Source organism: Hemicordylus capensis, chromosome 3 (genome assembly GCF_027244095.1).
Source record: "Hemicordylus capensis ecotype Gifberg chromosome 3, rHemCap1.1.pri, whole genome shotgun sequence".
NCBI lineage: Eukaryota > Metazoa > Chordata > Lepidosauria > Squamata > Cordylidae > Hemicordylus > Hemicordylus capensis.
The window spans coordinates 44381802-44501783 of NC_069659.1; the positions used below are offsets into that span (position 1 = coordinate 44381802).

General features: G+C 43.4%; 2 protein-coding genes and 2 long non-coding RNA genes across 8 annotated transcripts; 2 read left to right on the forward strand and 2 right to left on the reverse strand.

The window, feature by feature from the left end:
- Window positions 1-5101: 5101 nt before the first annotated feature.
- Window positions 5102-7341, reverse strand: LOC128352041 (uncharacterized). The gene is made up of 3 exons (XR_008320181.1): window positions 7041-7341; window positions 5914-5988; window positions 5102-5731 (listed from the first exon to the last, which is right to left on the reverse strand). It is a non-coding gene; the product is annotated as an uncharacterized LOC128352041 (long non-coding RNA).
- Window positions 7342-7388: 47 nt separating this feature from the next.
- On the forward strand, window positions 7389-13104 carry RFXAP (regulatory factor X associated protein). Its single transcript, XM_053312210.1, has 3 exons — window positions 7389-8080; window positions 10173-10280; window positions 11684-13104. Exons 1-3 carry the CDS (start codon window positions 7559-7561, stop codon window positions 11792-11794), a joined length of 741 nt encoding a protein of 246 aa, XP_053168185.1. The 5' UTR covers window positions 7389-7558; the 3' UTR covers window positions 11795-13104.
- Window positions 13105-28738: 15634 nt separating this feature from the next.
- On the reverse strand, window positions 28739-85256 carry SMAD9 (SMAD family member 9). Of its 5 annotated transcripts, none has more exons than XM_053311091.1 (7): window positions 85056-85256; window positions 59031-59630; window positions 47391-47645; window positions 43508-43639; window positions 40568-40789; window positions 36520-36776; window positions 28739-30120 (listed from the first exon to the last, which is right to left on the reverse strand). In XM_053311091.1, exons 2-7 carry the CDS (start codon window positions 59440-59442, stop codon window positions 29977-29979), a joined length of 1422 nt encoding a protein of 473 aa, XP_053167066.1. In that variant the 5' UTR covers window positions 59443-59630; window positions 85056-85256; the 3' UTR covers window positions 28739-29976. The 5 variants fall into 5 exon arrangements, with proteins under 5 accessions (XP_053167066.1, XP_053167068.1, XP_053167065.1 ...); XM_053311093.1 differs by having other exon boundaries at window positions 43535-43639; window positions 85052-85256; XM_053311090.1 differs by having other exon boundaries at window positions 85052-85256.
- Window positions 76880-84080, forward strand: LOC128351507 (uncharacterized). Its single transcript, XR_008319811.1, has 2 exons — window positions 76880-77013; window positions 83285-84080. It is a non-coding gene; the product is annotated as an uncharacterized LOC128351507 (long non-coding RNA).
- Window positions 85257-119982: the final 34726 nt, after the last annotated feature.

Consider the following 119982-nt stretch of genomic DNA (forward strand, 5'->3'; position numbering starts at 1 on the left):
AAGCAGATGATAAGGAATACAATGTTGGAAATTAATTTTAAAACACATTAAAAATAAATTCCTAGTATAATGCATTGTATATAGCGTATACCCAGGCTTGTATACTCTAACTGGCAGCAACTCTCCATCAAAAGCTCTGTCCTAGACCCACTCCCTAAGGTCCTTTTCAGCGGGGATGTTCGAGATTGAAACTGGGGCCTCCTCCACGTGGGTGTGCTCTAATATACAGAGCCACTTGTCTTTTCCCTGCTGCTGCGCTAGTGTGTTCAATGTCTCTGTTTTAATACACCCTCCCCTACCATGAGGCAGAGCCACCTAATGGCCCAGCAGGGAAATGACTTGATTAGCAAGCCAGAGGTTGCTGGTTCGAATCCCCCCTGGTATGTTTTCCAGACTATGGGAAACACTTATATTGGGCAGCAACGATATAGGAAGATGCTAAAAGGCAACATCTCATACTGCGCGTGAGATGGCAATGTAACTTATCTTGATGCTGCATTCACTGAGTGATGAATATGTAGTTTTGAACTCATGCAAAGTGTGTGCACCTGGTATTAAAAACCCCCAAACTTTTTATATGCTGTGAAACAAAAAACACTTTGCTGCTTTTAGTTATCAATTGCACATACACCCGGTCTTGATTTCTATATGCTTAAAACAAGATTATTCCATGTTAACAAAAAAAGAAGCTACTTAGAGCCAAACTACATGTTATAATAACATGTCATTCGCTCTTGCGTGCTTAGCTTTTGTCCTCTAAATAGAAGTTATGGGACTGGCAGCATCAGGTGGCAGCATCTAGAGGAGAAGGGATGCATTATTATTGATTGATGATGATGATGATGACAACCAGTGGTGAAGCAATGTTGGCTCAGTTTATCAGCCAGACAAGCTGCTATTATTATTATTATTATTTTATTATTTACATTTTATATCCCACTCTTCCTCCAAGGAACCCAGAGTGGTGTACTACATACTTAGGTTTCTCCTCACCACAGCCCTGTGAATTAGGTTAGGCTGAGAGAGAAGTGACTGGCCCAGAGTCACCCAGCAAGTATCATGGCTGAATGGGGATTTGAACTCTGGTCTCCCCGGTCCTAGTCCAGCACTCTAACCACTACATCACGCTGGCTCTGGTTGGTACGTTGCTCATCAGGACTTTTTTCGCTTGTCAGGCATCAATCAATCAATCTCTATTATCGCCACAGACCAGCATAAAGTATAAGGGGTGAATACATATTAAAAGTAAAAGTAGATATTAAAAGCCTAGGGGTGCACAATATACTGAAAGACTATTATAAAAGACTATAAAAATCAGAAAGAGAAGTAAGGTTTAAAATAAAACTATGGCTATCTAAAACAAAGCAAAGACTATTATAAAAGACTATAAAATCAGAGATAGAACTATAATGTAAAATCGGCCACAATAATATATGCACAGAAATGGAAGAGCAATGAATGGAAGAGCCTTCAAAAGAAGATTGGCTGATAAAAATTTTGGAATATGCGGAGATGGCAAAACTTACAGTACTGATAAGAGATCAAAATTTAGAATGTTTTAAAGAAGATTGGAAACCATTCTTATTGTATTTAAAGAACTATTTTCCTAATATTGATTTTACAACAGGGTTTGAAATTTAGTAATATTAGCAGGTTGAGTAGATCAAAATTGTGTTTGTAAGGTTTAAATCTATGTTTTGAATTATTATTATAGCAAGGGTTAATTATATAGTGGGTGATTCACGAGGAGGTGTGAGCGGGAAGTCCATATTTGTTTAATGTGTTGTGTATGATTATTGTTAAAATAAATAAAAATTTAATTTTTAAAAAAAGAACTATAATGTAAAATAAAACTACGGCTGTCTAAAACAAAGCAAGACCACAAACTGAATCACCCTTAATGGCCGAGACCTGAAAATTGCAGCTGAAGGTAGTAAAAAATGGGTACAAGTGTTTCATAAAAACATCATATTTTTAAAAAGCAAGAGTGCATTAAAAAGTTATATAAGAACATATAAAATCATAATACGAATTTATTTATTTATTAACATTTGTATCCCGCTCTTCCTCCAAGGAGCCCAGAGCGGTGTACTACATACTTAAGTTTCTTGTCACAACAACCCTGTGAAGTAGGTTATGCTAATTATATCAATTACGGGCAAGATAAAAAGCCAATAAGTTGTGGGCCTGTAGAACTGTAGGAGTGCTATGCTGCCATGAAGCACTCTGAGGCAGCAGGCAAAGGTGTGCTTAGGTTACAGAATAAAGTTGGGCGCTGGGCACGAGCAAGAGGTCTTGTCCAGCATCATTTTTCACTCGTCACAGACTAGTAGACTAGTGGATTTCTGCAACCCTGATGACAATAACAATCAGTAGTAGCAGAAACAGTAGTAATAGTAGTTGTTGTAATGTATTTTCAGTGGAAAAGCTCTCAAAGTGGCTTACATAGAAAAATAATAATAAGATGGTTCCCTGTCCCCAAGGGCTCACACTCTAAAAAGAAACACAAGGTAAACACCATTAATAGCCACTGGAGGGATGCTGTGCTGGGATTGAATAATGATAGTTGCTTTCTCCCTGTGATATAAAAAATAATTTGTTTAAGTCTCTGTGACTGCTCTTGTCCTAATTTGGATCAGGAGAGAAGCTGACATTGGCGCCAGTGGCAGTTCCCTCCTGGGGCAAATTGTAGCCATAGAAGCCCTGATCTGGATTAGGACTGCACCAGGGGCAAAGGCTTAGATCCCTTGTTCCACACACTACGCTTCTATTCCTGATTCCCCCTCTCCCAGTTGCTATTTAGAATGAGCATGCAAAGCCCCACAGCATGCTTAACATTAATGTGTACTTTGGCCCTTAAAGGAGGAAGTGTGTATGAAGGAAGGTAAGATAATAGTGAAATGCAACGGGGGAAAGCAGGAGAGGAGGAGAGAGGACAGCTGGTCTTGTGGTAGCAAGCATGACTTGTGCCCTTAGCTAAGCAGGGTCCACCCTGGTTGCATATGAAAGAGAGACTAGAAGTGTGAGCACTGGAAGATCTTCCTCTCAGGGGATGGAGCCGCTCTGGGAAGAGCAGAAGGTTTCAAGTTCCCTCCCTGGCTTCTTCAAGATAGGGCTGAGAGAGATTCCTGCCTGCAACCTTGGAGAAGCCGCTGCCAGTCTGTGAAGACAATACTGAACTAGATAGACCAAAAGATAGACCATCTGACTCAGTATATGGTAGCTTCCTATGTTTCTATGTAAAGCAGCAAGTATAAATAAGAACATAAGAAGAGAACTTCTGGATCTGTGCAAAGGTCCATCTAGTTTAGCATTCTGCCTCCGACAGTGACCAACTAGATGTCTCTGGGAAGACCACAAGCAGGACATACAGGCAAACAGGAATAAAGGAAGCTGCCTTACACCGAGTCAAAGCATTCGTCCATCCAGTTCAGTATTGTCTACACTGACTGGCAGCAGCTCTTCAAGGTTTCAGTCAAGAGTCTCTCCCAGCTCTTCCTGGAGATGCTAGGGAGGGAACCTGGGACCTTCTGCATGTAAATAGATACTCTACCATTAGGCTATGGCCCCATTTTCTAAGGGGAACATCTTATAGTGCTAACATGCATTTGCCCATCCAAATGCAAAGCAAGGCGGATCCTGCTTAGCAAAGGGACAATGCATGCTCACTACCAGAAGACCAGTGGGATACTGCCACTGAACCTGTAGGTTCCACATAGTCATCATGGCAAATAGCCATTGATAGACTTCTTCCTGAATTTGCCTAATCTTCATTTAAAGCCATCTAGTCTAGTGGCATCTCAGCTAGCGTTGCCAACTTCTTTTCCAACAGAGGTCAAGTAGTGATTCTAACATTGACTGAGAGCAGACAGCATCAGGAATGGGACTTATTTTCAGCTAGTAAACATGTTTAGAATGGAGGTGTAATGTTGCCTTCTTTATTTACCTGATGGCATTTTTAAAAAGACTATGTCCATTTACCTGATGGCATTTTTAAAAAGACATATCTTCAGAAAGCGAAGTGGCTGTGATTCTGCAACTACGGTAAGTTGTTGTTTAATCAAATCTGGAAGTAGTGTGTGTGTGGCAGTGGCAGATTGCATGCTTTGCTTGAGCCCTTAGAGCAAGATTCTTTGCAGTCTAATCCTATCCATGTTTACTTGCAAGCAAATCCCATTGATTTCACTGGGATTAACTTCCAATAAAGTAGGCTTAGGGGTTTAGGTTTCTCTTTCTTTGTAAAGTCCTCCAAGGTGTAAAAGTGATTGCCAGTACTGTACAGCTTGCTGCTACAGCCCTGCAAAATAAAGATGGTGATGTTACAGTGATGAAGTACTAAGGCTACAATCTTATCGTGACTTAGGAAAGGAAAGGAAAGATTGTGCCATCAAGTTGGTGTCAAGTTGTCAACTCCTGGTGACCACAGAGCCATGTGGTTTTCTTGGTAGTATACAGGAGGGGGTTACAATTGCCTCCTCCTGCACAGTATGAGATGATAACTTTCAGTGCCTTCCGATATCGCTGCTGCCCAATATAGGTGTTTCCAATAGTCTGGCAAACACACCAGCAGGGATTCAAACTAACAGCCTCTTGCTCCCTAGGCAAGTTGCTTCCCCACTGTGCCATTAGATGCCTTAAACTGCTTATATGAATCTAATTCTGCATCAAATCTGGCTGCCCACTGCATAACCACTGTAATGTCATTTCTTAAATTCACATGGGCATTTGAAGGACTTTTTCAAGGGGTGGGGGCGGGGAGATTGTAGTCTTATATCCTTTACCTGGGAGTAAGCCCCGTAGAATTAAATGGGAGTGGCTCAATTGGAGTGGGTGGGAACTGCACCCTTGCCACCTATCCACATAAGTTCATAGTATAAAATACAAAATAATTTCCAAAGCTTGCTTCTGAGAATAGCTTCCTTCTCAGCTAATCCAATCTTGTTAGTCCTGTGAGTCTCATTTAGCCGTAGGACAAACAGTAAAATTTAAAATACACAGGTGGACAAATTTGTTGGTACCCTTATAGTTCATTGAAAAAGTGTCTTATGCCTCCTGAAAAGCAATTAAATGAAATGCAGTTGTCCCATATATCCTTGCATGCCTTTGATATGTCATCGAGTAAGGCAAAGCAAGTGTGAAAAGAGATAAAGTATTACTTATTCTAAAGTGGCCTGGACACATTTGTTGGTACCCCTAGAAAAAATCATAAATAATTGGATTAGAGTAATTTTTCAAATTAGCTGTTTTCTTTAATTAGTATCACACATGTCTCCAATCGTGCAATCAGTCATTCAGCCTACTGAAATGGAGAAAAGTAGTCACTCTGCTGCTTGGTATCATTGTGTGTCCCACAATGAACATGGACCAGAGAAAGCAAAGGAGAGAGTTGTCCGAGGAGATCAGAAAGAAAATTATAGACAAGCATGTTAAAGGCAAAGGCTATAAGACCATCTCCAAGCAGTTTGATGTTCCTGTGACAACAGTTGCAAATATTATTAAGAAGTTCAAGGTCCATGGGACTGTAGCCAACCTCCCTGGATGTGGCCGCAAGAGGAAAATCAACCCCAGAATGGGCAGAAGGATAGTGAGAATGGTAGACAAAAAGCCAAGGACAACTTCCAAAGAGATAAAAGCTGAACTCCAAGGTCAAGGTCCATCAGTGTCTGATTGCACCATCGGTCGCTTTTTGAGTGACAGTGGGCTCAATGGAAGAAGACCCAGGAGGACTCCACTGTTGAAAGAAAAACAGAAAAAAGCCAGACTGGAATTTGCTAAAATACACATTGACAAGCCACAATGCTTCTGGGAGAATGTCCTTTGGACAGATGAGACAAAATGAGCTTTTTGGCAAGTCATATCAGCTCTATGTCCACAGACGAAAAAATGAAGCTTTCAAAGAAAAGAACACCATACCTACTGTGAAACATGGAGGAGGCTCGGTTATGTTTTGGGGCTGCTTCGCTGCATCTGGCACGGGGTGCCTTGAGTCTGTGCAGGGAACAATGAAATCTCAAGATTATCAAGACATTCTGGAGCGATACGTACTGCCCAATGTCAAAAAGCTCTGTCTCAGTGGCAGGTCATGGATCCTCCAACAGGACAATGACCCAAAACATACAGCTAAAAGCACCCAAGAATGGCTAAGAACAAAACATTGGGCTATTCTGAAGTGGCCTTCTATGAGCCCTGATTTGAATTCTGTTGAACATCTATGCAAAGAACTGAAACATGCAGTCTGGAGAAGGCTCCCTTCAAACCTGACACAACTAGAGCAGTTTGCTCAGGAAAAGTGGGCCAAACTACCTGTTGACATGTGCAGAAGTCTCACTGAGAGCTACAGAAATTGCTTGTTTGCAGTGATTGCCTCTAAAAGTTGTGCAACAAAATATTAGGTTAAGGGTCCCATCATTTTTGTCCATGCCATTTTCATTTGTGTTATTATCTGAAATATTCTGTTGTATCAAAACTCTAAAGCAAAGTCTGATTTTTGTTAAATGTGGAATAAACAATGATGGGTGCCAATTACTTTTGACAGTCCAGGTTATTTCAAAGACAATTGTGAGTTCTTCTTTTGGTAAAAGAACACATTTGTCCATGTGAGTACAAGGATTTAAAAATCCTTTGAGATGTCTTTTCACCATCCCCATAGTGTTAGGTATGCCAAGCCCACCAAAATCAAAGGTACTGGGTGCATCTTAACACCACACAGGATTAAGTTCTAGGGATGTGCTCCTCACTGTTACTTTAATTGTACTTTCTTATACAATTGCATTTTCTCCTATCTTGCAAAGCAGTGATTTAAAATTCCTAATTCTCTTCTTGATGCATCTTTTGAATTTATTCTGGCACAAAAAGGTTATAAGATAATTTGCATTTAGATAGTTTTCTTTGTAGGGTTAACATGCCATTAAATTTACGCATTTCATGCTTTACCCTGAAGTTTTAAATGCTAAATCTGATGTCCAAAAAGCAAGCAAAGAAAGAGAAGTCCTTTGTGCAAAATAAAAACAGGCCGTAATAAGAGAAAGGGCATGCTGCACCTTTCTTAGAGAAATTAAAAAGCAGATTTCAGCGCTTATGCTCTTGTGAAGCTTCTTCTTCTTCTTTTTAAACAGAGTCAAGCCATTAGCCCGTCTGGTGGTGTGGCTCGCTTTCTTTCCCCTCCCACACGAAGCAGCAGTAGCAGGCGCAGGATGACGTTAGCGTAAAGACGTCACCACGTGCAAGTCCGAATGGAAATACCCACTCCAGGATGCCCTATCGGCTCCTCTGTTTTAGAGCGTGTCTGCTGCGCCTGAGCAGTCGGCGAGTTTCCGGCGGAGGGAGGGGGCAGTGGTGTGCGCCTGCGCAGTCGTACACCAGCTGTCACCGCCGCGCGCGCGGTGAGTTTGCCGTTGCTGTGGCAGCCGCGGCCTTTCGAGGCCTGGCTGCGAGGCGCTCGGGCGGGACGGAGGCGCCAGGGGCTTCCAGCGGCAGGGCCGCTGCCGCCGCCTTCTCTTCCTCCTCTTCCTCCTCCTCCGCGTCCCCTTCCCCGCCGCAGCCGCTCACGCTGCTGGTGATGCACCCCTGCGGCCGGGGGGACGGGGAGGCGGTGGGCGCCACCGTGCTGCAGCCTCAGGTGGTCCCGGCGGCCTCAGAGGCGCCACCCGCTCAGGGCGGCCTCATGCTCTTTTACGAGCTGGGCCCCGCTGGCGAGGCTGAGGCGGACGGCGAGGCCGCGGGCGGCGGCGGCGGCGACAGCGCGGGCAGCCCCGGCGGCGGCCTGGACGACCTGGACGACGAGGACGAGAGCGGGGCTCCGTCGGGCGGCGGCAGCGGCGGCGGGTGCAAGAGCTGCACCTACCAGGGCTGCAGCGAGACCACCACGCAAGTGGCCAAGCAGCGCAAGCCGTGGATGTGCAAGAGGCACCGGAACAAGATGTACAAGGACAAGTACAAGCGCAAGAAGAGCGACCAGGCCCTGGGCGGAGGAGGGGGCGCAGGAGGAGGGGCGGCAGGAGGCCCTGCCTCGGCCGCCACCGCTGCGGGAGCCGCCGCGCAGGGAGGAGCCGGTGCCCCCGGCGGCGGCGGACGGGTTGAGGTGAGGCCGAGCGAGCGGTGGGACGGGTGGTGATGGTGATGGGCTGCGAAAAGAGAGAGTCGGCCAGTATGCCGTAGTGGTTAGAGTGGGACTAGGACCTGGAAGACCCCAGTTCAAATCCCCGTTTAGCCATGAAGCCCATTGGGTGACTCTGGGCCAGTCGCTTCTCCTACCTCGCAGGGTTGTTGTGAGGATAAACATAACCATGTGCACTGCTCTGGGCTCCTTGGAGGATATAAATGTAAGTGTAAATAAAAATCCAGAAGATGCCCAGGTAGCCGCTCGAAGACAATAGCAGGCACGTATATTTCTGTGTGTCAGAACCAACTGGGAAAGTAGGGGAAGTTGCGTAGGCCTGGAGGAGATTGCCCTGTCTGCAATCTGCCACTCTTCAGTGATTTCTTTCGTAAAAAGACTAGCCCTGATCTACTGCCCTCTAATGCAATGAGATTTGCAAGGAATAAATTCTTATTTTCTTACACAACAGTGCAGAAGTTAAGGAGGAGTGTAGGATTTGGGATATATTCTTCAGGGTGAAAATATCTTTAGGATTGCATTTTTCCCCTTGGTTTCAGTTTTGTACTGCACAATAGATTGGAATGATACTAGCTGTTGGACCAGTGTGATTGCTGCGTATCTGGCCCCTGTACAACTAGAAAAAAGGACATGTGCTGGGATGTACTTCTGCACATTCCTAATTGTGTGGTAGATGTGTTGTCCAAGTAAAAGAGGATAGCTCCACCAATGCAACAGCAGTTCAGATGATATTCTGAACCGCTTATCCTAAATATGTGGGGAAATAGGATGGATGCACACATCTACTTATCACCCAGTGCCCTGGCATGCTGTTGCCATTACATGGCATGGGGAGTGCATGGAGTTTTATTTTATATTACTTAGTTATGTTTTTAGTTTATCAGGACTACTTTGATACAAATTGCAGTTGATTTTATTCTGGTTTGTTCTGTTGCTGTATCTTTTTTGGTATAGTTTTGTAAATGTTTGTGTAGTGCTTGCAAATTATAATTGCCCCTTTTACACCATTTTTAGGGCTTTTTGAGTGGAAAATTGTTTATATAAAATTACTAGTTTTGTGAGGCTGCTGAGAATTCGTTGCTAGAGATCCTGAATTCTGTCACAAAACTTTAATTCACAGAATATATTATTTGGATATCATGTTGAATAGGTTTTTTTAATGGTCATATGTATAGTGTAGATATGCCCTTGGTTACTGTTGCATGGTAATACATGAATTGTCAGCAGACAGTAATTTTCTGCCCTTTAATATTGGGTTGCTAAACAGGAACCCACAAATTTAGGCCTAGTTCACAAACCAGCCATTATTTGTGGTCACCACCAATGTCTTTTTCCTTCAGAACCTTTTATGGCACACAGGCATAGGAGAGAAGCAGGTCCTTGGTCATTTGTACTGGGATATAGAGATGGTAAGAAATAGCAGGAGCTGTCTGCTACTGCTCAGAAAGGATTCCTGCTGTTTTGTTTCTCAAAAATGGCAGTGGAAATCAGACCTCTGGGTAGGAGATCTGAGTGGTGCTGGGTGTCATACTCTCCAGAGGGCTGGAGGCACACACCACTGACGAGCTGGTAAGTGGATTTGTAGGTGCCTGTTAATAAAGATAAGAACATCACAAAAGCCGTGCTGGATCAGGCCAGAGGTCCATCTAGTCCAGCATCCTGTTTCATGCAGTGGCCAACCAGGTGCAAAGCCAGCAAGTAGGGGAAAGAGGGCAACATCCCCTCATGTTGGTATTCCTTAGCATCTGGTGTTCAGTTCAGGGGAAAACAGTTTTATAATTCTATAATTGTGTCATTAATAGTTAAAACATAAATGTTTAATAAGCTTAGTTGTATTCAGGCTTTATAAATTCTGTTTAGATGTTCAGAAAGATGGTCTGGTGATTGAAAGGTCAGTAATAATGAATTACATGAAAAATTCCATTATGCTATAATATTTTAGGAAGAGATAGTAGGTTTTTGTCTTCCAGTGAGGGACTCCATTAAATAATTTAAGCTGCTTTGTAATGACAGGCAAGTACAATGTATTTTCTCTCTTCCCCCCTTTTGTTATCAGGATTGCACTGAAAGTTCAGTTTCTGTATCAAAGCAAAGAACAGGTTCTATTGGAGATCGGCCAACAAAACCTACTCTCTTGGAACAAGTGTTGAACCAGAAAAGACTGGTAATGCTCTTGTATTTTGAAGGGGAAAGTATTGAGACTTTTGCACAATTTTTGTTTAAAAAGTAATTTCATAGGTTTTATAAAACAAAATTGTGAATACATTGGTACATTAAAGATCAGGAAATAGGTGGACCTAACTAGCATTTCATTTAATTGCTGTTCTCCATAAATTTTGACTAGCCTTGTTAGTGAAGCCAAAATGTGTGGTTGGCAGGATCCTGCTTCTCCCTTCAGTGCAATCATATGGATGTTTACTCAGAAGCAAGTTCCACCATTTTCAGTGGGGCACAGGTAAGTTGCAGCTTTGTCTCTGACCTCATGCTGTGTCTCCATGCGGGATCAGGACAATCTGCTTCCCTTCCAGCTCCAAGTTGGGACTTGAAAAAAGTGGTATGTGTGAATGATCCCTGCAGTTGCATCAATAAAACTAATTATGATTGCAGGAACCATTCCTGCCTGCCCGCCCCTTTTTAGCTCCAAACTAGGAACAGAGGGAGCAGGACATCATTTTGGTGGTATTGCTCAGATAAGGTTCTCCGGGTGCCTTAGCTACCCAGTGCCAGAATCAGCTGCTAGCTCTCCCTCCAGAGGGCTTCCACTGGCACTGGATGGGCTGCTGCTAGCTTCCACCCCACTTATAGCTGGAGAAATGGATCAGATCTTCCCTGAGTTTTGAGCTAAAGCTTCAAAGGTACTTGTGGAGCTTGTAAGCTCATATTCCAAAGCAATAATCTTAATTCTAGTCCTCACAGGTTTGAAAACAAATTTGAAAATGTAATGGCAGCTTTAAGGATGAGGAATGAAGAGATAAGTAAAAACAAAGCAGCAATAACAACAAAATAATCTTAACAAATTCACTTGATTATGCTGTTGAACAGGCTGAGACCTTTAGATTATTGGGTGTATGTTTCTTACAATATAAAGGTACAGATTTTCCAGGCAAGATGCGCAAAGGTGTGCCCTAAGACGAATGTAAGCAGTGCTTGTTTCATTAAACCATGATTTGACCCTTCTGCACATATACAGCAGAGCGTGGAGGGGCTTTTTGTAGCCATAATGCACACCCCTTTATATCCTAAATGTGCAACACTGCATCTGACCAGGCATGGCAAGGTGTGGGCTTTTCTCCTCTTTCCTTTGGCCCATCCAGAATACCACACTTTTCACACCATACATGCAGAACTTATTCAGTTCTTGAAAATGGTGAATGCTGCAGAAAAAAAGAAAAGGGCCTCATCTGTTGATGCCTAGTCAATTATGTAGTATGCTACAGAAATTTGTAATATGATAAAAAGTGGAATCGTACATTGTGGCTAGAGATGTAGCCCCTGAATGCCCTATACTCTGCCTGTGAAGTAGGATTGCAGTGTTTATGACTGACATAGCTATATGTCTCTTTCTAGGCACTTCTGAGAAGCCCAGAAGTTGTACATTTTCTGCAAAAGCGACAGCAGTTGCTAAGCCAACAAACTTTGGAGCAAAGGCAGCAACCATTTTCAGGAGCACCAGTGTGATGGGGGGGAGGGGTATACTCGAAGAACCTCAGCTCAAAATGGATGAAGATGATGTAGACCACTGAATTGTTCTAATTGTTGCAAAGTGTAGTTTTATCTTTCGCTGCTTGGATAAGTCAGCAAACCTGACTCTTATTTGCTGTTTGTTTTTTCAGAATGGCATTTGGGTTGTATTTATTAGAAACTGGTTTTTTAAAAAAGTTTTTATGAAACCTTTGCTCTCCACTGAAGTCTTCCATTAACATTCTGGAAGCTGCTTTGACCTTTTTGAGAGAGTCACATAAATTAATATATGAAATCAGAATCAGATTTGTCTAAATCTTTTGCTATGTGAAAAGTTTGATACCTTGCCTAAAGTGATTCTTTGATGATGGTCATTGAAGAAAGAAATACTTACTTTCTGTGGAAGTTGTAAAATGTAAAATTTGAACCAGTCCTGTTGCATATATTGCTCAGGGTTGTTGGTGGGGGAGTACTAGGCTATTAGGTTTGTGGAGAAGGCCCATGCTCCAACAGTGGGATTAGATTTGTCATTCTGGCCAATCTAGTTGATCACTTTCTGTACTGCATTATAAAATAATGTATTCCAGGTTGGTATTAATTTCATGTGCATTTGTAAACATGGTTTTCAAGTATTAATGTGGATATTTCAGTATATTACTGGCATGATTCATTAAGAGGCATCCATTTGAGCCTATTTATATTAATTTTATATTTTTAATAAAATTTTGTACTAATGAACAGAAGTGTTCATACAAGGATATATTAAGGTATCATTTTTGTATCTTTCTAATTGTCATGCTATTTCTGAACATGTTTGAATTTTTTTTTAGCCATATGGAGTACAGATACATCATCTAAGTTAATGTTTGTATATTAGACTTCTAGAACGTTTTGTACATACTGTATATTATTGGCATCTCTTTCTGTCTTATCCTAACTAGGTGTGCTTAAGCAGAAACAATTCTGTGTTTCTAGGCTGCTCTAAGCTGTGCTAAGATATGCGAATAATTTAAAATGCATGTGGAGTTTGCCTATTGTGCCCTTTAATTTGTAAATTAGTCTTTTTAGTTTGGGTAACATTTTGTTTTCCAATTCTGATGAGAATGAAATTCAACTGTTATTTGCAGTGATGTTCTGCTTCCCTGCCTGTTGTATTTATATAGTGGGGCACTTTGCTGATTCTCCTCTGCTGTGGAGGTACAGGATTGATGAAATGTTGTTGTATTTTGCTAAGCTCTGTCCCTTTGCTGCTAATAAATGGGTCCACTTGCCTTGAATATCTTCTAAATAAATGTTTTGTCCCTGTTCCCAATTGTTTCATGCAAGATTAGCTGCTCCCTCACCAAGAACAGACCTCAGAGCATCTGTTGTACTGAGAATCGGGGCTAGTCCCCTGCCATCTGAAGTTAGTGAGATGTGAGACCTGTAATAGAAACTACTTTGGTGCTAAACAAGACTATGCAAACATAGTCTTTGTGCTTCAAGAGAGACACTTTTTTGCAATAGACATTCCTGGAAGCAGATATGTGGGTGAAAATTAGAAAGCAGTATGATCTGGAAACCAATAAGTAAGAATAGAATAATAGGGGTGTGCACGGAACCGGGCCAGTTCAGTCCTCCCCCCATTGAACCCCCGGTCTGGTGGGGGTCCGTGAATTTTTATTTTTTAAAAATGCTAAATACCTGTAGCTCCTTCGGGGGGCTTGCTGTAGGCCGCAAGGGGTCCAAAAGGGTTCCCTCTCCCGCCGCCGGCCTCCCTCATCACCTCCGTGGCTGGGTAAATGTATTATTTTTGGCCCTTTGGGGACTCCGTAAAGGCAAGCGGTGGCCATTTTGGCCGCCGCCACACATGCGTAAATGGCCTACGGCCTTGCAGAGGGCATTTCGCATGTGCGGTGGCGGCCAAAATGGCCACCGTTTGCCTTTACAGAGGCCCCAAAGGGTCAAAAATACTATATTTACCCAGCCACTGCGGTGATGAGGGAGGCCGGTGGGGGAAGAGGGAACCCTTGCGGGGCCCCCGAAGGGGCTACAGGTATTTAGCATTGGTTTTAATTTTTTTAAAAAAAATTCACGTACCTGTCTGGCAGTTAGGTTCCGGTCCAGACGGAACCGGGGTGGGGGGGTTCGGTTTGATCCCAAACCCCTGAACCTCCGGGCCAGACCGGTTTTACACATCCCTATAGAATAAACAGGAGGCCTTTCAGAGTTCACTGGGAAGCAGACAAGGAAATAAGAGAAAGTTGTGTGAGAGTTATTCAGTAGCAATTAAGGGTTGCAGGGTGGGGGGAAGTTGGTAGAGTTGAGAACAGGGCAAAAAAGCATGTCAATTTTAAAACTAATTGAACATCCCTTGCAAATAGAGAGATCCGTGGGCAACCTAGTGCATGTCTGGCTGTTCTGAATGACCACACCTCCATTAATTTCAAAGGTGAAAGGCAGTTGCAAGCATTCTGATGAGAAGTGACTCTAAGTTGCATCCTAATTGGGTTATTTTCTGACCTGCCCAAATTGTTTATAGCCCATTGTAGTGTTCTGTGCCGCTGATTTTTTGTCATGTTCATACTCAGAGGAACATATTGGTGTGTGTTTGTAGTAGCATTAAGCTAAAGTAAAATAACCCATCACAGTTTACTTCATGAAGTGAATTAGATGCTATAGAAATGACTAATGCTACACATTTAAAATGTTTATTCACTTAGGAAAAACCATGGTGGACCCTTGACACTAAATGCATTAAAATAGATGTGAAAGGCAAATAAAATAAAAAATAGAACAAAAACAGATGTGTTTGTATGTTTTTGAAACTTCCTTTTCCAGATGAATACCACTTTATTTTGTTTGACTGGAAACAGTCATGTATTGACCAGATTTGAAGCAGATTGTATTTCATCTAACAAGAAATCCCAGTTTACTCCAAACATATGCATTTTAAAATCAGAATTTTAATTCCGTATGCAATGCTTGAAGAGGCTGTACAGCATAGATTTCTAATGTAATGTGGTAATGCCATCATAAATTGTCTGTTCAACTTGAAAGAATATTAAATTAGACAGCATCTCTTAAGGCAGGCTTTGAAAGTGATATAATATGCATTTCACATTCATGGTATGTACTGAATAACTAGCTTGATACTTACCTACATGAGAGATACCAATTGTCTGCTGAATTGCCCTGAAGCAATTGTAACATTTACAGGCACCAGCATTAACATCAGTTGTGAAAGAAGCTGAAATGAGCAGCTTCGTGGTCATAGTAACAACCCTCCTGTGATCAGGATAAGTAGCAGATTGTCACCACTGCAGTCAGTCTTCTCTGTTTAGTAGTATCTTTCAGCTTTCATCAGGTTTTTTGTTCTGACTTACTGCTGCTTTAATTCTGCTCCTTCATATATGCGGTGCACTACTGTTTTTCCTATAGAATAAAAATCTGTTCTAGAAATAAAAATGAAAGTAAAACCAATACACTTACTTAGCATGTTACTTTATTAACATTAAAGACAAGACATAGAAACAATTACAATAGGGTAATACTATAAATAAATTAGTTTGTTTATGGTGGCATGTCATTTATTTACTGACTAGCCTTTAAAACACCAAGCTAAAGACAACACCAACATCTGCTTCATTACTCAGTCAGTTTAGTTGCCTTATGTGACAGCAAGTGCTGAGCCACCACGGTCTGTTGTAGCATTTAGAGTAGTCTTGGGTTTAAAAAAGAAGTTTGAGACTCTTCTGAGGCAAAGATACTAGTAAAACTGGGCAGGATCGAAACTGCCCAGTTTTGTGGTGAACTTGTCTCATTTATTTAAATAGTCTGGATCCTGCCCACCATCTCTACAGCTATCTTTATTAAGTTGGCTGCAGTATGCTAATAACACCTTCCACAAAAACTAACAAGCACTTGGAGCAGCTTTGCTCTGGCTGTTATAGTGAAGGGAAAAGGGTAGAAACTGATGAACAAATTTTAAATTGCTGTTTATTCCAATTTTCTGTTCAACTTGGCTATGACCACTGGCAGTCAAAAACAGCTTTAGAAAGCCACATGCATAGATGTTTGGAATATTCAGTATGGACTATTTGTATGCTTTAGATTTCACCCCCAAAAGTGTGTGTCCTCACTTCTCATGATTAACTATAGTAGTATGTACTTAGCCTAATTACTACCAAGTATTTTAGAGTACATCTACTAATACCTTACAAAATATTTTTTTTTATCAATAGCCAGAACATCATCTCTCTGGTGATAGTTATCTATATTGGTCCTCCCACCCACCCCAATCCACAAAGGATATGCTTTGAAATATGAATTAAGTTCTCTACACAGGAAAATAGCTTGCTACATTATAAACTTACTTAACAGTGCAAAGGGCAGTAATGTCCACAAACGTTTATGGAATTTAGATGAATTTATTTACACATTTTAATTTCACTCAAGAAATGGAACTAGCAGGGGGGACAATGAAAAAGTTACACATTTAAAATATTCACAATTCATGATGCACAAAATCCACAAGACAGGTTAACATCTAGCATTTTAAAAACAATGATTCATGGCATAGTGTTTGGAAAGAGTAATATTTATCTTGTGTGATCTAAAACTGGTTGCAATAGCTGCCCTTTAAACTTTAGAAATGTTGCTTATTTTATTGTCAGAACTGTTGCTTATTTCAGGGTCACTGTCAGGAGAATGCATGCTACTTGCTCTTTCGAAAGGATTTTGTAAGAATTTTTTGAATACAAGGACATTTGCTAAAATTATTTGAATGCTTAGGGAAAGAACTATGACAGTTCTGTCTTGCTGGAAACAGGATAACTTTAAAAAGAGAATCTACCCCAGATTTAGCCCAACACTGTGTTAGAACAGGATTTCTTAACCTTGGGCCCCCAGATGTTGTTGGACTACAACTCCTAGAATCCTCAGGTGCAATGGCTTTTGTTTGGGGATTATGGGAGTTGTAGTCCAACAATATCTGGGGGCCCAAGGTTAAGAAACCCTGTGTTAGAAGAAACAGAGGCTATTCTCACGCACACCTTAACCCAGGCTAGGGAAGCCCAGCCTCAGTTTGGCTGTGCATGAGAACCCCCGGGATCAGGCCCAGCTTTTAAACCTGGCTTTTAGCCAGGGTTAAGGACTCAAGCGAGCTCTTAATCCAGGCTCTGGTATTATGTGTTCACTGGGGCTATGTCTAGCCCTAGCAGACGGAGAGATGGGCACCTTAGAGCACCCATCACCTGTGGGAATCCCCCAGTAAATGTGCAGTGCATTGTGGGATATCCAGAGGCTAGGACGCATCGCTCCAGCCTCCCCCTGCCCCACCCAGCTGTGTGAAAAAACCTCAGTTTTATTTGGATGTTGTCAGCGTGTTTAAATTGATAGGGAGCTTTTCATGGCCAAATAGACTCTTACTGAGAAGGTTAAGGAACCAAGCCAGCTAATGTGAGCTGACTGGGTTTTTAATTAATTAAAATGAATCTCCTGTAGATTGTCTCACTGCCACCAAACGCTCCTTTGTTTACAGAGTTAACTCTGACTGGAATAGGAACACTAAAACTACTAGTCTCCCTTTTACTTTGCTAGCTGGCAAGTATTACAAAGGTGGTTCCACTTAAATAGTTTAAGTGGGGAAGTAGCAAGCTTTGTGATCCTGCTTGAGGCCATGTGAACTAGAAGCTTATCCTCCCCCTCTCCCAGCGTCAGTCAAACACTTAGAGGGCTTGTAAAACCAATATATTAATTTACTACAAGACTATTTACTACAAGGACAGCTCATAGTTTAGCACTGAGACAGGAAGTCATTACTACTAGTGGGCCCGGGCACAGAGCATCTGTGCCTCTAGCTGGGCTCTGCCCGGGCCCACCGCCCAAGCCCGCGGCTCCGGCCGGGCCCGCCGCCACCTCGCCCGGCTTCCCCCACCGCCTCCTCCAGCCGGGCCTGCTGCCTCCTCCGGCTTCCCCCAGGCTCCGGCTTCCCCCGGGCCCGCCACCTCCTCCAGCTTCCCCCACCACCTCCTTGCCTTGCCCAGCGCCTCGGCTCCTCGGCCTGTCCCCATCGCTGCCAGGCCGGGCCCACCAGCAGCCATGGTCGCCGCCGTTCTCCTGGGTGTGCCGCCAGGACCAATCAGGCGCCCCCGCAGCCCAGCCAATCAGCTGGGCTGCCGGGACGCATTTTTCCTGGGCACACCCAGGAGAATTGTATATATAGATGGGTGCCTCAAAGAGTGGATGCTGGGCTGAAGCTCTCTGAACCCATCTTCAGCTGATAAAATGGCAAACCCTCCCAGAAAGTTTGACCTACTCTGGGAGAGGGGAAGCCTCTAGTTCACATGGCCTCAAGCAGGATCACAAAGCCTGCTACTTCCCCACTTAGACATATGTAAGTGGAACCACCGTTTTTGTATTTGCATGCTAGCAAAGTAAAGAGGGGACTGGAAGTTTTAATGTTCCTCTCCCAGTCAGAGATAACTCCGCTAACTAAGGAATGTTTGGTGGCAGCAATCCTTATTAATTAATTTTAAACCCAATCAGCTCACATGAGCTGGCTTGGTGCCTTATACTCATGTTTTAACTTTTCTTTGCCATTTTATCAGCTGAAGATTGGTTCGGAGATCTTCAGCCCAGCATCCACTCTTTGAGGCACCCATAGTAATGACTTCCTGTCTCAGTGTTAAGCTATGAGCTGTCCTTTCTTGAACATACACACTGACAAACCCTTCAAGTGAAAGTTCTTGAAGGGCTAATTCAAGGTCCTTGCCCTTGCAGCCCCAGTACCAGAAGAGCGGTATTCAAAATAAGCTTGCTAGTCTGCCACTACTGCTAGGGTACACGGGCACTGTTTTGGAGACTGAATGCACTGGCTAACATTCAGACTAACACTGCACTAGTACAAACAAAAAATAAAGCCCTTAATAGCTTGGGTATTTAAGAGAGCACCTTCTTTGTCATGAACCCTGCCACATGTTACGATCTTCAGGAGAGGTTTGGTTACAATTTCTGCCAGCTCGTTTGATGGTGACCGAGGACTGGGCTTTCTCTGTGGCTGCCCCAGAGCTTTGGAATATGCTCCCTGCTGAAATAAGAGCATCTTCTTCTCTATTTGTTTTCAGGAAGACCCTCAAGACTCACCTGTTCTCATTGACTTTTAATTAGAATTTTAATAATTTGCTTTTAATAACTTTTATTATGAAATTTTTATTGTGTTTCATCTATTTTAATCTGTGACTTTTTATATGGTTTAAAATTTTGTAAACCTTAAGCGATGCAGCGGGGAAATGCTTGACTAACAAGCAGAAGGTTGCAAGTTCAAATCCCTGCTGATACTACATTGGGCAGCGGCGATATAGGAAGATTCTGAAAGGCATCATCTCATACTGCATGGGAAGAGGCAATGGTAAACCCCTCCTGTATTCTACCAAAGAAAAGCAAAGGGCTCTGTGGGCGTCAGGAGTCAAAATCGACTTGACGGCACACTTTACCTTTATACCACCTAGAGATGTATATATCAGATGGTATAAAAATATGATAAACAAACATTTTGCACCAATTCAATGGGCCCTGGGTATTAAAGAGGACATCTTCTTTGCTATGAACCACACTGCCCATTGAGATCATCAGGAAAGGTTCATCTGCAGTTGCCACTGGCTCGTCTAGTGGCTACTTGGGGATGGGCTTTTTCCATTGCTGCCCCGAGGCTTTGGAACACGTTCCCTGCTGAAATAAGAGCCTCCCCATCTCTTACAACTTTTAAAAAGGCATCGAAGACACATTTGTTCATTCAGGTTTTTAATTAGATACTGTTTTAATAGTTTGATTTTTAAGTGTTTTAACATTGTTTTATTTTAAATCATTGTAATGTTTAAACCTTTTTACTTGTTTTTACTGTTTTGTTGTGAACTGCCCAAAGACAAGCACTTTGGGCAGTATACAAATAAAATAAATAATGCAAAGGTGTAGCTATAACTAGTTCTACTAAGTCTGCATTCTGGGTTAGTGGTGGTGGTGCTGCATCCGTGCAACAGAGTGTGCCTGTGTAAGCTGTGGTGCGCCTCCTGCTTGGAAACCTCTTCTTCAGTCTATGTATTATACAGGGAGTTATGCAAAGTCATCTGCTATCCTCCTTGTTGTGCAAGCCTAAGAGACTGAGCAACATGGGTCTAACAGATTAGGATCTATGTTTATAGTATTGTAATGTCCACCACATAACATCTTGCACTATTGGATATTTTTCACCACCCCTTTCAAATAAACCAGATTGTCCAAATCTATCAAAAAAAAAACCCCCAATGCTTTCTTGAAAGCTAACATTGAGGCTATTCACATGTACATGCGAAACCAGGCTAAGGGAGCCCGGCCTGGTTTCGCACATGCATGTGAACTGCCGGGATTGTGCCCGATCCTGGCGACACCACAGTGTCAACCCTGCCTACGAAGCCTCCCCTCAAGACTCAGGGAGGGGGATCCCCATAATGCACTTGGAGCTCCCTGGAGTGGAGTGATGAGGGGCAGCATGTCCTGGCACCCTGACCCTTGGAGCTGCCAGCAGGAGCGGCTGCTCATCTGGGCGGGTGATCCACCCGCCCAAGGATATTGCAAGGATCATCTGCGGAGTGTTAAGTACCTTCGGGCTTCCTCCCCACAAAATGGGGTCGCAAAATGGGGTAGCCCAAGGATATTGCAATGTTCATCTGCGGGGAGTTAAGTATCTTCGGACTTCCTCCCCACAAAATGGGGTAGCACTGCACGTGAGAAAGCATTAAAAACAAAACAAAACAAAAAAACCCTATTCAAACTGATATGCTCCCAATTAACAAGTGTCTAAGACATAAACCAGAAACTCCAGAGTGATATCTGTTTAAGTAAAAGGTTTAAGCCTTCAGATGTTCCATAAACCTGACGCCGAATGTGGTTACAGCACTGAAAGCAGGTCCCACACTGCATGTCACACCCCGTGGCTTGTGACAGTGATGTTCATCTGAAGAGGCAAACGATGATGGCAAGCGCTTCCATAATCAGCAGCCTGGCTTGGTTGACAGGTATTGGCAGATTATTATTATTTTAAATCAGTACACTTCCCGGTGAAAAATCCTCTAACAGGACTTGCATTGCCTTGGACTCTGTTATTAGGCCAATGAAATACAAAGCCCTAGTACTGGTTGAATTTGTTGCTGTGGTTATATGCCAAGAAAAACATCAAACTCAAATAGAAAGGGCAAGTGTAGGTAAATGGACAATGAGATCAAAACAGAGAGCGATATAGGAAAATGTTGAACTTGTATGTATAGAATAGGGTGTGGACATGAAAGCAAGCATGTTAAGTTTCAATTTTCATTTTTGACCTACAAGTTATAATGGTACTCACTTTAAGTCTCATTTTAAACTGACAGTTTTTATATACTGCTGTGTAAAGGCCAAACTACTATTAAACACATGGTGAGACAAGCAGGGTTATCAGAATCAGGATTGGATATTTACTGCTTTCCTGTAGCCCTGACAAAAATCGTGCCCCCCACCCGCCAAAGAGAACTTCCATTGGTACCAATAGAAGCTTCCTATTCATGGGGCTAGGAGCAACTTCAGGGGCTCAATTTTCATCAGAATCATGGCAGGAAGTGGTAAAATATCTACGCCATCTACATGTGCTGTTATCCCAGTCCTGATCAGGAACTGTAACTTGCAGCTGTGATTTAATGTTAAACAAACCACGTTAATGTAATACATAGTTTGGTTCTATGTCCTAATGGATAACATAGTAAATGCCCTTTAATTTGTGACATTTTCTGCTCAAGAAAGTTCTATAGGCTGTCTTTATGGGCCAAATCACATGCTTGGTTCAAGTGGTTGATCGAACAAAAGGAAAAACTATTTCACACAATACCTACTTTTATGTATTTACTGCCTCCACCAGCACAATCCTATGCATGTTTACTTATAAGTAAGCCCCATGTGTCCAGTGGAGTTTACTGCCTGCCAAGTGTGTTTAGCAATACAAAGGCGATGAATATTTATATACCACTTTTCAACAAAAAGCTCCCAAAGCTGTTTACACATATAAAAAATCAAAATGGCTCCCTGTCCCCAAAGGGTTCACAATCTAAATAAGAAACACAAGGTAGACATCAGCAACAGCCACTGCAGGAATACTGTGCTGGGGATGGATAGGGCCAGTTGCTCTCCCCCTGCTAAATAATGAGAATTGCCACTTTTAAAAGGTACCTCTTTGCTCAGTTAGCAGGGAATGACATAATCCTATGATATTTATTTGAGGCTGTGCCATTGCACACCGTAGGACTTAGTTCCAAGCAAACATGCATAGGCTTGGAATGTAAAGCTGCAATGCTATGAACACCCACCTGTGAGTAAGTCCTACTGAACATAGTGGGACTTACTTCCAAGTAAATATACATAGCAGGACACCATTGCATGTTACTCTGGGAAGAACAGAACGGTCTCATCAATAGTTCTATCTCACCGTGGTTAATGGCTGAATGCAGAGTTGGCATCACTGGGTAGCAGCTGAGGGCCCAGGGCCCCTCCAGAAGGCCTAATGTATATAACATTATTAACATAATGTATAACTTGACCTGAACTCATACACTGTTTTCCAGGGCTGAGAGCTAGCATTGGCTCAAATTCAGTGCTGTCAACACTATCACAGTCATAGGTGTTTTACTTTCAGTCCTCTATATGCCTCAACGGCCTTTGGCCATTGCGGCTGGGGATAATGGGAGTTGTAGACCCACAACACAAGCTTGAGAACCCCTGCCTTCACCCTAATAATGCAATGTTTATACTTCACTGCCACATGAGCCAGACATGTTCCTTCATGCTGTCTGACAGCTCTCTGTGATATCATTAACAACATCCACCTGAATCAATCAATCATGACAGGTTTAATTCCAACCTCCCACCCCCACCCACAGCAAAGCTAGTTTACTGAGTCATGACAAGCAGCTAAAGGGAGGAAAAGGGGGGTCCTAAGGATGGAGTCATTTGGAGATACTGGATGTTAGACAAACTAACATTGCTAAAATAGTGGTTGCAGCTAGTCTGTTTTACAGGCAGATTTCTTAATAGGAAAATAGCAGGCCTGGATATTATGCTTAAATTATTGGGGTTTTTTAATGCCACAGGCAGATTTAACACTTGTGGCTAGCTCCCCAATGATAAACAAACATTTGACACAAAGAGCTTGAGCGTGCTTTGAATTGCTGAGACACAGAACTGCTTTTAAGAAATTGTGTCTTCTTTTCCCTAAGCTGGCCATCAATAAATAGCTTTTCCAGTAAATGGCTTCTAAATCTTTCAGGCAGCCCATCTCAAAGGATGGTGTATTTATGAGCACATTTAAAGGCTTTCAATTTAATACTGGTTGATAGCTACAAGAAAACTTCATGGTACAAAAAGTACCATTTAACATGGTGAGGAGAATGACAGCAGCAAAAGAGAAGATTACACTTCTAATACAAGTCTGAATTGAATACTGAAGCAAATGGTCTGTTTTATATCTTTTTCAACTTATGTTGGCAGTAATCTATGTGCTGTTCTTTTTCTTCCCCTTTAGGTGGCTGAATGGAGTCTTGACTTACAAGCTGCAGATGATTTAGTAGTAATTAGCAATCCATTATTAGAAACCTCTGAAACTAAGGATGTTGGCAGTTCACTGAAGTTTCACAGGCAGTTCTTATAATTATCACTGTTAGCACACACCACACAACTTCTAAAAGGTGCAAAAAGAGTCTGTTTTTTCATTATTAACACTGCAGGTATGTGAAGATTTCAGAAAACATTTCCTTTAATAATTAGGCTGTGAAAGAGGTAACCTACATACTGTTATGTGAGAAAGAAAGCTACAAAGCCTCCTGTTGAGTAACATTCCAGCAACCCATGAATCAATGAAGTTATCTCCTGTTTCTATCCTTTAAAGCAAAAAGAGTTCCAACAGTTTATAAACATATTTAGGCACAAATCTTGGGGCTGCAGACTGGCAACCCTGGACATAACATATCGTATCTAAAGATGTAATATGAATGAATCACAATAAAAACTTGTTTGTGGTTATTCTTTGAACGGGCTCTGTTTCAGTACCCTGGCTATTTCTCTTCTTTACCCCCAATACCTCAACAAGCAGTGGCAAGGTAGGCTTGTAGGACAGTAGCTCAGTGGTGGAGTGGTGGACAGTAGCTCAGTGTAATCTACTTTACATGCAGAAGGTCCCAGGTTCAATCCCAGCATCTCCAAGTAGGACCAAGAAAGACTCCTGTCTGAAACCTTGGAAAGTGCCGCTAGCAGTCAGTACAGACCAGTCATTCCCAATCAAGGTTCCTCCAGAAGCTGCTGAACTACAATTCCCAGCAATAAATTGTCTCTGGGGATGCTGGGAGTTGTAGTTCAGCAACATCTCAGTACTTGTGTAGGCAGTAGCTAGATGGACCCATGGTCTGACTCAGTATAAGCCAGCTTCCTAAAAATAATCTGTCTGCTCCGGAATCTATAAAGATATTAAAATAAAGTATCTTCAAAGAGTATCTGCTGTAGCAACATATCACATTCACTGTTTCCTCTAAGGCATGTGCATGTGCTCGCACTCACAAGTTTTTTTTATGTCCGCTCAGTTAATTTTAAATCCCGCTCAGGTTGAATCAGGCCCCATTCTGAATACATGTGTGCACACACTGCCTTGATACTGCCTCCCAGAACAAAATTCATTCTGCACAGAGATGAAAAAAATTAAGAGAGAACACTGATCACATTGCAGAAGCCACAGGGAAGATGGAACATTACTCCTACAGCCCTTCTGCTTATGAAATTTGCTTCTCAACTCTCCCAGGGACCTACTATAGGGAATATCCCATGATAAATACTACACTGATAATTGGGATTCACAATATGATAAATGCATATTTATATGCACTTACTGTGCACATGTGTACTGACAGACACACACACACCCCTACCTTCCCGTTTCTTAATCACAGTTTAAATCCCTTTTGAAATGTACCCTTGACATTTGCACAAATACTTTAATTACAGACATTTCTAGTTAAAAACAACCACCACCAGATAGTTTAAAGATTAACATTTGGCTTATTGGAATGATATACATTTCTTTAGCTTTCAATATCAAATTAAAGTTAATTACTTTTTAATTAAACCTATTTTTGGTTCCAACTAAAATGAAGCTTTAAAAAAAAAAATTGAAGCATCTTTTAAGATGAAATCCTTGATGAGCTTCTCTTATAGAACCCAGGATATGAAAAAACACCAGAAATGAATGACTAGATCAGATGGTCCCAAAGTGCTCTACTTCAGCTCCCTCCGGCCAGGACTTGAGCATTCCAACAGCTGCCAAGTTCAGCAGCTACAGCAGATATCCATGCAAGGGGTGGGAAACCTATCTCCTCAAGGACCCAAAATTCTGGGGAGCAAGGAGAATGCTGTTCAGCAATGGCTTTCCTAGAGAAGAGTAAAACTGGTGATTCTCTTACATTGAGCAAATAGCCCTACTCAACCCCAGCATTCCTCCTGCAGCTGTTGCTGGTGTTTACCTTATGTTTCATCTTTGATGGTGAGGTGACAGGAAACCACATTTCCTCCCTGCTCTATATAAACTACTTTGAGAACTTTTTTTTGGCCAAAAAGCCCTTACTAACAAGTTGGAGGAGCAAAAAACAAGTCCCAGCCACCTCTGGCCCCACCCCTGAGTTGTGAGGGCTGGCCATTCATCTGATAGGGGAGGGAAAACACCACCGGGATATCCTATCCCTCCCCTACCAAGCGAATGACAAGCTCACATGGCTCAATTACAGCCAGAGTGGGGTCAGAAGAGAGCAGCTGCCAGTACCCAAGAAGCTGTGGCTTGTTTTCCACCCCTCCAGCTTGTTAGTATGGGCCACTACTGAGTAGCAGTACTAGGACCATTTGAAGAATCAAGTGGTGAGTGGTGGAGAAACACCTCAAACCTTCATTCCCTAAAATGGCCTGCCATCACAGCCCATTCACACCACTTTCTTCACACATCTATTGCCTCTAAGCAGACAACTGGAGGGCAGGCTCATCCACATCCCTCAGAAGGCCAGATTTGGATCCAGGCATCGAATTGTTGACCAGAGGACTATGGTTCTCTGTTGTTTTTTTCTATATGGTCAGACAGTGGATTTAAATGGACTATTAATGTGACTTACCAACAGCCCAGCCTTATACAGCTGCTGTCGCTTCTGTTCACAAGCAATGTCTTACACCACTACAGCCAAGCCATGAAAGTAAGAATCCTATGGGAAGGAGACATCAGATCTGCCTCCTCTCATTCTCCACAGGGAATCAGCCGGTTGAGGAGAGCTAATCTTGTTGTAGCAAGCATGAACTGTCACCTTTGTTTAGCTGGGTCTGCCCTGGTTTGCATTTGAATGGGAAACTACGGAGCTCTCCCTCGTGAGAGGGAAGGAGGATTGAATTTACCTTGCCCACAGATGACTGGCACTCAGTCCCAGGGCTGGCACATCACCCACTCAAATGAGTAGTAGCTTCTACTGGAGCTCCCGGGGTCGTCGTGCATCACCCCACCCCGCAGAGCCCCAGTAATGCACCTCGTGGGTGTGCGGGGCATTACCGGGATCCGCCTCCCACACAGAGTGTGCAAGCAGCTGTGACTGACACTCAATTTAAAAAAAATGTATGTCATTATAAAAAGAATGAGGTTAAGCCATTTAACGAAATGAAATTAAGCTTAACCTCATTTTTAGAGGGAGGCTATATAGGTGGGTTTGCCTCCGTGTAGCTGCCGCGATTGGGCCCGATCCCAGAGGTTCACACGAGTGTGCAAAACTGGGCTGGGCTCTCTTAGCCTGGTTGTGCAAGCTCATGTAAATAGCCTCTACATGTGTGAGCACTGTAAGATATTCCCTTGAGGGGATGGGAAGAGCACCGGCATGCTTGCATGCAGAAGGTTCCAAGTTCCCTCTCTGGCATATCGGAGAAAGGGCTGGGAAAGACTCCTGCCTGTAACCTTGGAGAATCCACTGCCAGTCTGTGCAGCCAAAATACTGAGCTAGAAGGACCGATGGTCTGACTCAGTATATGGCAGCTTCCTATGTTCCTAATCATGCTGTTCTACCAACACAGGACCCTTGGTCCTGATCCTAGGCACTGCCACACTGGCACAGTGGCCCAGAGAACTAGGCTCGAAGATTATTTTTTCTATGGTTTTATTTCCATACACAACGTGTCTTCTCAAGCAAGCAACGTTATGAGTTGAAGATGACCTTAGCAGCATATTGAGTATATGAATCCTAAAGTGGGTAAGCCACTATGGATGACAAAAACCCAATCCTAAACTAGAATGTTCTTCAAATCATCAAATTAGTCTGGAAGAAAGGGTAATATTTTTCTAGGAAATAGTTGGTGGTTTTGCATGGATCTGATTAAGTTTAGCTCATGAAGCCTTATTCAGGACTGCATGCCAGGACTTATTAAAGCCTTACTCAGGGCTGTATTCACACAGTGCAAATGCATAACTGGGTATTTGTGGTGCAAAATTCACCATTCCAAAAATCTCAGGATCGAATGGTATGTGTTCAGTTGTTGCCCCAAATAGCAGCTGCACATTTAAAAACAGGGTTGAGCTGAACTAGGCTCATACAAAAACCTTCAAAAGAGGGCCAAAATCATCCCATCCCGTCGCTTTGGGTTATTCCACCTCTGCTGCTTGTTGTTGCAGCAGTGGCAATGGTATGTCTCCCAGTCATTTCTCCCTCTCAAATCTACCCCTTGGAAAGGCATTACAGTGTTGTGGAGCATTATTCCAAGGGAGTTCTGGAAAAAAAGTTGCTCCCTTCTTTCCCCCCAGAACCCTCTTCAGAACATTATGTGATTATCTGGTGTCATTTTGTGGGGGGAACTGTGGGGGAAATGGCCAACTGGAGGTCATCACTACCACAAGTAAGTCTCACGTTGCACCTGATACCACTAAACCTGGGGCAGTGAAAATGAGGATGGGGGCATTTCAGCTCAGCCCTAATTTAATTCTCCTCCCCCTGTCATTATCGCATAGTACTTCCCCCCCACCATCAGCTAATTACAGAAAAGGGGTGCACTGTATGCCTCAACATCAGGAAATGGGCTGACATTCAGAGTAAGGAATGCCAGTGCAGCAAGAGAGCAGCCTAACAGAAATTCCCAACTAACAGCATCAGTGCAGTGAGGAAGAGGCAATTTTTAATGTACTCCTCATCCCCAGGAAGCCCTCTGCCACCTGAAAAATATGTCCCGGAGGGCCGCAAAACCATTGGGCACATATTTCTGGGTGGAACAGTGGGCTTCCTGAGGAAGGGGAGGGCATTAAAAATGGCTGCTTCCGTGCAGTTAGTTGGAAAGTTTTGATAATAGGCTTTTTTGTTGCACCAGAGCTTCCTTGTTCTGAATGTCAGTCACCGTTAAGTCTTCCTGGATTCTATAGTGGGAGGAAATCTTCAATTGCTAATGCTGGAAATTTAATGTGACATGTAGTCCCCTCACCGTGGTAGCAGATGATATGGGGTGGTGATGGTAAAATGCACAGTGCCAGGATGTCAGGTCATGGATCAGCTGCCCTAGATATTATAGAGAGTTAGGTAGGAATGAAACACATGGATGCTATGTTCAGCAGTCACCACATGTTTCATTGCATCCTTGGATATGTTGCATATAATGCAAAGCTCCAGACTTGGTTTCTATTTTTTAAAAGCAAGTTTTAAAAACTTGCCACCTAATAGTGCAGCGGGGAAGCAATCTGCCTAGAGAGCAGGAGGCTGTTGGTTGGAATTCCCGCTGGTGTGTTTCCCAGAATATGGAAAACTCCTATATCGGGCAGCAGCAATAAAGGAAGGTGCTGAAAGGCATCATCTCACATTGCATGGAAGGAAGCAATGGTAAACCCCTCCTGTATTCTACCAAGAAAACCACATGGCAACAGCACAATCTTTCCTTTCCTTTTTTAAAACCTTAAAAGTTGCAAAGATTAGCTTGAGATTATATGAGCAATTCCTGATGAAATCTCAGAAACTGGGGCCAGGGAAGGGGGAAATTATCACAATTTCCAGTGGTCAAAGGAAGGATTTCATTGCTAAGCACAGCTTTGCCCCCCTCCATGACTAACAGAAACAAAATAAGTTATCCTACAAAAAAAGTTTGACAAACAGACAAATATATGGAGGACATACCTTTCAATGCCATTAGCCATGATAGCAAAATGGGACCTTCATGGTCAGAAGCAGCATCCTTTGCGTACCACTTGATAGAAACCATAAGGGTAGTGGGAGGCCAAAGCCTTTATACAATGCAGTGGTTGAATTATTGCGTCACAGGGGAAGAAGGGTCCAGTCCCCTTAGCTTTTGTAATGGCCCCTCAACTAGGGCTGCCATATGGAAAAGAGAACAGGTCTCCTAAACCTTTAAGAGATGCACAGAAGAGGGAATATGTTAGCAAGTGCAGCTTATTATTGGGCTTGGAGTGGGTGGGCTGCGCCTGCTGAAATTCCCTCTTCTGTGCATATCTTACAAATACAGGAGACCTGTCCTCCTTTCCATTTTCAACAGTAGTTCTGTTCTTTTTCAACAGTAGCTGAGAGCAGCCTTACTCTCAACTACTGTTTTTAGGAGGCTCCAGGGGGCCCTATGATTGGTCAAAAATGGAAAAGAGTCAGGGGAAAGGTCTTGTAGGTTTCAGTAAGGGCCCTCCTTGGAGCACTGATTCAAGGCTTGCGAACTTCCAGGGGCATTTGTTTGGTGGTGGTTGGGAACAAAATGTTAGCAAGAGGGAACTTGGCCCCATCTAGTAAGAAATTCTTATGATCTCGCATGTCAAGTTATTTGCTTTGCAAAATGTATGGAGGTGGCAGAACTGAGCTTTCCTTGCATAATTTTGTTTTGCTCTTTATTTTTGCACACATAGCATGGGACTTATTCTACACCCAGAAATGGGTCTGCTAAGCCCAAATTTCTATGGCAACACAATGGATCATACTAACATCATATTAACTAATAACCACAAAGTACAGCATGGGGATGGGGGCACTGATAATTGGCTATGTATATACACATCCATATATTTACAGCTACATACAGAATGTTAGGTTGGTTGCAGGGTGAGAATTCTTCGAGCCACTGCCTGCAACAGCATTTGTCCCACAGGCAATTTGGAGAGATGATTACGATACCGAGGAGATGGGGTTATGAGGGGAGCCCATTTGTGTCAGCACCTTATCTAGCCATTGCAACGGTCCATGCAGGTGAATCTCAATCCAGCATGGAGTACTTGTAACATCCTGGCGATGATACTCTGCTCCCCAACCCTACAAAGAGATGAGCAAATGCCAAAAGGTCAAACAGGTGGTTTTCATCTTGTTCTTCCCATTAGAAAAGGTCTAATTACATTCACTGGAAAAACTTCTGCATTCAATAAAATAGCAATAATAGAAGTCTACAAGCCAACCCCCGCACAGAGCATCTGTGCGTTTTTTGGGGCCGGCAACCTCTCTCCCCCCCACCCCAGTCTCCGGCCGGGCTGCCGCCTCCTCGCCGGGCCGGATCCGCCGCCTCTCTTCCCCCGCCCAAGTCTCTGGACTCGCCGAGTGCCACCGCCGCGGCCAGGCCCGCCGCCGCCTGGCATCCGGGCCTGCCGGCCTCCGTGTTCAGGCCGGGCCCGCCGCCGGCAACCTCTCTCCCCCCTTCCCCAGTCTCCAGCCGGGCCGCCGCCGGCCTCCGCGTTCGGGCCGGGCCTGCCGCAGCCGGCCTCTGCGGCCGGGCCGGGCCCGCTGCCGCCCTGGCCTCCATGGGCCGCCTCTGTCCTCCACCACAGACGCGCCTCAGCCAATCAGGTGCGTCCCTCCGCTCCGCTGCCCAGCCAATCAGCTGGGTTGCCGGGACGCATCCCCACAGAGGCACGTCTACGGGGATTAAGTATATAGATTCTTTAGCCAGTGGCCATAACTAGGTATAAAATGAGTCCTAGCAAAACAGATTTTGTTCTTTTAAGCCAGCTGGCGAGAGGGCATTTCATTTTTTCAAATATGGGGCAATGCCTTAGTCCTCATTCCCTACTACAGGAGTCTCCAACCATGAGCCCACAGATGTTATAGGACAACTCCCATTTCCCCCACTCACAGTGGCTGAACATAGGAACATAAGAAACTGCCATATACTGAGTCAGACCCTTGGTCTATCTAGCTCAGTATTGTCTTCACAAGTTCACAGACTGGGAGCAGCTTCTCCAAGGTTGCAGGCAGGAATCTCTCTCAGCCCTATCTTGGAGAAGCCAGGGAGGGAACTTGAAAACTTCTGCTCTTCCCAGAAGTCATGATGGGAAGCTGTAGTTAAACATCATCTGGAGATGACAAGTCTTTTTATACCTAGAGGAGAGCTGGTCTTGTGGTAGGAAGCATGACTTGTCCCTTTAGCTAAGCAGGGTCCACCCTGGTTGCAAATGAATAGGAGACTAGAAGTGTGAGCTCTGTACAATATTCCTCTCAGAGGATGGAGCTGCTCTGAGAAGAGTAGAAGGTTTCAAGTTTCTTCCCTGGCTTCTCCAAGATAGGGCTGAGAGAGATTCCTGCCTGCAACCTTGAAGAAGCTGCTGCCAGTCTGTGAAGACAATACTGAGCTAGAGAGACCAATGGTCTGACTCAGTATATGGCAGCTTCCCATGTTCCTAGCTGGGAACCCCTGTCCCACTGTATCTAAGCTCAAGTACGTGTTACTGATATATTTGCATGTTTTCCTCTTTTTTGTCCCTGCCTCCATTTCCTTCCCCTTCTTTTGTTCCCCATGTGTGGATATTTAGATTGTAAGTCCCTTTGAACAGGAGCCTGTCCTCTCGCTGGCTGACATCCTAAGAAAATGCCAGTGCCACTGTGTGGTGCAGTTGTGTTCTAGACCAGGGATTCTCAATGTTGGGTCCCCAGATGTTATTAGACTTCAGCTCCCATAATCCCCAACCAAAGGCCACTGGGGCTGGGGATTATGGGAGTTGAAGTCCAATAACATCTGGGGACCCAATGTTGAGAATCCCTGTTCTAGACTAAGGCTGCAGTGGCACACCTAAGAGCATGAGAAAAGCCCTGCTGGATCAGGCCAAAGGCCCATCTAGTCCAGCATCCTCATGCAGTGGCCAACCACATAGTGGGAGGGGATATTTCCCCTTCTGCCTGCACCACCTGAGGCTCAAGGACATATTTTTGGGTGGCACAGGGAGCAGAAAGAAGAAGGGGAGCTAGTTCCTGCCACCACGTGTGCCAACACAGCCTTGGTCTGGAATGCAACTCTACTGCACTGACATCTCCATCGTCAAGATGATGGCCATTCTCTATAAAGTGCCATATACATGGATGGTGCTGTTTGAACAATGTAATAATAATGGCTGACTTGACAGGCAGTCCTCCGTTGGCAGCAGATTTGCAGGCTGCAAATTCAGAAGTACAGGTGCTCTCCATCACAGCCCCCATGGCCATGCCCACCCCAACAGCCAGAGAAGCCAAGAAGCGCTGGATGCATGTCCCCCTGCCCTCACTACACCCCTGATTGGCAGTAGGGACTTGTCAGGGCTGCTGCGCAACTTCAAAGGAAGCTCCAATGGCTTAGCAATGGGGCTGCTGTGGAATGTCTTTAAAGCACATCCAGGCAGCAGCATAGGGCTCCTTTCCATTGCTCCCAATGTCTTTCCATTTAGTGGCTGACATCCTGACTAAGACAGTGGCAGAACGCCCAGAAGACACACCTGCTACTAATTGCAGAAGGCTTCCAGAGTACCACAGTTCACAGGCTGAAGGGGCGGTTATCACTGATCCCCCTGCTGCCCCCAGAATTGCTTGGAGACCTCCAATTCCTATCATGAGAATTATGTTCTCAAAAAGACACACAAAACATAAACCCGTGGATTGCTCAACACTCGGGGACATATTTTGGCCCTACAAAATATGCTTGTAGGACAAAGAGTTGAAGTATCAGAGCATATGGAAAGAAAGCAATTAGGCTGTGGGGAGAGAGAGAGAGAGAGACTGACCAACTGTTGTACAGCATGTAGCATCTATCTGACTTTAGATGGCACTAGTGACTGACGAACAGCAACAGACCAGGCCTGACAAATTCTTGTTTCATTCAGTGGTTCTCCTTCTCCCTCTGGTGGAAGTTTGAAAACAGTTGATTTCTGATAGTGTTTGTTCTGCACAAGCCACAGAACTTTGGTGTTCCAATCATGCCTCTTTGTGAGAACACAATTCCCATCCTTTTAGGCAGAGATGCCTCCAGTATTCACCGCTGCATTTCTCCCTCAGTTATTGAGTTCTGTATTACTTGCTTCTGTTTCTAAAGTGCGACGGATGCAGCAGCAATTCTCCACTGTCTCATTTGTTTTTCCCAAAACATCTACAGAGCACTGGGCAGGCATAGTCTGCACAGCTTCGGTTACTTTAGTTTCCCTACTCTACCTTGCTGATGTGCAAGTGTTTTTAAAAACACTGGGGGGGGAAACAATAATGGGGCTATTCACAGGACTGTGTGGGCAGGCGAGCAGGCTGGGCTAACTCACCTTCCCCCCAGATGAACAACCAAATGTTGCTGGGAGTGCGTACCGCACTCCGAGAAGATCTGTACTATTCCACACAGCACAGAGCTCCGCAGGCTGGGACCACACATCCCAGCCTCCGCATATCCCACAATGCACCATGCGATGTGTTCAGTGCATTGGGGGATTCCCCCAGGAGAGAGGTCCTCTAGGCTAAATGCAGTCCAAGTGAACACATAGTAACAGAGCCGGAGTTAAGGGCATGCTCGTGCCTTTCTTGTGACCTGAAACAAGAAAGAAGTACCCAGCCAGGATAAGCTGTGCACACTTCCGATCAGTGCTCATGTGTTTGCAAAGATCAAGGGAGGAGAGGGAGGAGGGATCATGTGGAAGACAGGACCTAGAGAGGACAGCTTTTTGTCCACCTTCAGTAAAATGCTGGGGGCAGAATGTGGGTTGGCTGTGCCTGTCCTACCCAGCTCTGGCTCCCACACAATCACTCTCCCCTCCTCCTCCCTTGAGCTTTGACAACACATGACTGCTGATCAGGAGTGCACATAGCTCTCCTACCCTGTTTCGGGTCATGAGAACTGCCCTCATATGTAGGGAGACATCTGGTTTGTCACATAGGCAACTGGCCATGAGATAACCAGCCAAATGATATTTTAGAGTGGTGACTGAATGTGGGGGAGGAACGAGTGTAGCAAGGAGTCACACAGTTTGCAACTGTTTCTGTTTGGCCAAATGATAGCAGAGTGAAGGATAGCAAAATTCCCTCTTCATTCCCACATGATAATATCAGAGAAAGTATCACTAAGAGAGAAAAGGTGTGGTGAAACTGGCTACACTCCCATTCATGTAAATAAACACCAATATTTTATCTACACACCCTTGAATCACTGTTGCTTCATGCCCACATGCAACAAAAAGATATATATTGGTCCTTAAAATCTTATATGCAAAACCCATAGTTAATAACTAACACAGAAGCTCAGTTTTTGAAGGAGGACAGGGAGACAAAGCCAACTGGCAGATGTTTTTAAGAAAGACCCTTGCCTGCCTTTCCTCCTAAGAACTGTCAACTTGTTTTAGCTTGCAGAACAACATCTCTCCTGTTTATAACTTTCAAGTCACTTTCTGTCATTGGAAACAAGATTTATAGGGCTTGTGGAATCTTTCCAAGTAGTAAGAAAGTGGGCAAAATGAAGTTCCCAATTATCTTCTAAAGCAGATTAGAGGATTTTTTTCTCTTTCTTTTTTAATGTTTGTAGTATCCAACACATCTTGCTTGCTGGAGTTAACTAAGCAACACAGTCCCTGCCTGTTGGGCACCACTGTTCCCCCTAAGGCATGCTCATTTTTGTATGCTCACAAGTTTTTGGATGTCTGCTCAGTTAATTTTAGATCCCGCTCAGGCTGAATCAGGAAGGCCCCACTCTGAAGGCACGTGCATGCACACTGCCTTGCTACTGCCGCCCAGAACAAAACTCATTCTGCACAGAGATGAAAAAAATTAGAGGGACCACTGTTGGGCACATCTGCTTATGGGCATTGGGGTTTCTTCTGCACAAATCTTCTGGCATGTTCTAGTCTGAATACTGGTGGCTTTATGAACCAATTTTGTGCAAGCCAATTCAATGAAACAGCTTTAGCTGCAACAGCACAAGCCACCTGAACCATGATGGCTGAACCATGATGTATCCATGATGGATACAGCAGCATCCCACCCCTAAGCACATGGATCCAGAGCCATTTGGCTGATGGCTGGCTGAGAAGGGGTGCAGATTTGTTTTGAATTGGCCTGAACCCATTTCTCAATTTTTGTGTTGGAATCTGAACATTTGATTAGGAAGAATTTTACTCCAAACACCTTAGTAAACGATACAAAAATCAAACATGAGTGTTTGGTTTTTATCCAAGTCCCAGAAATAAAGCACAGTTCAGCCAGAGCTGTGCAAAAGCCCTCCAAAGCTGATCTCCTCGGCTTCATCCAGGCTAACCTGGGGAATGAACAATTCCCAAAAGCCTTAACAAAGAGCCTTTGGGAAATTTTGTGCAGCTTTTGCATGCTGTGATTGCTGGCTTGCATACCACATAGCTAAACATAGACATTGGTATGCCCATCCGGGCTGCTGCGCATGTATAACCTCCATTGAGGCTGTTACAGAACAGAACGGTTCCGCTCCAACCTTAAATTTGTACAATTGCAGTTGTGCAATACAATCCCCATAATTTCAAAGTGTTCCACAACAGCCCCGATGGAGATTACACACATGCAGCAGCATGGGGCTGCTCCATGGCGCATGTAAGCTAGGAATACAATCCTATGCATGTCTACTCAAGAGTAACTTTTACTGAGGTCAATGGGACTTGCTTCCAGGAAAGTATATATAGGGGAGCTGGTCTTGTGGTAGCAAGCATGACCTTCCCCCTGTGCTAAGCAGGGTCTGCCCTGGTTCACATTTGGATGGGAGACGACATGTGAGCACTGTAAGATATTCCCCTTGGGGGATGGGGCCTCTCTGGGAAGAGCATCTGCTTGCTTGCATGCAGAAGGTTCCAAGTTCCCTCCCTGGCATGTTCAAGAAAGGGCTGAGAGAGACTCCTGCCTGGAACCTTGGAGAAGCCACTGCCAGTCTGTGTAGACAATACTGAATTAGATGGACCAGTGGTCTGATTCGGTATATGGCAGTTTCCTATGTTCCAACAGCTTATTTTCCAGGTTCATCGAGCCTATAAATTTTGTTCACTCAGGTATGCAGACTGAAGAACTAATTTAATTAACCTTGCTGGTAATTAAACTAGTGTTTACCTACTGCAGGGGTGGCTATATTGCAACAATGTACAAGCCTAGCAGCCTTTACCTGGGTGAACTGAAACCATCCTTCCTCGCCTGCCTCCTGGCAGCAGAAGCCAATTTGTAGGGACTACCCCTAGCTAGGCTATGGCAAAAAATATTACAAGTTTCACTACCTCATGATAATGGTCCATGTACTCTACCTGCAACTTATGTAATGGTTGACAGAAAGGAGCTATGAAATTATGGCTTTTAATATTCGTACACTCTCGCTATAATGGTAATGACTGTTTTGCTCATGGCAAAACACTTCTGAGTTCGCTGCACTGGAAAAAATAGTAGAGATTAATCCCATTGTGCAGCTCAGAATCTTTAGGGAAGAACACACATCCTTACTTTAACAAAGCTCATCCGGATGGTACACATCTTGGTCAGCTCATAGACCACCTCAAAACCATGGTTCACTGACTGGGCAAGCAACTGGGCAAAGAGCTGGTTGTTGAAAATCTTCAAGCTGCAGCCGCTGGGGATCTTGCAGACAGTGGCCGGGTGGAAGCCATGCTGATAGTTGCAGTTGCGGCTCTGTACAAAGATGCTGCTGTCGCTCACACACTCTGCATATACCTCTCCGCCAACATAATAGAGGTGAACACCTTAGCAAGGAGGGAAAAATTTGGGAGGTAATTCTCTGCGGTCTTCAACAAAGATGAAAGCAATTTTAAAAACCCATCATGCATTTGATTATATACTAACAGTGCATTCCATGCTCCACAAAACACAAAAATAAAAGTATTGTAAAATTACAATCTATCAGGGGCGTAGCGAGATGGCCGGGGGTCAAAGCGTAGCCAGTCCCACCGCCCCAAGCCACGCCCCCTGCGTCTGACGTCAGATGCAACTATCAGTATGGCTGATGTCAGACGCAAGGGGGCGGGCAATCTAACCCACCCAAGCCTTCCCATGGTCAGCAGCAGCATTGGTTCAACAGCGCTGAGTGGAGGCGGGCGTGGGGCTACCTGGGGTTGCCGTCCTCCACTGGGGGCAGTGGCAGCAGATCAAGGCCGGGCAGCCGACCTCTGGTAGCCCCTGCATGGCTGGGGTGGCTTCTCTCTTCCCTGCTTACCCCGTGCCTCTCAGTGCCTCACACTCTCTCTTTTGGTCAGACGCAGGCACAGAAGGCAGAAGCAGCTGCTTGGCAGGCAGAAGGAAGCCCCGCAGCAGGCTGCTTAGCTGGCAGCTCACCTGGGCAAGCAGGAGAGGAGGGCGACTTGTGAGAGCAAGAAGGGACTGGCCTTGGGGGCCCTCGGACCCTGTGAGCCAGGAGACATTTCTTCCTCCTTGATGCCTATGCAGTCTATATACCAAATCCTACAAATCTGTGCTCAGATCTGCCCAGCAAGTAGCTTTGGTTGCAATATTCACATTTCACGTTTCCAGGGGCATAGCTATAATTGAGCGGATGTGTTCAAAGAGCCCGGGCCCCCAGCTCCTGAGGGCCCTCCAGCTCCACCCCTCCCTATTTTCTTCATTATGTCCCTCACTCCAAGGAGACACTGGGGAGAGGGGTGAACACAGGCCCCCTCTCCCCTAGCTACGCCCCTACAGGTTTCAAACCACCTGAAGCGCTAAGTGCATGCCCCTTGCATTGAATAATACATCAATTGTTCCCTAATGGCTTGTACCTTATGTCTTAAATGCCCTTATATAGGATTCAAGCTCCTCAGGCAACCCAGTCACTGTCAGAGTAGGTTTATCTGAAGTTCTGATTTTTCTAAATCAGTGACAACTTATCCTGCTGGCCAGACTACTTTCACACCCTGTCTCCAAGTATCTGTAAAAGTTGCTCTCAGTCTCTGGCATGTATCTCCACTTCTGTAAGGATGCTCCTCCCACTTTGACTAATTTGATGTCACCACACAAGGGGGTGGAGCTTAATCGCTGAAAGTGTCTATGAAGTTCACTGACCTCCTTGCAGGCCACAGAAAGTAAGTCCCTGGGTCATTCACAAAATTCTGGCTGATTATGCAGGCCATGCTGAAAGACATTACCTTTCCATGTGAGCCCGGCTGCATTTAAATGCTCTTACTACATGTGTTGACTAGGCCACTGATTGCTGGTGTACTAGTAGCATGTCAAACTGGCCAGTGCACATGGTAAGAGCAGTTAAAAAGAACCAGGGGAAATTAGGAAAGCTTACACAAACAGGGTTTCCCCCATGGCTCATTTTATTCATTCATTCATTTATTCATTCATTCATTTGATGTCTATACCGCCCTTCCAAAAATGGCTCATGGCGGTTTACCCAGAAATAACAAATAAATAAGATGGATCCCTGTCCCCAAAGGGCTCACAATCTAAAAAGAAACATAAGATAGACAACAGTAACAGTCACTGGAGATACTGTGCTGGGAGTGGATAGGGCCAGTTACTCTCCCTCTACTAAATAAAGAGAATCACCACATCAAATGGTGCCTCTTTGCCAAGTTAGCAGGGGATATCCAATAAATGCCAAATCACTGGCCCAACTTCTATATGGGACACAACTGGGCCCCTATTCTAATTATAGGCCATTGGAGACCACTCAATCTAAATTTATGAGAACAGTATTTAGGGCCCCCAGATGTATCTCCAGTGCAGCACTAAGGCTGTAAACAGGCCTACAGAGGATGGAAACAAAAGCATGGATTCTAATCTTCAATTATTAGTTTAAGATCAACTTTTCCCCTTTTCGGCTGATTCCCCTTGTGTTGGCTGACAGGTTTTAATCTTCCTGGACACAAGCACTGTTGAGTAAACATTCATCACTTGACTTTTCTATAGAATATCTGTTATCAGCATACAGTAAAGCCAAGGAGATCCTCAAACAGGATCTTGGACATTGAGCAGCAAAATGACTTAAGTTGTATTTTGGAGACTACAGGAGTGCCCCCTACAAACTAGGCAAAGAGGCACCTTTTTAAATGTGGTAAATCTCTTTACTGAGCAGGGGGAGAGCAACTGGCCCTATCCACCCCCAGCACAGCATCCCTCCAGTGGCTGTTGCTGGTGTTGATCTTGTGTTTTTCTAGATTGTGAGCCCTTTAAGGGGATAGGGATCCGTCTTATATTTATTTAATTATTTAACTATGTAAACCGCTTTGGACACTTTTGTTAAAAAGCAGTATATAAATATTTGTTATTGTTGTTGTTGTATAAGAGGGCGTCTTGGTGATTTTAGCCGGGTACCTGCCAGTTATCTCTTGTCACTTTCTCTACTTAGCCATCGCAGAGTGTTTCACAGAGCAAAATATGGATGATGCTTTACCATCAGCGGTGTTATTTGAGAAATTTTTAAAAATTCCCTTGGCCAGTCGGATCTGCCCCTATGGTTCAGGTTAGCTTGAATCTGTTCACCACATGCTGTTATAGTGCTCCTTTTATATTGATAGTCAGCGCAATCTTATTACTCCCTTATTATCATCACATCTTCCCAGCTGAACAGATGAATTCTATGCCACACTTTAGGCAGATAAGAAATCTTCTATCACTCATAATGTTGCCGAATCTTGGCGCTTTCCAGACCAGACCCTGCAACGGGGTCATGACACATCTCTGAAGTGTGCTTCTACACTTCCTGTGTTGTGACACCACAGTCCTGACGAAAGCGCCAGGGTGCTGTTCATATGTTGGATGCCTTGTTTCGAATTTAATCGCTGTGATGTAGTGCTACGATGTCTTTTATCTGGCGTAAAAAAAGGTGTTGTTTTTTCAGGTTGTTAGTTTTTGTGAGACTGCCCTCCCTTCAGGTTTTATGTTTTGAAAATGATTTGCATGAACGGAGCATTTTGCCGCTTTTGAGCAGCTAGTCTGGAAAGCGCCCGAGTGCGGCTGCTGTCAAGATCTGCCAACAGTTAACTTCTGGATCTATTTCTTAGATGCCACTTTAAAACTGGCTATTGTATTGGTGTGTACTGTATAAACTCAATATAATAATAGAACTCTTATCTGAATGTAGTACTTATTGGCTTGTATGTACGCTTGATCAATAATCATAATAAAGTTATTCATATCCAATAAAAATTAGCCCTGAAATCAGATTCACCAGGTGCTCATTATGAATTCAATTTAGCTGCTCTGTTCTGAGGTTTAACTTGTTAATATTATATTACAACTGTTATTGGTTTATTCTACTGGGCTTCTGTGTGTATGCATTATTATGTACTGGTCCGTGACTGTAATAAAAGTAGTTGATTTGATCTGACCTTATTTTCTAAGCCTAGTAGATGGTCACAAATACTTCAGGGAGTTTCATGGAGCATGCATAGGACTCTGCTATGGTGTAAGTATTTCAAACATCTCCTGGGTCATATAAATAAATAGGTTTCAGTGGCATGCATATATTTCAGGTTCATATCATGCTTCCCAGCACTGCTGCTTATCATCACAATGAGGAATTTGCTCTTACCCTTTCCTATGTGTCTTCTGGTGTTTTCTATAGTAGAATTTCTGTTTACATTGGAGAGGAGTCCAAGGCAGAACCTGTTCTTATTGTTTGAGGGATCTGTAAAGCCATCTATAAGTATACTTCGAGAAGAGGCTTGAAAGGTCTCCCCTACTCGATTATTGAGTTCATAGTATGCTACTGAGCACCAGTGCTGTGGTTCCTCGTAACAAACGGGACGGAAGTCTGGAAGGAGAGAACAAGAGTGAAGCATGCAAAGGTGGTACAGAAACAAGCAACAGGGTTACCTCATGCCACATGGACTGTCAGGAATTGTTTCCATGGCAAGTTCCATTTTATCCTAACACATGGGAGCCACATGCAGCTGCTCTAAAGTTGACTGTGTGATGCCTGAAACCATCTAGGGAAGCAGTGGTCCGTAGCAGTTAACCTCAGCATCACCCCCACCTGAGGAGAGCTGGTTTTGTAGTCGCAAGCATGACTTGTCCCGCCCTAGTTGGGAGACTAGAAGTGTGAGCACTGTAAGATATTCCCCTCAGGGGATGGAGCCGCTCTGGGAAGAGCAGAAGGTTTCAAGTTCCCTCCCTGGCTTCTCCAAGATAGGGCTGAGAGAGAGATTCCTGCCTGCAACTTTGGAGAAGCCGCTGCCAGTCTGTGAAGACAATACTGAGCTAGATAGACCAATGGTCTGACTCAGTATATGGCAGCTTCCTAAATATTTTCCCAAGATTGGTTGCATGGGGTGTTTGACCTACAGTTTGATCTGCAGATCACTGCTTTCCCCATGTGGTTGCAGGTGACAGGACATGTGTTTTTATGCATTCACCATGTCATCTGAATATGAATCATCTTACTTATCTGCAGTTACCCTGATTAACTTTGCACTATGTGCTTTCAGCTCAACTGTGGCAAAGAAGTGGATCTGGTTGCCCTGTACAGAAATATCTGTGTCTACAAAGCTTGCATATTACTTTTTCCCCCAACTGGTGAGAATTTTAGCATTAAGTATCATGAAATACTGAAAAGTGTGTAATCATCAATCTAATGTACCAGTCTCAGGCTACAGTACATCAGAGGCTACAAGTCAAACAGTTGTTTCACATAATTCATACGGAACGGCAAAACAGTAGCAACTCATGACCCAGGACAGATGGAATAATTCTGATACAGTTTTGGCTAAAACAACTCAAGAAAGAGCTCTTGGGATCGCAGTACAAGGCACACTGGGACCATCAATTTGCTTAGCTGTGGCAGTGAACTGGGCAACACAACATTGGTAATCCTTGTAAAAAGGACAGAAACTAGACCTTTGATAAGGTACAAAGCCATATCAGTATGGCTTTGTAACTTAAAAGAAACAGTGAAAAGCAGATGGATGACTGCACTTATGCTGCAGCACGTTGCCATGTCATTTTAAAAAAAAGAACTCACAACCTGCAATGCTCAAAAAGTGAACCGACACATTTCAGACATGACAACATGATTTAAAGTGGAAAACCCTTCTTCAGTGTTTTTAATTATTGCAATTGTTTAATTGTTATTTTAAAATGTTTTTAAATTGTTAATTGTTGTTATATTGTTTTTAATGTTTGTTTTAGCTCTTTACTGTTTTAATGGTTTGTTTTAATTGTAAACCGCCCTGAGCCATTTTGGAAGGGCGGTATAAAAATCAAATCAAATCAATCAATCAATCAAATGAGTGCATTTGTGCATCTGCTTTTTTTCTTGAGTGTTGGCAAAATGTGAAAACACCCTCCTTATAACACTGTAACAATCTCTGCAGCATCTGCATGTCAAATATTGTGGGCAGTTTTCATCACCATATCTTTGAAAGTTGGAGATGGAGAAGGTAGGTACAGAAAAATCAAGGTTATACCCCAGAGCTTGAGACATGTTACAAAACCATGGCCAGAATCATGAAAATGGAAATAATGTCTCAAACAGAGGTATTTTAGCTTTTTAAAAAGAGGCAAAAGTAACCTGATGTGGAGAAAATGAACAGAACAATTATTCCTTCTGTTAAAATGCAAGATCTCAGGCTCTTGCAATTGAGCTTACAGGCAGTAGGTTGAAGTCAAAGAAAAAGAAGGACAATAATGTTAGGAACTGCCAAATAAGCTGACTGCCAGAGGATGCTGTGATGACTACTAGAATATAGTGCTATAAAAAAACAGTTATTTAAATATGGTGGTCAGGGAATTCAGGATCTGCAGAAGAGCAATCCCATGACTGCTACAGGGCAAACTATTTTTGAAAATGAGATAAATCTCAAAAGCAGTCCATGATACATCATGGGGTGGGGGTGCCCGCTGTTTAAAAGGAAAAAAGTCAAAGATCCAATCTGAGCACACCTGCAGTAATTCTTTGTATCCTGGACAATAAGCCAATCAGAGGTTACTAGCTATGGTAACCAGAAGCATCTCCATACTCAGAGCTGGAAATTGGCTTGAGCCAAATTTGGTGGCTTCCTTTCTAAGACTGGGTGTTAGAAAAAGGATGCCACATGCAGCCTGTAAGTGATGAGATCACCAGTTCCCTCCCGCCCAGAAAGTCTTCTTCCCAATAGTCCTACAGGGCATGGTCTAAAGTTCAGCAGGATTTATTTTGCTTCCTTGCACTCCATTTGTCAGCCATAATGGTGGGCATGTTTGATTTGCCTTCTAAGCTCAGAGATAGTGAAGATCGACATCTGCAAGCCACCACATATACAACAACCTACCAATATTCCAGTCAAGTCAATGAATGACTCCAATATTTTGAAATAAATGGTTTCAGGATTTTCACAGAGGCATTTTTGTTATGGACAGACTTTGTTAAAAACCACTGTTCAAAAACTGAAAAGATTTTTGTTTTTTAATCAGAGGCTGATAAAGCAGGCATTACTCAAGTCTTTTCCCCCTAGAAAACAACACAAGTGTTTTTTGTGGGGTTTTTTTTACATACTTTCAGGCTCTTCATCAGCAGATTTACCTCCATTGGGCAATGACAGCACTAACTGACTATCTGCATGTACAGGACGTCCATTGTGGTTTCCTTGTGTATCTCTTGGATTGTAAGGTGGAGGAGGAGTTTCAACTGGGGGAGAAAAAAGGTAAGATATTGAGTTTTGCATCGCCTTAATTGACTGTTCACTGAAGAAGGGCCAAAACAAAATGGTTCCAAGTTTCTCTGAATATCCTTCTTTTCCTTATTGTCCAGGTTAGAATTGAGAATTTATTTGTGTTTTTTTTTTTGTTTTGTTTAGCTGGAGGAATAGAAGAAACCTCCATCTATCTCTGGGATCCACGTCTCTGAGGATTGACTGTGTGGGCAAGAAGAGGAAGCAGTGACTGCTAAATAAGTTTCCATCTACACTGATTTATTTGTTTATTTAAAATATTTCTATACCGCCAAAAACTTGCATCTCTGGGTGGTTTACAATGAAAAAAAATTAAAACATCAAATCAATCAACAATTAAAATCATTTAAAACATTAAAAAAATTAGAACATGTAAAACCCAGTATTAATTTTTTAAAAACTATCAATCTAATTAAAAGCCTGGGTGAATAAATGTGTCTTCAGTGGCTTTTTAAAAGTTGCCAGAGATGGGAAGGCTCTTATTTCAACAGGGAGTGCATTCCAAAGTCCAGGGTCAGCAACCAAGAAGGCCCCATTCCTGAGTACCTGCCAGGCGCGTTGGCGGCAACTGCAGACGAACCTCTCCAGATGATCTTAACAGGCGGTGGGGCTCATGGCAAAGAAGACGTTCTCTTAAATATGAATGTGAGGCTGTGTCACCTCAAACAGAGGTGACACAGTAGTAATACTGACAAATTACAAGTCACAAGAGCTAGATGGCATTTACCCAAAAGACCGTTATGAACTCAAAAATGTGGTGTTGGTGAACTTTTGACAACTTTTGATGTTGGTGAAAGGGCATCATCCAGACTGCACAAATGAAAGATATTCCACCCATGCTAGTCTGGAAAGGGATGGTTTTTGCCAATCTCCCTTCCCACTGGAGGCCCCCTGTGGAACCCCAAAAGGTGTATCTGAAGGCTAGCCCTCAGAGACATGTTTTCAGAGGGCGCCAGGACACTGCAGAAGGGCAATTTTTAGCCACTTCTCCCTTTGCAAATGTGTAACATCTTTCATTCTTGCAAGTATTAGTCCGGATTCTGTCCATACTTTGTTGTGAAAATCATAGGATTTTCTGACCATAGGATTGGAGAATAACCAATGTAATACCACTTTTAAAAGAGGGATTGGGGGGATCTGGAAAATTATGATCCTCGTTACTTAACTCCTATACTAGCTAAATTGTATGATTAAAACTAGAACATATAAGAACAACAAAATGCTTGGTTTTTCAAGCAGACTTTTAGTTATGTCATATTTTTGCTGGATCGCTTATTACAGTTTGGTTTTTATTGTTGCATTTTGTCTTGTTATTGTATCTTATTAATTTGATTGACTGTGGTTGTTTTTAAATTCGTCATAAGCCTCCCTAAACTGTCTTTGAATAGAAAGGTGGAATGTAAATGATCTAAAATAAACAGAAAACAAACAGGTCTTGTTGAGGGCAAACAGCATGCTTCTTAAAGGGAAGTTCTATCTTATTAGCCTTTTGACATTCTTGTGGGAGTGTCAACAAACATGTAGATAGGAGCAATCTAGCAGATATTATACTCACATGGACTTCCAAAAAGTCTTTGACAGAGTTCCTCACTAAAAACACTAAAGTAAACTTAGCAATTATGGGGTAAAAGGATATTTATCAAAACCTGGTTAAAGAACAGGAGACAAAGGATAGGAATAAAATGACAGTTTTCACAATAGAACTAAGTAAGAAGTGGGTTTCCCCAAGGAACTGTATTGACAGTGAATTTAACATATAAATACCGTAATTTTAGACAGAATCACTGTAAATGCCACACTAAAGAAAAAAGGGTGATTAAAAAATAAGAAGAAGCAGAAATCCCACATTGATGTAAATGCCGCAGCTAAATGGGAACATCATGAGCTTTGAATAATATCAGTACAGGGACTCCAATCCTTATGTATAGTTTCTTATAGTAAGCCTGGAGATAATTATGAATATAGGTTCTACAGCAGAAGGGGGGGGGGAACCCGCATGTCAGCGTAAGCGCTGCAGGTGTTGGAAAATTAACTTTTAAACACATATGCGCCACGGAGTTTCTGCCAAAAGTTAGTACTCTAGAGTCAGGGGGATCAGTCAAGTCTGCAGATGGCACCAAATTATTCAGAATGGGAAAATCTAAAGCAAACCCTGAAGAACTCCAGAAAGATATCTCTATAGTAGATGAATGGGTAACATGGGAATGTTTAGGAAAGAGGCTGAAAATAAAACCTAGTATCATAATGGCTTTTATATAAAACTATGGAGCAACTAAATTATCATGGGGTTGGAGCCAGTGTTCTCTCTAATCTTTTTCATCTGGGTGTGGAATGAGTTTTGTTCTAGGTGGCAGTATCAAGGCAGTGTGCGCAGTCATGAATTCAGAGTGGGGCCTTCATGATTCAACTCGAGCGGGATCTAAAATTAACTGAGTGGACATCAAAAAACGTGTGTTTGTGTGCACGCCTTAGAAGGAACACTGGTTGGAGCATATGTATAGTGAAACAGGGGAGTGTTTTAAAAACTTCATAGCACACATCTCCTCAACAGCAACCCTGTACCCATAAGATACTAGCCTTAAGCCTAAGCAGGCCAGTTCTCTCGTTTCTTTTACCATCTCTTTTCCATTTTGTTTGTTTAGTTTTTAACCAGCTAACACCCTTGTTAGTTCCTGAATGCTGTTTGTTATATTAGTTGTCTTGGACTCCAGTTCAAGAACTTTCAATATTCTATGGGTGCAAAGTATTGGAAGATCGCAGAGCCATTTTTGAGGTTTTTCATTCCCCCCCCTTTTTATTTACAAATTTAGGGAATCTCCTGATTATGTGGAAAGCAGTACCATATTTTTGATAGCCCCATTTTGCATTCAAACTGATAGGCCTTTGACCACCTGAATTCACTATTAGAGAGAATGATTTAAATAACTAAAACCTATGCAACTGATGGCTAAGCTTAATGTTCTGTAGTTCTCATTTTCCAAAATGAACTTTTTTCAACTAAGAGGGCTGCATTGCATACATATTTACTCACATAGATATGTTCCATCTAGGAAAAAGGTAATGTACCCCATGCATGCAAAATCATTTATGAAGAACACAAACGTGCCTGTATCAATGGTCCAGTGTCTTCCCAGCAATACTACCTACCTGTCCATCAAACTGTGACCATAGCTGCCAAGCAGGGACTACTAGGCAGTTAAAAACTTTAACAACGTGAACCATTACTAAAGCTCATGTTTAGAAGCAGTACATCCCTGCTTACCAGATACTGAGAACAAACAACAGGGTATGCTATCTTGATCATGCCCTTGAGAGTTTTCCAGGAGCATGTCTGACCCTGGTTGGAGACTGAATACTGAACTAGTTAGATGTCTGGTCTGATCCAGGAAAGTAATTCTCAGGTTCCCATTAGAGTAAGGAAAGGTCTGATACCTACATCATAGCTGCACACATAACCACTGGTGTTGCATTGACTGGGAGCTTATAAATGACACAACAGCCCAGGGTCTCTGTTTTGTCCTCAAAGTAACACAATTATCACTGCCAAAACAGCATGCACTGGATATTTGCATAACCTGAGCAGCATAAAAAATCCATTTACTTCATTGAAAAATGTGTGATATATTGATGCCGGAATGTTTCTTCCCAACAGAGAAGAAACTGTTGCCCCATTTATAGGGATGGGAAAGAGTGTACATTATCTCTTACCTGTGAGCTGATAGGGACTTTCTGGTGCAGAAGAACTTCCTGGGGAGTCAGGGTAGCTCATGCTGCTAGGTGACTGAGCAAACATGTTGGGTGATGCTGGAAATGGGGTGCAGGAAGGCTGTTGGAAAGAATCAGGGTAGGTTGCATTGTGTGGCATCAGTGGCTCACTGTGAAGGGATGTGTTCCGGAATTTGGCAAGGAGGCTGAGGTGTGGATTGAATTCGCTGTGTCTTGGAACCAGTACCGGAGGCAGCACTACAAGAAGAGCAGCAAGATGTTATTCAAAAACTACTTGTTACTAGAACTGCTACAAGTTATGCTTCTTCTAAAACATGAGCCATGTTATCAAAATATTGTTTCATCTTATGCGATTAAATGTGCTGCTTTTTGCCACGACTCCTGTGTGCATACAGGACTCATCTTCTGTTACCATGTCATTTATATAAAACTGCTTTGCCTTTTTTAACACTGTGATTTCAAAGCTATCTAATTGCATTCACTGCATTTGTAAACTGCCTTGTGATCGTCAGATGAAAGGCAGTATACTAAACTGAAATAATGAACAATAATAGTAATATTCCTGGAATGTTACCACAAACATATTAACTCAAATTAAAGACACTGGCCAACATGATGTGCAGTATTCTGACAAAGATATGATCTGCACTGGGGTTGCTGAAGACTCATAAGGCAGCTCTGATGGTGTTGAAAACACGCGATTACACAAGCAACACTACTGCAGTGACAGGTGGCCCTCGTTATCTGTTGTCCTGTCACCCGCAGTTCTGCATATCCAATGGTTGGGCAATATAGATCCAACCTCACTGATTGATTAAATACCATCAATTTGGTGTCGACTCTTAGCGACTACATAAATAGATTCCCTCCAGGAAGATATGTCTGCAACTTGGCCTTTAAGGTCTCTCAGTGGTTCATTCATTGCTTTTGTGATCGAGTCCATCCACCTTGCTGCTGGTCATCCTCTTCTTTTTCCTTCAACCTTTCCCAGCATTATGGACTTCTCAAGGGAGCTGGGTTCTCACATAATGAGCCGGGTCTCACGATCAGTGAGACTCGGTTTAGTACGGCGAGCGGGGAGAGCGGGCTAAGCCCACTCATGATCAGGGACGGAGCCCTGGGCAGCCAAATTGGCCGGCGGGGGCTGGGGAGCTCAGGGGCCATGTGGCCCCCGGAAGTTCCAGTGTTCCCTGCGCGAGCAAGCAGGGCATATTGGGGAGATCCCCAGAGCCGGGAGGCGGCTTTTCGCCTCCCCTCCAGGGGTCTACTTGCAAGTAGCTTCTGCATGGAGCCGCTTGCGGCTACTCACGATTGGATAGCCCAGGTTTGCGGAGCGCTCGCTCTGCAAACCTGGGCTAAGGGGAGGGGTACTTGAGTGGGTTACCCGCTCTAGAACCACCAGGCTCACAGCTGAGCCCGGTGGTTCTCATGATCAGCAAAAATCGGGCTAGGCTCTCCTAGTCCGATTTTTGCTGATCGTGAGAAAAGCCCCAATGTGTCCGAAGTACGATAGCTTGAGCCTGGTCATTTGTGCCTTGAGTGAGAAATCTGGATTGATTTTGTTCTATGATCCATTGGTTTGTTTTCCTGGCTGTCCATGGTATCCTCAAAAGTCTCCCCCAGCACCAAAGTACAAAAGCGTCAATGCTTTTTCTAGCTTGCTTCTTCAAAGTTCAGCTTTCATATCCATAGAGTATCATGGGGAAAAACATTGTCTGAACAATTCTAATCTTTGTAGGTATACAGTAGATACGTCACAGCATCTAAATATCCTTTCCAATATCCTTCATTGCAACCCTACCAAGTGCTAGTCTGTGGTGTATTTCTTGACTGCTGGATCCTTTACTGTTAATGGTCGATCCTAAAAGGCAGAAGCTATCCACCACTTCATTATCAATTCTGAGGCTGGATGTTGTACCCATTGCCATTAGTTTAGTTTTCTTTACATTTAGTCATAGTCCCATTTTTTCACTGTGCTCCTTGACTTTGATTACTAGAGCCTGCAGATCATCCACATTCTCGGCTACAGGCAAAATTCACCTATCCGTGGTTCCTAGATGGCCAGATATACTTCCCATGTCATTTCCGGCCACCATTTTGCAGCATGGACCATTTTGTAGCTCTTTTGTTGCGCGCGTGCGCGCGCGTGCGCGCACACACACACACACACACGTCCCCAATAATTTTTGAAACAATTCTCAAAAATTTAGAGGATCTGCAGGTTTTTGAGGGGGTAGCTTTCTGGAGAGCAAGGTACTGCACTTTATTCCCTTTATTTCTGCTTTTTGGGACCTTTTCTAGGCTCAAGAAACCTAACCCCCCAATTCCCATAGACTCAAGGTCTTGTAATCCACAGTCTCGTTATCCATAGTTATAGGCTGGAAGAGAAGCTCCACGAATAATAAGGGCCACCTATACTTCCATTTGCTGTACTGGGAATAACTATGAGAGCACTGTCTGTGTAATTGCTTGTTCTCGACAGCATCAGAGCTGCCTTATGAATAAGCAGCAGCCACAGCACAGATTAAACCGCTGTCGGAACAGTGCACATGTCAGTCACTGAGAGTACATATTAGGAATTCCTCAACAGAAATCTGTGAAAACTCATGGATTCCTCTCACCTCCAGTAGCTTTTATTTATAGATTCTGTCATCTTCTTCCTCTTCCCCTACTTATCACCACAGAATTTTAGAGCTGGAAGGGACCTTGGAGATCCTCTAGCCCAACCCCTTGCAGTACAGGAATCTGCTACAACAGGCCTGCACAACCGAAGGCCCAAGGTCAAGATCTGACCTGTGGTGACCTTTTTGGTGGCTCCCAGGTAGGAATATCCTGCAGCAACAGCAGGAGGCCATTAAGAGCTCTTGACCTTTCCTGCTGAGCAGCAGCAACTCAATGCAGTTGGTTACTTGAGACCAGTTGTCCCCTGCCCCTGGACTGGAGCCTACTGACACCATCTTTCTTTCCCCTCACTTTTCCCACAGACTCCAACCTTCTGCCCCGTCAATTTTATTAATATTCTAAATAATTCATTTTAATATAATAAATTAATGTGCTGAAAATTGACCTCAGCCCCATGCCACAAGTCATGGTTGGTTCCAGACCACTGGGGCATTTGAATTGTGCACCCCTGTGCTAAAGTATCCTGGGCATTTAGACTCCAGTGCAGGGCAGTCCCCTGGGGGTTCTCAGATGGAGACTGGACGACCATTTGTCTCTCTGTTTCCAGTTCCTAACTCTACACCAGCCTCTCTCACAGAGAAATATTTATTTATTTATTTATTGAATTTCTACACTGTCTGATATAGAAATCTCCAGCCGGTGTCCAAGTCAAGACATAATATATAAACAATATAAAACACTTAAAATTCTTAAAACAGATAAAAATATCAATCAGTCAAAAAAAAACCAACAACATTAAAATTTCAATTTCTATTGAAAGCCTGGGAAAACAGGTACGTCTTCAGGATCCTCCTAAAACAAACAGAGAAAGAGATGCTCTTATTTCAGCAGGGAGCACATTCCAAAGCCCCAGGGCAGCCACAGAGAAGGCCCGGTGGCAACTGTAACCAGACTCTCCAGATGATGTTAATAGGTGACAGGGTGCATGACAGAGAAAGTGCTCTCTTAAGTACCCTGGTCCCAAGCTGTTGAGGGCTTTATAGGTTATAACCAGCACTTTATACTTTGTTCAGAAACATAGCAGCAGCCAGTACAGTTCTTTTAGAATTGGTATTATATGGTCCCTTCAGGTAAATCCAGAGACCAATCTGACTGCTGCATTCTGTACCAATTGTAGTTTCCAAACTATGTACAAAGGCAGCTCCATGTAGAGTGTATTACAGTAGTCAAGACTAGAGATTATCAGCATATGTGCCACCGTTTTAAGGTCATTTGTCTCCAGAAATGGACGTATCTGGTGTATCAGCCGAAGCTGATAAAAAGCACTCCTGACCACAGCCTCAACCTGAGAAACCAGGGAGAGTTTGGGATCCAGGAGCACTCCCAGCCTATGGACCTGATCTTTTAGGGGGAGTCTAACCCCATCCAGAACAGGCAGATCAAAACCATCTCTCGGATCCCGACCCCCTTCAGACAGTACCTCCATCTTGTTTGGATTCAACTTCAGCTTGTTATCCTGCATCCAGCCCATTATCACCTCAAGGCAGACACTTGGGAGTGGGGGGTCATGCTATTTCCTGATGAAGTTGGTATGGAGAAATAGGTCTGGGTGTCATCAGCATATTGATAGCATCCCAGACCAAACCTCCTGACGATCTCTCCCAGCAGTTTCATGTTGGTGCTAAAAAGCACTGGAGACAGTATAGAGCCTTGTGGAACTCCACACTTCAGCTCTTGCTTTGCAAAATAACAGTCTCCAAGCAACACCATCTGGAATCTGCCAGATTGTTTCAGATACAAAACGTTTTGTGCCCAAAACAGGCAAAACAAAACACCCAATACTCAAAACAGAAAATTTTGTAGCCAAAACAAAACAAAACATTTTGTTGTTTTGGCTGTTTTGGAACTCCATTTTGCAATTGCGAAAAGTCTTTCTCCTTCAGTCTCCATTTTGAGTTTTGACATCTGTTTGAATTTCCGGCCCTTCCAGCCTGCAGATTGGTCAGCTACACTCAAAACATCTCAGAAACAACAGAATCCAGTACCCCATGGGTTAGCAACCCATGGGAGTGGTTGGCACCCTATGTGCTCTACACCACCACTCATTCTGGGCCACCCTGGTGCCCGCCCAAGTGGAGCAATGGGGCTGCTTAAGCCTCCATCATTCCCTATGGGGAAGAACTTTAAAGACACGTAAACTCCATTAAATCTTTAAAAATCAGCCCTCTGCCCAATTCCTTTGAAATAATTCTGGCAGCTTCCTTGCCCTCACAGGGCACACCATGCACCCTACTCTGCTCTGGGCCATGCACTTTCCCCCCTGATGTGAAACTATACTTTTGCTGAAACTTCCATTATTCCCTATGGGAAAAATCTTAAACTTCATAAATTTACCAAAAATCAGCCCTTTGCCCAATTCCTCTGAAATTTGGGTGGTAGCTTCCACCCATTGGGCACTACCAACCCCATCCACTAGTTTTGCCCTGGGCCATTTTTAAAAATCCAAAATGTTTCAGATTTGGATTTTGCAATTTCGAACAAAGAACAAAACTGGGGTGTTTCGGACTGACTGATTTCGAACAAAGAACAAAATGGGCTGTTTCGGATTCGGGCCAAAAACAAAACAGGGGAAAAAAACAAAATGCACAACCCTACTGTAGAACAGTGCTGCCCAATTTCACTTCCTTCAAGCGATCCAGCTGCATACCATGGTCAAAAGTCAAGAAATCCAAAAGGATCAACAGGGTCACACTCCCTCTGTCGATCACCAATTGGAGATCATCCACCAGGCCGACCAAGGCAGTCTCAACCCCATAGCCCACCCGAAAGCCAGTTTGGAATGGGTCCAGATAATCTGTGTCATCCAAAACTGCCTAGAGCTGAGAAGCAACCACTCACTCAATTACCTTGCCCAAGCAAGGAAGATTAGAGACAGGTCTGTAATTGGCCAACTCAATGAAGGTAATAGGCACACACATGCAATTTATTTGTGAAAAAATTACTCAGCCTGTCATTCTTAACAGATTGAATGGTTTTCTCATGAGTAAACCCACAAGCAGCCACTGAAGGACAATTTCATCTTGCATGATTCTATGGTATAGTGATCACCAGCAGCAGTTATTATCTGCCCAATTTCATTCTGTAAAAAGTAGGGTTTTTCCCCAGTCCTTCAGGCTGCAATGCCTTAAAAATATGTGGATGACAGCTGCTGAAATCTCAGATACGAGAAAAAGAGCTGAACAGAGTTTGCAGAGGTTAGATGGCAAGATTACAATACCCTACCTAAATTTTTGCCACTCGTTATTTCTTGGCAGAATAAAAGTAGCCGATATATGAAAATGTGTCTAATTTGCATAGTTTCTGTATAAAAAGGCTGCAGAATTGACCTTTTCTTTGTATTATCTTCACATATATTTTAAAGCCCGTACAAAAATCTCAAAAAAAAAAAAAAAAAAGAGAAAAGGCTATTTATTACAAACATCCAGTTATGCAAAGCATTTAGCTAATGCACCAGTTACCATTGTACCACATTCTACAAACTGACTGAAGAGCATAAATGGTTTAGGCCTTGGTTACCTGAGGGACCACCTGTTCCCAAGGGTTTCTGCCCACTTGATGGGGTCATCAGAGGGGCCCCTGCTACGTGTGTCGACAGTGAGGGAGGCTCACCTGTCATGTACAGGGCCTTCTCAGTCATTGCCCCCAGACTTTGGAATACTCTCCCGGTGAGCCTCTGCTCTGAAGTCTCCATTACAGTTTTTAGAAAGCAAGTAAAATCTTGGATTTTTACCCAGGCTTTTAAATGAATGTCTTGTTTGCTGCTGCTTTGTATCTTATATTGTACGTGGTTTTTTAAAAAACTTTTAATTAGATTTGTATTTGTGTATTCCATTTTAATTCTTGTGTAGTTTTTATGGTTTCATGGTGTTGAATGTTTTGTAAACCGCCTTGAGATTATTTTAATGAAAGGCGGTATAGAAATCCAAAAATAAATAAATAGTTCACCACCTATACACCATATTCTGAATCACAGCTATAAATAACACACAAAAACATATATATGAAGCACATGTGTTTTTAAATGTGAAATGAGGCTGAGTGACAACTAGCTTCTGCACTAGCAATATTTAAATAAATGGCTCTAATACATCCTGTCAGGGAGAAAAAGAAATCATTTTTATGGCAAAAGATAATCAGGAAATGACACATGAATTAGCAGAATTTTTATACATAATTATAATATATCATGAATGCAGAAAAAATTATGTTTTAAAAATCTGTCTATGCCACATTTATCAGAAGATTATATAAATCTGATAAGTCAACAATTATGGAAGAAGAAATCAGAGAAGCTATTAAATCTTTAAAGGGCAACAAATCTCCACAGCCAAATGGAATTATCCCAGAATATGATAAAGCTTTTTCCAACATTTTGGTAATTCTGTTAACCAATGCAATAAAAAATACATTTGAGAAAGGAGGATTTGCTGACTCATGGGCAGGAGCTAAATTAAGACCAAACAAGCTACACATTAGGCCAAGAGATCCATGAGCATCTTGCAACATTATTTTTTAACAAATACAACTGCAGGAAGGTGGAGGGGGAATGGCCCTAGGGTCATTTAAAACTTTCTCCCACACCATTTTTCAGATCTAAATTGCACCTTTGCTCCATAGGGGAAAAATACAGGAAACATAACACTGGGCAAACCAAGAAAGGATTACGTGAATATGACATTTGGCTATCTGCTTGTTGGTTGTTGTTTTTTGGCTGGTCAATGACCGTAATAAAGGGTATTCTATTCTATGATATCATGACATCATTCACACAACCTAAGCTTACCTGGCCTGGGCAGAAGGCAAAAGCCGTCCTGCCTTCCCGCACATGATGTAAGCCACTAATGGGCTTACCAGCACCATGTGCCCACATGACTAGTGCACGGCAGCTCTAAGAGCAGCTTGGGGGTATTACTGGACCCAGCTCTGTTTTGGGAAGCTCAGGTGGAGGCGGTGGCCAGGGGTGCCTTTGCACGGCTTCGGCTAGTGCGCCAGCTGCATCCTTTTCTCGAGAAGGCAGATCTGGCCACAGTTACCCATGCCTTAGTCACGTCACGGCTGGATTACTGTAAAACACTCTACGTGGGGCTGCCCTTGAAGAATATCCAGAAACTGCAGCTAGTGCAAAACGCGGCAGCTAGGGTTTTATCGGGAGCTGCCCGGTGGGAGCACATCACACCCATTTTGAAAGAGTTGCACTGGATGCCAGTTCATTCCCGGGTCCAATTCAAGGTGCTGGTTTTGACCTTTAAAGCCCTTAATGGTTTGGGCCCAGGGTACTTGAGGAACCGCCTGCTCCCAAGGGTTGCTGCCCGCTTGACAAGGTCATCTGAGGGGGCTCTGCTCCGGGTGCCTACAATGAAGGAGACTCAGCTGTTGTGCACTCGGGACAGGGCCTTCTCTGTTGCTGCCCCCAGACTTTGGAATGCTCTCCCAGTGGCCATTCGCTCCTCTGACTCCATCACAGTTTTTAGAAAGCTTGTTAAATCTTGGCTTTTTATCCAGGCCTTTACATGATTGTTTTATTGTTGCTTCTATGTGTTTTACTCACATATAGTTTCTATGTTTGTATTTTATAGATTTTAAATTAGATTGGTTTTATATTTTTAGCTTAATATTTTTATTGTCATTTTTATTGTATGTTTTTAAATTTTTGTAAACCACCCTGGGATTGTTTTTAATGAAAGGCAGTATATAAATGGAACAATAAATAAAAAATAAAGAGTGGCAGGGAGTGGGAATAAACTAGGCTGCAGCCGCCTACATCCCATAATGCACTGCCTGAGAAGTGGTTAGTGGATGGAACAGTGGTACCAACCTAGATTGGAACAAATGGTACCTAATGATATAGGCAGTATCTAACACATGTGTGTGTGCATGTGTATTTTCTGCTCCCTCAATCCCCACTCATTGTTCTCTGATCAGATTGCCACTTGTTACTAAGAGCAGTGTTAAAATCACTTGCCACTGCTATACAAGTCAGCAGAGACGGTTATTAGAAAGGGAGAAAGAATTTCCCATTACTGCTGATATTTATCATGAAAATGACCAACAGTAGGACCAACTGGCACAGGCTTGGGAAAAGAAAATTACTAGAATTTTGGAAACATTTCTGTATCTTCAGAACAACTAATAGTTCTAGATTTATATATACAAACTGTATTTAAAATTTTATTTTTGGAGTCTGGTTAGCTGCTGACGTTTGTAGAACTCAGCACAGAGAATATCAGCAAACAGACCCATGGGACCTATTCACACAACTAGTGTTTATGTATGGTAGCTTCAGGAGAAGAGCTTGACTGAAATGTTGTCTCTCAGTCTATGCAGAGCTGGTTGTGTACATCCGCCATCACAAGCAAAACTCACCAGCTATTACAAAGCACCAGGTGCTAAAGCAGCAACACTGATGTGCCAAAAGCTGAATCCTTTGAGTTCTAGCAAATGCATACAACTATCTGAGCTGACACAGGCAGGATTTTCAAATGGTTAGTACAGACTCAGATGGCTGTTCCTAATTTTGCATTACAAAGAAACACAATCCGTTACAGATCAAGAGATACATTCTCAGGGAAACTCATGCACAAAATAAGGGCTGAGCTAAAGATTATGCAGAAGATCCATCAATGGATATCCTGACATATTTATTTTAAAAGCCACAGGGCCCCCTGAATTAGATTGCAGCCTAGTGCTGGGGAAAGGGTGTTTAACTTTTTTCCTAGAGCTGTTTTCCTGATCTAAATCACACATAACCCCATCAAAGCTGCCATTTATTAATTATTTATTTTTACATACTTCTATAACACCCTACATATGTATTTCTGGGTAGTTTACATAATATATACCAACATTTAAAAAAGCACAACCAAACAATTAAAACATTAAAATAATTTAAAACAATTTAAAAAATGTTTCTGTACTGGGGAAACATACTGCTTTTTCCAGGAGGAACAGCAGGGTGTGGGACTTTTTTGTGGGAGCAATATAGATTGAGAAAACAGTGTGGGAATAAAAGGTTAAATTGCACCCCACTCCAGCACTATTGCTCCAATCCAGTAAGGTTTCACGGTGGGTATTTTCTGCAAACATATATACATAGAAAGGTCTCATCATAGATTTCCTACATAATGTGTAGTTTGGCCCTAAGAAGAGAGAGAGAAACTCCCAAGTTTCAGCACCCTGGACAAGTACAAATATGAAGAAAACTATGAGAGAGACATATACTGTTACATATGTTTTGAGAAAGCAAATGAAAAGCAGCTGTTTACTGTTTCATCTACATTCAAAGCATCCAACATGACAATGACCCTCAAGAAGAAAAAAACATTTTTTCAGACAATGCACAAATTATCCACTTGACATAAGGTGGCACAGAATGGGGTTTATTTTATTTATTGTTAGGTTTTTATACTGCCTTTCATTAAAACAATCTCAAAGCAGTTTACAAAACATTTAAAACAATATAAAACCATAAAACAGTTACACAATAAAAATATTAAAATGGAATATAAAAATATAAATCTAATTAAAAGTTTTAAAAGCATACTCAATAGGACCATTAAAATAGAGAGCAGCAGCCAGAAAAAAAACAACTCATATAAAAGCCTGGATAAAAAGCAAGATTTCATTTGCTTTCTAAAAACTGTGATGGAGACTGAGGAGCAGATGACCACCAGAAGAGCAAAAGGAAGCCATAAAGACAAATTCAGCACTACGCTTGGTTTAGCCTTCAGTCTTTAAAAGACTAGATGGTCATAGTAAGAATGGGGACTATGAGAGCATCTTAGGCTCAGTTGCACTTCTGGAAAAGTGGGAATGTCTTTGCATCATTATGAGCAGAGTTTGAAGCTCTATCCAAATTTGCCATGGCACTTCTCAACCTGTTTGCAGTAGTTTTACAGCAAATACAGATTGAGTAGCTAGATGTACTTGTGGCACAGGAATCACATAATACTGCAACCCAGCAAAGCTTGAGGAGCAAATAGTTGAGGCGTGAAGAAATACACTGGGGGAGGGAAGATCTGGGATTCATCGCAGGGGGGAATATAATAGGTTTGGTGGGGGAGTTCGGTAAATGGGAAGGGGCTCTTCAAACGCTTAGTGAGGGATCTGCACACCTGTTGCAATAAGAATGCAGCCCAACTCCTATTTTCACCTAGTGAAACTGGGCAAGTGAGACATGGATTATTATATTATATTATATTATATTATATTATATTATATTATATTATATTATATTATATTATATTAGGTGTCCCTAAGCTAGTAACTATCAGGAATGAAGCTGCAGTTTAATGGCAGAGTCCATATTCTTGAAGCTGGTAGCTTTATCAGTTTAATGTATAGTTTAAACGGTGGTGTTATTATTAGTTAAACCTTTAACTGAATTATGTATTTAAAGTGATTTTTTCTTTTCGTTTTCTTTATTGGGATTGTGTATAATTTTGTTTCTGTATTCTTATCAATGATCAAAATAAATGGTTCATTCATTCATATTCTGCACCCAGAAGGAACTGGATTCAATCTCTGGCAGAGCTGGGAAAGATCTTTGTCTGAAAATGAAGATGTTGCCGGTCAGCATGAACAACACTGAGCTAAATGGACCAATCGTCAGACTCAGTATAAGGCAGCTTCAAATGTAAGTTAGCAAAGACAGGATTGCTTCACTATTGCTCTGAACTGTGGTACAATTCCTGACCATTCTCGGAATAAACAAATTGGGCTAAAGAGTCTTATCTGCAAGTTGCTTCCATTTTGCAGTGACTGGAACCAGATTCCTGGAAAAGGAGTAAGAATAACAGTCTCATGAAGAAATCAGAACTGAAACTGTTTCACTTCACCAGAGCTTTTACCTGTTCTTACAGTTTTACAAAGAGCTTGGTTAGGAGATATGAAACACAGTGCAGCACTGACATCCTCCATCAGAATTATTTATAGATTACTTACCTGGAGTTTCCACACGCCGGTAATGGTAAGGATTAATGCACACTTCCTTCTGCTTTGAGCCAAATGGGAACTCACAACATTCCAGGGGTTTTAGTTCATGGTGAGATTGTAAATCAGGCCAACGCCACACTCTGCAGTAAATGACGTGTGGCAGACCTTTGCGATGAGACACCTGCAATCTCCCATCCAAGGAGCGTGGAATCGTAACACACTTGCTGGGCTGCCCAGGACAGCTCAGCGCCCTCTCCAGTTCCTCCATGGCACCCTTCTTTTTCTTCAGCTTCTTTACCAAGGAATCAACCGCCTTTTCTGCCCACTTCTCCTCTTCATCTCCTTGCTTCCAGCCCAGCAGCCTCTTCACAGCTGGGCTGGTGAAGGAGAACAAAGAACTGATAGGGGTACTGGAGTGCATATGAATCAGAGATTATATGTATGGCTGCAAAGGGAGGCCTTGGAATGTCTCTTTCTTGCTTTTCTTTCTAACAAGGCCTGGATGGTGGTACTGGCAAAGGAGCTGCCGTTGAAGTCAGGCTCTTCCGCACATGTTCTGGGTGTCACTGGAAATATTTCATCTCAAGTGCCTTCAAATTCCAAATGATTCTGCAACAAAATAAGTACCCGGTCAGACTCAATACAGAAATAATCTTATTCAACTTGAAATTGGGTCCTATTTGGCCTTCCCCCTACCCTTTGCTAATTTCAGTGAGGGGGGGGGAATCTTGATACTTGTCTTCCAAGTCAGTTGCTAGTCAATACTGTGACCAGACTTTCATGTACTAGCAAAGTTCAACAGGAACAAGATTGCAGACACTGAAAAACACATATTGTTCATTATACATAGATAGTGTGAAAGAAAAAAACACACCAGCACAGCTCTCTTGGAGGAGGAGCATGGGGAGAGTCAGATTTCTTATCTAGAGAACTACACAATGGTTAATATACTTATCTGGGTTTCTTGATAGGTTAATGTAACTTCATAGACATGCAATCACCAGCTCTTAACTAACATTTCCATGTGAGTACTGTTCTGAGGCATTTTCCCCTCCCAGTTTCAAGAAGGTTTTAAATAAGCATATTTAACTCTTTCTATCAGATTAAATGTTATATCTGACATCAGCATGACTCTGCTGTTGCCAGGGAGAGAGAAGTCTAAGATATAGGCCTTAATACAAATAAATAAGTGACCTAAAAGTAGTATCCAGGATATTTAATGGGACTCCAGAGCAGTATTGTATGGTTTGCATTTTCCTAATCTTGGGGGTGGGGGGTAGATTCCTTTTTAAAAAGGAAAAATCTCAAGATGACCTATAATATAAACAAAGTTAAGTGCCTCTCAAAAATGTCAGCCTTGGCACGACATTGCATTTTTCAAAGCTCTTACCCTGACGGAGGATATCTGATACCAAAAGCCAGCATTAGAGAGCCAGTGTGCTACACTACTGGCCTGTATGAAAGCATTTTAGGACAAATCCTCCCTCTGCTACCAAGTTCCATGGGATAGTTTGGCAAGTCACTATTACTCAGCCTAACCTTATTTCACAGAGCTGTTGAGAGGATAAAATATGGGGATTCCCCATATGGAGTGCCTTCAGCTCTTTGGAGGAAGGGTGCGATTCAACTGTGATAAATAATAGGCTGGTTGACAAGATCCTAATTCAGGGCTGCTCAACTTCGCCCCTCCTGCAGATGTTGGCATACAACTTCCATAATCCCTGACTATTGGCCACTGTGGATTATGGGAGTTGGGGATTATGGGAGTTGTAGTCCAAAAACAGCTGGGGGGGGCAAGGTTGAGCAGGACTGTGATAATTAGATTGGGGTAGGAGGGCTTTTCATCCTACCTTAGCAAAGACCTGGCTAGAGGTGCTGAGTAGGACATAACCCTCTGACCCAACTCCTGCAGATGATCGATTCCCTCATCTCCTACCTTGCTTCCCGCCACCCATCCCCCGCCGCACACAATCACAAAACAGGAGTGTGCACAGCTCCCAAACCAATCTAAGGTAAAATGTTTGTCCTACTCTATTCATAATCATGTGAACGAGCCAAATGTGTAAACATTTTGTGGTGCAGCCACAATCACTGGAAGATTCTAGTACTGTAGTCTCTAAATATGGATTAAAATGTGGTATTCCGCAATCTAGCCCCAGTGTCCCTGTAGATTCAATACTCTATTTTGAAGCTGTCATTTTGGCTTGGGTGATGTAAATACTGGGATATTTAGCAGTGAACTGCAGGACTGGAAGGTACCTGAAGGACAAGGGCAATCTCTGGCACTAAGACAGGATCCTCCACTTCCAAAGCCTTTTTTTTTTAAGCAGTCCTCATCACCCAGAGTACAATGTGTCACAATTAGTCAGCAAGAATGAGCAAGGTACAGCAAGTGTATAACAACACTGGTGGGAAATAAATGGCAGTAATGAGAAATTAAAAGTCATTAAGATAGTCTAAGCAATAATTATTGCTGACATGTTTCCAGAGATTATTTTCTCATGCAGATGATGCAAGGCCCTGGAAGGGCAGACAGTTTTGCCTTGCTGCTCCTTTGAACTTAATGGGAGTTACATGACACTATGGTTTGTAGGAACAGAGTTCAGCCTTGGCACACAGAGAACACATTGCAAAACAATGAGGTCCAAAAGACAGGCCAAGTAATATGTTAAGGGAACGAAAGATCATTCCATGCTTACAGAGAATGGATGCAAGTCTACCACTTCAATACAGACCCACACACATGATGTAAGGCAAGGTGACACAGGATTCTCTTTTATGTTTCCAAAAGAATAGGAGAAGCAGTTTTTTTCAGGATGCATAATGCATGGAAAGAACAAACAACTTTTGGGAGGGCTCTGATAAAGGCAGAAAACAACTGAAAAGTGGCTAGTTCTAGCTACTCAAAGGAAAATCCCAGCATGCTATGGGCTAGGTAGGGCTGAGTGAAAATCCAGAGAATCTGAGACTTATTTGGTTTTGGCCTACATCAGTCCCCTTAGGCTCAAAGCAAAATGTTGTTTGGTTGGAGCTGAAGTGGGACTGAAGCAAAACAAAGCAAACTCAAATCCTTCCCCCTCCCACACCTAAAACTACTTACAAAGCTCATACAAGCCACTTTTCTCTCTCTTTGCTCCTGTTTGCGAGAGCAGGCAACTGTCTTCTGTTAGTGGTGTGTACAAAACCGGCTGGCCCGGTTCGGTTCGAGTCCAAACTGGACCTGAACTGGACCAGGCCATTTCAGTCCTGCATCCCCCAAAACCCACTTGATTCAATTCAGGGGGGTTCATGAACATTTTTTAAATTACCCCCTCTGAGGGGCGCTACTGTGGCTGTTGGGGGGGGGGTCTCTGGAGGCTCTCCCCTTCCCCTGCTCACCTCCATGTACAGCCCCCATTGCCACACATGACCCGGCCACGTAGAGGTCCATTGGGCATGTGTGGCGGCCTCCAAAATGGCCGTCGTGGAGGATAGGCCCGGAATGGGCTGAAGACCACCCAAAAAGGGCGATAGGGTCTGTAAATGGAGGCTGGCAGGGGGAGGGGAAGCCTCTGGAGACCCCCACCCCATGGTAATACCTCCCAGAGGAGGTAAGTTAATTTTACAATCTTTTTGGCCTAGAACCCCCAGAACAGGTCAGGGGGGTTGGTTCAATATCGAACAGAACCAGGTAGGTGGGTGGGTGGGTGGCGGTTTGGTCCAATATTGAAAAAAATTGAATTACTTACTTTACTATGCAAGTAAATAATTTACGTTTTAATATTTATGTGTATTTTAAAAAAAATTTAGGGCCCCTTTATAACATATGCTACAGGCCCTGCACTGGCTTAATCCGGCCCTGCCCCTGGAGCAGGGCTAAAGCAAAAAAGTGACCCTTTCGAAGCGCCAAGGTGGTCCTTGAAGCAAAGCAGGGTTGCTCCCTACTTATGGACTGTGTTATTTATTTATTAGCTGTTTAGCAGAAGAATATGTTCAGGAAATGATCTTGAGAGAAACAGCATGAAAATCACAAACCACTAGAAGAATGTTAATTAAGAAATGTGTGAATTACTACTACAAAAATATATGTGGACAATGATGTCTTATACTAAAAATGCCCTTAGACAATATAAAACAAATGTTGCAGACATGCCATTTTGTGGAACACAGCTCACAGGAGGCTTGGTAGCTGCTGATGGTTCATGAAGATAATGATCAGTTTACCCCAAGTATGAGGAACGCAAGTCACACCTGCATAACAGGCATGAGGTGTGAAGCCTGTGCTCTGCCAAGAGATGTGTGTGCCAAGGGATCTTAAAGAGCCATCAGAAGTGGGGGTGCTGGGGGTGGTTAAGAGCTCTAGTAAAAGAAGGCTTGAGGTCTGTCTCAGTGGTACTTTCTTCTATTTTAGAACTGCAGATGCATCAGAGATTAGCCTTCTCATCTGTTTGCCTGCTCAACCTGTATATTTACAAATTATTATATTATTATTAATAATAATAACAACTGTAGTCGAGAAGAAAGAAAAACAAGTCAAAATAATCGACATAGCAATACCAGGGGATAGCAGAATAGAAGAAAAAGAAATAGAAAAAATAACAAGATACAAAGATCTACAAATTGAAATGGAAAGGCTGTGGCAGAAGAAGACCAAAAGAATCCCAGTAGTAATTGGCACCCTAGGTGCAATTCCCAAACACCTTGAAGAGCACCTCAACACCATAAGGGCCACAGAAATCACCATCAGCCAATTATAAAAAGCATCTTTACGGGGAACAGCCTATATTCTGCGACGATATCTATAATAATAACAGCAACAATATTGATAGTAAAATTCAGCCATCCCAGGTCCTTGGGAAGAACTCGATGTCTGGATAAAACAAACCAGTCAATAACACCTGTCTGACGGTGTAAACAAAAATAATAATAAAAACAAACCAGTCAATAACACCTGTCTGACTGTGTAAACAAGAAATAATAATAATGGAAAAGAAAAATACTCCCCCAAACAAATGGACAGAGCTCTGGTGGTGCTCTCTTCTCTGAAAGAAAACAACCTTATAAGCTGTCTTCCAGCCTTCTGAAGGCACAACTAAGTATTACACCTTGACAAATGGATTGGAGGAAACATGTGTAGAGAAGAATTGGTGGGGAGGAGGAGTGTACCCCCTCCTATGCCCACTGACTCTCCCCTGCAAATGTGCAATTTCTGGCTGTTTCACACGCAGCTGGGCTTTTATACTGGGAAAGCCATTGGCAGGGGAGAATTGGTGGGTGCAGGAAACATTAAGCACCCCCTTCCACCCATGGATTATCCTCCTGCAAATGAGGAATTACTCTGCCTCGTGAGGAAAATAAGGAGTTATGAACCCCATGTTTTCCTTGTAATGTGCAGTTCCTGCTCTGCAAGTGGAAAACAGAACACACAATAAAAATGTGTGACAGAATCATGTGGGATGCACTGGGAATGCTGTGGTGTGCGAAAACAGTCTGGAAGGCAACAAGTAGAGAAGGCTGATGAGTGCATTGCCAATGAATGTGAAGTTTTGTGCAGGGGACAAGAGTATTTTTTAATCTTTGGTTTTTACAGCACAGGGTGTTCTCTTCTTTAATGTGGTTGAGCTAACGGGCATTTTACTGGGCTAATAAGAGTTTTCATTCTGTTTATATAGCAGGACCAGCGACAGGATAGAAAAAGGCTGCTGGATGAGGTCATCGGTCTCAATGTCACCGAAAGTGCCAAATCAATCCACAGGCTCAAGAGAGAACTGTCTAGACAGATGTCGCATTGAACTCTTATATACAGCTAGACAGTGAAAAGACTCTATGGCACTGCTATTGCTAGAGTCCAAAGGATGGCAGTTTAGATCATCAAAAGAATGGGAAGAGAATAACATCTGCAAAAATACCATTATCACTATAAAAGTGGCAGTTCATACATACTTTTATCACAAGCCTTAACTGTACAGTATTTCTATCAATTAACAGAGTTTACAGTCTATAAGGCCTGCTTTCTAATCCTAGTGCAAGACTGCCTGGTGTAAGAGTGTCCCAATACAAGAAATATTTGTTTTTCCCAGAAATGTATCCAACAGTTCCAACTGAGTGCACAAACCCACTGAGCAAAGCTCAAAGCTGTCATGAGGACAGGACAGAGAAAGGCAATCCTCGTAGCCAGCTCACAATTACTCAGAAACCATGGTACACTAATATCATGTCTGGATTTATTATCCCTATTCCAGGTGATTATTGGTGGCGGGGGGACCCTCAAAGCACTCTGCATATTTGATTGCTATATTGCCTTCTCAGTGTCTTCCATGCTTAAACAGGGCAGGTCTAATTTCTCTTCTTCTTCATTAAAGTGTAAAGTGTAAAAAGGTTTACCATTGCCTCCTCCCGCACAGTATGAGATGATGCCTTTCAGCATCTTCCTATATCGCTGCTGCCAAATATAGTAGCAGTGGGGATTTGAACCAGCAGCCTTCTGCTTGTTAGTCAAGCATTTCCCCACCGCGCCACTTAAGGTGGTTTTTCACTGCTCTCCTCTAAATCCTTAGTCCAGTTTGTCAACTCATTTCAAAATGTGATGCTTCATATTCCAGCAAAAAACTAATTAGTACTGAGAAGGCAGAAGCAATTACTTATTTTGAATGTGAAGTTTTTGTTAAAGTATCATTTGCAATTTTATCTCCCATAATTATTTCACGTTTAAGGAATGACCCTGTGTGTGCCAGATTCTTCTTATGCCCATGCCTCATCACTGCCCTTCCTGCTCACTGCTTCAGTTCATGAAGCATGCTTGTATAGTTACTGTAATCCCTAGTTTTAAAACTGCAGTCTCTCCTGGTTTTGTGCCTCCTTGCTAATTTTGATATGGATTCTGTGGACTAGTTTTCACAATCATTTCAATGACAGTTAAACAAAAATCCAAGATCCTGGTGGCACACACAGTCCTGCAGAGCGTTTCACGAGAACATGGAATTTTTTTTCCTGATTTCAGGTTCTAACTGATGAGGCTGGTAATCTAAGATTTGAACTTGGTCTGTTGATCCTAGGTGAATGTAAGTAGAGCATTTTTAAAATCTGAGATCAGGGAAAAAAAACACGGGTTCCCATGACATCTCTGCAGCAGGGCACGCACCACTGGGATCTCAGATTTCAGACATTGAAAGGATCATGAGAACCAGCCTTATTCTATCACATAATTATTCTATCACATTATATATATCAGCCTTATTCTATCACATTAGCTATATTAATCTTCTAGGTTATGTTAGCTTGCTTTCACAGAACTCAGTTGAAAAGGCGTGTTTTCTGGTTAAGATCTACTATGCTGGCTTTAATCTCACTGAAAAAGTGAGATTGCACTATTGGTAGCCCTCTAGTGCAAGTCAGTAGTCCTCTCAACAATAAACAATCTGTGGGAACTATGCCACCAGCAGTATAAAATATTTTATCTAAATGTTTAAAACATTTATCTAAGGACAACATGGCACCATAAATAACACAAGTGAGTAGACTAGGTTCTAAAACATCAATGAAAGAAGAGGTGAAACCCATAATGATTCTGAGGGCTGTTCACACATTTAACACTATGTCTGGTAACTCTTAAATCCAAGCTTGGCAAGATGTGTACACTCCCAGTTACCAAGAGAGCCTGTTGGGGGCTCCCAGGAGCACTCCCATACCTCTCCATTTTGGTTTAGATGAGCTAACTCATAGGGCATGTCACTTGAGAGTAGCCTGGGATGGTAGCAATCAGGTCGAGTTTTAATTTCGGGACTGCAGAAGAATCTCCTTGTGCTCACCAACTTGATTACTTTCAGGTGAGGAATGCCAGAGCAGACGTGATTGAATCAGTGCTATTCTTTTCAAGCAGCAGCCAAGTATTCTCCCTATGTTGACACAGTGGATCAGGTCAAGATATCGCCTCCTCAGAAAGGAGTGATAAGAAGGTAGCAGGACATCTCCTTAGCTAACAAGCATGTTAATGGTTGACTCAGGGCACGGGAAGCTAGCTTGTTTACATTTTAATCACACCCATGTATTCTAAAAGGACAAAAGATAAATCCTGATGCCCCCATTGCATTTTGCTCTACTTTAGGTCTTTTAGACCTTTTCAGCCTTTGTAATGAAAGAAAGCACACCTAGCAAAATGAAAAGGACAATGCTTTGTCCTGTCCTTTATCCCTATTGCCCACCTTTTCAAGGTGTGATCAGCATAATGCCTTCAGGCAAGATTTTTCCTATAAGTGACCAAGACACTATCGTGTGTCCCTATCCAAGATTCACCAGGTTTTTCTTCCTCAGATCCACCAGCTGCTTTTCACTACATCTTAGCATTGGTGCCTTCATCTTGCCTTGCTTGACTCTCGCTCCTGTCCCACTTGTCGCTTTCAGACTGGCCATTTTCCCTAATCCAGTCTGTGCAGCACTCTTGGCTGTGAGATTCTGGTCTTTTTTGGATTTCTCCTGGCTCCTGGACCTCCTGATCCTGCCTTTCTGCCTCCCTCAAAGAGAAATCTATCAGTAACGACTGAGCTACAAGGGTTTAACAGCAGCCCACCAGAAGGATCAAACCCCTGCTCTCAAACCTCTCACTCCTTCTCCTCTTACTCCTTCTAAAATCCAAAGCCTGTTTCTCTCACCAGCCTTGAGTGAATTTAATTCGGAAACTCAGGCCAAATTGCCTGAGCTGTAACGTAGTCCTGTTAATCTCTTAAACTTGCTAGTTTTAGTAGTTAAATATTGTTACCTATTAACCATTATTTTCTCTTCCTGTACCCCTAAAATCCCTCAAATAAACCTTATTATATTTTTGAACTTTAACCTCTCTGTTCAGTTCTTCCCATGACTGAAGCTTTGCACAAATTTATTCTGGAGGTGGACTGCTCCTTTCAAGTTTGCTAATTCCATCACCCAACCCCACCCTCACACACAAGCCTAAAGCACAGCCAGGAATATTGGCCATTTCCCCAGGAGCAGTTCCATCAACATGTTCTGTGGGAAACAAACCCCTCCTACCCAACCCCGGGTTGGCAGCATGCCAACCAACGTTTAACTGGGATCAATCAATGGGAGTCAGATCTAAGATTAACAACACTGGTTAAACGTCCAGTTGGTGCACTGCCAATGTGGGACTGGGAGTTAGGAATGTAGGAAGCTGCCATATACTGAGTCAGACCATAGCTCCATCTAGCTCAGTCTACACAGACTGGCATTAGCTTCTCCAAGGCTGCAGGCAGAAATCTCTCTCAGCCCTATCTTGGAGATGCCAGGGAGGGAACTTGGAACCTTCTGCTCTTCACAGAGCAGCTCCACCCCCCTAAGGGGAATATCTCACAGTGCTCACACATCAAGTCTCCTATTCAGATGCAACCAGGGCAGACCCTGCTTAGCTAAGGGGACAAGTCATGTTTAGGGGTGTGCACAGTCCGGAATTCCCCCGGTCCGGCACGGGGGAGGGACTGTTACTTTAAGCGGGGGGGTAGTACTTTACCCCTCCCCCCGCCACTCTTCCCCCTCCGGCACTGGTCCTTTGAAAAATCTTCTTGGGGCGGCAGAGTTCCTCCCTGCCGCCCCTGCCCCTGTCATTCTTCCTTAAGGGTTAAAGAGAGTAGAGCTAGCGGTGCGCATGCTCCCTTCGCAGAGCGTGCTCTCGTCTTTGTCGCTGGCCGCATACGTCACGCGTGACGTCACACGTGACGTATGTGGCACGCGCGCGCCAGCGACAAAAACAAGCACATGTGCCGCGAAGGGAGCATGCACGCCGCTAGCTCTACTCTCTTTAACCCTTAAGGAACAACGGTGGGGGCAGGGGAAGCAGGGAGGAACTCTGCCGCCCCAAGAAGATTTTTCAAAGGACCAGCGCCGGAGGGGGAAGAGTGGCGGGGGGGGGGGTAAGTACTACCACCACCCCGCTTAAAGTAACAGTCCCCCGCCATCCGAACCTCTGGACCGCCGAACTTCCGAACCAGTCCGGAGGGCTTTTCCATTGCGCCGGACCAAAACCATGCACACTACTAGTCATGTTTGCTAACACAAGATCAGCTCTCCTCCAGATAGAAGGTCTATGAATTAACATTAATTAGAAGACCAGATTTCTTCTAATGTGGGAAGAGTTTTTGCTTCCAACATGACACACTCCGTGGGAGTGCATGTGGCTTGGAGATCTGAGATTTAACAGTTACTGGACATCATGTGAACCAGCCCTGAAACTGTGATTCTAAAATAGGATTATCTCATCTTTTCTTCCCCTTGGAAGGTGAAACTTTTGTTTCCTTTTGAGGTTTTTAAGTAAGTGACAGACACTGGGTTTCCCAAGCAACGAAGGGCAGGATATGCCAAGATTGGTGGATTTGGTCAATACAACCAATCTCAGCATATCAGAACCTATGAAGGAAGTAGAGGCTTGCATGGGGTTGGCGAGGATCAGACATTCCTGGGATATTGACAACTTTGGGTGCATCATTATGTCTGAACTCGCTCTATATATCCTGGACCATATCTTCACCCCAAAACCCGTACAACAATGGTCTTTTATTTAACATGGATATAACATGGACCAGTTTAGGGATCTTGGGGTCGTGGTGGACAGCTCATTGAAAGTGTCGACTCAATGTGCGGGAGCTGTGAAAAAGGCCAATTCCATGCCAGGGATCATTAGGAAGGGGATTGAAAATTAAATGGCTAATATTATAATGCCCTTATACAAAACTATGGTGTGGCCACACCTGGAATACTGCGTACAATTCTGGTCACCACATCTAAAAAAGGACATTGTTGAACTGGAAAAGATGCAGAAGAGGGCAACCAAGATGATCAGGGGCCTAGAGCACCTTTCTTATGAGGCAAGACTACAACACCTGGGGCTTTTTAGTTTAGAAAGAAGATGACTGCGGGGAGACATGATAGAGGTCCATAAAATCATGCATCGTGTGGAGAAAGTGGATAGAGAAAAATTCTTCTCCCTTTCCCATAACACTAGAACCAGGGGTCATCCCATGAAATTGATTGCTGGGAAATCTTGGACCAACAAATTTATTTATTTATTTATTTATTATTAAAACTTTTATACCGCCCTTCCAAAAGGCTCAGGGCGGTTTACATTAAAAATGGAAGTACTTTTTCACACAACGCATAATCCACTTGTGGAATTCTCTGCCACGAGATGTTGTGACAGCCAACAACCTGGATGGCTTTAAGAGGGATTTGGATAACTTCATGGAGGAGAGGTCTATCAACGGATACTAGTCGGAGGGCTGTGGGCCACCTCCAGCCTCAAAGGCAGGATGCCTCAGAGTACCAGTTGCAGGGGAATAACAGCAGGAGAGAGGGCATGCCCTCAACTCCTGCCTGTGGCTTCCAGCAGTATCTGGTGGGCCACTGTGTGAAACAGGATGCTGGACTAGATGGGCCTTGGGCCTGATACAGCAGGGCTGTTCTTATGTTCTTATGGATCCAGCACCCTGCTGACAAAAGCAGATGGGTATATATGCTAACAATCACCACTATGACAAGTGGCTGATGTCTTACTCTCTTCAAGTAGCAACATAATTTCCAGATGCTGCAGAAAAACCACAGTTCTACAGAATCAAAGGATTCTGCAGAACTCCACAGTATCCCTTATTTGCCTTATTTCCTTCTCTGAGGCATAATATATATTTTAGGCCACAACCCAAAGAGCTTCTTTAAAGGGAGCCCAAGGGATTGTGTTTGCCTAGCAGGTCTTTATTCATTTAAACAGCAGCCTTCCATATTGTATTACAATCTGCTTTCAAAACTCCCTTGAGTTTCATTATTCTGCCTTGCAAAGAAGTAGAGAGAGAACTGCTGTTGTGTAGAAATAAACTCAGAGGCCTTACTAATCTTATCGTTCTCTGGATTGTGGCCTTAAGATGCAATCCTGCAGCCTGTTATATAATGTGCCCCTGGAACCTGGGAGTAGCCACAAGCTACTTTAAAAAAAATGCTTGTGGCAATTATGCAATGTGAGTCCACGGTGGAACTGAACTATACTGTAGCATTTCTACCTTGGCAGTTAGAGTGGGGCTTCCACACCACATACCACAGAACTAGGGCCAAATTTTCCAAAGCAAATGGAACTATTGAAAAATGATTCCTTCTGCCCACAATATATGGCAGATGTCATTGGTAGACAGAGGAAAAGCTTACAAAATCTTTTCCCCTCAACCAGGACTGCATTGCATCAGACCAGATGTATCTTCACTTTACTGCAATCTTAATCTCACACTAGGTGGGCAACACAGAAAAATGCATAGCTTCTTCCACATGTTTTTGTCGGCAGCTTCTGCTGTCTGGGTGGCAATGAGGTCACTGTGCCTCATTGGCACAGTGGCAGGACATTGCGGGGATGGACGGAACAGGTCTTAAAGTAGCGAACATAAATTGTCCCAAATGCTAAGCATGGTTTTCCTTTGTTTGTATTTGGATGGGTGACTATGTGTGAGCACTGTCTGCTCTAAGATATTCTCCTTGGGGGAGGGGGCTCTAATTTAGTGGGAGAGCATCTGCTTGCACATAGAAGGTCTCAGGTTTAATCAACCTTGGAGAGTTGCTGCCAGTCAAACATAGACAATGTTGAGCAAAATGGATCAATGGTCTGACTCAGTATAATTCCTATGTTTTGTTCCATACATTTGTAAGGTAGTGTAATAATCACTTTCATTGACAAGGTCCATCCATGAAGCTTCTAGTGCTAATCTGTCACCTAAGATCAAAACCAGCCACTGCCTTCAGGCTGTTCCCACAAGCTTACAAACAAAGTTCAAGTCAAGGAAATAAGCAAAATAAAAGGCAAGGTGAATAGATGTGTATGTGTATTGAATATAACAACAAAGGAGGAGAGTCAACAAAGCAAGTCTGAAAGGATATTCTTTGCGACAAAGAATATGCAAACTTTTGAGTTTTGTCACTGAGCCCTTTCTCACAGCCAGTGAGAAAGGGCTACACAGTTTGCAAGGCCAAAAAGCCCAAAAGCACTTATCTTCCTGCAGACTATTTTTCCTCCATCCCTGGGCAGGTGGATTGCCTGCCCAGATGAGCACCAGCTGCTGCTGGCAGCTCCGAAGGTCGGGGTGCCGGGACACATTGCCCCACTTCCCGGAGCTCCAATAATGCACCGCGCAAGTGTGTGGTGCATTATGGGGATCCCTCTTCCGCCCCCCCCCCCCTAGTCTGCCAGCCAAGGCTGCTTGCAGCCATGGCTGACATAGGATCAAGGGAATGGGGTTAGGAGAGCACTCACTCTCCGTTAGCCTGGTTTTGCATGTGCTAATGGATTAATCAACAAAACTAGCAGGAATTGTTTCTCATAAATTTGACACAAATGCAAAGTGCTCTCTCATATTATTGGCACTTCTAATATCACTATTAGAATCTGTTATTTGTGGACTACATTTTGGATTTGTCTGGATATTTTTAATACATAGGATATATTCTATGGCATCTTTCTTGCTGCGCTGGTAAGACTGACTGACTGACACCACTAAAAACATAAGAGGCTATTCCCACGATCAGCTGAAATTGGGCTAGGGGAGCCTAATCCGATTTTGGCTGATTGTGGGAGCCACCGGGCGAGCCCAGTTGCCTCCCGGCGGTTAACCCACCAAACAACCCCTCCCCTTGCGAGCGCTCCGCAAACCCGGTTTTTAAAATTGTGAGTAGCCCCACAGAGGGGAGGCGAAAAGCTGCCTTTCGGCTCCAGGGGTCTCTCCAGTATGCCCTGCATGCTTGCGCCGTAGCTACTCAGGAGTAGACCCCCGGAGGAGAGGCGAGTATGCCCTGCGCACTTGCGCAGGGCATACTGGAGCTTCCAGGGGCCATGAGGTCCCCAATCCTCCCAGCCCCCACCGGCTCTGTCACGGAGCTGGCAGTTATGTGGGCGGCTGCTGAGGCCGCCAAGAGCACACTGGCTGGTCGTCTGCAAGGAGAGTGGGCTTAGCCCGCTCTCCTTGCAAACCCCATAGAGACTCTCCGTGATTGTGAGAAGAGCCTCAGAGTCTTCAACTGGGGAACAATTAAGAAATAGCAGGACAGTCAGAAAAATAGCAGGTCAGAAAATATATGAAAAAGATATTATTGTTCAACATTTAGCCTGTTCCCAACTTTTGTCATAAAAGAAACAATAGCATAGTTTCTCGTGAAACAGTATGCGAGAAAGTAAACTGCTGCCTACTGAAACTCATGCCAAAATAGGCTGGGCACGAATGATGGAAACAACGTAGTCCTTACCACTAAAGAGGCATAAACAGAGATTCAGCGGCATTAGCTTGATACCATGTACTAGGCATTCAGGTGGGCCTGCTATGGAGAAAAGAACCTTCTAGTTCCTATTCTAATTTTATTTATCTATCTATTTATCATATTTATATATACATCTGCAGGTGGTGTGCACACTTCCTAATTGTTGCATGACACTGAGGCTCTTCACACAATCAGTATGAAGAGCTGGGAGGCAAGTGCTCTCTTAAGCCCGTGTTTGTAATTGTCTGCCAGCCCCAGCTGCTTGCAGCCAGGGCTGGTAGAGTGCAAGGCTCCCGTCTGGCTTTGGGGAGATCCCCATAATGCACTGCACACTCATGCAATGCATTATGGGGGTTCTGGGACAACACCTCCCAGCACCCTGATCTCCATGTTGCCTAAGGAGGCAGCTGCACATCTGGGTGCGCGATCTCCACACCCAGACTCTCAACAAGGATTGTCTGTGGGGAGGTAAGCTTTTTAAGGCTTCCTCCCCATGGACCCTGTAGCCCTTTCTCACCAATCATGAGAAAAGGGCTCAGAGTGTGTCATCCAAATGATAACCCAACTGATTAATCAGTTCACAGCTCAAGTATTTCAGGAACTCATTAATGCCCCATAGTTGTGACTTTGTGCTATTTCCCCAAGACAGAAAGTGGGCAGCTTCATGTTTTTCAGCTATGATGATTTGCCTTTTGACAACTGCCCAGAGCTATTGGATTGGGTGGTGTAGAAATGTAATGAATGAATGAATGGAAGCAAGAAACACAAACAATAGGCCATGCCTTCCACTGAAAATGCAGACACTCCTCTCCAGTGCAGTCTGGGCACTTACTGATGTATCAGTTATTGTCCTGCAGTCAAGTGAGTGCTCATAGGAAGCGAAAGAAGATAATTATTTGTCACACTCAAGTCACAAACCATGGCACTGCAAGCAGCCAGGGTTGGCAGATGATTTTAAAAATGGGTTTAAGAAAGAACTTGCTCCCTTAACCTCGTTTAAGGGGCTGGCCTCTTAGTGGGCTTCGCCACTGCGCTGCTGCCAGGAGCTGCACAGCTCCTGGCAGTTCTTATGATCAGTCTTATGATCAGGGCTTGGCTTTCCTAGCCAGATTAGACTGATTGTAAGCACAGCCTCTCTGTCTTAATAGCAGTTGTGCATGGAAGAACCCATGTGGACTGGGCCCAAAACACTCCTGAGGCACCTTTATGACTAACTACATTACTCATAATGACGTGCTCTTTTCTGGGCCTCATGCATCAAAACCACGAAACAGACGAAGGAAAGCATATATAAGCCGGAAGAAAGGGCAAGCTAGTAATGTGAAATCAAAGATAACAAAAAGCAAATAACACATCCTGATAGCTGGGGTGTGAAATATCATACACAATCCAGTCATGACCTGCACTTCCTGGAACATCAAAACATGAATACAAGCAACTGTTTTAATATCAAAGGGAAGAACAAATAGTTTTTGGAATGAAAGTATCATCCATAATCATTTAATCCATTAGGTACAGTGAGACAGTGAGGCTACTCACACGTGCTGCAAAACTGGGCTATGGGAGAACGAGCGCTCTCCTAACCCCAATTCCTTGATAGTGTGTCAGCCGTGGTTGTAAGCAGCCTTGGCTGGCAGACTTGGGGAGCGTGTGGTGCATTATTCGGGGAGTGTGCGGTGCAGACTTGAGGAGTGCGCGGCTGGGAGACTCGTGCGGTGCATTATTGGAGCTCCAGGCGGTGTGGTGGCACATTCCAGCACCCTGACCCTTGGAGCTGCCGGCAGCAGCCGGTGCTCATCTGGGCGGGTGATCTGCCCACCCAGGGATAGCAGAACAATCATCTACAGGGAAGTAAGTGATTTCAGGCTTCCTCCTCGCAAACCAGGTAGCCCTTTCTCACTGGTCATGAGAAAGGGCTTAGTGATGGGATAAAACACAGGTAGAAAGAGAGAGGCATATTTCACTCTTTCAAAAATCTGCATCTCCAGACAGACAGTAGAATAAACCTGGCACAACCTCCTGCTTGAGCTTGAAAATATCTCTTCTCTTCTCACTGTCCCTTTTTCTTGAATATCCAGCCTGTTCTACGAGATCTACAAAACTCAAAAGTTTGCATATTCTTTGTTGCAAAGAATATCCTTTCAGACTTGCTTTGTTGACTCTCCTCTTTTGTTGTTATATTCAAGTGCCTCCTTATGACACATCTATTCACCTTGGCTTTTATTTTGCTTATTTCCTTGACTTGAACTTTTGTTTGTAAGCCTGTGGGAACAGCCTGAAGACAGTGGCTCGTTGTGATCTTAGGTGACAAGACAGACCGATCTTTGCTGCTATTCATTCTTCTTTTTTTAAAAAAACAACAACCTCAGATATGTGGTCAAGCTGTACAAAAGCACACAATCTCCAAACAGCTAAAAAATCTGTAAAAGCAAAAGTGTTTTGCCCTAAATTACATGAGTTGTAATGCCCAAATAACTTAAAAACCCCTAAAACTGCACATGTTCACAAAATGGCGTGCCCACTAATGGCATGTAAACCAAGAAAAAGAGGACCTGTGTGTCACTCTTTGTCAAATACTGCTCCATAAACTATCCCCAACAGATGCCTGTGATACTTGCACATCTACAAAAATGAAAGATGCATTATGCAGATGTGTAATGCTTCCACAAGCACAAGATTATGCAATCCAACTGCTCAGACAATATGGAAGTATCATAACACAAATGCAATAAGCAGACTGTGCACACAACAAATGGAAACAAATGTGCATGTATTTAGTAAATTAAAAATATCACCTGGAGAGGTCTTCATAAAACTGAGTAGAGATAGCTCTAGAATTAAAGTGTAATGGAATTGCCACTAGTCTGGTCCTAGGCATTACCACTTAGAAGTGTGTATGACTTTGTTCCAAGTAAGTGCGCATATGATTGTAGTCCCAGTGCTCTGGGTAACTGCTTACAAAAAGACACAGCCTTTGCATGAAACAATTGAAAAATAAAACTTTATATTATAGAGATGTAAAATTGCTACGTCAGCACTCGAGGACCTTTCCAAGGCTTCACGTAAACAGCCATTACTGACTATATAATACCAGTGGTATATCACCACTGTTAAGATAACCAGACATAGCGGTGGCGGGGGGGAGGAATCAAGGCAATCCCACCTACCCACCCCATTCTGATGGACTTGAACAGGAGCCCTATGTACAAGTCCTGTTAAAATAAATGAAGGAAATGAAGCAACAGCCCTTAGACTCTTCCTTCTATCAATAATACAACTACTGTAATATATAGAACTGCATGCCAATGATCAAAAATGCTGAGAGAGAGAGAGAAAACAACTTGGTGGTGCTTGCAATAGCCTTCAAAAACAGGGTGTGGTCTAGACATGCAACTTAATTTGGTGACAGAATGGACAGCAATGCTCCAGACTACATGGGCAGCTGAGTAAAAACTTTCTCCCTGATATGGTGGTTTTCTGTTTGCACTGCACTGAGTTTAGCCTGAGTAGAAAAGTGGTCCCTGCCCTGGAGCCTTAAGAGGTACCACCTGTTCTACCACCTCATCACACTACTTCATTTCTGTAGCACACCTGATCCTAGTCTGTTGGAGGTTGTAACTTTTACCCCCAGATTAATTAGCAGAGCACTAAAGAAGCTACCCACTCCAGTTACAGAGTAGAATGCAGAGTTTAGTTTTTGCAGCTACTCAGAGAAGACACATGGAGATTCTTGTGGAACTAAATAAAGGTAAAGTGTGCCATCAAGTTGATTTCATCTCCTGTTACCCAGTGGCACAGAGCCCTGTGGTTTTCTTTGGTAGTTAACAGGAGAGATTTACCATTGTCTTCTCAGTATGAAATGATGCCTTTCAGCATCTTCCTATATCGTTGCTGCCAGATATAGTACAAGCGGGGATTCAAACCAGTAACCTTCTGCTTGTTAGTCAAACATTTCCCCGCTGTGCCACTTACGGTAATACTAAGTATTTATTGGAGAAGTACCCTTTGGATAGGAAAGATCTAATCCTAATCTATAGAACTACATAATGAATAGGTAGAGGGAGAGAGAGATGTTTCCATCTGCTCTCTAAGAGGAAAGGAAGGGATTCTGGCGCTGCACAGGAAATGTCGGAAGAGTCATATCAGGGGTCATAGAGTAGAAACCCTTATCTCTACTCCCAAAGCCCATAATGGTCATTAGGATAGTTGGTGCAAAAGGTTGTTGCACCGGAACTCCAACATATTCCAGCTCATTTGTGAGGTGCAAGTCAAAACTGATTGCCCTTTTCCCCCAGTCAGTGGTTCCTCTTCCTGGGTGAATGTTGTTCAACCTGTTCTAGATGGGGTTAAATGCTTAAAATCTGGTAAACACCGAGAAATCCAGGGGAGATGGCAGCCTTAACTCTGAATAATGTTCCTCATTATGTCAGTCGTGATCTCTTTCTTGCTGTATTCTCTACAAAGTAAGAGATGAGGGGTTATTGGCATTTTTGTTTTAAATTTACTAACAGATCTTATCCCCTGTGGGATGCTGTGGCTAATGTCAGATTATTTGAGAACAATCTGTGCTGGATGAAGTGGTGGTGGGTTTACTGCACAGGATTTTAATTTTATTTTCCACTCACATTTTTAAAAAGGACCTTTCAATTATTCTGCCCTTCCCTAACACAATTTTTAAGGGATTGTTTAACTGCTCCCTCATTATTTGGATGCAAGTCCCATTGACTTTAAAGGAGTTTACTTCCTTCTAATTGTACACATAGAATTACAGGTTCAGTTATCAAAATACTGCTGAAAAAGGAAAGTGTACTCCAACCCAGCACCCTTTCTCACAGTGCTGAGCTGTATGCTTCCAGAAAGCTCCAAAGCAGTACAGCAAGGAAGTCCCATAAACCATTCCTACCCAGTGCCAACAAACTATTATTGTGACATAGACTGCCCTTGAACATGGAGGCTCTACATGGGAGCCAAACCACCTCGGAATATGGAGGCTTCATTTCTTTAAGTATAGTTCAAGAGCAGTCTGCACCAAAATCATGGTGTCTTAGTGCTGGGTGGGAACGGTTATTAGGATTTCCTTAAGATTCCCTTTGGAATCTCCTAGCATGAGATCCTTGGTCCCAATACTATACATTTTTACTCAGAAGCCCCATAGAAATAAACAGGGTTCCCCCCTCAGAAGGGTTCTCCCCTTCTGTGCTTTGCTGAGGGGATGGGAAGACAGAAGGGGGAGGAACCCACATACTTGCCTAGGATTTCTGCTGGTGCTGATTCCTATGTGTGTTTACTCAGAAGTAAGCTCCAGTGGAATCAATTGACATTTTCTAGTAATTTATTCCAAGCTTTGCTGAGGGGCTTTGCTTCCTCGCTTTGGTGGCGGTAAGAGAAAGGGAGCAGAGGGAGAAAACAAATGCCCATGAAAGGAAAAGGAGGTGGAGGAGTGCCAGAGTGCTCCCAGACTGTCCTTATCAGGCACCTATGTTCAGAACCCAGAAGTCACTCGCTAGAAATTGCCAAGACTTGCCCCTCCCAACTTTGACTTCAGAATTCTCAGTGGGCAGACTCAGTTATAATCTTAGCTAACTTTCCCTTAGGTATTTTCCCTGTTATTAAAGGGGTTTCGAACAATTATTACTCAAAAACCACTAGATTGATGTTTTTTAAACCAGCAAAAGGCACCAGTCCAGTATGGACCTGAGTTTTGGGGCAACACCTAAAAAGACATGAAACATTAACATATACATTATCCATGGTGAAAAAAAGTTTGCTAACGCTTTGAACCCTCTTTTTAGAAGTTAAAACCTATACTAAAACCAAAATGCTGTATAACAGTCATTTTGCAATGGCTTTACACCAAATTTGGAGGAGTGTTGTCTCTTGTCCCCTAGGTGATGTGTGCAACATTTCATGGGGATTGGATGAGTAATCTTGGTTTTATAAGCAATAAAATGTTTAGGGCTTATATTGGCAGAATGTTGAAAACACTCAACTATACTGGCACAACTGTGCCAGTAGAATGACTAATCACATCACTAATGCAAGACTTGTAAAGTCTCTATACAATTCATTCACTCCTCACCTCTTTCCAGGAAGCTCAGGGTAGAATGGGGACTCAGCTCAGTGATAGAGCATCTGCTTTGCAGGCAGAAGCTCCCAGATTCCTTCCCTGGGATCTCCAGGTAGTGCTGGAAAAGCTGTTGCCAGTCATTGTAGACAATACTGAGCTAAATGGTCTGACTTGGTAGAAGGTAGCATCTGATGTACTTTGATGGGTTTGTTCTGATGTTACCCTTCACAACAACCCTGTGAGGTAAGTTAGGCTGAGAAAATAAGTGACTGGCCCAAGGTCACCCGATGAACTTCATGGCCTAACCAGGAATCTGAATCTGGGTCACCACAGTCCAAGTCTAGCATCTAACCACTATGACACATTGGCGTGGTTGAGTTGAATCATCAGCACAATCCCATTCATTTGCTGTCTCCCTTGCAGCTAAAACATCACAGAATCCAATTAACTATGGCAAAGTGCTCACCACCCAAATTGGGTCCAGTTCAGATATCACAACAAACCACAGTTTGCTATGACAAGTACAGACAGATATGAGCCTCAGGCTTGTGTACTGTCCCCTCCTTTGTGCACGAGAGGAAGAGGCCAGAAGCTTCTGTTTGCAATTTATATCAAATGTCTGAATATGGGAAACTGTGGTTTGTTCATAGGAACATATTGTATTAATAACAATATCAATAACTTTGTTAGCTGCCCTATAACAAATTGTTCTCTGGGCAGCTTACAACACAACATTAAAACTTAAGATAAAAACACACATTAAATCGTAAGAGACAAAAGGGGGGGGGAGAACATGTAAAATACAATACAAAAATAACTTTTAAAACTTCTTTAAAAAAATCAGTTCCAATCAAAATAGATTTTTTTAAATTAAAATTTTAAAGTCCTGAGTGAACAAAAATGGCTTTACCTGGCATCAAAAAACCACAAAGAGCCGGGTCTCACAATCCGTGAGACCCGGTTTCTTCGGGTGAGCGGGGAGGGAGCCCTGGGCGGCCGGATCAGCTGCCCACATGATTGCCAGCTCCGAGACGGAGGGGGCTTGGGAGCTCGGGGGCCGCGTGGCCCCCCAAAGCCCTAGTATGCCCTGCGTGAGTGCGCAGGGCATACTGGGGAGACCCCCAGAGTAGGGAGGCAGCTTTTTGCCTCCCCTTGGGGATCTACTCATGAGTAGGCATGGCACGAAGCCACGCCGCAGCTACTCACAATTTTGAAAAACAGGTTTGTGGAGTGCTCGCTCTGCAAACCTGATTGGGGAGCAGGGGTTCTTGAGCAGGTTACCCACTCTAGAACCACCGGGCTCGTAGCCGAGCCCGGTAGTTCTGACGATCTGCAAAAATCGGGCTAAGCTCTCCTAGCCCGATTTTTGCAGATCATCAGAATAGCCCCGAGGTGTTGAAGCCAGGCAAACCTCACTGGAAAGCTATTCCATAAACAGGGTGCAACCACTGAAAAGGCCCTCTATCTACTAAGCCACTTAACCTTATACTGAGTTAAGACCATTGCCCAGCTACAAGTGGCTCCTCGTCTGCGGGGAGAGCGGGCTAAGCCACAGAACCCCATCAGGTGATTTGCACTGAAGCTATTCCCACGATCAACAGAAAGCGGGCTAAGGGAGCTTAGCCCACTTTAGAACATAACATAAGAACATCCATGCTGGATCAGGCCCAAGACCCATCTAGTCCAGCATCCTATTTCACACAGTGGCCCACCAGATGCTGCTGGGAAGCCCACAGGCAGGAGTTGAGGGCATGCCCCCTCTCCTACTGTTACTTCCCTGCAACTGGTACTCAGAGGCATCCTGCCTTTGAGGCTGGAGGTGGCCTCCACTTTCTGTGGAGCATGGGAACCACAGAGCTTGTGTGCTCCCAAGGCGGCTAGCCCACCTAGAACACCCTCTGCTTAAATGAATTTAACAGAGCAAGCGCTCCATTAACCTCATTTCTTAGCTTGTGTGCCACCACGGCACACGGAGACACATGAGTGGACTCCCGGCCGGGAGGCTGCAAGCAGCCTTCCAGGCTCAGGGATCTCTCCAAAATGCCCTGTGACCCCTGACCCCCCACGGCTCCGTGATGGAGCCGGCAGCCATGTTGGCCAGGGTTCTTAACCTTGGGCCCCCAGATGTTGTTGGACTACAACTCCCATCATCCTCAGCCACAAAGGCCATGTCTGGGGTGATGGGAGATGCAGTCCAACAACATCTGGGGGCCCAAGGTTAAGAAAGCCTGGTGTAGGCGGCTGATCCGGATGCCCAGCTACAAGTGGCTCCTCGTCTGCGGGGAGAGCGGGCTAAGCCACAGAACCCCATCAGGTGATTTGCACGTGTTGTGTGAAGCACCTCACTGACTGGCAGCAGCTCCCAAATGTTTCAGGTTGGAGTCTCTCCTAGCCCTACCTGGAGATGCCAGGGACTGAACCTGGGACCTTCTGAATGCAAAGCAGATGTTCTACCACTGAGCTAAGGCCTCATCCCCAATCAATGAAGAAACCAGGGTATCAATTTTCTTCTGAAAAACCAGGTTTCTTTTGCTGCTTTAAGTAAAGTTTTAATGTTGTATTTGTAGTGTATTTTATTATTAGAGTGCTGGACTAGGACTGGGGACACCCAAGTTCAAATTCCCATTCAGCCATGATACTAGCTGGGTGACTCTGGGCCAGTCACTTCTCTCTCAGTCTAACCTACTTCGTAGAGTTGTTGTGAGGAGAAACTTAAGTATGTAGTACACCTCTCTGGGCTCCTTGGAGGAAGAGAGGGATAGAAAACGTTTTAAAAACACCCCAAAAAACCAACCAATACAATAACAAAACCATATAAATAGTTTATATATAATTATTATTTGTGTGGTTTTGTTATTGTATTGTTAGCCAATACAATAGCCTTCTTGGGCTGCATTTGTGTGAAAGGCAGGATAGAAATTCAGTTCATGTGCCTCCTGGCCTTCTTGTTCCTATTACAAAAACCATAGATTGCCATGACATCGGAACCAGGCCTTAATCATGATCCTCAAGTTCACCATGTTTTCCCCAAAACTTTCAGTGCCCAATAAGCTGTCCCAACTCATGGCCTAAATCCATCCAATACTGTGCAATTTAGCAAAGTTGTTGCACATTAGCAAAGCTTTTAAAAATTGATTTCTAGAATTACAAATATACAATAGGACAGAATAGGTCATAGCAATATAATCAGATTCCACGGTTGATTATTCAGTAAGTCCGAAGCTTTATTAAAATTAACATGAGCTGTGCAAGAGCACAAATCTTCATCTGAGCAACAAGCAGACAATAATTAAGACACTAAAACCCATTAATATTTGCAAATACCTTTAATCTATTCTTCAACATTCAGAAAATATACCATTTTGGTATACAGTTGGCTAGCCATCTAATGGCACAGAAGTGAAATAGCTTGCCTAGGAAGTAATTTGCCTAGGGAGCAAGAGGTTACTGGTTCAAATCCCCGCTGGTATCGCACAGCAGCCACATAAGAAGATGCTGAAAGGCATCATCTTATACTGCATGGGAGATGGCAATGGTAAACCCCACTGTATTCTACCAAAGAAAACCACATGGCTCTGTGGTTGCCAGGAGTTGATATCGACTCAATGGTACAACTGTACTTTAATACAGTTGGCTAAAGCATCTTCATTTTATAAGGGAAATGCAGAACTATTTAACAATAACAGCACAGATTGACAGTGCCCAAGATAATTATCAAATCAGAGAGAAGAGCATGGTATGGGTGAATTAGAGTGATGAAGTTTATTTGAATGACTATTGTTCTACCCACTGCTCTGGGATGTTTTACTCTTAAAAAGACTTGTACTGCACTATCTTTAGACTACAATGTAGAAGATAATATGGTTTTATTCCTAAAGTATCTGCCTTTTTAAAGCATGTATTTATTTGTTTCTTGGCTACAATAATGTTACATTTTTTCTCTTATCTGCAGTGTCCTTCCAGGACCGCCACAAACTTGACAGCATTCCAAGAACCTGTATATCATTTCCTATGTCTGTGGGCTATGAGAAAATTCATTCATTCAGAGTGTTACTGGCTGGATTATACAGTATTCTTCATTAGTCTTTAACAGTCAAGTGGAAATTGTTTCCACTATTTCACTATGAAACAATGTTTTTGACATCATTTCCATTAGGAATCAGTACAGAAATGCAGAATACATATTATTTATTTCCATCCACCTAGAGTTCAGCAATATGAATCAAGTTGGAAACTTTCAGAAAACTAAAATACCTACTATTTCTCTGCTATCCAATTACTAACTTATTTCAGAATTAAATAAATGATGAGTTTCCTTCATCTGTGGCTGCCAAGATTTTTTAATTCAATGGCTTACTCTATGTAGGACTCTGGCTTGGAAATAGCTTTGAAATGACAATATATTATGCTTAAGTTCTGGACCAAGATCTTCATTACCATTCTGTTTAGGTGGTTGCAAGTTCCAGAGGTTAGCTGTGATACAAGAAGTTCAGAACAGAATCTTGTGGCACCTTTCCGGTTATTGTTCTATGTTACCATAAATCTGCTTGACTTTGGGGTGCCACAAGCCTTTTTTTGTTTGTGTTCACATGGCACAATGCTAATATATCTATATATCGATATCTATATCAAAATGAAAATGACCTTATTTTATTATAGGAAATAATCAGTTGCTCAATAAAACATTCTAAGAAAGGAAAGGTTTTTCAAAATGAGCCAAGCTCTACTCTACCTGTTGGTTTTTTAATTCGGAGATCAGACAACGAAATTAAAATAGAGCATTCGTGAGGGCTCGACAGCCTAACTAGCTATAAAAACGTTTCGCCTTGCGCCCCTCCCGAACACAATACTGGCGTCAGTTTGTCTCCTGTATCTATTCTTCCCCCCGCCCCCCTTCTCTACCCTCCCTTTTTCAAGAATCTGGCTTTGCAAGGAAAGAACACCAAAGGAAAAACAGAAATGATTTCAGAGCAGAGGAAACTGTCCTTAGCCAATTCTTATGTCTTGGTCAATCTCCCAAACTTCTAAAGCAATGCCCACCACCAAAGGTAGTAGCAGGTTAATAGAGAAAATGTCACCCCACGGTCAGTTATGCTGTTTGTTTTGGTTGATGCATGTCTCCAATTCTTAAGGAAACAATTACGGTAGCTTTGGCGATCCCCTTGAGGAGTTCTTGGTTACCTCTGGAAATGACACAGTCCAATTCCAGGCAGGTTTAGTGAAACGCCGTCCCCTCCCACTCTGTTCAATAGGGTCTACTCCCAAGTAAGTGCGCCCAGGATTGAAGGCTGAATGTCAGGGGACAGCCGCAGCGTAGCGGAAGCATCGCCCAGTACCAACACCACACACGCGCGCAATCATCACACCCTATGCTGTATTCCGGAGGATCTGGTTTGGGGGGATGAAAACACCCGGGCATGCTAATTGCCAAGAGGAAACCGGCGGCTGCCAAAGTTCCCTCGCGGGGCTGGTTCAAGGCTTAGCACCTTCCGCCGAAGGTTAGGCACGACGCAGCTGACGCCTGCAAGGCAACGCACACGTTTGCAAAAAACACCTAACTTGAAGGCTCTGCAGACAGCACGCGTCGGAGTGCTCAGTCCAGTTCCGTCCAGACGTAGAACAGCCGAAGCATTTATTATTATTATTTTTTAATGAGGGTGGAACTGCGAACTCAGCCAAGTCAAATGTCTGGGGCGGGGGAGCCCAAAAAGCCTCTTACCTACTTGTGTGGGGCAAATGTCTCTCCTTCCTCCCCTGTCCGCCGCCGCCGGGTGTCCTGTTGTCTCCCTGCTGCCGCCCCAACTTCGCTAGAGCGAGTTGCTCACTCTTTTCTTTTCTTTTTTAAACGCACAGGGACGCGGCTGCAGTAACCCGTCGGCAGCAGGGGCCAGAGAGCAGCAGCAACAGCAGCAATAGCAACGGCAGCCCCAGCCGGCGTCAGTCAGGCGGGAGCCTCAGAGCTTGTATTAGTGCGCCGACCTGGAACGCGGCCAGGAATCCCTTCTGACTGACTGACTGACTGACGGAGTCTGGCTCGCCCGGGAGCGCGCGCGCGCTCTAACCTCCACCCTTCGCCAAGGAGGCGAAGGCGAGAGAGGGGATGGAGGCCGCCGCCGCGGGCAGGCTGTGGGGCACCCGTTGGGATGGGGGACGGGGGCGCTACCTGACCCTGAGGAGCCAAGAGCGCTGTTTCATCTGATTTCTGTGCCCTGCTACATAGGGTGACCAAGTCAGACGAAGCTACTCCCGGAGATTCCTCCCGCCCATTATTCCCAGTATTTCCCACCATATCGAGGGTCGCTTCACTACCTGGAGACGGATGCCAGTTCCCAGCAATGGCAATCCTGTCAAGGTGCCCTGGGATTATTTGCTTCCCGCCCCCCCTACTTTTAATTGGGGTGGACACAAGGACAGATTAAGCTTTTTGCTGCCCATAGGCAAAAAGGCTTTTGTCGCCCTTTTACCTTAAAAACGGTTTGCCCTTTTTTAAGGTAAAAGGGGGAAACTTTCTCCTCGTCCACTACACCCTTGCTGCAGCAGCCACTGCCCACAGAGAGGGGCGGCAAAATTTGAGGAGGGGCAAATTTGCTGCTCCTCATCTTTTGCCACCATAGGCAAATGCCTACTCTGCCTCTCCGTTAATCCACCACTGCATGGACACGGGAAAGGCCAATGGCTTACGAAGTCCTGCATTCTGTTTTCTCATAGTGGCCAGCCCGATGAGAAGGTAGAATGCTGAACTCCATAGACAGTTGGCTGTTCTTATGTCAAGCCAAGTCTGCATGTATTTATGCATGTATGTATGCAATAACATCATGACTTATAGATGCTAGTAGACTTACTACGCTTCTCTTCCTGCCATTTCCCTTCTTACCCTCCCCAATACTGTGGTTCTCCCCCCGCCCCTTATTTTAATAGGAACAAAGAGAGGATCAGTCCTACCATTAAGAAAAGTTAAGTGGTTTGCTTTAGGAAACAGATTTGGGACACCATTCAAGGGCAGCAAATTTTCAGTTGTTGATTTAAACATGGGTATCCTTCAGCCTCCCATTGCATCCACCCTACTCCTGGGGTCCTGCTGCCAATCACTCTTTCCTCATCCGCAGTCTCAAGTAGACTGCTGTACTTGTGGCACACACATGAGGGATGTACTGGATTAAGACCCATGCTGTAATTTTTAATGGTGTTGTTGGGGGGCGGCCTCTTCATTTTTCCACCTCAGGCATTAACTTCACGGGACAGCCCCGATATTGTATTTAGACTTAACTTTAAACAGTTTAGAGCAGCTGCCAATTAAAATAAAGCTCTGAAATATATTTCTTTACATTTTATTTATGAAATTTAATTGTCTTCCATAAGGCCTCCTAAGAAACCCTGACCATGCTCTTGCTTGTCTGCCATTCATTTCAGTAGGGCTTAAACAGGAAAATGGCCTGGTGGGTTGTGCTCTCAGACTTTACAAACATATTTTTAATTTCTGCAAGGCGTTTTAGAGTCTCTCTCAATTGTGCACACCTTCAATAGTTGGCAGATATAATGGGTGCACTTTACATTTCTGCAAGCAGCTCTTCTTAGGGTGTTTTCACCCAGGATGCTAAAAGCTTCTCAAGTCACGCGCTAATTGTGTGAATGCTTAAACTGCTGTTTGGTGCAAGTAATATAAGGGGAGATCAGCACATGTCAGTTTTTAATCCAGCATTCCTTATGTCTCCTCCTTTATGGCCCTTTTCTTAATTTATTCAAAATCTTTAATTAATTACTGACTTTCTGGTCCAAAATCTGTAATTAATGAATTACTTTCTACACAATTGGATGTGCTTTATTTATTTATATTTGAGTTTTTAGAAATACATACTTCCCCCCCCCCCAAAAAAAAAGAGTTCTATAGATCTCCATATAAAGAAGGTACTTGTGAGTTCCTGTGTTCTCTTTTGCTGGCCTATTGAAGCTTAAAAATAATGGGCACAAAGTTATGTCCCACTGATATGAATGGGGCTAAAGCACTTAATGATGTTGACCTCCATGGGACTAAGGGATTGTTAACATATGCAAGAAGGCCTATTAACATGATTCCTTCTACAAATGGGATTGAATGGAGATATATCAGTGCACTGTGAACGCACACAACGGCTAGCAGCCATTTCCGTGACTACAACAGCTGGAAAACTGTTGCCACAGTTATAGAAATTGTTCTTGCACTCTGTTATGCAACACTGAGGTTCTTTGCATGGTCCAATGCAGAGGAAGGATGGTGTGAGAAAAAAATATCTCCAGCTCACACATGTATCAACTGGCTTGTTGATGTGCCAAACCTTCTCTGGGTTGCAGTCACAGGAACATAGGAAGCTGATTTCTACAAAGTCAGACCATTTGTCTAGCTCAGTATTATCCACATAGACTGGCAGCGGCTTCTCCAAGGTTGTAGGCAGGAGTCTCTCCCAGCCCTGTCTTAGAGATGCCAAGGAGGGAACTTGGAACCTCAGATGCTTTTCCCAGAGTGGCCCCATCCCCTATGGTGAATATCTTACAGTGCTCACATGTAGTCTCCCATTCAAATGCAAGCTGGGCAGACCCTGCTTAACAAAGGGGACAACTAATGCTTGCTCCCACAAGACCGGATCTCCTCCCTTCTCTCCTCCCAGCTCTCTACTTGCCAGTTTTGTTTATATGGCACACAGGAAGTCATCTTAGACCACTGGCCCATCTTAATCAGAACTGCCTATACAAGGCTTTCCAAGGTTTTAGATAGGTTCCCCCCAGCCATAACTGGAGATACCAAGGACTGAACCTGTGGCCTATTCTATATATACCATGTTTTCTACACTGAACTACAAGGCCGCTCCATTAAAGTAGTCAACTACTCATGCAAGTTCATGTTCTTATAGCTAGATATGAAGGTGGGAGGCTGGACAGCCTTGTGGCAAACCTGGTTTTTTTACAAAGTAGTATTACTCAAATCCACTGTCTGGGTTCTGGGCATATCTTTGTGGTGGTTAACAGGATACAATAGATTCTAACTAGGTCACTCCGTCTAGCCCCTGCCAAATACCAGATTGTTCACTAGAGTATAGTGTCTAATGCATTATCTCTGCTTTTGCATGTTGTAAGCAATGTAGCTTGTCCTGGAAGGCTAATCCACATCCTAATAAATCTCGCTGATGACTATTAGCAGCAATGGCTTGAAAGTATGTCAGCTTTATTAAAATCAGAATTATGTACAGGTGTTGGTAAAGGTAAAGTAATGCCGTCGAGTCGGTGTCGACTCCTGGTGACCATAGAGCCACAGAGCTCAATGGCCACAGAGCCATTCGTAGAATACTGGAGGGGTTTACCATTGCCATCTCCAGCGCAGTATGAGATGATGCCTTACTTTCAGCAACTTCCTCTGGGGATACCAGTGGGGATTTGAACCAGTAACCTCTTGCTCCCTAGGCAAGTTACTTCCCCACTGCACCATAGGTGTTGGTGCATTTGTCTATTTCCATCAGGAGTCATAAGAGGAAAAATTAGACTCCTCCCCTGACTTTTCAGCTTTTGTCTTCCACGCCACACAACACCCTGTCACTTCAGAATTCCCTCTCACTGAACTTTGGAAAGCAAAGCAAATGACCCAATCTGCTCAAGCTCCATTAAAATGAATGGGAGGTGCGTAAGAACACAGTAGGAGGAGGAGAGCTGGTCTGGTGGTAGCCAGCATGAATTGTCCCCTTTGCTAACAGGGCCTGCCCTGGTTTACATTTGAATGGGAGACTACATGTGTGAGCACTGTAAAATATTCCCCATAGGAACATAGGAAACTGCCATATACTGAGTCAGACCTGTGGTCTATCTAGCTCAGTATTGTCTTCACAGACTGGCAGCAGCTTCTCCAAAGTTGGGGATGGGGACGCTTTGGGAAGAACATTGCATTCTTGCATGCAGAAGATTCCAAGTTCCCTCTCTGGCATCTCCAAGGTAGGGCTGAAAGAGACTCCTGCCTGCAACCTGGAGAAGCCGCTGCCAGCCTGTGTTGACAATACTGAGCTAGATGTACCAATGGTCTGACTCGGTAGAAGACAGCTTCCTATGTCGTGCCCTTGTACGGTTCCCATTCATTCAGTGGGGTTGCACAGAAGAACATTCCATTGGATAGTGTCAAATTAAACTGGGTAACATGTTCAAATATTGGATTTAATTCAGATACATTGCTTAATAGATGCCAGTCAAAATCATAAGGCAGACATTCCTTTGAGAATTAACAGTAATCGGTTTAAGTCACTTGTATTCTGGTGTATTTGTAAATGTTAAGTGGCTTTCTGTTGATCTATTGCAAAACATATCTTGTGTATTCCAAGAAAAATATGCTTTTGCACAGAGATCTGGTAAATGTCACCTTAGTCAGTGTTATCCAACAGCTCAGCTCTTGCAAGCTCCCCTTGCTTATCTTATTTGCCAATAATGTTGTTTAGCTTTTTCTATCCTTGTTCTTTGATGGAAAGCTGACCACAATGAAAGCAAACTACTAACTACTGTTTGTTAGATAAGATTCAAAAGCAATAGGGTCATCGGCCCAAACTATGGTAGTTTACTTCACAATGAGCCAGGATTGTCAAGTCTACAAAAACCACTTTCAGATATCAGAAAAACAGCCCAACAATACTTTCATACCATCAGATCTGGCCCTTTATCAGGCTTGGTTTTAGCCTTCTTACAAAATACTTTATTAAGTTGTGAAAGTGCCCTTGATAAAGGATTTCATCCAAAATGTGTTGGGCCTATAAAAAGCGAGGCATTTGAGGGTCCCCTCTTGTTTTTGTCTCTGTCCTCCTTGGTGGTGCCTCCACCCTTCTCTTTTCCTTTCTCAGTGTGGCAGAGGGCTGGCAAAGGCTGATTTTGTGCCATGTTCAATCAGTGACTACACAGCAAACTGATGGCAGTGTGTGGGTAGTAGATCACTGCTGATCCAAGAAAATGCTGATATGGATCACATCAAGATTCTTAAACTTAATAGACCCTCATTAAACACAGAACACTTCTGTGCTGATGTTGTATTCCTTGAAAGAACATGTTTCCAATCTTACTACTTATTTTTACTTATATTTGTTGTGCTCTGCCCAGAGCCTTTGGATGGGGCAGTGTAGAGATGTAATAAATAAATCTAAGCACTTCAGGAGCATGGAGAGTACTTCGAACTCTTAGCTCTCTTGTGCAACATCACGAGCTCAAGAGGGCAGTTGTGTGGAGGGTGTTGCTGCATGCCCACAGAACGTACTTATAGATGCTCTTCATTAGTCAGGATGTCAGCTACTGGGTTTTAGCTGATTTGAGGCTATTCTCAAGATGCAGGGAACTGGGCTAAAGGATCCCAGCCCGGTTTTTGTGAGAACCACCGGGCGAGCCCAGTGGTTCTCTGGCAGCTAGCCTGCCAAAGAAGCCCTCTCTTTAACCCAGGTTAGCAGAGCGAGCATTCCACTAACCTGGGTTTTCTGGTCGTGTGCCACTGTGGCACAGCTCCGTGCCATGCCAACACACAAGGAGACCCCCCACTGAGAGGTTGAAACAAGCCTCAGGGTCCCGGGAATCTCCCCAGGATGCCCCGTGTACTTGCGAGGAGCATCCTGGAACTCCTGGTGGCTGCACAGCCCCCAATCCCCACAGCTTCCACCGGCTTCGTGACAGAGCTGGCAGTGATGTGGGCGGCCAATCTGGGCCAGTCATGTGGGCGGCTCAGGGCTGGGAGGCTGCTCATCTGCTAAGCCTGCTCTCCCTGCAGACCCCGGCGGGAAGCTCTTCTCACTGATCGTGAGAAGAGATTTATTGTTGAAACAATGGTATTGACATAGATGCTTGCTCTTTAATGATTATAGCATCCTCTGCTCTCATGAAGCACAGTGGGTATCATACTTTCAGGGGACAGAATGGGAGATGCACCTTCAGCTACCCCAAATCTGCTTTCCCTTCCTTACAAAAAAGGCGGTAGCACAAGCTTGTTTAACCCTGTGACAAACGCAGATCCCCATCTTAGCCCAACCATTTATTTCTTTTGTTATTGAGGGACAGGGCCATCAAGCTTCAGGCCTAAGCCTTTTTCACAGTAGATAACCAATTCAAACTGGATTCAGCTTAACATGCTACCTCAGCCCCATTAAGGAGGAGGGACCTCCAGTTTTGAGGAAAAACCTCTATCCTGGATTGGCCAGCGTTACATCAGAGATACACTGACTCTTTCCCGTGGATCCCAGAACTGTGCATCTCTGGAACAGCAGGAAAGCCTTCTCCCTTTTGTATCACTATAAAATAGAGAACAAGTAACCTCTCTGTTTTGTCACCAGTACAGTCTTGAGTTGCCAGCAACAAGGTGCCTTGTCACCAGCTACTACTTGTGTCCAGAAAGGAATACGCTCTAGGGACTAATGCTCCTTCAGTCAAGGACCAGCCAACTGCTAGTCTAAGATGAAGCTCAGTGCTAGCTAGTCAGTAAATGTTTTTGTATTTTCTTTTAAATTCATGTGTGACTATATTTACTTTACTTTCCCCTGTTTCCCACCAGTTCCTTATTAAGTGTGCAACTCTTGTTTCTAAATAAAGTTCACATACCTAGGAGTGGCTTCAGTCTGACTTAACAGGTTCTGGAGAGTTCCTTGCAGAATTCTTCCCCATGTGCCTCGTAAGGCCATTCACTACTGTTGAGTGTTTCTGAATAATATACTGTTGACTAGAACTGGGTTGTGGGGACTCTGGCTGTACAGTGCCTTTAAGTCCCAAGCCAGACAGTTCTAGGTTGTTGAAGCCGTTGTCTAAGCCTGGACAGCGGCTTTGTATCAGTCTTCAACTGGTGGTAGCCTACATCAAAGGAGTGGCGTTGCTCCTAGATTTTGGGGTCAGAGCAATCTTTCTACTGAGAGTAGGTCCCCAGAGAGCACAGAGTAACCCCCGTTTCATCACAAACCCACTGAAAGAAGACAATTACACAGCACTCACTTTGTACATAGCAAACATGTATTGTGATGGTAGTGGCTGCATTTTGTGTTGTTCTGTCCACAGGGTGAAATGTACTGACATTCTCAGTCCTCCTCCTTCTCTAATTTGTGGGCAGTGTTTGGGGAGGTCTGATGGGACAGAAGGCAATTACAAAGAGTTTAAATTTGGAAGTAGAGCTTCAGCGGCTCCCCCAGCCACCTGAAAAAACAGTCCTGAGCTTGGACCAATGGTCTGACTTGGTCCAAGGCAGCTTTGCTATGGTCCCAGTGGGGATGGAGTGTTCAGTGGGGCTGATGGGGAACAAGGTGCCAGAATTGCCCTGCCTTTCTCTTTCCTGTGCCGAGGCCAGAGAAGGTGGCAGCAGCCAATAAAAGGGGCAGAAGTGAAGGCATTACACCCACATAGAACAGACACTCCCCAAACTGACCCACTGAATCTCCCACTATAGTCCATGCTTTCCTGACTGGACTGGGCTTCCAGGAAAGAAGCTTGACCATATGAACACAGAAAATGCAGTTTCAGCCAGTTTCACCTCAAAAAAAGTCCAAATTGCTTTATGGCCTTTCCACTAATGTCAGTCACAAGACTTAAAGGCACCATATTCTCCTGACTGTGTTTTTTTTTCAGCCAAGAGAAACCCTATGTAAGTATGTACTAATGTAATAGCCAGAGATTTGATTAAAATAGCTACTGTAATAACATCTTATCGGAATGCTGAATGAAGACAAACTTGGTTATTCCAGAGACAGGTTTATAGCACTGGAAATGGAGATAATAGTGATGGACTTTTCACCCTTCAACCACAATCTTTTAGCTGAATGGAGCTATACTTTAAAGGACAAGAAGGAACTTATTTTTCCAGCCCTGTTGAAAAAACCAACTTCACACAGAAACTTTTCAGATAAAACAATATTAGGTTGATCTCTGGAAATATGGTTGTAGCACGATCCTATGCAAGTTTACTCAGAATTAAGTGTCGCTGGCCAGCATCCAGTAACTCCTGGGAAGTACTACTGAGTAACTTTCTGATCACTGTGCTTAATGGGGTGTACCCCCAGGTAAGTGTGCATAGGAATGCAGCCTTAACCTGAATAAAAAGTGTACTTTATAAATCTGCCATGTGGGAACCAAAATAAGTCAAAACAATAACAAACCCAGGAGTGGTGGTGGTGGTTTGCCTTCAACATGACACCAGCTGTGGCTAAAAATGGCAAAGTATCTTCTTTTGGCATTAATTGCAGCAAAAATAATGGGGTCAATAACAGTAATGTGTTTGTACATATACAAATGATTAAAGATCCCAGTCACTTTCAGTTTCCCATTCATAGGAACATAGGCAGCTGCCATATACCGAGTCAGACCATTGGCCCATCTAGCTCAGTATTGTCTGCACAGACTGGCAGCAGCTTCTCCAAGATTACAGGCAGGAATCTCTCCCAGCCCTCTCTTGGAGATGCCAGGGAGGGAACTTGGAAACTTCTGCATGCAAGTATGCAGATGCTCTTGACCCCATCCCCTAAGGGTAATATCTTAAATTGCTCATGCATGCAGTCTCCCATTCAAATGCAGTTAGAGCAGACCCTGCTTAGCAGAGGGAACAATTCATGCTTGCTACCACAAGACCAGCTCACTGAGGTACAAAATGACCACAACGTCCTCAGAGGAATATATACCTCAATTAGAAAACATTTCAGGTGCAGAGGTATGAAACACCATAGGATAATTGAAACAAAACATATGACAGACAGTATGACAGGCACAAATGACCAGGCTCAAACTCTCATACTTGGGACACATTATGCGAAGACCCAGCTCCCTTGAGAAGTCCATAATGCTGGGAAAAGGTGAAGGAAAAAGAAGAAGAGGACCATCACCAGCAAGGTGGATGAACGTAAGAACAGCCCTGCTAGATCAGGCCCAAGGACCATCTAGTCCAGCATCCTGTTTCACACAGTGGCCCACCAGATGCCTCTGGAAGCCACAGGCAGGAGTTGAGGGCATGTCCTCTCTCCTGCTGTCACTCCCCTGCAACTGGTACTCAAAGGCATCCTCACTTTGAGGCTGGAGGTGGCCTATAGCCCTTCGACTAGTAGCCATTGATAGACCTCTTCTCCATGAAGTTATCCAAGCTCCTCTTAAAGCCATCCAGGTTGTTGGCTGTCACCAGATCTCGTGGCAGAGAATTCCACAAGTGGTTGCTAAGAGTTGTCACTGATTTGGAGGCACTTAGTCAATCAATCAATCAATCAAACAAACAATCAAACAATCATGAAGATGTAAATAAAAGCTTTATCCATTTTTCCAGGTCAGTTTGACCCTAGTGTACAGGCAAGGGTTTGGAAAATTATTTTAAGGATTACTTTTAGAATTTAATATTCTAAATATTTAGAATTCTAAGCACTGAATCACTTGGTTAGCAAACACTTGGTTAGCAAAGGGCTGTGCAAGATGACATGTTGTGTGAAAGAATTTAAAAGAATCAAAGGACTAATAAACAACTAGGGAAGTGACAGCTATGCAAGTTATATACAGAAATACTCACAACACTGTAAAAAAGACAATGTCTCAGGTTTTTTTAGCAAGAGGCAAAAAAATGAACAGGATTTAGCTGCATATATTTTGCATGAATATATGCATATATTTTGCTAGGAATGCTGGCTTTCCTAGCTCTTCCTGAAATACGTGAGAAAAAGTTGCAGAATGCCAACTTATTCTGGTTTTTCCTAATTAAATAATGCAGACAGGTAACTGTTTACCCTTTCTCTCTTCTTGCCCACCCAAAGAGATGGGAGTTATTGGAGCAATTTCTTTTGCATGTATGCAAACTATTTGAATCTCTTCCCCACCACCAAGATCTCTTGGCATACTTGAATATATTCAAATTTATTTATTTCATTTATTTATTTAACACATTCCTGTACCACCCAAAACTTGCATCTCTGGGCAGTTTACAATTAAAATAATTCAAACATGAAAATCAATTAAACAATTAAAATGATTAACATTAAAATCAGTTAAAACCCAACATTAAAAGTATTAAAACTATAAATATGTCTTCAGTGCGTTTTTAAAAGAGCCAGCGTGGTGTAGTGGTTAGAGTGCTGGACTAGGACTGGGGATACCCGAGTTCAAATCCCCATTCAGCCACAAAACTAGCTGGGTGACTCTGGGCCAGTCACTTCTCTCTCAGCCTAACCTACTTCACAGGGTTGTTGTGAAAGAGAAACTCAAGTATGTAGTACACCGCTCTGGGCTCCTTGGAGGAAGAGCGGGATATAAATGTAATAATAATAATAATAATAATAATAATAATAATAATAATAATAATAAATAAAAGTTGCGAGAGATGGGGAAGCTCTTATTTCAACAGGGAGTGCATTCCAAAGTCCAGGGGCAGCAATGGAGAAAGCCCGTCCCCGAGTAGCCACCAGACGAGCTGGTGGCAACTGCAGACGAACCTCTCCAGACGATCTTCATGGGCGATGGGGCTCATGGTGAATAAGACGTTATCTTAAATACCCAGGGCCTAAGCTGTTTAGGGCTTTGTAGGTAATAACCAGCACCTTGTATTTTGCCAGTTTAGCTCTTTCAACACAGGAGTAATATGGTCTCTCCTAGATGATCGAGAGACCAGCCTGGCTGCTGCATTCTGTACCAACTGTTGTTTCCAGACTATGTACAGCCCCACATAGAGCACATTGCAGTAGTCCAGCCTGGAGATTACCAGCATATGTACCACCGTTTTGATGTTGTTCATCTCAAGAAACGGACACAGCTGGCGTATCAGCCAAAGCTGATAGAAAGCACCTCTGGCCACCGCCTCAACCTGATACACAAGGCAGAGGTTCAGAATAAAAAACACCCCTGACTGCGCACCTGTTCCTTCCGAGGGAGCGTGACCCCATCCAGAACTAACCTATCAAAATTGTTTCCCGAGTTCCGTCTTATCTAGATTCAGCCTCAGTTTATTATCCCTCCTCCAGCCTATCACTGCCTCCAGGCAGGCATATAGGGAGGTTATGCCTTCTCCCAATGATGCTGACATGGAGAAATAGATTTGGGTGTCATCAGCATATTGATAAGCACCAAATCTCCTGATTTGCCAACCAAGGCAGTCTCCATCCCATAGATAATCAGTTTCCTCCAAGATCACCTGGAGCTGGAAGGCCATCACCTTCTCAGTTACTTTGCCCAGCCATGGAAGGTTGGAGACAGGCTTGTAGTTGCTTAACTCTGACGGAGCCAAGGCAGGCTTCTTCAGAAGTGGTCTAATGATTGCCTCCTTAAGACAAAGAAGCATCCTGCCTTCCCACAGAGAAGCATTTATAATCTCTACCAGGCCCTCTACAACAGCCACTCTGCCAGATAGTATAAGGCATGTCAGGTGAGGATCAAGAGGGCAGATGGTAGGCTGCATGATTCCAAGCAACTTGTCCACATCCTCAGGAGTCACAAACTGAAACTGATCCAGGGTCATCACATAAGAAGAGCTGCTGGACACCTCAGCATTAGACTCTGTAACAACTGTAGAGTTTAAATCTAAGTTGGCCTGAATATGAGAGACTTTGTCCCCCAAAAAACTCATTAAAAGCATCACAGTGAGTAATTGTTGGTTCCAAGTACTTATTCAAGGGGGAAGGGGCACACACTAGCCCCTTCACAACCCTGAACAATTCCACCCCATGTGAACTTGTGGATGCGATACTGGTGGAAAATAATAGCTTCTTTGCTGCACATATTGCCTGAGCATAGATTTTCAAATGTACTCTATTTAATAATCTGTCAGATTTGAGTCAAGTCTTTCTCCTCTTGAACTCTATTCATCTACTTTGCTGCTTCAGCCCCCATAGTTCTTCCATATACCAAGGGGCCAGTTTTGAAGAGGATGGAGAGGATGCTTAGGAGTGATCGTGTCCACTGCCCTGGTGAATTGATGGTTCCAATTCTCCACCACAGTGATGACAAGGTCACTGGAAGAGCAGAACATTAAATCCCTCTGAGACTTTTTGGAATCCTACTGAACCCAATAACCTTCTTGGGAAGACCATTCTAATGGGCCCCTCACCACTGTGGAGGTGGGAGGTGGTAGTGAGTCCAACCTTAACCAGATGGTGGTCCATCCATGACAATGGGGACATCACAGGAGTCCCAACCCATGGAACACCACTCTCTTCAGAGTGAAAGACCAGATCAAGTATGTGACTAGCAATGTGTTCTAGTACCGAGACCACTTGGGATAGGCCCATAGTTGTCATGGGCTGAGTTACATAGGAACATAGGAAGCTGCCGTATACCGAGTCAGACCATTGATCTATCTAGCTCAGTATTGTCTGCATAGCCTGGTAGCAGCTTCTCCAAGGTTGCAGGCACAAATCTCTCTCAACCCTATCCTGGAGAATCCAGGGAGGGAACTTGAAACTTTCTGCTCTTCCCAGAGCGGCTCCATCCCCTGAGGGGGAATATCTTACAGCGCTCACACTTCTAGTCTACCATTCATATGCAACCAGGGCAGACCCTGCTTAGCTAAGGGGACAAGTCATGCTTGCTACCACAAGACCAGCTCTTCTAATTAAGACCAGTTGCTTAATTAGAGTTAAGCAACTACAGACCTGTCCCCAACCTTCCATGGCTATTAACTCCTGAGCTGCCCCGGACAAATTGGTCCCAAAGTGAACATTGAAGTCCTACCACCACCACAAGCCTGGGCGACTACAATGCCAAGCCTGAGACCAAGTCTGTCAGCCCAGTTAGGGACTCTGCTGGGCAGCGGGGCAATCGGTACACCAACAGAAGTCCCAGTCTATCCCTGGTCCTCAAACTTAAGTACACACATTCAATATGGTCAGACACTTCAACAGGGATCCTGGCAAGGGAGATGTTGTTCTTATAGACCACAGCCACTCCACCTCACTGCCCATGTCCCCTCCTCTGAAACAGAGTACCCTGGAGGGAGAAGCTGTAACCATACTGGGCCACCAAACTCTCCCAACCAAGTCTCTGTAATACATAACAGATTGACCCCTTCATTCAGAATCAGCTCATGGATGATTTCAGGTTTATTCTGGACTGACCTGGCATTACAAAGGGGCAAGGCAAGACTCTCTGGGTGCTTGACAGTCAATACTTGGATAAGAGACCACATGTATTCTGATCTGAGCTCCTTGGAAGAAACATGGGATGGAATTCTGTCATAACAGAAGCTCATTGGTAGAGGGGAATAAGGTGCTTGATTCAGTTCTTTGCATTTCCAGGTACAGCTGGGACCCTGTGTGAAACTACAGATACTCCCATCCAGAAGAAAGAAAGATAGATAGATAGATAGATAGATAGATAGATAGATAGATAGATAGATAGACAGACATTTCTCTAGAAACTCTAGAGAGCTGCTGGTAGTCAGTGTAAACCGGGGGTTCTCAATCTGGGGTCCCCAGATGTTGTTGGACTTGAACTCCCATAATCTCCATCCAAAGGCCTTTGGGACTGGGGATTATGGAGTTGAAGTCCAATAATATATGGGGAGCCATGGCTGAGAAATCCTGGTGTAAAGAAAAATAAAACAACAAAGCTTGGGGACAGCCTTTATGTCATCAGATAGCTCTCTATTCTCTTGTCCTGTCCTGTCTTGTCTACAAGAGGGAATCTACAAGGCATAATAAGGTGATAGGGCAACAAAGCAAGCTAGAGTTGCAGAACCTCGGCTAGCTCCCAGTAAGCACTACCACCAGCAAAGTCCAGAGTTTGACTAAAACCTTGAATACCCCTAGACCCGGAGCATACCTCTCACAGGCTCTGCCTCCTGTCCTTCTTGGAGAGTCTTGAAGGTGTAGGTCTCTGGCCTGGAGTCTGTTACTCGACCATGCCTCCACTGACTCCCCCTTTGCCTGTTGCTGAAGCTGGTGTGCAGGCAAGGAGGAGCACAAGGTTCCCAGTATGGATGGGGCCAGTTTCTTGGGGGAATCAGGCCCAGACAGAGGTGAAGACTCTGGGGGCTCCTCTTCCAGGATCTCTGGGCTGGCAGACCCAGAGCCTGCAACAAGGTCTGGTCCATCCTTTTAGGGATGAGAATCCACACTGTTGCTCAGGGTGGGGTTCCTTGCTAAGGAAACACAGGAGTTGCTTTCAGTCTTGCAGCAGTTAGGAGTCAGGGGGTCAGGTACGAAGATGGTACAAAGCCTGTAAGTCATCACCAGGCATTCTGAAGTGTAGTAAGCTGCAGCGTAGTCAAGTCCTTAGACAACCTCACCCTGACAAGTTGTGAGAATCGCTAGACTAGAGCATTCACAGTTGCTGGGGAAAGAACTAAGTGGCATGAATCCTTTGGCACTTGGGACTGCATTTTAATTTAAGCATTGAACTGGACTCACTCCAGCCATTTCCAAAGGAGTCTCAAAGAAAACTGAGAAGAAACTATCCTTCTGAGCCTAAAAAGTTGCCAAAATGAGAGAATGCCAGAATTGGCATTCAAGAGTTTCAGCTGATGGCTCTATACTTGCTGAGTCCAAGTGGAAATGACTCAGAAAACATGTCCCTTGATTAACTCTCCTTGACAAATCCTTCCACATGTATAATCCTCTTCTACAAAGACTGAGTTTGTTTCCATGTAGCACTAACCTCTCACACTTTTATCTTGTGTAAATTCTGCAAATGTGGTACAGAATTTGGAATTGACATCCAATGTACACAGCAGTAAAGTCTATGCATGTTTTAGTATTTGATTTGAAGGCAGAATGACAGGTTAGCCATATCTTTTCTCCAGCACAAGTGGGGAAGGTGATTTCCAGCATGAGGAAAAAGTCTAATAAGCCCCACCCCTCACATGGGTCTTCCACTTCAAATTAAAGCCTCAATGGCTATATTGTGTTACAAAATACCCAAAATGTACTCTGGTGTTCCAAAAGTGCACACCAACTATTGTTCTGAGATCTCACATCTTCAAGGGAGACTGTGCAATAAGACCATAAGAACAGCCTTGCTGGATCAGGCCCAAAGCCTATCTAGTCCAACATCATGGTTCGCACAGTAGCCTACCAGATGCCTCTGGGAAGCCAAGAGGCAAGAGCTGAGGGCATGCCCTCTCTCCTGCTGTTGCTCCCCTGCAACTGGTATTGCTCCCCCTTTGAAAACAAGTGTGGAAGTTGAGCTGGTGTCCCAACTTTGAAACCTGGAATTGTGTCCTGAATGTTAGATACTGCTAATTTACTGCACAAAAGTCCTTAAGAACAAATTTAAAAGCAGAATGCTGAGCTGTGGCATTAAACCAGAAGTTTTGTTTCACTTCACTTCACTTAGTCAGATTTGCTCGCTTTTAATCATACCCCCCAATTTTCCATCTTAGTTGGTCTGCCTTGCCTAATGGTAGGGTCGATTTTTCAGACCGATATCAGAGAAAGGAGGACAAGCTGCCAGTTTGTTTGTTGTACTGGGATGAGGAGGCTGATACTGATAAGAGAGCAGTTTCTCAGATTAGCAGTACTTTAGATTTCAATGGGGTCTTTCATCCCAGAATTGTCAAGTATTTAAGTCAAACAAGTTAGATTGTACAGCTGGCAAATTTTACACTGGTGAACCTTAAAGAACAAGAATTGTATCTACACTGGAATGTTTCTGTAAAATTCCCTACCTTTGTTCATATTAATTAAGTTGTTAGCAGTACTAACAACCTCAGTGCCCTGGATGATGCATAGATCAAAGTGTTGATGGCTGTGAAACAGAACTTGATGAGTTGATATATTTTATGGGACTGCCTGGTAGTTTGAAGATGGTACACAAACTTCTCCATTTGAAAAAAACAACACTATTTATCAGCTAAGATGAGCATGCAGAGCAAAACAAACAGTGTGTGTGTGTGTGGGGGGGTAACTTCAAGTGTTTTGCAAGTGTGTGCAAAAGCTGCATCTGATGTATCTATCTAGTCAAAAAGGTTTTGACTAGCAATCAGAGGAATGTGCTGTTTCATCTTGAAGACAAGAATGGGATGGAACAGTCCCAATTTTGTTTTCTTTCTTTTGTTATTTTGGTTTGGTTTAACCTGTCTGGTCTAACAGGTGCTTTTGCTGGCTCTCAAGTTATGGGGCATGCCCACACAAAAAGGTGTAATAGGTATAATTCTCTCCTAAAGCAGGAGAAACCAAACTTAGCCAAGGGTAAACGGAGAGAGAGAAATGGCACAACATAATGATTTGAATCAATGCATGAAGTATCTGGTGGGGCAGGTTGTCTTCTAAATAAGGAGTGTTTGATTTTACGGATACTAATAGCTTGATCCCATAAACTACAGACAAGGCACTGATATAGTAGGGTGCTGGGTTGTGGCTTGGTGTAACAGAAGGGGACCAGGTGTGTCTTTATCTACTTAGGGAATGGGGCTTAAAGTATCTGCTTTGCATCCAGAAGGTCTCAGGTTCGGTTTTTGAAATTATGGGATTATGCCTCAATTTCTAAAGTTCCAGCTTATATGAATGAAGTCTCAACTGAGTCATTTATGTCAACTTGGGATCCCTTCATAAACTTTAATATTCAACAAGGACATCATTTGTTCCCATTGTCTGGATTTGATTTGTGAAGCTTTATGTATCCAGCTTTATGCAACAAAGTGTTGATCAGATGTAATCAAATGTTGATCATTGCTGCTGAATTTTCTTAGAACTGTTAATTAATATATTCAGAATGTTTTCTTTCTAGTACTTGCTTAAAGAAATATCATGACACTGATTTTCTTTTCTTTTGCTTATGTTTCAATAAAATTGAAAAAATGTTAAAAAAAACAAAAACAGAATGTCTCAGGTTCAACTTCAATCCCTGACATCTCCAGATGGGGCTGACAAGCCAGTCAGTAAGGCTGTTTTCACCAGCTGTCTAGCCCGGACTAGGGCAGGATTAGAGTGCCGTGATCTGCACAGATCCCAGTGCTTCCACCCAGCCTAACCATACTGTTAAGCTCAGCTCTTCACTGAGGTTAAGAGTATGAGCACACCCTTGAGCCAGCTGCCGGGATTGTGTGTGCACGCAGCCCAAGGAGACACAGAGGTGGGCACCTAGAATGTCTGCCTGATGAGGGAATCCACCAATGCACTGTGCTTGGTACATTGTGGGATTCCTGAAGGCCAGGGAGAATTTCCCTCACCTCCAGAATGCTACACCAGTTGCCAGTTGTCAGAATGCCACACACAGTTGTGTGTGCAGTGGCACAATGCTGCTTATGCCATCCCAGATTGTCTGCGGGGCATGTACCCCTCACCCTTCCTCTCAAGCCAAAACATGGTCATGTGAACTACCTTGGAGAGGAGAGCTGGTCTTTGGAGAGCTGGTCTTTGGAGAGGAGAGCTGGTCTTGTGGTAGCAAGCATGACTTGTCCCCTTAGCTAAGCAGGGTCCACCCTGGTTGCATATGAATGGGAGACTTGATGTGTAAGCACTGTACGATATTCTTCCTTAGGGGATGGTGCCGCTCTTGGAAGAGCAGAAGGTTTCAAGTTCCCTCCCTGGCTTCTCCAAGATAGGGCTGAGAGAGATTTCTGCCTGCAACCTTGGAGAAGTCACTGCCAGTCTGTGTAGACAATACTGAGCTAGATAGACCAATGGTCTGACTTGGTATATGGCAGCTTCCTATACTCCTATGCACCTTAATGTATTTATTTATTCATTATATGTATAAACAACCTTACACCTAGATCTCACGGTGGGGTATACAACTTAAAATAATTTTAAAATAACAAAATCTTAAATATAGTTTTAACAACAACAACAACAAAAAACAGGCTTGAGAAAACAGGTCTGTCTTAAGATATTTTTTGAAGGCAGCCGAAGATGGAGATGCTCTTATATTGACAGGGAGCACATTCTAAAGCCCTGGGGCAGCCACAGAGAAGGCCCAGTCCTGTGTTGCAACCAAACGAGCCGGTGGCAGCAGTGTCGATAATACTGAGCTAGATGGACCAATGCTCTGACATTAGTCAGGAAGCTGATAAGGCATATTCCTATGTCCTTATCCAGATGCTAGGATCCTTATACCCAATATTATGGGCATAAGGATCCTAGTACCAGGGTGAAGGCACACTTGGTCCCCTTCTGTCAGACCAAGCCCCAACCCACCATTGGAAGAGCAGGAGCTATTCTTGGTCCTTCCACTTCCAGAACATTTGAGAACTCTGCCAAGTCAAAAGCAAAGGTGTGTGTGTGTGTGTGTGTGTGTGTGTGTGTGTATAGGAACAGATCCCATTACAGCACATCTTAAAGCTAGTTTAACCAGCCTTGACAATCTGTACAATCCTGCACTGTATTTATTTATCGATGTATCTGTTTGTTGAATTTTCAGTAGCAACTGGGTCAGTGTAGAATGACTGCTCCATAGATCAAGCACAGAAATTTGCTTTAGCATGATTGTTCCACAGCCACTGCAGTGACCTTTCTACCAGAGAGAAAACGTCAGATATATGACAGAAGCAACAAGCTCCAGCTTGTTCCTATCTCATAGAACCAAGAAACTTGCATGTATTTAGGGAAGCTAAAATGATTCATGCACAGTTTGGGTCTGCTTTGATGTATATTATATACAATGAAATAAGCTAAGTATTCACAGAACACTACATTTATGAAGTAGAAATAATTATTCAGAAGCATCAGCATGACAATAGTATTAGGGCGCACATAGAGGTTAATGGTTTCCAGAAAAACGGCTAGATAACATTTGTTTGTTTGTAAACAGACAATCTATGATGGTCACTCAACTGTAACAAAAAATAAAAATAAATAAAAATTAGTTTCATTACAATATAAAAGATAAGGCAAAGTGTTATCATAAATATTCCCCTATTTAAGTTCCCCTTATCAATGACATTTACATAGCTGGATAGCAGAAAATACAGAATAGTAGAAAATATTTTCTGATGTATGTTGCAGAAGCACATTTATTTGGTCACCCCAAAATAAGAGTTATTAAGCTCAATTGTTCAATCAGTACAGTTGCCCTTTACAAACTCTTTTAATGGGAAATCTGTTTGTATAATTTAATCCATACAAACATAAAGTTAATGTTTTAAAATTGCAACAGAATTAGAGACAGTCATCCCCAAGACATTCTTCTAATCTTGATAAATTGATAAAGCATATTAAAATGTTTTAAAATTGTTTTAAAATGTTTTTAAATTGTTAATTGTTATGTTGTTTTTCAATTTGTTTTAGCTCTTTACTGTTTTAGTGGTGTGTTTTAATTGTAAACCGCCGTGAGCCATTTTGGAAGGGCAGTATACAAATCAAATATATAATATAATATAATATAATATAATATAATATAATATAATATAATATAATTAATATTAATGAATCATAAAATAGCAGTAAGGATCATTTGTTTCTGCTTTCTTCCACATCACTGAAATCAGTCTGACTCTCAGCCATACACAATTTGGAATAAAATAAAACCACTTTTCTACTTTTACTCTGCTAGGCACTGTGACCACTACATCAGGGACAGGCTCCCATCCAGAGAGGAGTTCAGGCTTTTTGCTCCCTCTAATAGAGGAAAGAGTGGACTGAATATATGTCCCTCCTCCTCCAACTCTGAGGCAAATGCCCACACCTATAATTTAGGGCGAGAGGGTGGAAAGTTTACCTAGAGAATTCCTCCTCCCTAAACACAGACAGCCTTATGACCAGGTTACTAATATGATGGGAACTGCTGATTGTTTCACTGTTTATCAGTCTGCAGCTCTGTCAGTTACAACATGCCATATTGTAAGAAAGAAATCTAGTAGATGAGATGAAGTCAATTGATGGAGAACCCCTCGGAATTTTTGCAGTCCTTATTTTTGTTATTTATGTTGTTATGCAAAATGCGTTGAAAATGTTCTTTTGTTGAAAAGCAATATAACAACAACATCCATACTCTTTGGTGTGTGTTTTTAATTGTATCACAGAGAAAACAGAAAGAAGCCATTTTTAAAACATCGGACAACTATAATATAAATAAAGACTTGAACAATGTGTCTGTAATAATATGAATTCCACATCTGTGCAGTGTCTGCCATTGTCTGCCAAGATGCCAGTACAACAAATGTCAGAAAAGCTATGAAATGATGTTCCATTGTTTACTGTACAGTAGCCACATATCACACATGGATCTGCTTTGTTTTGTTAACATTTAATTATAACTTACCTGATTTACAGAAACCCAGACCAGTTTACAACCGCATGAAAACAGATATATAAACAAGTTATAGAAAATGATTACATCCGCTATCTGTCAAACTGAGCCTAGCCATGCTTACTCAGATGTAAGTACATGGTGTTCAATGGGATTTCCTCCTAAGTAAAGTCAATTGCAGCCAGTGACAGTTTTTGGGGGATCTCTCACAATTGGCTTTTCTTTTTAGCACAACATATACAGGTATGCAATTCTGACTCACTTTTTTCACTATCCAATAATCTCCTTACCACATTATTATAGGGATATGATGTTTAACTAATTCTGGAAGCACGGTGTGTGTGTATGAAATTCAGTTCTGTCTCTGTGTGTGCGAGCATACCCACCAGTGGAATCTCTGTATGAAATGCTGTTGCATATGATTTATGTCCACCTTGCTTAATAATTAGTGGTGAATGACAAAAGTTCCTTCCTCCTCCACAAGCTGTGTGTGCCATGTTTAAAAATGTGTTTTTTCTTTTGCTAAATGTAAATGTTTGGGATCCTTCTTCATCATGTGCTACACTGTTGTGCAACTTGTGCAGTTGCAATAGCAAGCGTTTAAACAAGTTTAAAGAGCAGGAGGTCCACCTATTTCCCACTTCCAACTGACCGACCATTTTAAGCATGTTTACATTAAAATAATCCTTTGAAGCAGAATCCAGTAGAACATATTATCATTAGCATTAACATATTATCAGCCTGAGAGGCAAGATGCCTTTAAATACCAGTTTCAGGGTAGGAGCAACAACAGGAGATTGGGCTTCTCAGAGGCATCTGGTGGGCCACTGTGTGAAACAGGATTCTGCACTAGATAGGCCTCGGGCTTGATCTAGCAGGGCTGTTCATATGTTCTTATTAACAATCTTTTTACAGCTTTCTCATTTGAGAGGAAGGCGGTCTGGGTGAGGACCTCTTTCGCTGCCACCATGCAGCAGCAGCTTTAAAAGTTTGTTTTTTTTAAAAAAGTCAAAGTAAAAAAAGTCAACAAGCAGGAGAAATTGGGACAAGCATTTCCCCGCTAGAAATAGGGACATCCCTTGCAGTGCGGGACAGTTGGCAACCCTATGGGGCTGTACTTTGAATCCCCAGCAACATCACTGAATCCCCAACCTAGGAATAAGTGAAGAAGATGGGATATATCATCATCTGGCAAGCTATATCATCATCAGCGTGTGCGTGTGCAGAGGCCTGAAATCGGCCCGATCTACCTCATTTGGGAGGAAGGTGGGTCTGAGTGAGGAAGTTTCTCACTGCCTTCTCTCCCGCCTGCCTCCAACCTGCCTGTCTCCAGTCCGCCAGCCCCGACTTCACCTGTCATAGTTTGGGAGCTGAGCAGAGCTCTTGCTGCTGTCTCCGCTCTGCTGCCGCACAGCAACAGTCACCCACCACCTGGCTCCAGAAGGCCTGGCTGCACCCTTTCCACCTGGGGCCAAGTCCCGCCCCTAGGTGGCCCCGCCCCTAGGTGGCCCACCCCCAGTGTCCCTATTTCAGCCAACACAATGTTGGCAACCTTAGCCCCAGATGGTTGTGTGTGTTTTTGGTCAACAGCTGTCCAATTGGTGAAAAAAAATATTATTTTTTCAATACTACTTTCCCCTTTAACTTAAATGTGTAATACAGACCTGTATATGAGAAAGAAAAGTTGTGGACCACCAGTCATTATATAATCTGTAGATATGTATGTCCCTCACTTTTGCACCTGAGCACACTTTTCTTCTGGTTCTCGTGTGTCCATCCCCATCCCCAATAGTTGATCAATATTATATTTGTTTACTCTTCATTATTAAATTTGTATTGCTGTTCTCATGAAGTAGTGCTCTTCTTTAGCCTTTATCAAAAGCTTTCTTGCCTACCCCGCTATTTATTCCTCTCTCCCCACTCACTGTTGTGTCTTTCCACATTATTATTCCTGTTGATTCAATGTTGCAAAGAACTAAGAGACAGTCTTAGCCACTTCAAAGGAGTGTTTGCTACATTGTTCACTCTCACAGAGAGTAAGTAAAGATCACAGAGATCAGACTGGGAAGATTTCAATAGCCAAAAGTCAAGCTTCAACACTTTAAAGTGTGCCTAGAGCAAAAACCTTTGAGCTATCTGGCTAAAAATCCTATAGTATAATGGCATCACAAAGATCTACCATGTGTTCAGCTTTCACCCCATTCTGACAAGAAACAAACTGGTTATACACATTTTTTGTGTGTGATTTCCCATTCTAGCCTATGGCAGAAACACTGGGGAACGTGGCAATGACGACAGCCATTTAAAGCAGCCTCGGTGCCCTTTTCCTCAGGTTGCAATTCCCAATGATCCTCCTCCTCCTCCTCTACTCCCCTATTGGGTTCCCCCCTAAGATTTTTCTAAAAAATATAAGCAGTACTGCATTTACACTTTAGCATTTATTCCCTCCTGCCACCCAGTAATCAAAAAGCCAGCAAATTAAGATTTTAAGAAAGAAGGGATGGAATTGTGGTCCCTGTAGCACAACTGATGCATGTTTACTTAGAAGTAAGTCCCATTCAATGGGAATTACTCCCAGGAAAGTGTGTAGAGGATTGCAGCCAAGTCATCAGGCAGGAGGAAAGGGAAACAATTCAGTGAGATTTTTAGGAAGTAATTATTAAGACATCAGCAACAAAGTCCAGAGAACAAGGAGACATTTGATTTATTTCAATCCAAGCGCCACAAGAGTGTTGTGAGTGGAGGGAGCGGTGGGTATGTCAGAAGTACAATAAACCAGAAGTGTGCTTACAGCAACATGTAATTTTTTTTTTAATGGAGGGGTTTTTTTTGCATGCACTCATCATATGGGGTGCTGAAAGTGGGAGGGAGTGGGAGTGCTGGGGGGGGGCGGACTGGGAGGAAGCACAACCCACATTGGTGCAGACAGAAAATAGCAGGATGAACTAACATAAGAACTGGCAGTCCCACAAGCAGTTCTTGCAAAAGACCACTGAACCTCCCACACACACCCCATCTGAAAATACCCCAAGTCTGGCCCCAAGGAATACCTTGTTAGTTTGACTGCTTGAGTATGCCTCATGGCTTTGGGTATATTTGCATTCAGAGCCAACTATGTGACTCTTGCAGTTGAACCACAAATTAGTTTCACAATGCAAACACCTAACAAATCAATGTATTGGGAAAATACACATAATTGTTTGGCCTGTGTGTCAGGGGAGACAATGACCAGACAAAGAGCTTGATTTTATTTGTACCCATATAATTTTAATTTGGGGAAATGTCTATGAATGTCTGCTTTCTAATGCCACTGTTAAATTTGACCAAAATCTTGTTAATTTTGACAGGTAATGCACTAAGTTTTACCAGTAGTTAAAACTTAGTAGTGTTATCAGTAGTTATCAGTCTGAAACTCTCTGAGAAATTTCACCAATCTTATCAGCACTCTTACCTTCTCTTGAAATGTCTACGGTTGCTTCATCTCAGCGGGACTATCCAATTTCACCTAAAAATCTTGCTTTAGGGTAGCAATTTTACATTCATGAGACTTGTGAGGAACTGATTCAGATGCAGAAAAATGTACGTCATAGCACCACCTAGTGTTTGATTGTTTCATTGTTCACGTGCTTCTGGGTAAGACGCAAATTGAATAAGACACTAATCTGAACCCTTGAATCTGCTACCTCTGGAGTTCCCTGCCACTTCCCTGGGCCCCCTGCCCATTATTCTTCCTGCTCCTGCTCCTGCTCCTGCTCCTGCTCCTGCTCCTCCACCACCACCATGGTTACCATGCTATCATCATGAGAAACATACCACAAATGTCTATGTACTGTATATTTCAAATGGTTACAAACTTCCTTTGGTACCACAGCTAACTGAGCAAAAAGCCATCTCTTTAAATGGTGATTCTCTTATATTTAGCAGGGGAAGAGGAACTGGCTCAATTCACTGCCAGACTTCAGTAAAGCATCCTAGCAGTGGCTGTTGCTGGTTTTCTATCTTTTGTTTTTATTTTTTATTTTTTAGATTGTGAGCCCTTTTGGGATAGGGAACTATCTTGTTTGTTTGTTTGTTTGTTTGTTTACATACTTACTTACTTACATAAAGCACTTTGAGAACTTTCGTTGGTAAGCAGTATATAAACATCTGTTGTCATCATCATAGCAGTAGTAGTATTAGTAATACCGCTCGCTCAAAGCACATTAAGCAGGCAATAGGCACTGTTTCCCAGAACCTGGGAGCCAGAAACAAACTCCAAAGCTGGAATCTCTTCTACCAAGCAAACCAAGCAGAAACAAACAAACAAACAAACCCCTTCTTGTTTTGCTTGTGCTTAAAAGACTGTCCTGTAAATTAAAACCAAAACCAAAAAAGCCACCCTACTTCGGATAGTTGGAATGCACATTCAGTTTCATTTCTACGCTCTGCCTTGCACTCACATGCTGTCTGGGACATAAATAACATGAGAGAGGCAATTGCTGATATTCCGTGAGAAAAGCTGTTATAATCCTTTGGACTCAGTAGTATGGCCCACTAATAGACAAACAGGGGAGCAGGTAAAGTTTATAATTTGCTCAGAATGGGGAGTAACCTTGATATTGCCTTGTAATTATTATGCTAAGAGAAGACAATATACGTACAAGGAATTCAGTGCTCTGAGAACTATAGGCACAGGCATGTGCAGCTCTCCAGATGCTGCTGAACTATTCAGGGGCAGGCAACATGATGGGAGTTGTCCCATCACCCTGCCACAGTTTATTACAGATGGGGATGATGGGAGTTGTAGTTCAGCAACATCTAGAGCGCCACATGTTGCCTGCCCCTGAATGAGAAAGACCATGTAAGGAAAACCTTGATGAGACTGAGTAGCTCCATGAAATCTTTCTGTCAACACATATTTCTTTTGAGTGTTTTGTTTTGTTTTTTGGCAAGTTACACAGATTTTAATGCGCAGATAAGTTTTCATCTCCAGATAGCTACAGTGCTACAGTGTGGTGGCTGTTTTAAAAGGTGGGGCTGATGTTTAGAAAGCTTCCTTTGTTTTAAGTCTCGGGTGAGATTAGTTTATAATGTGTCTAGGCCTGTCTGGAGATGAGGAGACAGGGGGCATATCAACTGATTATGGGGTGGCTATTCTGGTGGTGGTGGGGAATGGAAGAACTAACATTGACAAGTCAGCGGGACATTACAGGGGAAGCGAAATCAGAATAGCGGGTGCCTCTTAAAGCTGTCCTGCTAGCTCTTTGACCTTGGGGAGCAGTGGCAACCACGCACAGACCCTCACCTTGCTTCTTTGTAATGCCAGGTTGGTCCAGAATAAATCAGAAATCACCCATGATTTGATTATGGATGAAGGGCCAACCTGGTATGTATCACAAAGACTTGGTTGGGGAAAGCGGCTGGCCCAGTGTGGTCCCAGCTTCTCCCTCCAGGGTACTCTGTTGAGGAGCAGGGGAGGGGAATTGGGAGGGGATGTGGAGTGGCTGTGGTCTGTAAGAACTGTTAGAGATCCAGCTCCAGATGGCATCGACCTTTTGCACCAGTAACCCTAATGACCACTTAAGGCATTGGGAGTAGAGATAGATAGTTAGGGTCTCCTCCTCTTTTCTGTTTATCTCTTGCTCTATGGAGAGAATGTACTCAGGAACTTCCTGGGAGTGACTATCTTCTTCTTTCCCCCAGAAAGCTTCTAGCTCTCTCTCTCTGAACACCATGCTTCTGTTGGTCTCTCTCCAACCAACATTTAGCCGACTGTTAGATATAGGTCTTTTCTATCATCATGTACTTCTGTATAAAGTTGATTAGTTTAACCTTACATGAGCCCCTGGTGGCGCAGTGGTAAAACTGCCGCCCTGTAACCAGAAGGTTACAAGTTCGATCCTGACCAGGGGCTCAAGGTTGACTCAGCCTTCCATCCTTCCGAGGTCGGTAAAATGAGTACCCAGAATGTTGGGGGCAATATGCTAAATCATTGTAAACCGCTTAGAGAGCTCCGGCTATAGAGCGGTATATAAATGTAAGTGCTATTGCTATTGCTATTGCTATGACTCTCCATGCTTATCATTTACAAGCTGTTGCCCCTGAGACTCTGTTAATGTCTTCTGGGAGTGAGTCAGTTCCTGAAATACTCTGCTATATAAGTCATTACCCCCAACAAGAAGATCTCCCTTACCAGGATCCCTGTTGAAGTATCTGACCATATTGAATGTGCATGCTTAGTTTGGGGACCAGGGATTGATTGGCACCTCTGTTGGTATACTGATCACCCCACTGCCCAACGGCGTCCCTAACTGAGCTGACAGATTTGGTCTTGGGCTTGGTGTTGGAGTCTACCAGGCTTGTGGTGGTGGGGAACATTTGTGACCAATTTGTCCAGGGTGGCTCAGGAGTTCATAGTATCCATGACAACTATGGGTTTATCCCAAGTGGTCTTGGGACAAATGCATGTTGATGATCACATTCTTGGTCTGGTCTTTTACTCTGATCAGGGTGGTGTTCATTGAGTGGGGACTCCTGTGATTTCCCTATTGTCATGGACCACCATTTGGTTAAGGTTGGTCTCACAACCATGTCCCACTACCGCAGGGGTGAGGGGTCTATTAGGATGGTCTGCCTGAGAAGGTTATTTGATCCAATGGGATTCCAAGAAGTCTTGGAAGGATTTAGTGTTGGCTCTGCTGATGGTCCTTGGAACAGCAAACTCACCAGGGCAGTAGACGTGATTGTCCTCACCAACCCACTCCAAAATTGGCCACTTGGATGTGTACTGGGACCGGTGCTTTTTAATTTATTCATAAATGATCTAAAAGTTGGGGTAAACAGTGAGGTGGCCAAATTTGCAGATGACACCAAATTATTTAGGGTAGTGAAACCCAAAAGAGATTGTGAGGAGCTCCAAAAGGATCTCTCCAGACTGGGTGCAAAATGCAAATGTGGTTCAATGTTGGCAAATGTAAAGCAATGCATATTGGGGCAAAAAACCCCAACTTCACATATAAGCTGATGGGATCTGAATTGTCAGTGACTAGGAAAGACATCATGGGGTCACGGTAGACAGCTGGTTGAAAGTGTTGACTCAGTGTGTGGCAGCTATGAAGAAGGCCAATTCCATTCTAGGGATCATTAGAAAGGGGATTGAAAATAAAACTGCTAATATTATAATGCCATTATGGTGAAACTATGGTGAAGCCACATTTGGAGTACTACATTCAGGTCTGCCCACCATACCGAAAGAAGGACATTTTAGAACTGGAAAAGGTGCAGAAGAGAGCACCATCCTTATGAGGTAAGACTACAACACCTGGAGATTTTTAGTTTAGAAAAAAGACAACTGAGGGGAGGCGTGATAGAAGTCTATAAAATCATGCATGGTATGGAGAAAATTGATAGAGAGGTATTTTTCTCCCTCTCGCATAACACTAGAACCAGAGGTCATCCCAAGAAACTGATTGCCAATGCCAAGATGTTTAGGATGGGAAAAAGGAAGTACTAATTTACACAATGGAAAATTAACCTATGGAGTTCTCTGCCACAAGATGTGGTGACAGCCACCAACCTGCGTGGCTTTAAGAGGGGTTTGAATAATTTCATGGATGACAGGACTATCAATGGCTACTAGTATGAGGGCTATAGGCCTCAGAGGCAGGATACCTCTAAATACGAGTTGCAGGGGAGTAAAAGCAGTAGCTCTTTAGCTCTTGCCTGTGGGCTTCCCAGGGGCATCTGGTGGGCCACAGTGTGAAACAGGATGCTGGACTAGATGGACTCTGGGCCAGGTCCAGTGGGGCTGGATGTTCTTATGTTGGTATATGTTGACTCCTTATGTTGACTCCTGCTGACATGGCAAAGAGGCAACTTTTAACGAGGTGATTCTCTTTATTTAACAGGGGGAGAGTAACTGGCCCTATCCACCCCCAGCACAGTTCCTCCAGTGACAGTTGCTGGTGTGGCTGTTAGATTGTGAGCCCTTTGGGGGGGACAGGAAGCCATCTTATTTATTTATTATTTCTCTGTGTAAACCGCCCTGGGCAATTTTTGGAAAGGTGGTATAGAAATCGAAGTGATGATGATGATGATGATGATGATGATGATGATGATGATGATTTGAAAAACAATATGGTGAGATGTAACTTTAATAAATCTATATCGGATCAGTCGTCGCCCGGGTCAACAAGGACCGTGCCAGGTGCTGGAGTCCCTGGACATCTGGTGGCAAGTGGGCAACAGGACTCAGGATCTTCAGTTGAGCAACCAGGGCTGGAGACTGCAAGGTTACTGGAAGAAACGTCGCTTAACCGAAAAACATATACAAAAAACGCCAACAAGGAAATAATGATCTGCTATTACAAGTCTAGTCCAACTAGAAGAGGTAATTTAAAAAGAATGTACCAAATTTGGAAAGAGAAGCATCCAGATACAGAAATAACAGAGCAAAGGCTAGTAGACTAGAGATGATTCATAATAAGAAATAAAGTATTCACAGGAGTTGAGCTGGAAGAACTGCAAAGAGCAACACAGGCTCAAGATATGGAAGAAGAATTACCACCAACTGAAGAAGTTGCTCAGGCGCAGGTGGAGGAGGTGTCGGAAATGGAGGATGCCACCGTTGCTGAACTGTTTCAAAATCAAAACCAGGCAACCTCCCCTTTGCCTTCACCTCAAAAACCCAAATGCCATTTAACAGAAAAGCAACAAGAACTAAAGCAAAAAATAACTGAGCACATGAACCAAACAAACACCAGGGTTCGACTTCCAGCTCTAAAAACAGTTGCCAAAAAACAACTGGCTCAGGCATTAAAAAATGTCAGCGCTGCACTTGCAGAAATAACAACCAAGAATTTGCAAGAAACAAACCAACTAATGTACAGTGCAGCAACAATAACAACACAAGAGCTCGGATATAAGATCAGTGGACCTGTCAAAAAAGAAAGTAGTACATCACCTAAATAGAAGATTGGATTAGAAAATAAAATCTCCAGGCTTAGATCAGATGCTAGTAAATTGAAAGATATGAAAGACAAGAAGCTGAAGAATGAAAACACCAAACAGTATCTGATCCAAAAATACCACCTAGATTCAAGGAAAATTAGAGAAGTCCTGGAAATCATAAAGCAGCAAATAACAGCAGTGTCAAAGAAGATTAGCAGATACGAAGCCAGAATTTGACAACACAGGCAGAATCTCCAATTCCAGTCGAATCAAAGACGTTTCTACCCACGCATAGAAGGAGAAACTTCAAGAAACATAGAAACACCAAATAAAGAAGAAACAGTGCAATTCTGGCGGAAATTATGGGACAATCCAATAGATTACAATAAAAAAGCAGGCTGGATGAAAGAGGTCAAAAAATGTAACCAACAAATACAAGATCTAATAATAACACCAGAATTAATAAGTGAAAGAGCAAAGAAAATTAAGAATTGGACTGCTCCAGGCGACGATGAACTGCATGGCTTTTGGCTTAAACACCTAACAAGCCTTCATAAACACCAAACAAAGAAGAAACAGTGCAATTCTGGGGGAAATTATGGGACAATCCAATAGATTATAATAAAAAAGCAGGCTGGGTGAAAGAGGTAAAAAAATGTAACCAACAAACGCAAGATCTAATAATAACAACCCAGAATTGATAAGTGAAAGAGCAAAGAAAATTAAAAATTGGACTGCACCAGGCGACGATGAACTGCGTGGCTTTCGGCTTAAACACCTAACAAGCCTTCATAAACAACTATCAAAACAGTTCAATCACATTTTGCAAGGAGGTGATATCGAACAATGGCTAACAACTGGGAAAACTCATCTCCTAATGAAAGACCCAGCAAAAGGTGCACTTCCAAGTAATTATAGACCGATAACCAGCCTGCCAACCATGTTCAAATTATTAACTGGAATAATAGCAGATGAAGTGATGCAACACTTATTAACCAACAAACAGCTTCCAGTTGAACAGAAAGGAAATTGTCCAAACACAAGTGGCACAAAAGACCAGCTGCTAATTGACAAAATGATTTTAGAAAATGGCAAGAGAAGAAAAACCAATCTAAGTGTTGCATGGATTGACTACAAGAAAACTTTCGACTCATTGCCTCACACACGGATACTAAAATGTTTAGAAACAACTGGTGTCAGCAAAAAATTCAGATATTTCTTTAAAAAGCAATGAGCATGTGGCGTACAAAGTTAACAATCAATGGTGAGACACTTGGACAGGTTAGCATTAGAAGAGGTATTTTCCAAGGGGACTCACTATCCCCTCTGTTGTTTTTAATCACCATGACTACACTTTCACAAATACTAAACAAAACAGGCCTTGGATACCAAACATCTAAAACATCAAGTAAAATCAACCACCTGCTATACATGGACGATCTGAAGTTGTATGGAAAGTCCCAGTCAGAAATCGAATCACTGCCAAACACTGTCTGTATATTAAGTTGTGATATAGCAATGGAGTTTGGACGAGACAAGTGTGCTGCATTAATAATAAACAAAGGAAAAATAAGAAAAACAGAAGGAATAGAACTGCCCAATGGAAGCAACATCAAGTACCTGGAAGAGAAAAAAACATTACAAATACGTGGGCATTCTCCAGGCTAACATTGCACACGCTGAAGTTAAAAGAAAAATGGGAAGTGAATACATCAGGAGAGTTAGAAAAATCCTCAAGTCCAAACTCAATGGTGGGAACACCATACAAGCCATCAACACCTGGGCTATACCTGTTATCAGATACACTGCAGGAATAATAGACTGGACCCAGGCAGAGCTAGAGACGCTGGATCGTAAGACCAGGAAAATCATGACCATCAATCATGCTCTGCACCCCCGCAGTGATGTCGATAGGCTATACTTCCCTTGCAGTTCAGGTGGAAGAGGAATGCTGCAAGTCCATCAAACAGTAGAGGAGGAGAAAAGAGGCCTTGAAGAATATATCAAGGAGAGCGAAGAAGATGCACTTAAAATGGTCAATAATGCGAAACTATTCAACACCAATGAAACAAAGTAGGCCTACAAGAAAGAACAAGTCAAGAACCGAGCAGGAAAATGGAGAAATAAGTCCCTGCATGGTCAATATTTGCACAATATAAGTGGAAAATCAGACATCACCAAGACCTGGCAATGGCTTAAGAATGGCAACTTGAAGAAAGAAACAGAGGGTTTAATACTGGCTGCGCAAGAACAGGCACTAAGAACAAATGCAATAAGAGCCAAAGTCGAAAAATCCACAATGAACAGCAAGTGCCGCCTTTGTAAAGAAGCAGATGAAACAGTGGACCACCTAATCAGCTGTTGTAAAAAGATCGCACAGACTGACTACAAACAAAGGCATGACAAGGTAGCAGGGATGATAGACTGGAACATCTGCAAAAAATACAAGCTACCTGTAGCCAAAAATTGGTGGGACCATCAAATTGAAAAAGTTGAAGAAAATGAAGATGTAAAAATATGATGGGACTTCCGACTACAAACAGACAAACATCTGCCACACAATACACCAGATATCACTGTGGTTGAGAAGTAAGAAAAACAAGTTAAAATAATCGACATAGCAATACCAGGGGATAGCGAATAATAGAAAAAGAAATAGAAAAAAATCACAAAATACAAAGATCTACAAATTGAAATTGAAAGGCTGTGGCAGAAAAAGACCCAAATAATCCCAGTGGTAATTGGCGCCCTGGGTGCAGTTCCAAAAGACCTTGAAGAGCACCTCAACACCATAGGGGCCACAGAAATCACCATCAGCCAATTACAAAAAGCAACTTTACTGGGAACTGCTTATATTCTGCGATGATATCTATAACAACAGCAACAACACTGACAATAAAATTCAGCCATCCCAGGTCCTTGGGAAGGACTCGATGTCTGGATAAAACAAACCAGTCAATAACACCTGTCTGACTGTGTAAATAAATAATAATAAGGCTATAAAGCCCTAAACAACTTAGGCCCTTGGTATTTAAGAGAATGTCTTCTTCCCCACCGCCCATTGAGGTCATTAGGAGACGTTCACCTGCAGGTTACCACCAGCTCATCTGGTGGCTATGCAGGGACAGGCCTTTTCTGTTGCTGCCCCGCAACTCTGGAATGCACTCCCTAGTGAAACAAGAGCCTCCCCATCTCTGACAACTTTTTTAAAGTCCTTAAAGACTTATTTTTTTCACCCAAGCTTTTTAACATAAATGTAGTTTTGAATTGTTTTAATGTTTTCATTTTTTAATTTGTGTTATGTTGTAAAGCACTCAAGGATGGAAGTTTGGGGCAGTCAACACATTTGAGAAATGAATGAAATATGTGTGGGAATGCAAATCCAAGTAAATCTGGATATATAAGGACTTGACAGATACTGAGACTATTCTCACGACACGGCTGCCTGGCTTAGCCCAAGCAGCTGGTGCCACCAGGAGCGGAGTGTTCCCGGCTGCTCCAGAGGAGAGTTGCCCAACTTTTAAACCCAACGTTTAGCTGAGGTTAAGTGAACCTGCAGTTCACTTAACCTTGGCAGGCGATTGTCTGGGTGACTGCTGCTGGGTTTAGAGGCTTCTCCCTGGCCTGCTGTCATTTCTGTCAGCAAGCTAGGGGGAAGGAGTTGCCATGCTCATGGCGTGGGGCATCCTGGGATGCGGGAGGGGGAAGTCCTCCCGCTCCCTGCTCTTACTGTCTCCATGCCCCCACTCGAGTGGGCGTGCGGCTCAGCGGAGGGCAGCACGGCTGCTGCTCGTCTGCTGTGGACGGCAGGCAAGCTCCTGCCCTCCCCACAGCCCTAGGAAGTGGTGGCCGTGGATCAGGCATGGAGCCTGACCGCCAGTGGCCTGTGTATGGCCGCGGCCCCACTCACTCCGCCCCCCGTGTCTGATGTCAGACGAGGGGGTTAGCCACACCCCCACATCTGACGTCAGATGCAGGGGGCATGGTCTGGATCCTGAACTGAGCCCCGCGGCTCCGTTCGGGAGTGTGTTTCAGGTCAGCACTGCGTTCGCAGCACCGGCCATTTAACTCCCGAAGGGGCCATGCAGCCCCTTCGGGATCTAGTCTGGGGCTGGTGCTGCATTCGCAGTGGAGCCAGGAGTGTCTCTTCCCTGCCTTAAGGCAGGGAAGAGCTGCTCCGGGCCGTGCCGCAAATGCAGTGGCCATTTAACTCCCGAACGGTAGCCGCGCAACCCCCACTCAGGAGCTAAACCAACACTCCTGTGTCTGATGTCAAACGCAGGGGCATGTCAGGGCCACGAGGTGCGGTCCTGATTGGGTGCGGCCCGGGTTCTTTGAACCTGTTGGCCCAATGGTGGCTCTGCCCCTGCCATGGATCATGAGTATAGCCATATCAAATCAGTCCTTTAATCCTGTGAGCCCTTGACTGTCTCTTCTTATTGATATTGGGGCTCTCTGTGGTCACAAACTGAAGTATTTGCCACCCTTGATAATGCCATAGGTTCTTTAACTGGACAGTGTATAGATTAGTCTTGGAAATTAAGACATGCAAAATGTGTTTTACCACTCAGACAACTGTTATGCAGACCCTCTAGAGTTATTTAGAGCAAGCACTAAATATGTGGAAATATGTTCATGGGTTTGGAGTAGTGTAGTGAAAAGTGCGAGTTTTGCATGGCTTCAATGGCAATAGCTCTCCTCTCTCATTCATGACTGGATATAAACCAGCTACCATATATATAAAGCACTACGACTATTAGGATGTTTATTTATATACTGCTCTTCAACCAAATATTTGGAATATTTGGAATATAAATATTTGGAATATTTATATACTGCTCTTCAACTGTTCTCAAAGCAGTTTACATAGAAAAATAAATAATTCATAAATAAGATTATGATCCCCTGCCCCTAAAGGGCTCACAATTTAAAAAGAAACATAAGGCAGCTACTAGCAACAGCCACTGGAGAGTTGCTGTGCTGGGGTTGGATAGGGCCAACCCTTATATACAGCAGTAGATAAATATTCATTGTATTTGTACGGTGCAATAGTTTGGTGCTATAAATAATCTTCTGTCCTCTAGAAATGGGAGGCATTAATTCACAGTACTCAAGAGGAGAATGATGGTGGTGGATGACTCTCTACTTAAGGTATGTCTGCACAGTATTTCCCCGGGATAGATTCCAGGATATACAAGGTACGTACACACACACACACACACACACACACACACACACACCCCTATGTCATTTCAATTGGTGCCCTGACTAGGGCTCTACTTCTGGGTTTTGCTTGTGGGTACCCACTTTTAGTGCCTTAAAATTCAGTACCACTTTTAAAAGGCTACTGACTTCCCCACAATTCTCTGTGTAATGTTTAGACAGACTGAATGAGAAACAATATCCCCCTACAAGCCAGCCAATTAGTAGGCTGCAGAAGAGTAGGCTGCAGAACATGAGCTCTTTTCAGACCTGAAAAAGAAGGGATGCTATACCTGGGTAAAGCTCCTGAAAGCTGTACAGACAAACTCTGTAAGCTTGTTCAGTGCTGGGGGTGAAGCTTCTGAGTACGTCAGTACTGGGGAAGGGCTTTCAGGCAATGGACACTCTACATGGACAATG

Excerpts from the sequence above, each read along its gene's own strand:
- RFXAP (XM_053312210.1), top strand. The coding sequence starts at position 7,559 with ATGCACCCCTGCGGCCGGGGGGACGGGGAGGCGGTGGGCGCCACCGTG. Across the intron at positions 8,081-10,172 it reads GCGGCGGCGGACGGGTTGAG|GATTGCACTGAAAGTTCAGT; the intron begins GTGAGGCCGAGC and ends TTTTGTTATCAG. Across the intron at positions 10,281-11,683 it reads TGTTGAACCAGAAAAGACTG|GCACTTCTGAGAAGCCCAGA; the intron begins GTAATGCTCTTG and ends GTCTCTTTCTAG.
- SMAD9 (XM_053311091.1), bottom strand. The coding sequence starts at position 59,442 with ATGCACTCCAGTACCCCTATCAGTTCTTTGTTCTCCTTCACCAGCCCA. Across the intron at positions 40,790-43,507 it reads TGCTGATGAAGAGCCTGAAA|ACTTCCGTCCCGTTTGTTAC; the intron begins GTATGTAAAAAA and ends CTCTCCTTCCAG. Across the intron at positions 30,121-36,519 it reads TCCGGATGAGCTTTGTTAAA|GGTTGGGGAGCAGAGTATCA; the intron begins GTAAGGATGTGT and ends ATCTCTTTGTAG.